Raw genomic sequence first — 129655 nt, forward strand, 5'->3', positions numbered from 1 at the left:
TCTCTGTGCCTCAGTTTACTGTAAAATCGGAGTGGTGATAATGGCTCTGCCTTCAGGGGAGGAAGTGCATGCAAGGGAGCTGCTAGATAGAAAAAAGCCTCAAACTGTCAGTCAGCTCTGACTAGGAAATTACAGATGGTGGTCATCTCATTTCAGCCCCCTGGGCTCTCAGAGGAGGAAACGGGAAGAGACTTGGCCAGCCTCACCAAGTGTAGAAGGGGAAGACCTGAACCGTACCCTACTGACTGACCTGCCATGGCCAGACCCCTCCCTGACTGGACTCACTCCTTACCTCCCAAGTTCACTTGGGGGGAAGGGATGTCCTTCTTCCTTGAAAGCCTGTGAGGCCTCCAGAGGGGATCCCCTGACCCAGAGGTGGAGCCTTGAAGATGGAGTGGTCTCTGCCCCTGATAAGGGCTTCCCCCCCACGCCTCCTGCCTGCTTTCTCCATGTCGCCGTTCAGCAGGAATTCCTCAGTTCAGCATGGAGTTCCGGTAGATTTTATGGGCCAGCCACAGCAGACAAATGGAGAAGAAAAACATCCCTCCGGAGCTCTGCTCAGCTCTCAAAATCTGATTTCCGCTCAGCCGGAAGGAGCCTGGGCTGCTTTAACCCTCTGTGGGAGGGGAGCACGGGGTCTGATTCAAGATTCTCCTAGCTCCTTGCCCTGCCTTGCTACCACACAGGCTCCTTCCTTCCCTATGGCTCCTACTCTGCCCCCCACCAACCCTGCCTGGGGCTCAGCCTCCCCTCTCCCTTTACAGAACTGCCTCAAAGGCCCCAGATCCCAGTTTAGGATCACCAGCAAAGCGTTTCCACATACGTTGAACACACTCTATGCCAGGCGTCTTGTAAACAGGGGCTCTGGCGCAGTCTGGAGCAGTGTGGGAAAGGACATGCGGGTGGGACTCAGACAGAAATGGGATCCAGCTTCATCTGGTCTAGTTTGTAAGATGTGGGGCAAAGTCCCTTGACCTGGCTGGGGTTGCATTTCCTCATCTGTAAAATGGGCTTAATAATGGGATCTGTCTCATAAGGACTGTGGTCAGGAGTTAATGAGAACAGGCATGTCAAGTGTTCAGCATGGAGCCCTCCATAAATAATAGCTGATGTTATTGCTATCACTCCCTCCCTCCGCAAACCGGATGGGGTAGGCGTCATCACTCACATTTCACAAATGACAAAAGCAAGGCACTTGGGGTGCCCCCTTTATCTGCTCCATGCCTCTCACTTCCTCTGGTTATTAACCAGGATTGCAAGCCCTGAACGTATTAAATAATACCGTCAACCCTTATTATTCAAAGACTGTATTAAGGAATCTGCCTACTCGCTGAAATGTATGTGTAATTCACAAACAAATACTCCCAGTGCTTCCATTCTCTCCCTGAGTCTCTGGACACACGTTCCCAGCTGAGGTGGGTCAAGCTGTCGTTCTGTCTTCTTGTGTCCACTCTCATACTGTAAACGGGGGTCCATTTCTGTGGTCTATTTAGTGCCCCACTTTACACATCCATGGGCTTTTTGTTGGAGATTTTGCTATCTAAAATGTCCCCAGTAATAGTCCTGAAACACTGCCTAGTGTTCGTAAGCTCCAGAAAGCTGTGACACGCTTTAGGGAGAAAGGATACATGTTAAATAAGCTTTGCTCAGGCATGAGTTACCTGTTGTCCAGGATTCAAGGTTAATGAATCAACAGTATATATTAAATAAGGTGTCCTTCAACAGAAACACACATAAACCAGGGGAAGTATTGATCAGTTGATGAAAATATGATGACCTGAGGCTCAAAGGATCCTCACCCTGTATTTCCCTCTTAGGAGCTGTCATTCAGTTAACTGCTAATTCAGTCTTTGTGGTGACTTTACAGAATATAATTATGGCAGATAATCAAAAATCAACTGTACTTTCAGGCTTTGGGTATTTTCAGATGTGAAGATATTTGGAAGGCGCTGCGGTGAGCTACAGTTACAATTAGTATTGCTGTGGGACAATTTACCCTACAGCTTGGTGTCTTAAAACAACCATTTTCTTATGCTTACAGATTCTGTAATTCAGGATTCGTCATAATGGGCACAGCAGGAAAGGCCTGTCTCTGCTTCCTGAAGTGCACTGCACTTCAACTGGGAAGACCCACCAGCTGGGGCTGGGGTCCTATGAAAGCGTCTTTTCTCACATACCTCTCCCCTGGGCTGGGAGGATGGGAAGAAGAGTACAACCCATCAGAGGCACCTTTGTGTAGCCCTCCATGTGGCCTGGGCTTCCTCACGGCATGGTGGCCTCAGGGCATTTGAACTTGTCACATGACAACTCTGAGTGCCAAGCAAAAGTGGGTTCCAGTGCATCACCTTGTGTGATGCAGCTTCAGAAGTCCCGGGTCACTTGGAAAGTCACTTCTGCCAAGTTCAACAGGTCGAAGCAGTCACAAACCTGCCCAGATTCAAGGAGAGAGGATGTAGACTGTGTGCCAGGATGGCTCTACTTTCCTCGCAGCCACCCTCTGCAGGCGGGCTCTAGGGGGATCCTTGTTTTACAGATGAGGAAACTGAGGCACAGAGAAACTCGGTCAAATGTTCAGGGTCATACAGCTTTGGAAAGCAGCAGAGGTAAACCCAGGCAGTCAGGCTCCCCGTCTGCAAACTCAACCACATGACGGCAGACATTCCTGGTTGTTTCCTGGTATCCAGTCTTCCCCTCTTTTCTCTTAATAAAAACTTGTGTGGCCACCTGCAGTGAAGACTACATTTCCCAGCCTCCTTTTCAGTAGCGTAAGGGCCCATAACAAGGTCTGGTCAAGGGGACAAAAGTAGAAGTGTAATTATAAATCCCAGACAAGTATCCTTAAAGGGTGAAGCATGCCCTTCCTTCTTCCTCTTCTTTCTCCTTTTTGCCAACAGAACCACCCCTGCAGCCATTTTCGTCTGAGACAACTTAGAGGGTAGAGGCCACATATGATGGAACAAAAAGATAGACAGAGCCTGGATCCCTGACACCACCTGCTTTATTTGTCTAAGGTGACACAACCAAAGACACTAAACTTAGGGGCTTACAACATCAATCATTATTCATTATCTTTATCTATCTCTGCCTTTCTTTATTATCTTTGCTCTTCCTAACAGTTCCTTTGGGTAGGAAATTCAGGACCCACACCCAAGGAGGCTCACCCACAGGGCTGGCCAGCTGGTGCTGCCTTCAAGCTGGGGGACCTCTCCACAGGATAACCAGTATATCCTCATCATGGGGTGGCTGCTGTCCCCGGAGTGGGTGATTCAAGAGATCGAGGCAGAAGCTCAATGCTTTTATCAGCTACTATCTCTTCTGCCAGGTTCTTTTGGTCACATAAGCCAGAAGTGATCTGTTGGGGGAAGGGTCTGCACAAGGGTGCAAATACTGAGAGACAAGGGTCATGGTGGGCCCTCTTTGAGCCTGGATACCACAGCACAGAGTGCAGGATCTACAAACGCTCTGAATGTGACATAGAAATATATTTTCATCTCGCCTGACTGAACTTGAGACGGCAAGTAATAGATCAATGAGTTCTTTTTTTTTTTTTTAAAGATTTTATTTATTTATTTGACAGAGAGAGATCACAAGTAGATGGAGAGGCAGGCAGAGAGAGAGAGAGAGGGAAGCAGGCACCCTGCTGAGCAGAGAGCCTGATGCGGGACTCGATCCCAGGACCCTGAGATCATGACCTGAGCCGAAGGCAGCGGCTTAATCCACTGAGCCACCCAGGCGCCCCAGATCAATGAGTTCTTGACCCAAACGAGGCCCTCAATAAATACTTTCATGAGTCTTCTTCTCCAAGCAGATTAATGTGTGGGACTTTGTCCTTCTGCTGTGTCCCTTATCTATGCCCAAGATATATACATGTGGTATACAAGATAGAGACGGATGGTACTCTATACCATCTAGGTACAAAGTAGGGGTGGGAGGTTGGGCACCAGCCTTTTCATGTCTTCATTCACTCAACAAGTATTCCTCATTGCCCACAGTGTGCCAAGCTCTGGCCTAGGATACTAGCCTCCATCCCATGCCCTGGAGAACTCACAGACTAGTGGAGGAGGCAAGCATAATGAGATGGAAAATAACCCATTTCTCTGTCATCATAGAGAAATGCAGATTAGAACAGGAAATCAGATCATTTCAAGTGCCAGGGATGACGTGGGGCTGAGGGTGCCTCAAGCCCCACTAGGCATGTGGACTGGAGCAGCCATCCCAGAGCACAGTCAAACAGAGCTTATGCTAAGTGTATGCATTATCTCTGCCCCAAAAATCCTGTCCTTGGGTGTCTATCCCAGAGAAATACACACAGGAGTCTGTGAGAGTCATGCACCAGAGGTCCATCACAGCTGCGCTTAGAGAGGCAGAAGTCAGAGGTGGCCATAGGATCCATCACTAAAGGCAATGGAAAAGGAGGTCTGGTAGGTGCATGTGCACCATACGTACTAAGCAGCGGTTAGAAGGAGTGCACTTGAATTAGAGTCAGCACACAGAGCTCAGTGTCAAGTAAACAAACCAACCTACCAAACAGATCTATAGAAACAACCATTTGTGTTCATTAATAACCCACTCACACGAATCAGCCCCACATAGTTTATGAGGACATAGGCATATTCAAAGACACACATCACCAATATTTAGTGGACCCAGAGGAGCCAACACAATATTGAAGGAGAAGAACAAAGCTGGAGACTGATTCTACCCAACTTCAAGACTTACGAGAAAACTACAGTTAGGGGCACCTGGGTGGCTCAGTGGGTTAAGCCACTGCCTTCGGCTCAGGTCATGATCTCAGGGTCCTGGGATCGAGTCCCACATTGGGCTCTCTGCTCAGCCAGGAGCCTGCTTTCCTCTCTCTCTCTCTCTGCCTGCCTCTCCGTCTACTTGTGATTTCTCTCTGTCAAATAAATAAATAAAATCTTTAAAAAAAAAAAACTACAGTTATCAACACAGCATTGTAATGGCAGCATAATCAACAAAAAGATCAATGGAACAGAATGGAGAGCCCAGAAATAGACCCTCATAATTATAGCCAACTGACCTTGGACAAGGATCAAAGGCAATATGATGAAGTAAAGATAGTCCCTTCAACAAATGTTGTTGGAACAACTGGACTCTGGGCATCCATAAGCAAAAACATGAATCTAGACACAGACCTTACACTTTTCACAAAATTTAACTCAAAATGGATCACAGACCTAAATGTAAAACACAAGACTATAAAATACCTAGAAGACAGCATAGGAGAAAACCTAGATGACCTTGTATGTGGTAAAGACTTTTAGATCCAACCCCAAAGACAAGATCCATCAAAGAAAGAACTGGAAAGTTCTTTGAAGCTGGACTTCATTAAAATCAAAAGCTTCTTCTCTGTGGAATACATTGTCAAGAGAATGACAAGACATGCCCTAGACTGGAAGAAAATATTTGCAAAAGACACATCCAATTAAGGACTGTTATCCAACATATACAAAGAACTCTTAAAATTCAACAATAAGAAAACAAATCATACAATCCAACAATCATGCTCCAAAGGAGTGGAAAACTTATGTTTGCACAAAAACCTGCACACAATGCTTACAGCAGCCTTATTCATAATAGCCAAACTTTGGAAGAAGCCAAGATTTCTTCAGTAGGTGGATGGCCAAATAAGTGTGATACATCCAGACAATGGAATATTATTCAATGCTTTAAAAATGCATCTTCAAGCCACAAAAAGACATGGAGGAAACTTAAATGCATATTTCTAAGAGAAAGAAGTCAATCTGTCATGGCTATGTACTGTATGTTCCCAACTATATGACATTCTAGAAAAGGCAAAACTACAGAGATGATTAAAAGATCGGCAGTGGCAGGCATGGGATGTAGATGAACAGGCATGGTATAGAGGATTTTTAGGACAATGAAAATGGTCAGTATGAGACCATAATGATGGTAAGATAATGATGTCATTATAAACATTTGTCCAAACCCACAGACTGTACAACAGCAGGAATGAATCGCAAAGTCACCTATGGACTGTGGATGATAATGATAGGTCAATGCAGGTTCATCAATTGTCGCAGATGCACCACTCTGGCAAGTGGCACTGATAATGGGGAGGTTATTTGCGGCGGGGCAAAGGGAATAAGGGAAAGCTCTGTGCTGTCTCAATTCTGTTGTAAATCTAATACTGCTCTTAAAAAAAAAAATGAAGTCTTTAAAAAAATATATTAGAGTGGGTGTCCTGTGTGGGGAAGGAAAGGAGAGTGAGGAATCAGGGACAAAGGGAGAGAAGTCAGAATACAGTGTGATCAACACGCCAGATTGCACCAAGGCAGAAAAGCAGCAAAGTGGGCTTCACCATGAAGCTGCACCTAGGCGTGCCTGGGTGCCTCAGTCAGTTAAGAGGCTACCCCGGGTTGGGATCCAGGGGTCCTGGGATCCAGCCCCACGTTGGGCTCCCTGATGATCGGGGAGACTGCTTCTCCCTCTCCCTCTGCCTACCTCTCTGCCTACTTGTACTTTCTATCTCTCTGTCAAATGAATAAATAAAATCTTAAAAAAAAAAAAAAAAAAGAAGACTCTCCTCTTACCAGACAGACTCCTTCTCAGACCTCCCACCCCTCTGGGCTACTAGAGAGGCCCTGTGGCTGGGGAAGAGTGTGACCAACCTGAGATCCCCTTGGCCCACAGTGCAACCTCAATCAAGAAAGTCACTCCCCGCTCTTAGGACCTTGGGGGTCTTCATCTGTAAATTGGGAATAATAATGATGCCTACCTTGGAAGGTTGTGAAAGAGAGGAAATGAGATGAGCAAAATACCATGCCCTTGCCCCATGACGCTTATGTTCCAGCGGAGGGAGCCAGCTAATTATGTAGTACGTTCGCTGCTGTATGCCCCAGACCCAGAACTGTGCCTGGCATATAGTAGGTGCTCAATTAATATTTGCAGATGAAGGAAGAGAAGCAATAACAGGTGCATGGAAAGAAGGAAAGCAAGATGGAGTGGAGAGGGAGAGCTGTGGGGGGTGCTAGCAGGGATGAGGGGGTAGGGGCCGTGGTGGGAGAAGGCCTCTCTGAGGAGGTGAGATTTAAGGGAAGACCGGAAGAAAGTGAGGGACTAAGCTCGGGGGTATCCAGGCGGGTGCACAGTAGACGTGGGCTCCACAGGCAGTGAGGAAGCAGTGTGGCTGGAGCAGAGACAGAGGACAGGGGATGGAAGGAGCTGAGCCCCTCGCGTGGGTGAGCTAAGAATGTGGCAAGGAGCTCCATGCCCACTCCCAGGGATGGGACTGGGAACAGAGTCAAAGCTGCTCAGCCTTTGCTGGCCATGGGTCTCTCCTCCACCTGCAGCCAAACTCTAAGAGATTCAGCACAAACACCTCTTATGTGTTGAGTTCTCGATAGGTGCCAGGCCACGGCTTAACAGGCATGCACTCTAGGAACCATCACTAGCCCTAGGGAGGGGTTATTATTATCCCCAGTTTTCTGAGCAGGAAACCAAACTCCATGAGGCAGCTACCCCTGGGCTGGACCCCCGCTCTAGGAGGCAGGCTTATGGCTCCCATCACATTGTCCTGGAGTTCTTTGTTTACAGCTCGCTTTCCAAAGGCCCAACTCAGTCTCATTCATGGTTTTATTTTACTCCCAGGGTCCCCAATGTCAAAGCCTGCCTGAGGAGCGAGTGAATGAATGAGCCTAGCAAGTAAGCCCTCCCCAGCTTCCGGGCCCAGTTCATGCCCTGTTTGGCTTCTCCAACCTGGAGCTGGAGTGGGGAGGGGACGGGACAGAGGAATTTCAAGCTGCCTGAGGACTGAGAGCAGAAAAGAGGGGGAGAAGGGGGAGAAAGCGAAAGTGAAGGGAGCCCGGAGCCCCTGTGAGGAGGCGCCGACAGGGAAGGAAATCTCCCGGTAATAACTCATCTGCTCAGGAAGCAGCAGCCTGGCCTGGGGCTGCGTATGGGACTAGCCCTGTGGGGAGGGGGCCTGTGCAGGCTCCTTCTCCTCTTCCCCAAAGCCCAGCCTGGCTGGGGTCACGGTCAAATGAGGAGGGGTGGGGGAGCCAGGTGTGGGAACAGAAATTCCCACAGACCCTGGGGCTTGAAGACATCAGGGGCTGCTCTCCAGACAGCCAAGGGAAACCCTCTAGCTCCCTTCCCCCATTCTGCCCTGGGTAGGAGAAGCCAGGAAAGGAGTGTGACAGAACTGGGAGTCATCTTCAAAAAACCTGAGGCCCAGAAAGGAAAACAAGCTGAAAACACATCTAGAAACCCTTTGCCTTCACTCCCTGTGCCCTCTCTACCACATAGATGCATTCAGGTTGAAGAGAGTTATTTTCAAATCCTAGGGATACAGGTTGGACCATTCCCCAGGATGGAGCTGGGAGGGGGGCACAGCGTGGGGACCCCAGCCGCCATCAACAGCTTAGTAATTCTTCCCAGGGCCCCCAAGAAGGAGAACATGTCAGACTCAACAATCTAAGGTTTCCCTAAGGAAGGAAGAAAGGAAGGAAGGCAACGAGGAAAGACAGTCACACCTTTCTCTCTCTCTCTCTCTCTGGTGCCATTCCGAGGAAATAGAGAGGTGTGGATTTGGAGCCAGGGTGGGATTGTGGAGATTACAGGAAGGTAATCTGTGTTTTATTGGTGGTGAGGGTTAGTAGGCCACGGGTGATGGTGAAGTCAAACAGGCTGTGGCTAAAGCCTCCACTCACCTCTTGTAAGACTGAAGGCTAGAGCTCTCTGATCTGTAAATCGGGGATACTCCCCCACAACTTCAACAAGGAGTAGTAAAGATCAGTATAGCCCTCAGCACATGGCTGGCACACAGTAAGGCCTCAACCCAAATGTCAATTCCATGAGGGCAAAGAGTTTGTCACTTTTCTATTCGCAGACCTAAAACCATTCCTGACATCGCAGGGACCCAAGAAATATTTGTTGGATGAATAAATGAATGAATGAAGTACTGGTTTGTGTGTGCTGTTCTTGTCCCCCTCCCCCACCCCCGCTTTTTTTTTTTTTTTTTTTTTAAGTTTGCCGTTGAGGATGTGACACTGTGTAATCCTTATTTGGAAAGATTAGTGTTTCTCTTAAGTGCTTTCCATGGACACCATCCTAATGCAGATTCCTGGGTCCCGTTCCAAACCTGCTGAATCAGAACGGGAGGAACCCGGGAATCTGTCATGCCAACAGCCCCCTTCCCCAATTCTTACACACAAGAAAGCTGCAGAACCACAGTATCAGAACGTGGGGGCGGGAAAACCCCGAGCTGGTTTCTCTGCAACCCTCTTACCGAACGAGGAAACAAGCCTTGGGACTCTCTCTGCGGGTCTAGACCGAAGATAGAGAGTCCAGACCTGGGCACACCCCATCCCAGCCACCCAGAACACCCCGCCCCCCCCACCCAAACTCCCCAGACACTTGCCCCGCTCGCCTGCGCTGCCTGGAGCCTCACGGCGGGCGGCTTAGCTCCCGGGCTGCTTTCAACCTGGGGAACGGGGGCGGTGGGCGCTTCGCCATTGGCCGGGACGCGAAGGGCGCCTCCCCATTGGCCAGGGCGGCGGCCTCCGCCCCCGCCGGGGCGGCCTCGTGATTGGCCCCTCCCCGGCTATAAGGCGGCGGCCGGCGGGGCCGTGGGAGCGCGCGGGAGCGCACGGCGGGGCGCGGCAGACGCTGGGACGCGGCGCACGGAGAGACACGGCCCGGCGCCCATGGCGTTCGCGCTGCTGCGCCCCGTCGGCGCGCACGTGCTGTACCCGGACGTGCGGCTGCTAAGCGAGGACGAGGAGAACCGCAGCGAGAGCGACGCGTCCGACCAGTCGTTTGGCTGCTGCGAGGGCCTGGAGGCGGCGCGGCGCGGCCCGGGCCCCGGGGGCGGGCGGCGGGCGAGTGGCGGCGGCGGCGGCGGCGGCGCGGGTCCCGTGGTGGTGGTGCGACAGCGGCAGGCGGCCAACGCGCGGGAGCGGGACCGCACGCAGAGCGTGAACACGGCCTTCACGGCGCTGCGCACGCTCATCCCCACCGAGCCGGTGGACCGCAAGCTGTCCAAGATCGAGACGCTACGCCTGGCGTCCAGCTACATCGCGCACCTGGCCAACGTGCTGCTGCTGGGCGACGCGGCCGACGACGGGCAGCCGTGCTTCCGTGCGGCCGGCAGTGCCAAGAGCGCGGTCCCCGCCGCCCCCGACGGCGGCCGCCAGCCGCGCTCCATCTGCACCTTCTGCCTCAGCAACCAGCGCAAAGGGGTGAGTGCGCGGAGCCCCAGGACTGTAGTCGCGGGTCGGGGGTTAGCGGGGGACGGGGCCTCCTGGGGAAGCAGAAGAGGAGAGGAGACCCCAATGAAGAGAGGGGGAAGCGACAGGAAGTTTGTCGGGGGCTGCGGCGCTCCAAGCGCAGGGTTTGATGTGTAACAGAACCACTCGCTCAAAGTCCCCCAAACAGAGTTGGTGCAGGAAAGCCCAGAAAACGGAGATGGCTCCTTGAAGGACACCCCTTTAACTGAAGGTGTGCTGGGGAAAGAGCGTGAGAAGTAGTTAGAAAGGCCATCATTTTATTAAGCGCTTCCCAGGTGCGAGGTGCGTTCCTCCTCCTCTTTGACCCTCACAAGAACTCCCAGGCAGGTAGTTATTCTGCCCATTTTATCACAGATGAGGATCTGAGGCTCAGAGGGGTGTGATCGCATGCCCACATTTGATCACCTGGGAAGCCACAGCGCAAGTTCTGTTGCTTGCTGGTCCACGTTTGCCATGAACTACCCCCACCAGTAAAATAATTGTTCGCCATCCTAAGACTTGACCCAAAGGCAGGAGACTGAGAAGAGGAGACACGTATCTCTGACTAAAAATCTGAGGTGGCCAGCTAATGAGCAGTAGGAGTGAAGAAGGGGGTCTCCACAAAAGGGGTAGAGCATGGGGGCGAGGTCACCGTTGAGTCAGCTGGATGAAGCTGGAGCTGAGCTCCTGTGGTGTGTCCGCCCACATAAGGATAAGAACCAGCCTGATAGGGAGCGGAGGGGGCTGAGTAACTGCAGAGGTTGAAAGGGGGCTCTCCTGGTTGGAAGCGGGTTCTCCTCCTGCTTAGGCCCCAAGGAGCCTGCTTCATCCCCCACCTTTCCCTCTCTTGTCCTAGCTTTCTCCTACAGTAGGGAAGCTGGTGTGTGTGATAGCTTTGGATTCCAGCAGCTATCATTTACATATGGAGGTAGTGAGACTGGGGGAGCCCCTGACTGTCCCACAGCCTTTTGGAAAGTGAAAGGGCACAGAGGATTAGAGTCAGTCTCTGAGTCCCCCACTCTTTGGTTCTTATAGCTGCTCGAGGTCCCCTGCTTCACTCTGTCCCGGGGAAGCCCATGAGTCCTGGCCCCAGACTGTCTTCTTCTGACTCATCAGACTCCCAGCCTGGCCTCTCACCCCCATGGCTGCTTCAGATTCCCTGAGTCAGTCGTCTCAGGCTCTGCCTGACTTGTACCCTGCCAACTCTCAGCTGTGGGCCCCGGCTGGTGTTCCAGGTGGGGTGGGAAAGCCAGGTGGGCCTTCATGTATCTGGCCTGGGATGCTGAGGGCTGGCTGGGCCCTTGATGATAACCCTCGGACTGCCCTTCACCTGTTCCTTCAGTTCAGCCAACCTTATCTACCCAATAGCTGCCTTTTGTTGGCTCTGAGAACCTTCCCAGAGAAGCAGGTCGTGGGGCCCCACCCACACAGTCATGAACTCCCAGTGCCAGGGCAAGGGAATGGGGATGAAGACAGGGAGGCCACAGTCTCCTGGTGGGAAGGCAGAGCACCAAGAGACCATGGGAGCCCAAAGGAAGCCCCCAGCCAGGGGCTGAATTCCTGACACATGCTTGGAAACAGAGGCCGGCAGATGAGTGGATAGGGAAAGGTGTTCTAGGAGCAGGGCACCCCAAGAGTTGGCGTCAGAAAACATGATATAGAGAAGGAAGGGGAAAGAGGTTGAAGGTGGCAGAGTACAGACGGGAGGCACTCGTGATGGGCACTGATTTCCTGGGCTAAGCACTCATCACCCATTCTGGTTAAAACCCCTTAGGGGCAGAGGTGTTCTGGTGGCCCCCACCTGCTTAGAGACGCTGTCCATGATGGAGTGAGGGTTTGAACTCAAGCCTGCCTGATTGGGAAGTGGGAAAGGTTATTGGGGAGGGAGGGCAGGGGGCTGGCGAGTTATAACCGCAGGCCTGGCGGAGAAGGCACATCTGCCACGCACCCACACCCACATCGGGGCAGGGTGGGGGGCCTTCTCTGCTGGGTTCAGCCTGTCCTGTGGATCACTGGGATTTATTCACCTGGGTCTGGCTGTTTCCCTGCGATCTGTCTACAGGACCAAGAACCTAGCCAAATTTGGCTGCAGAAGCCATGCTTTCCCCCACAGGCTCCTCTGGGAGTAGGCGAGAGGGGTGATCCTGGCCAGCTCTGGCCCCTCAAAGGCTCAACTGAAAGAAAACGGACTCTCGTGGAGCCACTGCAGGGTCCCCCTTCTGAGCTCAGGGGGCCAGAGAGCTCCAAGGCCCAGACTCTGCTGCTTAACTTTGAGCCACCCCCTCCCTCCCACATGGCTAATCTGAGGATGGGGTCACAAGGGACCACCAGGCTCTCTGTAGGATCTTTCTGTCTAAGGAGGGGTCAAGTGTGGTCCTTTAGAAATAGCAAGTGGGAGACGGAGGGAGGGTTCTTGTCTCTACTGTTCCCCCTTTGTCACCCGGAGTTGGGGGTGGGTAGGATCATCTTGGAAAGCACCCCCCCCCACCCAGCTGGCGTACACAGCTCAGGCACAGAGAGGGGCACAGAGGGTGGGGGGGAGGCAAGGAGGAACCCTCACTGGCTGATGCTGATAATGATACTTGTGAATATCTACTTGAACGCTTTATCTGTGTGTCTGACGCGGTACTAAGGGCTTTAACTAGCTGAATGCGTACGATCCTCACCGTGACTTTGCTTTACACACGGGGAGACAGGCTCAGTGCAGTGAAGTCACCTGCCCGAGTCCGATGGGTAGTCCATGGCAGAGCAGGGATCGAAGCCTGGATCCATTTCACTCAAGCCCGACTCAGCTTCCCAGAGCCCTGGGCACTGACTTCCTCGGGGACAGAGAAGTGGGGTCCTGGTCAGGGTCCCTTCTAAGTGCTTTTGGCTATCTGCAAGCCTCTTTCACAGCCGCGTCTGCAACAGCCTGCACCCTGGGATGGCAGCAGAATCATTTTGACCCCACTTTGTAGATGAGGACATAATCTCAGGGAGGCGAACAGTCCCAGCATTAGCATGAGACTGGGGTCTCCTGATGACTGCCAGACTTGGCCGAGAGATGGCTCCCCCTGTCCCTGAGGTCATCGTGAAAGAATGGGAGGCGGGTTTTTTAATCCCCCAACACTACACCCCCTACCCCCCACGCCTGTCCCCCCTTCTCAGCTACTCCTGCCAGATTTGTCTGAGAAGCCTAAGCCCCGGGCTCTGCTGGGACTGTGGCCTCAGCCCTCAAAATAGCCCTGCCTGTGAATGAACATGTTGTCCCTGGGCCCAGAGAGCCTCGAGGGAGGCTGGGCTCACATCTGGATGGATCTGCCCCAACCTGGGCCCAGGACGGAGGGGGCAGGGGGCAGAGCTCTCAGATGGTTGGCTATTTCTCTAGATGACTGAGAAGGAGGCCTGTCCCCCCATCTCCTAGCCAGGCTCGGTGGGGTGAGCATTGACGGTGGGATTTCAGACACTAGCAGGTCCTGGAGGCAGAACTGCTGGACAACACGGATTTCTGGCCCAGCTTTTTTTTAACCAACTGGCTGGGTGCCTCTGGGCTTGGCCTTAAGCGGCTGGAGGCCTCAACAGAGGAGTGCTCTAATGTCTGGGACCTCGCTGACTTACAGCGAGGACGATAGCCCCACGTCAGACCTCAGACCACCAAATAGGGATGGTCCCTACGGGCTGAGGGACAGGTGGCTTCAGGGGTGCCACCATGAGCTCATCTCCCAGTGAGCAGCACGGATTCAAGGGGCAATGTTTGGCACCCACTCATGTCGGGCTCAGGGCTGCAACCAGGATTTTGGAGTGAGGACGTTTCCCCTACCCCTCCCTCAGCTCCCAGCCTGAGTGGGGAACAAAAAGAAACTCTGTCTTCCCCTTCCAAGTTTCTCCCAGTGAAATGTCCCCGGAAGTGCTGGGTAATGGCAGAAATAGAGAAACCTTCCCGGGGAGACAGGACCAGAGTGCGTATTCCTGGCAGAGAGAACGCCCTGAATGAAGGCAAGGAGGCTAGAAATCCACAGTCTACTTTTGAAGGTTGATGAGTAAGCCACTGCGCATACAATCAGGCAGTTAGGAGGACCACTGTGGGGTTCATTTGTTTTACCGTTTAATATGATTTTAAATGTATTGGGTTAAAAAAAAAAAGGCAACAAATTACATAAAATGAAGTTACAAGAAACAGAAAGGGTAAAAAAGTACATAGCATTAAAAAGAAAGAACGAAAGAGAGAAAATCTCCTTCCCACCCGTCATGCCTCGTCCCCCATGAAATCCCTGTCCTCTGAGGAAACCTGTTAGCAATTTCCCATGTGCCCTTCTCTCCAGACATCTCAGCACATGGGAACATTCACTCAGTTCTTGCCTTTGTCCTTAAATGCAGTTATCTCTCCATCATTCCCTGTCAGTCACAAAGACTCCCTTTGGCGTTCTGCTGTGGAGAACTTCATTGTGCGGCTGTGATTTATTTATCAAGTCCCCTATTGCCGGACACAGAGGTTAGTTCCAGTGTTCACGGTGACCTGACCAAACTTTCTCTTTCTTTCCTCTTGCAGGGCGGCCGTCGTGACCTGGGGGGCAGCTGCTTGAAGGTGAGGGGGGTGGCCCCCCTCCGAGTGCCGCGGAGATGAGCCTAGTCCCCTGTGGCATTTGTTCCAAGCAGGACCCTGAAGAAGAAGGCCAGAGGCCAGCCACTGGTTAAACAGGGGAGAAGACCCCAGGAGCCCAACGCAAACCTCTTTCGTGTTGGGACCAGGGGACAATGGTCTGGGCCCATGACCCTGTGGGCAGGCTCCCCGGGACATCTCCACTGCACCCCAGAGAGCTATGAGGACCCAGCCAGCCAGCCCCAGCCCTGGCCGGTCAGAGATAAGGCTGAACTTTTGGAAAAACAAAGACTGTTGGTGACAGAGGATATGTGCATATCTGTGAATGAGTGTGGGGATGTGTGTCTGTGTGTGTGTGTGTGTGTGTATAAGAGAGAGAGAATTGGTGGGTTTAAAATAAAAAAGTATTTTTAAATAAAAGATGTTCCCAGCTGAAGAACGGCGATGGGGGGTTGGGTGAAGACTAGGGACATCAGAGGTTAGAGGCGGCTCCTCCTAGACTTGGCAGAGGCCCAGATGTCACAGGTGCTGCCCTCAGCCCTGAAGGGGGTGGGGCGGGGGGGCGGAGGGCTGGGTGGGGTGCAGAAGGACCGTCTCCAGAAGACAAGATAACCAGACTTCATAGTCTTCTTGAATAGCCCTTAGCTGTCTGTGGCGGTTGGTCAAGAAATCTTAATCTGATTTATTTTTGAGTAAGGAATCTATTGATCCACATGGTTCAGACTTCAAGAGGTACGAGAAGAAATACAGGGAAGCTTCCCTTCCTTGTGCCCTCCATCCACCAGCTCTCCCTTCAGGCAGCCTTAGCCACCACATTTTGTGATCAGTCCCATTCTCAGATCTTGTCCCATTCCCTATGAATAGCCAAGCAAGAACAGAAATATATGTATATGTTAACTTTCTCCCACCCTTTACACAAACAATAGTGTGTTGTCCGTGCTTTCTGCCCCTTGCATGGCTCTCCCAGACCTAGGTCAGCTGTCATCCCAAGTCAGCACGCAAAGGTAAAGGGTGGCCTCGTCCGTTTAATAACTGTGTGTTCCACCTGATGAATGTTCTATACTGTAACCTCTCCCTTGTCCGTGTTTTTGCAGACAGGCCGTGTAGGCACGCAGCTCCCCCACATGCAAGTGAATGCACTAATGGGATGTTCTTACCCCTGTTTTAGCTGAGATGATTTGGAGGAGCAGTGTGACCCCCCCAAGGCATATGGCAGGATGAGGTGAGATCTGTCCACCCCTAAAGCCTTCCCTGGCCCTGGAGATCCCCCACTGGAGTGCCAGCCCCCCAGGGCCCCGATGCTTCTCCAGCAGGCCTGCAAGGTGAGGGCTGGTGTTTCCCCCATCTCGCAGATTCAGCCACGATGGTGATGGGGACAGCTGGGTGGTACAGCCAAGTGCCCTTGGCTCTCTGGCTGGAACAGTCCCTGCGAGGCCAGAATCAGAGAGGCTCAGGAGGCTGGAGGGAAGGAAAGGTGGCCAAGCCGGGCAGCCACCCTTGCCTCTGGGTACACTCATGCCTATTTGAAAAATGAATTTAACAAACACTTTTAATTAGTGTTTACTGACAGACACCTGGCCAGAGTCCATGCTTGTATCCACTCTGCTCTGCATTTGACCTTTTGACTGAGCCCGAGGTGGGGCTGTCCGTTTCGCAGACTAACAGATACTGAGCACGGTCCCCATGCCAGACCCCACAGCAGAGAGCCAGACCCACCCCTGTCTGCCTCACAGACGAAAACCGAGGCCCCAGGAGAACAAGGGGGTCAGTCCAGGTTGGAATGGCCATGAAACCACCACATTTAACCTCTTTGGTGAGAAGTAGAGGAAGGAGGGCCCCAAGGGGCTAAGGTCCAGCCCGGGAGATCTTTCCACGCACCCTCTACCCCATGTCCCGTGTGTTCCAGGGACGTGGGGCTTGCCTATCCTGTCCCAGTGTAGTCATGCTTCCCCCTGGGGGAGCTAATTAGGAAAGCACATTGTGCTCCCTGTGTCTGCCCAGGGCCAGGCAGCCCCTGGCAAAGCCATAGGAAAGGACTGTGACTTGTCAATGGCAGGAAACCCGGGAGCGGGGACAGAGCAGACACTTGGGTGCTGGGGGCTGGAGGCCCGCTTCTGCCACCAGATTTGCTGGGTGACCCCAGAGAAATCACATGACCTCCATCCCAGGCCTCCCCAGGCCAGTCCGTCACCAGCAAGAATAGCTGGGACAGAGTGATAAGCATTTGTTTTGCCTTATTAAATAGTTTTTAATAGATCATTTCTGCATGGGGTAAGTAATCCCATACCTCCCTCTGGCTCCTCCCCAAAGTCAGTGGTTGGAAGCCCTTTCCTGTGTGTCCTTCCAAAAGTGCTCTCTCCTGATCTCTGGTTCTGAAAAAGCAGCCATCGGTTTCTCTGCTTCTGTTTTCACTGTAAAACATTTCAGTGCTGCAAGACCGTAGAAATGGCACCCACCCCAAAGATCACCGCAGTTAGCGCTGTCATCCAGAGTTTTTGTAAAACGGACACCGAAACAAGCATTTACAGCGTACTCGGTTACAGCTTTCCCCTGAAGTACGACTCACGTGCAAGAAAGTGCACCTGCCGCTAAGTGCGCAGCTCAGTAAGTTTCCACAAGCTGCACACACTCGTGTACCCCGTATGCAGACCAGGAAGTGGCTGTGAGAGCATCCAGGAGCTCCTCTTGCACTTCTGTTCACACCAGGTTCTTCCCGTTGTATTTCCTGTAAAATGGATACACTTACAGAGCCCGCGGCTCAAGAGATACCAAAGAGAATAAAGCAGCCACACGTCTCCCTCCTGCCCAGCCACTGAGTTCCTGTTCTGGGAGGCAATTATCTTCATCAGGGTCTCAGGGATTCCGCAGGAACAGGCTTTGCCTCTATAGGCAAGCCACACAGACATTGTTTTCCCACATGAGCGGTGGCCTTGCACACACACTGTTTTGCACCAAAAAAGAAAGCCCCTTTGGACTTGGTCACAGCTGCACAGCTCGCCATCTCATGCACTTTGCCGCTTACAGGCACCCCTGAGCCTCGGTCCAGCCAGGCCACCTGAGATCCTAAAGGGGAGGTTTAGATTTCTGGTTGCACTCTCTACCCAAAACTTCTTAGACACTAGGAACACCGACCCGAAAATGGTCTCTGAGGCCCCCATTTCACAATGAGGAGACTGAGTCAATCCAGAAGAAGCAGCCTCCCTCGGGTCTCACCGTGAGTCCCTGGCCCTCCTGGGTCCCTAGGAACCCGGGTAGCCCCCATGACCCACAGGGCTCTCTTCCCAAATTTCAGAACCGCAGGTGGAAGACCTCAGAGGTTGCCCGTGGCAATGAGGGATGCCAAAGCCCAGAGAAGAACACCAGTGGGCCACCGTTGTGCAGTTTGGGGATCTAAGCAGGACTGAGAAGGCAGCACCCCTTCCTCCAGGCAGGGCTCCTCTACGCCTAAACTCCCCTCACTGGTCCTCCATTTTATTGGTCCTCCATTTTATGAGGCTCCTGTTAGATTAAAAAACACCACAAAACAAAATTCCAAAAATGTGTGGTAGATTTAGCAGGTTAACTCTTAAGCATCCACACACGGTCACAAATACAAGGCATTATCGTGAGAATATCAAATAGAGGATTTACAGGGGCACTTGGTGAAGCGTCTGCCTTCGGCTCAGGTCATGGTCCCCAGATCCTAGGATCAAGTCGCACATCAAGCTCCCTGCTCAGTGGGGAGTCTGCGCCCTCTGCCTCTCCCCCTGCTCATACCCTCTCTTTCTTGCTCTCTCAAATAAGACCTTTTTAAAAAAATATAAATTGAAGATTTACAAAACTATCAATTTACAGGACATACATGTTAAGTTGAATGTCTGCATCTCCTTCTGCCGTGTGTTTTACCTCATGTGGATATGGTATCCAGAGTTGAGACCCAGAAAACAAAACGTAGGACGTGACCCTGAACTGGGTCTGCAAACCCCCTGGTACAGCAGGTAGGGGGGGATATGCTAGAGAAGACAGATGACAAAGTCAGAATAAGAACAATAGATTGGATAAAAGTACTGGAGCAACGTTCCATTTTCCGAATTTGCTAACAGTATGGTTATGTAAGAGGATATCCTTGTGCTTAAGAAATTCGCCCCTGGGTATCACGGAGGGGTAGAGGAGTCCTACGCTGGAAAAACACATGTGGGCAAGAGAAGGATCCTGCCGATGTGGCAAACGGCTCAAACTTGGGGAATCCAGGTAAAGGGCATATTGGAGTTCTCTGCACCACTTTTTACTTCTCTTGATGTTTGGAAACAATTGCAGAATGAAAAGTTAGAACAAAGTCGAGATTTTGGCCCGTAAGGATATAAGGCCTGCCAGATGGTCTCCTGGCCCCCTCTGACTCGCCCTCACTTCAGCTGCTCCAACTGAGGATAGAGAAAACCCTGGTGGACTCAGGGGTCCCTGTCCATGACTCCCAGGCCCCCACGCCCTTTGGGAGGCTAGGGTGGTCCCAGTCCCCAAGCCTCCTGCCACCATGATTTATGTCCCTGTGAGCCTCAGCAGCTGTGTGCACGGGTCCTGCCCGGCAGCCTGCTAGGGCGTCAGCGTTTGCTTCTCAGCGTATCTAATCCAGAACAGACTTGCAGACCCCACGGGCCTGGGATCAGGCTCCCAGGGGGCCAGGGTCAGAGGGCAGGCCAGCAGGGCCTGGAAACTGGGGAGGTGTTGAGGGTGAACTGGCTGGAAAGCAGGAGCCCTGGCCTGGGTTGGCTTGTTGGCTGCTGCTCCTGTGTGACCTGAGCTGGGTGTCTTCCCCTCTCTGGGTGTTGGTTTTCCTCATCTCAGCAGTCTGCTCACGGTGGACCAGAGGGCTTCATAGACGGGGCAGACTGGCCTTGTAGGAGGGAAGGCTAATAGAATTTAAGAGTTGTTGTTTCTTAATGCCCAGAGCCTCTAAGCTTGGGAAAATGCCTCACTTTTTGAAAATCTGCTATGTATCAGTCCTTGGTCCATGCACTTTCCATAAGTTAATCCATATGGCCTACTGGACAAGTCTGTACCATTATTGCCCCATTTTTATATAAATATTGTGTTTATTTATTTGTCCGAGAGAGAGAGAGAGAGAGAGAGAGAGAGAGCACATAAGCAGGAGGAGAGGCAGGTAGCGGGAGAAGCAGGCTCCCCACTGAGCAGGGAGTCTGACCTGAGACTTGATCTCAGTACCCCGGGATCATGACCTGAGCTAAAGGTAGATGCTTAACCAACTGAGCCACCCAGATGCTCCTATTGCCCTATTTTTAGATAAGAAACTGGGGTACAGGGAGGTTAAAGAATCTGCTCAAGGTCACAGGGAAGCTGGTGAGCGAGTGCATTTGAACCAGGTGTCCTGGCTGAACCACACAGCATCATCAGGTGTGTGTCTGGTCCCAGAGGACTCCAAGTGAACCTGAGCTTCCGGCATTGCACAGCCCAGGTTGCACCTCTGCCTCAGTGTGCCCAGAGGAGACCAGGGCCCAGCCTGCATGGAGGAAGTCGGAGTCTGGGGGGTGGGCCCCAGAACCCACATCTTCCACGGGCTCCCTGGCCTTACCAATGCGCCCAGACTTGGAGAGGCTCAAACACAGACTCCTGGAGGTTCTCAGTGGAATGGCCTCTGGAGCCCTTCAGGTCCCCAATGGGGAAACTGAGGCCCAGAGCAGGCAAGGCGCATCCCCAATGTCACAGTGAGTCAGAGATGAGCCAGAACCAGATTCCATGTGTAGCAGTCACTGTTTTCATTGCCTGGTGGCACATTCCAAAGCAGGGATATGCATGAGAGGAAGTGACCTTGTTGGGGCTCCCCAGTCAGAGGCACTGCTCCAAAAGCCTTACACACATGGCCTTGCATAATCTAGGCCACAGCCTGCCTATCTAGGTTCTCTCATCATCTTCATTTCACAGTCTAGAAAACTAAGTCCAAGGCCACCCGGTCAGGTGATGGCATAGCCGTGATGTGAATCCAGAGGGTCTGGCCCCAGCTCCCATGGCCTGAGCCACAGAGAGGAGGGAAAAGTCATCAGGAGGCATAGGATAGAATTTAACACCATAGACCGGCTGCAGGTAGGTGGCTTGGACTGTCAGACGGTCAGTCACTCAGTCGGTCAACGAACACGTGTCAAGCTGCTCTGCGGACCACGCAAGGCTCTAGGGATGATCAGAGAATAAGACAAATGTGGTGCCTGGGCTTGTAGAGGCCACAGTCTATCAAAAAAGCAGGCTCTGAGCAAATAAAAATGTGACAGGTGCTCCTAGGGCATGATGGGGGAGGAGGTTCTGGGAGAGAATACAGGAAACAGGGCTGATGCTCTGAGGCCAGAGAAGGCTTTGCTGAGTATGAAAAGCTCTGCAAAGTTGTCTAGCCCACCCTGTGCCAGATGAACGATGGGGCGTCTGTGGGTGCCAGGGCCCCCCTGAACATAACTGACAATCTGGACACTTCTCCCCACACCTCAGGAGCAACTCTGTGAAGCAGCCAAACACGTCCCGAGCTACTGTGGGCAGAGGCCAGGGAACCCATTTACTGCTCCCCACCCCAGCGAGCCAGGGGCTTTTAGCATCCTCATGGCTCCCCCAGGTCACACAGGGTCCAGAGCCCTCCCTCTTCGCCTCCTTTCTTTCCTGCCCAGGGCCTAACTAACAACTGAGCTTTCAAGGCAAAAGGCAACTCTCCCCAGGCCCCAAAGCCAGGCCAGAGCCCCTGCCCACCACCCCCCTGGGCTGCACCGCATTGCGCAGCACCCCCAGTGTGAGACACAGGGCCAGCACGAAGGGGCTGCTCAGCAGACACCTGCAGAGGGACCCAGGGGCATCCCGCTGTCTCAATCTACACACCACACTGCAAGGTCTGTTACACCCATGTCACAGATGATGCTCATAAGGGACTAGCAGACGGCCTCAGGTCACCCAGCTAGGGGTGCAGTCATGCCTCGAACCCAGATCTGTGGCTCATCCGGTCTGCAGAAAACCCACGCGGCCTGGAAGCTCAGAAGATACTGGCAACAAGCCTTTAACCAAAGAGGAGAGCAGGATGGGCCCAGAGCTTAGGGAGGAGGAAAGGCGCTGACCAGCTGGGAACTCCGTGGGAACGTCTCTTGCCCCCCAACCCCACCCCACCCTAGCTGGTCCCCCAGGCAGCAGCCAGGGCAGGGGGAGGATGGGGTCAGAGAGGCGGGCCTTGGATTCCCAAGGAGCACACCCCCTCCTGCCCCCTGTGGGATGGGTAAGGAGCCACTGAGCTAGGCCTGTCTTTGGCTCTCACTATTCACTGCGCTCCTGGAGACAGCATCCCCCAACCCTTGTCTCCCCTCCCCCTGTCTCTCCCTCCCCTTCAGCCCAGACCCCCCCCCCCAACCCACCCCCAGCTCTGGCTCTCAGAAAGCCCTGGAAAGGCTGCTTTCTTTGAGACAGGAAGGTGTCCTCAAGTCTCAGGAAGGAAAAACAGTCAAGCTGAACCCACCAAGACCGTCTCCAAGGGGCCGGGGCTGGCGCCTGGCCAGGACTGACATCACCTGGGAACTGCCGAGGCCCAGGCCCGCAGCTGCAACACGCCTCCTGGGGGGACGTGCTTTGGCTATTTAAAATAATAATAATAATAATTTAAAAAAAAAAAAAACGTTTCCAGTCTGGTGTTTTTAAATGTGCTTTTTATAGTGGGCCCTGGGGCGTGGATGTTTTGGTGTCCCCCCCCCTCCCCTTTTTCCTCCCATCCTGATTTTCACACCACACAATGTAGCCTTTGACCAATTCCAGCTAATTCCCCGGGATGCTGGGCGGGACCTCCTTCCAGTCTCTGACCCCCTCAGATTATCTTTTATCTATCGAGATATGTTTAATTTTAACAATAAAAAAAAATATTGTAATGTTTGCCTGTAGTACCCAATTCAAAAGGTGCCTAAGAGCATTGGGTGAAAAGTAAGCGCCTTCCCCAAATCAAGTCACTCCTTCCATCCCCTGAGGCAGCCCCTCTCTTATTTTATCCAACAAAATCTCCTGGAGTGCCTATTATGTACCAGGCACTCTTCGGAGCAATTATGTAATATTAACTCATTTCATCTTCATAAAACCTGTATGAGGTAAGGTTTCCATTGGCTATTTTCTTGCGAATGTTGCCAAAGATATTCTGTGCATAGAGAAGCAAACCCAGATCTATAATCTTGCCTCCTCCCTTTTAAAAAAAGCACAAATAGAAGCTTATGCAGCCTGGTCTGCATGTCGCTTCATTTACTTAAAAATGTATCTTGGACCTGTTCCATACTAGTGCATAAAGAGATCCCTTTTTTGTCTTTATGGCTGCATCGTATTCCCTTCTATGGATGGTTGTGCCGCAATATAATTAATGTGGCCACTCATGGTGAACATTAAGGATGCTTCCAATATTTTCCTGTATGAATAATGTTGTGATGAATAGCCAAAGTAATTTTTCTAAAAGCATAGCTTGGACCTCATCGGTCCAATATTCAAAAACTCCCTATCTTTCTCCTTTTTAAGCACAAGGTCACCTTCAATGTAGGGATTATAAAGAACCCCTCTGGGACTGTGATGAAAGCAATGATGAACCTACACTCCTCCAAAAACCCTCATGGACAACCGAGCTTCATGTGGGGTCCAGGGACTCCTAGACATCTCTCCTGAATGTTGTGTGCTCATGGCTTGGGACTGGGTATTGTGGACTGCCAGCTCCGCTGTTTCTGAGTTGTAGGGCCTTGGGAAAATTCAAGTTCCTCCCCCGCCCAACCCTGCACCGTCTTCCCACTGCCTTTATAAACCAATTCTCTCTGGCGTGCCAGCTCCTGCCACCCACCCTGGCAGCCTCATTTCCCTCCCTCTCCCAGCTTGCTCTCTGGGCCCCAGGCACACCAGAGTCCTTTCAGTCCTTAGAACACTCCAGGCTCATGGCCTTTGCTTCTGCTTCCCTCTGCCTAGAATGCTCTTCCCACTATATCCTCAGGGCTTACTAATTCCCTTCATTTGGATCTCTTCTCAAATGCCACCTCCTTCAGGAGGCCTGCCTTGACCACCCTAGCTACAATAGCACACCTCCACCAGTCTGTTTTATTTTTATTATGGTAAAATATACATAATATAAAAATTCACCATTTTCATCATGTTTAAATGTATAATTCAGTGGTACAGTCACAACATTGTGCATCATCACCAGAAACATTACAAACATTTTCATCGTTCTGAAGAACTCTTTACCAGTCTTTATCCCCTTGACTTCTCTTAGTTTTTCTTCACAAGTTATTGCTACCCGACACTATGACATTTATTTACGTATGCCTCATGTTTACTGTCCGCCTCCTTCAGCTAGAATAGAAGCTACAAGGAGGGCAGGGACTTGGCCTGTGTTGTCCTCTGGTCTCTCACCAGCCCTTCAGGAGTGATAGGGACAAGGACACCTGGGTGGCTCAGTCGATTAAGCATCTGTCTTTGGCTCAGGTCGTGATCACAGGGTCCTGGGATCAAGTCCCACATTGGGCTCCTTTCTCAGTGGGGTGCCTGCTTCTCCTTCTGTCTGCTTCTCCCCCTGCTTGTGCTTGATCGCTCTCTCTCTCTCTGACAAAAAATAAAATCTTTAAAAAAAAAAAAAGAGTGATAGGGACAGAGTAGGTGCTCAGGAAATGGTTATGGATAAATGAACTAATGAAGGGCACTTCTGTAGAAAAAGAAAACGCAAGAAGACACTGACTTTCTGCACAGTTTGGGCCAGCCTCTCTTCCTGCCACTTGTCTACCCCTCCTTCTTCCTCCAGCCACACTGTGCGGCTCCCTGCGGTGTTCCCCTGCCAAACCTTTGCCCAAGCTGCTTCCCTCAATGGAAATAATATTCTCTCTTCATGCATCAAAAGCCTCTTCATTTTTCAAAACTCTGCCCCATTCTCACCTCCACAGGACAGGATTCCCCAACAAAGCATCACCCCAATGGCTCTCCCTTTCCAATTCACCCATGACAGTTTCTGTCTGGAATTGGCCAGGTCTTTTGTGGTTTTAGGTAACAGAACTCAGCCAGCTCGAAGTGACTAATGGGGAAGGGAAAAGAAAGGAAAAAAAAAAGTACATTATTGGGTTCCAGAACTAACTTCAGGGCCCTGATCTCATGGCTGAATGCAGGTTATCCTCAGGTATCATTAGAAAGCTTTCTTTCCATCCCTCAACCCTGCTTTCCTCAATGTCAGCTTTATTCTTGGGGTGCCTCTCCTCTCGTGATGGTAAAGATGGCTGCCAGGGATTCCGGATCACGACTTACCCTTTTAGAAATGCCTTTGGATTGGGCCCTGTCCCCAGCAGTTCTAGCGAAAGGTCCTGGGGAAGGCCCCCACTGGCTTGGACCTTGGGTTACTTGGCCCACCTGGTGTCAATCCCTGTAGCCAAAGGGATGAAGCATTCTGACTGGCCAGGCCTGGTCACGACGTGCTTACCTCTGAAGTGGATGCAGCTTTGCCTGGCCTGAGTTGCAAGGACCAAGAGTGGAGGAGGGGCAGTTTCCTAAAAGAAAATGGGGGAATGGCCATTCGGCAGGCAAGAGCCTCAGATGTCACAAGCAACGCCTGTGTTGGAGCATTTGCCCCACTGCCACCAGGAACTTGAGTTATTTTTGTAGGATGTGTCTTCCCTCTGAATCTGTGAGTTCCCTTGAGGCAAAGTCCAGCCGCCAGCACAGGGTCTAGTGCATGGACGGCTCTGGATGAACACGTCCATGCTTCCTTCCTCTCCTTCAGGACACAGAGGCTTTTTTGCACTCTTATCTGTGACTTGGCCCTGCCCTACCACTCTGGCACACCCTGTCCCCACCACGGGTGAATCAGGAGGTCCAGTTCTTGGTCCATGTCATTGGTGTGACCTTGAGAAAGTCTGGATGGTTCCCTGCCCCCACCCCAATCCTGCCAAACCTCAGTGGTCCCTCCGGTTAAATAGGGGCTGGGAGAGGCATCTGACCTGAGACGCATATTCTCCTTTCCAGCCCATCATGTCCCTCTTTATAATTTTTTCCGTGTCTGGGTACCACCTGTGCTGCCAGTTACATAATATTTTTTTTTCTTTAAATGGATCCTCTTTAAAGTACATAAATATATTCATTTCAAAAGGGAACTTTAGATCCCTCCATAAATGGAAAACCAGTATCTTGTGCCATAAATAGAAGGTAACCATAAAAATAAGTACAATGAAAACAAAACAATGTCATTAAATTCTTGCCAGATCCGGCTGCCTGCCGAAGGCTTGGAGGTGGAGGCTTGGTCTCTGTTAAAAAGGGAAGTAAGTGTTAAGAGAGGTGTTAAAAACACACCAGCATTCAACACTGAGACTTTCTCCTTAAAAACAAGTTGCAGGAAAACTGGAAAAGGAGGAAGATTCTTGCTCTGGGCTTTTGTGGCTTTTGTGAGGTGTGACTCCAATGAGCCACCATTCAGGTGGGATCTGTCACACCCAACCCACTCTCAGGAAGTAGTGGACCTGGCTGTCCCACCCCATGGAGGGGAATACAGCATGTATTTTCATTTGCATACATTTGCATTAAGAGCCTCTGAAAAGAAGAGAAATGAATAAACACAGTGGGACCCAAACAGATAGAAAACACAGTGGGAAGGACATTCTTCACCCTTTTTATATTTTTGAAACTTACTAATATATTACTTCCTCAAATTTTGAATAATGAAAACAAATATTTATTAGCACCTGGTCTGTAAGCACAACTTGACACTAGGCATCATGGATTCATTCATTCTGTCAGTCACTCATTCATTTATTTATTTACTTATTTATTGAGAGAGTGAGCAATAGCACAAGCAGGTGGAGGGGCAGAAGGAGAGGGAGAGAGAGCCACCCAAGCAGACTCCGTGCTGAGTGGGAAGCCCCAGAGGGGGCTCAATCCCATGACCCTGAGATCATGACCTGAGCCGAAATTGAGAGCCGGACGCTTAACCGACTGAGCCACCCAGGCACCCCATTCACTCTTTTATAAAGGAACCAATTCCATGAGATTAGCACAAACCACAGCTCGAGAGCCCTACGCTAGGCACTGTGGGTTTATTTGTTCGTTCAGTCAGCTGATGTTCATCAGGGCTGTGTGACTCTGTACACTCACGTGACGACAGATCAGTGGTTAGTCCTGCCCTCAAAAAGATCACGGTTTAGAGGGGAAGCAGGTGGCCTGACAGACAAGCAGTCTGCCAAGAGACCAGACAGTAAGCACAACTTGTGCAAGGGTGGGAGACAACAGATTGTCGGGGTGCCATTTCAGGACCTTGGCACGTTCTCCTGGGTGGGATGGGGGGAAGGGAGGCAAAGGCAGGAGCAGGGAGAATGAGGCCAGAGGGGTCATGGGGGTCCCCTCATTAAGGTCCAGCCACCAGGAGCAGAGCTCACCATTAGGCAACAGGAAATGGGGGGAGAGGTTGTCTCTGAGACTGAGATGAATCCCTGCCACCCTACAAAAATACTAGAACCCGTCCTCCCCATTTCCAGTGCCATCTTTGCCTTCTGCTTTCCTCTCTTGCCCAAATGACCACTATCACCTCCTTGCTAGCCTCACCCCTCCATCTTGTCCCAACCTCTGCCAACATCACTGACCTCGTCTTCTACCACGCTCTCCCTCTGTCACTGTACTTCGGCCACTGGCCCCGTTACTGTTCCTCAGATACACCAATCTTTTCTACCTCAGGGCCTTTGTGCATCCTGTCCTCTCTGCTTAGAATGCCTGCTTCTTATACTTCAGGTTTCGTCTTAAATATCATCTTCTCAGGAAAGCCTTACATGATCTCCTTATTTAAAACCGGGATTGGCGAACAATGGCCCACATTCCAAATCTGGCCCACCACCTATTGTTGTAAATAAAGTTTTATTGGAACACAACCATGCACATTCCCATACACATGGTCTATGGTTGCTTTCCCACTACAGTGGCAGAGCCAAGAGCTCTCACAAAGACTGGACACCCTTCAAAGCCTAAAATATTTACTATTTTGTCCCTTACAGAAAAAGGGATCCAAAGCACTCCTGATCCTGATCCAAAGCACTCCTTCCCTCTTCCCAAGTGCATCTCTGCTGTACCCCTCCACTTATCTACTTCACATTGCTTACAACAATCTGTAATTACCTCAGTTGTCGTGTGTGTGCTCAATTGTTATCTCAAGAAAAAGAGCTTTTTTCTAAAAGTTCCAGCTTTTAGAAACATAAATCACCAAATAAAAAATACAACAGATTTTTTGAGGGAAAACAAATTACCAAGAGTCAGTCTGTCCAAAGTAGACAAAAGAGCAATTTTCTCTCCTGATTATTATATCTACAAACGTAATCACATCTTTTCAGACAGAGTTTTGCAGAAGTAAGAAATGAAGTTGTTTTGTTAAGGAGTCAGTAACTTACAGGAAAGGCTCAGGCTTTGGTTATTAGGGGATTTAGAACTAGACAGAGGGCCCTGGTTGTTCTCAGCCTACAAAGTGCTTCTATAATCTGACCCTTAGAAAAAATGGGAAAGACCCAGTTTGGCTTCCAGATGCTGTCTGTTCCCCAGCCCCCCAGTCCTCCAGCTCATGATTAGAACAGAAAGGAATAGTATAATCCCTGAGAGGTTCTGGGTGTGTATGCCTTACCTCTGTATTACCACAGGTCTGACTCACATCAGGGAAAATTAAAAGGGTCTGAAATGGTAAAAAAAAAAAAAAAAAAAAAAAAAAGGGTTCCCCTTTCTCCACATCCTCTCCAACACGTTGTTTCCTGTCTTGCTAATTTTGGCCATTCTAAGTGGTGTAAGGTGGTATCTTAATGTGGTTTTAATTTGAGTCTCCCTGATGGCTAGTGATGATGAACATTTTTTCATGTGTCTGATAGCCATCTGTATGTCTTCATTGGAGAAGTGTCTGTTCATATCTTCTTCTTCATATCTTTCATTTTTTGATATGATTATCTGTTTTGTGTGTGTTGAGTTTGAGGAGTTCTTTATAGATCCTGGATATCAACCTTTTGTCTGTACTGTCATTTGCAAATATCTTCTCCCATTCCGTGGGTTGCCTCTTTGTTTTGTTGACTGTTTCCTTTGCTGTGCCAAAGCTTTTGATCTTGATGAAGTCCCAAAAGTTCATTTTCGCCTTTGTTTCCTTTGCCTTTGGAGACATATCTTGAAAGAAGTTGCTGTGGCTGATATCGAAGAGGTTACTGCCTATGTTCTCCTCTAGGATTCTGATGGATTCCTGTCTCACGTCGAGGTCTTTTATCCATTTCGAGTTTATTTTTGTGTACGGTGTAAGAGAATGGTCAAGTTTTCATTCTTCTACACATTGCTGTACAATTTTCCCAGCACCATTTATTGAAGAGACTGTCTTTTTTCCACTGTATATTTTTTCCTGTTTTGTCAAAGATTAGTTGACCATAAAGTTGAGGGTCCATATCTGGGCTCTCTACTCTGTTCCACTGGTCTGTGTCTGTTTTTGTGCCAGTACCATGCTGTCTTGGTGATCACAGCTTTGTAGCAAAGCTTGAAATCAGGCAATATGATGCCCCCAGTTTTCTTTTTCTTTTTTAACATTTCCTTAGCAATTCAGGGTCTCTTCTGATTCCAGACAAATTTTAGGATTGTTTGCTCCAGCTCTTTGGAAAATACCGGTGGAATTTTGATCGGAATGGCATTAAAAGTATAGATTGCTCTAGGCAGTATAGACATTTTAACAATGTTTATTCTTCAAATCCAAGAGCATGGAATGGTCTTCCATCTTTCTGTATCTTCTTCAATTTCTTTCATGAGTGTTCTGTAGTTCCTTGAGTACGGATCCTTTACCTCTTTGGTTAGGTTTATTCCCAGGTGTCTTATGGTTCTTGGTGCTATAGTAAATGGAATCAATTCTCTAATTTCCCTTTCTGTATTTTCATTGTTAGTGTATAAGAAAGCCACTGATTTCTGTACATTGACTTTGTATCCTGCCACCTTACTGAATTGTTGTATGAGTTCTAGTAGTTTGGGGGTGGAGTCATTTGGGTTTTCCATATAAAGAATCATGTCATCTGCGAAGAGAGAGAGTTTGACTTCTTCATGTGTTGGAGAGGATGTGGAGAAAGGGGAACCCTCTTACACTGTTGGTGGGAATGCAAGTTGGTGCAGCCTCTTTGGAGAACAGTGTGGAGATTCCTCAAGAAATTAAAAATAGAGCTTCCCTATGACCCTGCAATTGCACTACTGGGTATTTAACCCAAAGATACAGATATAGTGAAAAGAAGGGTCATCTGTACCCCAATGTTTATAGCAGCAATGGCCACAGTCGCCAAACTGTGGAAAGAACCAAGATGCCCTTCAACGGACGAATGGATAAGGAAGATGTGGTCCATATACACTATGGAGTATTATGCCTCCATCAGAAAGGATGAATACCCAACTTTTATAGCAACATGGACGGGACTGGAAGAGATTATGCTGAGTGAAATAAATCAAGCAGAGAGAGTCAATTATCATATGGTTTCACTTATTTGTGGAGCATAACAAATAGCATGGAGGACAAGGGGAGATGGAGAGTAGAAGGGAGTTGAGGGAAATTGGAAGGGGAGGTGAACCATGAGAGACTATGGACTCTGAAAACAACCTGAGGGTCTTGAAGGAGCAGGGGGTGGGAGGTTGGGGGAACAAGGTGGTGGGTATTAGGGAGGGCATGTATTGCATGGAGCACTGGATGTGGTGCAAAAATAATGAATATACTGTTATGCTGAAAAGAAATTTAAAAATTAAAATTAAAAAAAAAAGATTACTGTATGTCCTATGGAATATTATGCATTGTCTTCACCTCATTTCGGGTTAACTGATTCTACAGTGGTCCCTGCCTGTCATTATCTTTGAGCTGTCATTTAGCTCTGTAAGTTGTAACAAGACTGATAGTAACACAAGTATTTCTTGTCCAAAGAGGTGCAAACAGATTTTATCCACTCGAGACACAATTGACCTGCATCCCTCCCAGTCCTCTTGGAAGAAAATAATTTTACATCTTCAGCCAGTTAATTTCAGCCTCCTTCATTTACGTGTGTGTGTATATATGTGTGCGTGTCTTCTCTCTGGATTCTCCTTTGAACTGGTTCTTAACATTGGTTCCCTCATAAATTAATGATTTAAATCAAAACTTTGAAACATGTTCATATTATATTTGAATGAGAGGCATAATTTTATTCTCTTGTAAAAATGATCCTCTAACACATATAATCTCTCTTGTTAAATATTTATATAATGAACACTGGGATTATTAGTAAATGTGCTTTCATAGCATTCTGTACCTCCTGTAGCACTAATTTAATAATTATTTTTGTATTCCCTGTCTCACCGTGAGCTCCATGAGGGCAAGGACCTTGTCTGACCTGCTCGCCACTGTGTATCTCAGAGACCAACATGGTACCTCGCGACACGTGCCAGTGGTTAGGCATGCTTGTGTACGTATGTGGGTACACGTATATATACACAGGTATATTAGCGTTTATGTTTATGTATACACACACATAGGATGGGTTGTGTTCTGCCCGGTTAGGAACAGACATTGACACCTCTTTGAAACTCCCAGTATACAATGGAATCCTTTCTGGAAGAAGGATTTGAATTTCTGGGGCGAGTTTAATAAACGAAGGAGGAAAGAAAGAAAGGGAGAGGGAGGGTGGGAGAAAGGACGGAAGGAAAGGAAGAAGAAAACCCTCAATGGTTCTCTCTGACAGAATGGGCAGACAGGGGCACTGAAGCTGCCCCCCATTCCCCACCCGACCCCAGCTTCAGGCACCACCTGTCCTCACCAATGAGGTAACAGAGGCCAACATGCCAGGCAGACTGCTGAGCATTCTATTGAGGAAGAGCCGTGATTACTGAGTCATCCCTCCCTCCAGCCACACTGTCTCCCCCTTTCCAGACTCTTCTCTGCCCCTTCGCCCAATCCAGCCCCCTTGCAAGTCACCTTCCTGTGTTGCTCTGCAGTTGCTGGCTGCCTCTCAGGCGCCTGGCCTGACCTTTAGTCCTCCCCACCTTGATCATCACCAGGCAAAAACCCTCTAACCCACTTGTTCTGATGCCATCAAATCATCAAATCTCTATCCAGGATCTGAGAGGTCATCTTCCTTCAATGTGTGCTAGAAGCTGCCAGAAACATCAGGGTGATTAAAATAGCCCCCCTCAGGGCCTAGTGGGAGACATGATGTCTTTCCCTATGGAGTCTTCACGCAGTGGAGGATACTGGTGCCCACACGTCTTCTTCTCATCTGTGGCAGAGACCACCAGTTGCCCCCCCCATGTCCATTCTCCCTTTCTCCTATGGAAATAAAACCTCTGACTTTTGGCTGGACACTTAGCCACACAGAATAAAGACTACATTTCCCAGCCTTCCCCTTGCAGCTGTTATAGCCATGTGACCAAATTCTAACCAATGGTATCCAAACAGAAGTGATGTGTGCATCTTCAAAGTCATGGCTGCCCCTTGCCCTTTCCCTGAGCCCACTGACTGTGTGTAGATATGCGGGAACCATCTGAGACCATGAGATCAGGGCAATACCCCAGGGATGGCAGAGCTACAAGATAGAAGCAGCCTGGGACCCCATCTCCATTGAGTTGGTCCTGGATTACTTATACCCGGGCCTGAGAGAAATAAAATTCTATCTTCTTTTTGCTAGTACTCCTTTGGACTTGTGTTAGAACAGATGAACCTATATAATCTATATTCTAATTGTTTATCCATTTTCTTTGCAATAGAATTCAAGCAAGAACAAATACTTGTTAAGTGCTGAGTATGTGCTAGTCATTCTTTGAAGGTCTGAGGATCCAGAGAGAATCTCAAATACGATGGAGCATACATTTTAGTAAATGTATAATTGTGTCTGCATCATGTCTGATTCTCCTCTTTCTACCGCTCCTCCTCCTTCACCATTCATCTCCCAGGCTCGGTGACAAGCATAGCCATATATCATACCGAAAGAATGATGAAAAAGAGGCGGTGAAAAGAAGTGGAATTTGTAGCCACATAAACTATATGTAAGTCCTAGCTTAATCTCTCGTGACTTAATTCCCTCATCTGTAAAATGGGAATAAAACTAATAACTACATCTTATGGTTTCTGGGGAGAGGAGACAAAATGAGCTAATGAATGGCAAGTTTATAGTACAGTGTTTAACACATAGCCTGTGCTCAGTGAAACATGACTGCTAGAATAATAATAATAAGAGTAATAGTAATAGTAATAATAATTATCTGAGTAAAGGTAACAAGGAAATACTGGGGTCTCTTTTCTGATCCAACTTTACCTGAGAAGCTAACGCCTAAGTGTTCCTTACCTCACCCCCTCCCCATCTCCTTTTTGCCCTCCCAAGGCCATCCTTTCCTTCCCTTTTTCAAAGCGAAGCCAGTTCTGGGGGTTTCTGTTGTCACCTCTCCCTGAATGGAGAGCCGAGGTCTAAGGAAATCCTCTTCTCCACCCAGTCTACAGCCAGATTCTGAGCTGCAACCTTCTTTCACTGTTCTGAGGTGGGCTTTCCTCATGTACTTGCCCTCCCATACTGGGGGAGTGGAAATAACTTGTCTAGAAATCTAAACCTGGTTAGAAGTCTCTGCCCATTACTAACTATCACTATGGTTGTATATAGTTACTTCACTGCTTTAGGACTCAATTCTTTCCCCCACAAAAACTTACCGAACTTCTACTCATCTTTCGAGACCCAGTTCAACTGCCACCCCCACTGTGAGTCCTCCCTTCATCTCCTGTGTCCTTCCCATGGTACGATCATTCCACTATCATTCCGCTATCACTATCACTACTAGACACAGAGCCCCTTGAGGACAGATTTCAGCTTATGTAGTCTCTATCCCTAGTGCAGATTAGCTGGCAGGTGATACAGAAAATGAAACATAAATGGATGGATGACTGGATGAGTAGATACAGGCGGGTGATGAAGTGATTAGATGAATTACCTGTGGTTATATAGTTGTCAGATGCATGGATGGTGATAGATGTGGCTAATAAATAGTAGATATTTAGTGAAAGAGTGAATGAAGGATAGACGGTGAATGAAAGGGGAATGGATGAAGAATAAGTTGATGAGTTCACGATCGGCTTGTGAATGATAAGTAGATATGAAGGAATGGATGAGGAACATACGTTTGATGGATACTCAATGCATGAGAGATGGTGGGTAGATAAATGATGAATGGAGTAATGGGTAGATGGATGAGGAACAAATAGATAAATAGATGCATAGAAAATGGATGGACAAGGAACTGATGAATGCATGAGAGATGGTGGATGGCTATTAGTGACTGGTGAATGGTGGACAGATGAGTGATGGATATATGGTAAGTGGACAGACAGATGGAATAACAATGGCTTGCTGGCTGGTGGAATGGATGTACGGATGATAAATAGATTGATGGGTATGGAATGGAGGTAGGTAGATGGATAGTGGGTGGTGCTGAATTCATGATGATGGATAAGAAATAGATGGTGGGCGAAGGATGAATGGACATTTGGCTAGATGGATGGTGAGTAGGTGATGAATGAATTGTTTGCATTTTAATGGATGTATGAGAAATGGATAAATGATCATTGGATAGATTGATGGATGATGTACAAACAGTTCATGAATAGGTGTGTGTGTTACCATGGATATTCTTTGAGCCCCGATATTTTGTGAGTCCTTCTAGCCTTGATATTTCATGACTCCTCTCCCTTGGGAAAGAAATTAAGCTGATATTTGATCAGCTTCCATGATCCAGGCATCTTCATGGGTTCTTGACTTATGTCATCTTCAGTAATCACTGTGACAACATTACCAGTGGTACCACATCCCCCTCTGCTAACCATTTCACACATCCCTGCACTGTTCATGGCTTTCCTCCTCCAACAGCCTCCCCACACCCTTGCCCTCAGGGATCTCTCTCTTGTACGATCTGGACCTCCTACCTCTGCCTTTCTTTACCTTTCATTTGGTTCCTACCATGATTCACAATCTTCATCATGAACATTTACTGAACACCCACCATGTGTTCAGCACTGGTCTTGCAGGTCCACGTATATTAACTCATTTTATTTCCATGAGAGCTCTAAAGGTAGGTACTGTTGATCTCATTTTAAATATGACACAGCCAAGACTCAGGGAAGTGCAGTGACTTGCCCAAAGTCACCAGCTAGTTAGTGATGAAGATAATGGTGTAACTCTGCTCAGTTCGATACCAAAGCCTGTGTCTTAAACCTTAATGCTGTATTTCCTCTTGGCTACTGTCGTGTGTGACTATCCATGTCTCTGTGTGTGTGTGTGTGTGTGCGTGTGTGTGCGTGTGTATGCCCATGTGTTTGTGTCTTCTCTCTCCACGGATTGGACCAAAGACTCTTCATCACACATTTCCTGAAACTCCTTCAGTGTCAGACACAGAGAAGAACCACAGAACATCATTGCAGAAAGAGCAATGATGTTGAACATTCTGAAGTTCAACTCCTTTATGTGCCCAGTGAGATCACCTGGGCTCAGAGAAGTGATGTGACAGCAAGAAGTAGTAGTAGTAGTAGTAGTAGTAGTAGTAGTAGTAGTAGTAGTAGTAGTAATAGTAATAATATGAGGCAAATAAATAAATAAAGTGAAAAAAATGTGAAGCAGGTATCACTCTCAGTCCATACCCTCCATTCCACTGGGTGGTAGAAACTTAATCAATCCTGGGTATCTTTTTTCACTTTTTCTCCCCTCAGATCACCTATTCCCCCACTTCTTCATGTGTGCAGAAAGGGTCCTGGTCCAGGGGGCCTACACACCCACTCACTTCTGGGTGTGTGACTTCCTGACGTTGACTCAGGATTGAGGCCCTGGGTCTTGCCCTCCAATCCCTCACAATTACCCCATGTCTCTCAGTTGTTTTACAGGGTCACACACCAGCATCTCCCCTCACGATAGGGATACAAAGATGAAAGGATGTATTTGGTCCCTTCCCTCATATCATTCAGAAGCCAGATAAAGTATATAGATTTATAGGTTACATATTGTGAAGTCTGTTTTAAAGTAGACTAAAAGGGTGGGCTGAAAATGTCTCTTTGCAGAGTTGTCACTTAAGCTAAGACTAAGAATATAGGATCAGGAGGAGCTACTAAAAGACTGAGCAGGAAAGGAAGAGGTCTGAGTTGTATCCATAGCTGAAAGACATTTTGTAACACTGACAACATCTCCTGCATTTCTCTGTACACTACGGTTTTGTTGGTGACCTCCGTCAAATTAGAGAAGGGATTCTGAGGCAGAAATGGAAGAAATATTTTCTGAGTCTCAAAGGCCAAAGCTTTTGATTTGCAAGAGTCATGGACATTTAGTCAAAACCCTGAGTAATTCGAGGGTATATAATTTATGTCATAACTAAAAAGGTGAGGAGAATAGATGAGTCAAAATTGGTTTTCCTGTTTAGAAAATGAGATAAAGACTATCTGGGAGGGGGGAGGAAGTATGGCAGATATAGTCAGTTGTCATGCAGTGATCTGACTTTTTCTCCTGGAGCTCCGGATGGCCATACAGCTCAAGACTACATTTCCCATTCTCCCTTGCAGGTAGGTGTGGCCACATGACTGGGCTCTGACAGGGTCTGTAAGCCCAGTGCTGTGTGCAACTTCTGTGTCATGTATTTAAAGAATAAAGGGACTTTCTCTTGGCCCTCCTCCTCTTCTGTTCCTGCCAACTAGAATCTGATACCATGGTAGCAACTGCAGCACCCATCTTAGGTCAAAGGATGGAAGCCACATATGAAGAATGTCAGAGCAACAAAGTGGAAGGAGCCAGGGTCTCTGATGCCATGGGACTCCATGTCAGCCTGGACTGCTGATGGAGAAATCAACTTCAGTCTTAGGACACAGTTAGTTTGGACTGTGTTACAATAGCTGAATTAGCTAATACAGTTAATACAGAGGGTTAGATAGAGGAAGTCCATGTGTTTGTGTCTTCTCTCTCCACGGATTGGACCAAAGACTCTTCATCACACATTTCCTGAAACTCCCTCAGTGTCAGACACAGAGAAGAACCACAGAACATCATTGCAGAAAGAGCAATGATGTTGGACATTCTGAAGTTCAACTCCTTTATGTGCCCATAAGACTATATTCTTAGTCTTAGCTTAAGTGACAACTCTGCAAAGAGACATTTTCAGCCCACCCTTTTAGTCTCCTTTATAACAGACTTCACAATATGTAACCTATAAATCTATACACTTTATCTGGCTTCTGAATGATATGAGGGAAGGGACCAAATACATCCTTTCATCTTTGTATCCCCAGTGCTTGGCACAATGCCCAACACAAATGCTCAGCAAATACATTTGATTAAGTGATGAGACTGTGTACCAGGGTCGCATGAGGTGCAGAAAATTTTCACATTTTTCCCCTAGGTGATGTAACTCTACTTACAGTTAGTGGCCTAGGAAGAACCATGCTTCTTTGATCGTAGATGTTAAATTATCAATGCAGGTGGAGTGTTCCCAGTGGACACCAATGGGGGAGGCATGCTGGTGGGCCAGATGGGCTCCTACATCTTGAGAAAGACCCCACACACACACCTCGACTCCCAACCTATGTCAAGATGCCCCCACCCATCCTGGACTTAAATCAACTCAGGAAAAAAAGGGGGAAGTGGGGAGGAAGCTTGACTCAATTGTGTTCAAATGTGAAATGACTAGTTTTTGTCTAGTTGTGACTGACATCTACATTTTCTGGCATCAGGGAAAATAGGTACTCAGGTGAAGCAAATTCAGTTATAAAATGGGGTGTTGGGGTGGCTGGCTGGCTTAGTTGGTAGAGCATCTGACTCTTGATCTCAGGGTCATGAGTTCAAACCTCATGTTGGGTGTAGAGATTACTTACTTACTTAATTACTTAATTAATTAATTAATAATAAATAAATGGTTAGAAAATGGGGTGTTACATTACCAGTATAACATGGCTGATAGGTGTGTTTTGGCCATACTAGTATGACATTTTTCTGGAATCACAGATGGCTTAACTAATGAGAACTTACATCACAGAGTTAAAGCCATTCAATTTTAGAATCACAAAAGATTAGGATCATAAACTGTGTTCAGAAAGAACATTAGATTGTCTTAGTTTGGATGGCCCTGAAAGCAGAGCCTGAGGCAAGGATTTCCGTGCCACTAGTCCAGGAAGCCCAGAGGGATCTGAGAGAGTGAGACAGAGAAGGGAGGAAAGCCAATAGAAGGTAAGCTATTATGCTGGTTTCCAGTATGGGCAATTAGTGCCTGATCTTCTGAGCCACCAAGGAGAATCACCTCCAATGGATAGGAGGCTAAGATATTTACCCCCAAGGCCCATCCCCCAGGGACCGATGGTTGCCACTGGGAACATCAGACTCTTCCCAGGTCCTGGTTGAGAGAAGTGCCAAGTCTTCAGAGAAACCTAATGACAGGCCCTTGAAATGGGATGCTGTCATTGTGCTGGGGGCAGCAGGGCGGGGTGGAGGGCACTGCTGCTATGGCTAAAGTCAGTGGTAGGCTGAAGGGATGAGGTACTGGACACTGATAACAACGAATGATCCAATTGTACCCCGAACAAGAACTCCCTTCTAAAGATCTGGATTGGGAGTCTATGAGCTGCATGAGTCTGGGGGATTCATTTCATCAGCACTTTTTAAAAATGAAGTTGGAATCTAAAGGCCTGTAGGAAACTCATGCCATCTTCATTTTGCCGAATGCCCCACCACTCCCCATTGCTCACATGCCTTCAGATTTCTGTCACCTGCCTGGTTCCCAGAGGCATTTGGCTTGGAGGGCCCCGCATCAGTGACAGGATCCTTAAGATCTCTGATTCATATCTGCATCTCTAGGTCCCTAACTCGCCTGTAAATGTAGCCTCTGCTTGCATTTTTCTCTGCCTGGGAGCTCACCCCTTTCAAGGTTGCCTGTTGTATTGTCTAATAGCATCTCTGCCCCCCTCCTGCCAGGCCCCCAGGCATTCCCAGTGGGGATTGGGGGTGCAACTCCCTGCTTGGGGTGAGCAGCAGGTTAATTTCCTCCTGGAGCTTCCCTCGGCAAACAATGAGACAATGGCCTGCCGGAGGTGGCCTGCGTAAGACAGCCGAGGAGGGGAAGTTGTAATCTGTGCGTGAAGCCAGAGGGCGGGCAAAGGGGCGAGAAAAGCAACCCGGCCAGACCGGGCCCTCCACCCAGCTGGCCCCTGGGACTGCTGCAGGCCCCAACCTGAAGGTCACCTGAGTCGCTCTTGAGGAAAACAGCCACAAGCCACCATCATTGAGGAGAAAACACGGATGGGTGGGGCTCCCCCCTTCCCTGTCTAGATGGTCCCAGCTCCTCTCTGCACCACCCCATCTTGCCCACCTTCTGGGCTCTGCTGGCAAGGAGACATCCCCAGACAGATACCATCTGATTCTGGCTGTTTTCTTGCTGTGTGACCTCAGGGCATGTTACTTAACCTCTCTGTGCTTTTGAGTCTTTATCTATAAAAGGGGAATAACGCCACCTCCCTCTGGTTGTCAGGAGGATTCCACCCCTCCATTCAGCCAGCAGGCATTTACGGGGCACTGTGCTGGATGCTGGGGATACAGCTAGAAAGGAGACCGTGTTCCTGCCTTCATGGAACATACTGTCTTAACATGGAGAGAGTCCATAACCAGGTGAGTGTACCAGGACATAACATTCCAACAGTGACGGGGGTTACTGGGAGAGAAGGCAGCACCATTAAGACTGTGGAACACTGGGGGCACCTGGGTGGCTCAGTTGGTTGAGCATCTGACTCTTGGTTTTGGTTCAGGTCATGATCTCAGGGTCGTGGGATCAAGCCCCACATCAGGCTCCCTGCTCAGCAAGGAGTCTGCTTCAGATTCTCTCTCCCTCTCTCTCTGCATTGCCCGCCCCCCAAATAAATAAATAAAATCTAAAAACAAGAGAGAGAGAGATTGTGCAACACTGGACTCCAGCTGGTCTCCTCTTCCTAGAGGAAGGCCACCCTGACCCGTTGTAATCTGTGCGTGAAGCCAGAGGGCGGGCAAAGGGGCGAGAAAAGCAACCTGGGTCAGGGTGGCCTTCCTCTAGGAAGAGGCAGTTACATGGCACTGAACAGGGAGTGGACATTTACTAGGCCAAGGGGAAGGTGTGCAGGGAGCCGTGCAAAAGTCCAGATGCCGGAACAAGTCGGCATTAAGAAGAGACAGGAGGCCTGTACACCTGGAATAAGACCTTGTCCTTTATCTAGAGAGCAAAGGGAAGCCACGGCAGGTGGCTCCCCTAAATCCAGCTCTATACCCAGAAGAGAAGAAGAGCCACAGATGACGCAGGGATATCCCCATCCCAGGTTATGACCCCACATGTCCCTAAGAGCTGAGCAGCTTCCTTTAAAGCTACACCCACACCTGGGTTCAAGGCCAGCCTTCGGCTCCAAGGGAGTGGCTTCACTCCTTGGAGACCCAGGAAAGATCAGCACCCATCGTGGACTTTTGTGGGACTTCTTCTTAACCATGTAAAATGCTAAAATGCTTAACCATGTAAAATGCTAAGAGCTTTACTGAGGAGGAAACTGAGGCTTGAGGCGGAGAAGCACGTTGCCCATGCTGGCAGAGCCCAGAGGGGCCTGTGGCTGGGTTCCCAGCTGGTCGGCCTCAAAGCCCAGCCCCTACAGAGGCTTCTCCTGTAGGACCCTCAGGCCGGTCATTTCATGGACAACTAGCACTTGGTTCCTTCTATTTACCACTGAGCCCCAGTGCTCGCTCAGCACAGCAAGTGCTCAGCAAACATTGGTCACACAACAAATGAAGGAAGGAACAAAGATCTCCAGTCCCCTGCCCCCAACCCTCCACCCTCATGGCATCCCCCAAAGACCTTCCTGGCTGGTGCTTGGCTTTCAGGTATGGGAAAGCCCACCCCCAGCCATCACCTCACTGGACTGTCCACCAGGCTTGGCAGGTCCTGACCACAGACCCCACTCTCAGGAGCAAGGAAATCAGAGCTCAGCGAAGTCACAGAGCCTTGAGGGTCACAGGGCCCCGATTCCCTGGGGGGCGTCTCATTATCCCCCACTCCTCCACTGTAGCAGCCCATCACTGCCGTGGGAGGCACCTCCGCTCAAAGGGCACAGGGGGCACAGTCACGGGACTGCTGGGGCCCCAGCTCACCCCCTTGCTCAGGAGACCCCAGCTACGCTGGCCACAGGGGTGTTGCTGTGCCACCAGCCGCTCCCCTCCTCCCAGTGCTGGGACTCCAGCTCCGCATGTTCCAGGAAATCCAGGCCACATTTCCCTCCAGGAGCCGCCGCCCAAAGGGACCCTCTGGGGAGAGATGGAGCATTTTTGAGGAAAAGGGGGGTGAGGGTGAAGGGTGTGGGAGAAAGAGTCACCAAAAAAAAAAAAAAAATAGTGGCTGGGCCAGGAATGTGCCTGGGTGAATCGGAGCCAAGCCTCCTGTCCATCCACAGCTGTGCTGACCAGAGCAGGGCGCAGGGCGTGGGCGGGGCCGGGTCACTCTCAGGACAGGACACCAGCTGCCAACCTGCTCCTGGCGGGTGGATGGGCTCTCTGCCACCAGCCTGTTTGGGGAGGAGCTGGGCAAGAGCCTGGGCCAGGATTCTGGACACTAGGCTCTGCCACCCCAGCCCATTCTCCAGCTAGGGCCTCAGTGTCCCCATCTGTGTAATGACAAGATTTCAAGAAATGCTGACTTCTGGTGACTTCTCATTAAGAGACCGGTTGAATGAAGGTAGGAACAGTCACACTTTTTAGTTCTTCGTTTGGGGTCCAAGACTCAGGGACTCTGTGAAGTTGAATGGGAAAAGAGTTTACAACTTTGTATTCACTAGCCTCTGTCTACAGTGCAACACTTCCTTCAAGTGTGATCGTGGACCGCAAGCTATGGCAAAGTTAGCAGTGACCTTGTCACAACAGGGGGTGAAGGCACTTCGGTCTGACTAAAGCAGTGGATGCAGACAGCCTCCCAAATGGTTCACGCTCATCATGACCTGACACGGGCATCCACATATTTGATTAAAGGTGCTAATAAAGAAACCTATGTCTTACCATATCACAGACCATTGTGACTACTGTGGTGATAGCATCTCAGGATAACTGGGCTCCTTTGTGATCCTATGTATTTTATTTTATGCGCTTAAAAAAAAAAAAACCATGAAGAAAAACAAATAAACAAACATGATTAGTTAAACGTTTGCCTTCGGCTCAGGTTGCAATCCCAGGGTCGTGGGATCGAGCCCAGCATCATCAGGCTCCCTGCTCAGCGGGGAGCCTGCTTCTCCCTCTACCACTCCCCCTGCTTGTGCTCTCCTTCTCTCTCTGCCAAATAAGTAAATTCTTTAAAAAATAAAAATTTAAATTTAAATTTAAATTTAAAAAAATTTTTTTAAATGGTGATGAAAATGGGTCCATTGCCTCCCCAGATACCAAAGCAGTTCATGGTACAAAAAGTGAAAAACCCCTGCCTTATATGAGGCCATTTTTATTTTTAAATGGGGAAGTCCTCTGTATACTGACTTGGAACACTGTCAAAACGCAACGCTAAGTGCAGTACAAAAAGCAGGATACACCAGTGTCCGTGTACGAACCAGACTGGGCATGTACCATGTACATTTGCTCGATGGCCGTCAAATGCCTAGAAGCGGCCCCACATAGGTCACAGTGGTCATCTCTGGCACTTGAAGGAGACCTCACTCAACACTTCGAGTCCTTCTTTTTTTTTTTTCTTTTTTTTTTTTTTCATATCCATGTATATTCAGAAAGAGTTTGGATTCTGGAAAGATGGCTGTGGCTCTGGTGGAAACACAGTTTTTGAAAGTTTGAAATATCTCATGGTTAAAAAAAGAAGATGAGGGGTGCCTGGGTGGCTCAGTGGGTTAAAGCCTCTGCCTTCGGCTCAGGTCATGATCCCAGGGTCCTGGGATCAAGCCCGGGCATCGGGCTCTCTGCTCAGCAGGGAGCCTGCTTCTCCCCCTCCGCTCTCTCTGCCTGCCTGTCTGCCTACTTGTGATCTCTGTCTGTCAAATAAATAAATAAAATCTTTAAAAAAAAAAAAAAAGGAAGAAGACAAAAGAGGGAGAGAGAGCGCCTGGTAGGCAGACTCCGGCAAACTCCTTTGCAGTCCCAGCTCTGTGGCCCTGGGGGCATCTGAGGGCAGCTGTCCACCCACTCAGGCTCAAGGAGAACTGCCTAGCCCCAGCTCAGACCTCAACACCCACAGCCCAGCATCTTCCTTCTGCATGAATCATGTGTTTGTGGACTGAAAGGCAGGGTTAACCCAGACAGGAAGTGCTTATAGTCATCAGCATGGAGGCAGCCCCTTAAAGCGGAAAAAACACAGCCCTCGGAGGCTGGGGATGGGGGTTCAAGTCCCAGCCTAGCCACTCGGTTCACAGCGTGAGCTCTCAATGATCTCGGACAGAAAGAACCTGCCAGGTCTCACTCGGTAGGCCTGTAGATGCTTCTGGACTCTCAGGTGGACTCTTCCAGCTCAGAAGCTCCTCTGTTTGGGGAGCCCTTGGGAGCCATTACAGGTAGGAGTTGAGGATAAATGGGATGTATTATGCCCTCTTGTCCCTGGCCCCCCAGATACTCAGGCAGAACCAATACCCAGGCAGGACAAAAATAGAACACTAGGACTGTTGACTCTCAGGAGCAACCTGGAAGGTAGGTGTCTTTTTCCCCCATTTTACAGATGAGGAAACAGGCTCAGAGAGGGGAAGAAGGCCACCTGAGGTCACACAGCTCTTATGTGGTTTTTTTACCCAGGTCACTTGGTGGGGCTACCTTACCCCCTGGGGACAGCCCTATCCTGGCAACCCCGACCTCACACTCTGCCTGGAGGCCCGCTCAGGGGTGCGGCCTGTCTCAATGTGAACAGGACTATTTTTAGTGTCCACAGCAGGGGCTAGGGGCCAAAGTCAGGAGTGACAATGGGGGGAAGGAGGTGGGGCTGCTGGCGGCCGCCCCCGCACCCAGCAGCCGCCCCATTTCCTCGAGGAACCAGGCCGTGCACAATACAAGGAAAGCCTAGTGGGGAGTGGCTGGGGGCTCCCGTGGAGGGGGGCTAACCTGGCCCATCAGGGCAGCTGGGGGCCCAGAGGAGGCCTCCAGACCAGGGGGAAATGGACTATTAGCCGAGCTGCTGGGCCCTGGGCAGAAGCAATCATTCATGCTTTACACTCGCACACTCATCCACTCACACGAACGTGTGCATGCACGCATTCACTCACACACACACACACAGGTCTTTTTTAACTCCTAAGCAGGGCAGACCCTCATCTCCAGCCTTAGAGGCAGAGAACTGGCTCCTAGGGACTCAACAAGGTGAGATTCCTGCCACCCCCTGAGACCAAGCAGGAATTCATCTGGGGGTCCAGGTGAGAAATGTTGTCATAAGCACCCCAGACGCTCTGCCAGGGTCCTGGCCTGTTGGGGAGGTGGGTCGCTGGTGGGGAGGGTCCCAGTCTAAGGCTGGGAGTCCCAGTCGAGAGCTGCTATGTGACAGGAGCAGGTTCTGCCCCCCTAGCCAAGCAGGGAGGGCTCCTTCCTTCCCTCTATACAAAAGGGGTTCCCACTTTTCTGGGCAAGATGACCTGAACTTGATGTGTGAGGTTCTCACATGTTCTCCCAGGGCTTAGGGTCAGAGACTGTTTCTCCCCCTCTCCATTTCTACACTGCCAGCCACCACCGAGCAAACTCCAGTGATGCCTCCTCACCATGTCACCCGCCAGCGATGCCCTCCTTAGCCTCCCCATTCTCCTACCATCATTACAGCTCTGACAACAAGGACAGTGACATTCTTGACTGCCATCACATCTCCCAGAAGCATAGTGCCTGACATGTAGTAAGTGCTCAGTAAATACCTATGGAGTAAAATCCTTGCCTCCTACTGGAGGCTTCTCCTCCCCACACCATGAACAAAGTCATCTTCTGGGAACTTCTCAATTGCCCAGCAAAGCAGACACACTCATCCCACTGGAGGGAGAAGAAAGCAGATGAGGGAAGGACCCAAGATCTCTGGCTGAAGACCGCACGGTGAGGAACAGCCTGGGCAGCACCCCTGTCTAGACCAAGGGCCCCCAGCTGTGTCTTTACGAGCTCACATCTGCTCCCCCCGTCCTCCCCGGCCACCAGCTCTCAAGTCTGAAACTGGCGTCTCCATGCCATAGCAGTCCAGCAGAAAGATGAAGATGATGGTGGGATTGCGGAGATGGTCTCTCCTTCACATGGGGTGAATCTGGAGGGGAAAGCACAGGGTTTCTGGACCTGCTTGAGGGCAGGCTCTGCACAGAATGAAAAGCGACCCACTGGAGACGTTCGAGCACTGCTTGGTAGGAAACAACTCGGCAATGAAAAGAAAGAGACTGTGAACAGTGCAACAATATAGAGGAACCCCAGAGACATCAAGAGGAGGGAAAGAAGCCAGGCACAAAGAGTACATGCTGTCTGATTCCACTTACAAGAAATTCTAGAAGAGCCAAAACAGACAGAGTGACAAAAACCCAATTAGTGGTGGCCGAGGGCCAGGAGGTGGGATTGATGGGTGAGGGACCCAAGAGAGCTTTTTGGAGGTGACAGAAATGTTCTGCATCTTGATTAGGTGGTGGTTACCCAGTGTATATATACATTTGTCAAAACTCACGGAAAGATACACTTAAAATGGATAACCTTGGGCACCTCTGATTTTATGTTAATTACATCCTGATACACTTCTACAAAATTGGCACCATCCCCATCCTGCCAACCCCGAGAATTTATGATTGCTTATGAGTCAGACTGCATTTTTTCCTAGTCCTAGAGGGTGCCTCTTCCCAGAGGGTTCAAAGACCCAGCCCTGAGGTTGCCTGTAGGCACCTGCCTCACTGGTTTCCGGGAGCAGACGGCGCTGCGAAGTGAGCGCAGGCTGCTGTGTGCTGAGCACCTACCGTGGGCAGCGCTGAGCTCTCCAAAGGGGGAATCTCACCTTCCCCTAAACACCCAGTGACAGTGACAGTGACAGTGACAGTGACGGGGGTGCTCTTATCCCCACCTCACAGAGCAGAGTATGGCGAGGAGGGCGGCTCTTGCTCAAGAGAGCATCGCTGGCAAGTGGGAGTCTACCCCACGAGAGAGGGTGCTGGAGCCCCTGGACAGCCTTCCCAGGGGTCCCCTCTTTCCTGGCCTCCAAGGTTCCCCACCCCTTCCTCAAAACAAAAGATCAGCAGGGGCACAGGCACACCCTCCTTAGAAGGCAGTTTGGTGCTGTTATCCTGAGGAGCCCGAGGAGGTTTGAGTCCTTGGACGGAGTTTCCGGAGGCATTCCTCCCAACACCTGCAGCCAGTTTGGCTGGTTCCATTTCCTGGCTGTGTGACCTGGGGCAGGTGCCCCTACCGGCCTGTGTCTCCGCCTGCTTATCTGCAAAGTGAGGATTAAAAATACTGCTCACCCCATGGGGCATCTGGGGCGTCAGAACACAGGACTCTTGATCTTGGGGTCATGAGTTCAAGCCCCACATTGGATGTGAAGCCTACTAAAAAAAAAATACTGGTTACCCTTCATGGATACAGGGTTTTCTTTCACTGATTAAAATGTTTTGGAACCAGGGAAGGAGTGGCGGTTGTGCAACAATGTGAACGTGCTAAATGCCACGGAAAGGTACACTTTAAACGGTTAATGTCATGTTATGTGAATTTCACCTCAATAAAAAAGAAAAAGGGGAGGCAAGGAGATCATCTATGTAGATATAAATGGACACATGCATTAAGGAAAAAGCTATCTTCCTAAAAGGTAGAGTGAGGATTTAAAAAGCAGTAAATGTCAAGCACTTAGCAGAGTGCCTGACCCATCGTAAGGAGGCAATACATTTTTATTTCTGTTGCTATTTAGTGCTCCTGGTTGTTGGCGAAGCTGCCATCCTCCATCACCAGCCAGCAGCATCAGCCTCCTCCTGGAACCCTGCTCCAGCCCTTGCCGACCCCCACCTCCTCATCTTCTCCCCAGTGGCAGCCACAGTGGTGGGGAATCCTATTACCCAAGACACATCAGGCACTCCTCTGCTCAAAACTCTCCAACATTGCCCCATGTCATGGGAGGAAGAGCTGAGGCCCTGTCTGCCCTTTCTCTAACACCTCCTGCCTGCTCTCATCTTCCATCACTCCTTTCACTCACCAGTCTCCACCCACACTGACCTCCTTGCCTTTTACTCTTCCCCCTATGCCAGGCATGCTCCTGCCCCAGGGCCTTTGCACTGGCTGTTCTTTTTGCCTACAACATTCTTCCCCCCAGATTCACATAGATGCTGCTCCGCCTCCTTCGGGTCTTTGCCCAAATGTCACCTCCTCAGAGAGGCCCTCCCTGACCATTCTCATAAAACTGTTCTGCTCCAACCGCTCATCATATCCTCACTGACTGCACAGTCTGATGTGATATTGTACACTGACTTGTTTTCTGTGTTTTGTCCATCCCTCCATGAGATAGGAGCCTTTCTTTCTCTTCAGAGGGACTTGTTTCCTGCTGAGAGCCCAATCTGGCACACAGTAAGCCCACCATAAGTCTTTTTGAATGAATAAATGAATGAATGACTACATGCCAAGGACTATGTTCATGGGGTCATTTAGCTGGGCCCAGCCTGTGTGAGTCATGAAGGGCAGGAATCCTGGGCTCCCCGGTAGCCCCAGTATCACCTGGCACAGGAATGATGGAGGCATCTGTTGAAGGGAGACCTCTCCCCGGTTCAGGATCATGCTACCTGAGGAGTCTGCAGTGGCAGGAGGGCCTGGGACAAGGGCCTGGACTGCTCCCACCCCATCCCTAGCTCTCTCCCCTGGGACTCCAGATTTTGCTTCCTCCCCCTGCAGCTGTTCCAGACTCTTCCTCTCCTCTTCCTCTGGCCTGAGCCTCCTCTGGCCTTCAGCCCTCAGCTGCTGGGGGGGAGGGGTAGAAGGAACTCCCTCCATCTTCTCCTTCCCCGCCCTCCTGGCCTGGGCCTGAAAACCTCCCCTTCAGTCTCAGCACCCTACTCCTGCCCTCCCTTCCCCTCCAGGCACCTCCAGGGGACAGGTCCGGGAACAGGGATCAGGCAGAAGTGCTGGGTGCCTCGACAGGCCTCTCAGCCCCTGCCTTGCCATGTGACCCATCTCTCCACTCAGAGGCCAGCTAGGGAGCTAGGCGCCCCATGCTCCAGTCTCCCCTGTGCTGCTTGCTGGCTGTAGAGCCTTAGGCAAGTCACTAACCCCTCTGTGTGTCAGAATTGGTCTTAACTTGAGGATGCAATGCAATGATGTGGAGCAGCTTTGTAAATTACAAAGCCCTAAAGCACCCTTGGCTGTGTATTCGTGCCGGGTTTCTGACCCAACGAACTCAGAACTCTGAGGGAGAACCTCTCAGTGACCCGTAATCTATCCCAGGGATTCTCTACCATCATTATCTTTATCGTTACAGCCTTGATAGCATCCTCAGGTTTGAGAAAGGCCATCATCAAAGTCCATCTCCTTTGAGAGAAGGGTAAGGTCTTAGAGAACATTCTAGAACAACACCCCTCCAGCTAAGCCACTATCCCCCAGGGCACCTTGCCATAATGCAACACAGGGAAGTTTCATTATTATTCCAGTTTAAAGATTCAAAAGCTGGAAACCAGAGAGCTTCAGGTGCCTGACCCCACTGAAGCCTGGGCTCCAGTTGCTGTCCCTGGCTGACAGACCAGGGTCCCTGTCCAGCCCACCATACCTGTGCCCATCTGAGCATCCCAGCAACTCCTGCTCAGCATCTCCTCTCCCTTGTTCTCCCCAGGCATTTGCCTACCCTTCCAGGGTCCTTCTGATTCCATCCAGGCTGGGAATGGCCAATGCCAGATCAATCTCCCTTTCCCTCTTTATTCCAGAACAAGAGAGCCTCGGGAAGGGGAGGGGAGCCCTAGGCCTAGATTAGTTCATAAATATTATCAACTGCTACCGCACGGGTTGGGCTCTTATTCCCATCTTCAAGTGAGACTCAGAGCAATTAAGTGAGCAACTCATACAAGGTCACATAGCTAGGGGGAATGCAAGCCAGAGATGAGACTCAGGTCTGTCTGACTTCAGAGTGCTTTCAAAGAGCTCTGACGTTGGGTGACTTCATTCCCAGCCCTACTCCTCAGTCTCCTCCTCTCTTAAATGAAAAGAGTACACTTCATGAGATTTGTTGAGCTGGGAGAATTATGTTGCATCGGTTTATAAAATGCCCAGAACAACAGTGGGCACACAGGTGAGGCATCACTGAGGGACTAGGGGATCTGAGGTCAGGCCAACCCAGGCCCAAGGGCCAACTTTGCCCTTTTTGCTCATGGAGACAATTACTGTGCATCTCTCTGACCCTCACTTAACTCATCTGGAAAGCAGGGGTAATCAGCCCATCTCACAAAGATGGTGCTGGTCCCCAAACCTTAATTTTTTAGAAGTTAAAGCCGTGGCTCGCATCCAAATAAAAAAGTGGGCCTATGCCCAAATCATATGTAATTTATTAGTATAAACTCATCAGCAGAACGGTGAAGCTGATTCAAAACATTTAACAGAGGCTGGAATGTCGATAGCCAATGGGAGACAACACGGAGGTAAGATCATGAGACTGGTTGCGGCACTTGACTGCCACAGTTGGCTAAGTGTCCAGCTCAGGTCATGATCTCATGGTCCTGGTCTCAGAGTCATGAGATCGAGACCCGAATCGGGCTCCATGGTCAGCAGAGACTCTGCTTGAGATTCTCTCCCTCTTTTTCTGTCCCTCCTGCTTCTATTCTCTCTCTCTCTCTCTCTCTCTCTCTCTCAAATAAAGAAACAAATCTTAGAAAACAGAAAAGATTGTGAAACTGACTAACGTCATACATGACAAAACAACTATAACCTTTGGCATGGTCTTTTCTACCGGAGAAAAATTATCTGCATCCTACATCTACAAGGGGAACATACAACTTCCCAAGTGTGGACCCTAAAAATTAGTGTATGACAGGTGAAACAAAGATCTCTCTTCCCCCAGAGAGTTAGCTACCCGTTAGGCAGGGCTGTTGGACAATATTCCAGCATGTTGCTAAAAGGACAGGTGACCCTTCTCTGGAATTATTTCCAAGTTTGGCACACTTTTTTTTTTTTTTTTTAAAAACACGAGAATGCAGTGAGATAATGGAAGTAAGAGGAACTGATAAATTTTAGAGTGCTGAATGCCTCTTGGCTCATTTGTGTAGCATAGATGCAAATTATTTCTTATTTATCTTTATGTCCTTCTAGAACACTCTGATCAGCAAGGCTGGCACTGGGGTGTAGCCCTGCTGGACACACACAATCCAGAAGTATCCTTTAGACGGAGCCCCCACTCACCTGCTGGCCCTCTGGGACAGCCTGGACAAGTCTTTCTAGTTTCATTTACACAACAATGATTTCCTGGGGGCCTACTCGCTGCCACACACTGTCCTGGACACTTGGGATGAAGCAGAAAATAAGACAGACCAGTCCCTGCCTTCGAAGGCCTAGGACCTAGACAGAAGACAGAAAATTAACCAAGGTAGAGGTTAACTCATTACAAATTACCAGCTTCCTCGCCAGGAGAGGAAAGCCTCCCTAAAGAGAGGGGACATTCAAACTCAGACATGAGGAATGAGAACATACCAGCCAATGGAAAAGTTGCAGGAAAGGCATCCTAGATACAATGTGTGCAAGGCCCTGGTGCGGGAACAGGCTTTAGGGAACAGAGAGAAACAGTGTGGCCATTGTTCAGAGAGTGGCAGGAGATGATGTGCGCAAAGTCAGCAGGACCTGAATCGTGGTGAGGGTGGTGGGAGTAGAGGGAAATCTGGCAGGAGACCCAGATTTCATATATAATATAAATATAATATATAAATTAATTTATACATTAATATAAATATAATAGGAAGATATGGAATGTTTTGGTCAGACACCTCCATTATCCCCACCTCTGAAAGGAAGGTCCCGCTTTCAATGCCTCAGGGCTCCAGCCAGGGGTTTTCACAGTGTGCTCCAGGAACCAGCAGCATCAGCATCACCTGGAACTTGTCAGAAGTGCAGACGCTTGGGCCCCATCCCAGACCTGCAGATCAGACACTCTGAGGGTGGGGCTCAGAGATCTGTGTTTTTTCAAGCCCTCCAGGTGAGGCTGAGGATGCCCACGTTGGGAACCAGGGCTCTGCAGTCAATAACCCGCAAGTTAGAAAAGTGACCCAGAGTTGCCACCTGGTGGTATTTCTTGGGAACTACAGCCTGAACACCCCTTCCACAGCAAGCCCTTTTTGATGCCAGCAGGACACACTTTAGGGTCTTTGACAGGAGCGTGGCTTTAGAGTGCGCCTGTCCGCTTTTCTCACACGCAAGGACACACAACATAGGAGGGCTTCCCCAGTGATTAACTTCAGGTTTTCTTCCTGCTACGCTTGGGATAAAACCAGATTTCTTATAGTCTGCTCTTTCTCTCTCTCTCTCTCTCTCCTTTCCTTCTCACTCTTCCTGCCAGCCACACTAGCTTCCTTGCTGTTTCTCAGAACTTTGGCATTTACTGTTCCTTCTGCTTGTAATGCTCTTCCCCCCAGATTTGCATGGCTAGCTTCTTCACGTCACTCAGATCTCTGTTCAAATGCCACCTCCTTTGGGAAGTTTTCCATGACTACACTCGGGAGCTCCAGCCCTACTCCCTGATGATGACCCTGTCTTCTTTTTCTTCATCCCTGACATTAGTTCACATATTTATTTGACTTTTGTCTATCTTTCTTATGAGACTGGGAATTCCAATGAGGCAAGAATGATAGTTTGTTCTGTTCGCTGCTGTAGCCCCAGCACATACAGTGGGTGTTCAATAGATATATACTGAATGAATATACTCTATAAGGCAGGTATTATCACCTTCTTTCCCACCAATGGGGAAACTGTGGCTCAGCAATGCAATGGGACTCCCTCAAGTTCATACAACGAAGAAGTGGCTCGGATCTAGATTTGAAGTAGGAGTTTTGGAAGCTGAAGTGTGAACCTTGGCAGCTTGGGGTTCCTGAGGCTGGGAAGACTTTTCGACCAGGCTGCCATGTCTCCAGCACACAAGATCAGCAAGCAGGTTGTGAGGTCTGAAGGATGTTTGTCAAGGTAAATAAACAGAGGGCAAGAATCCTGTGCTGAAATCCTAAGCACCTCCAGGAGCGTGGGGCAGTTCCCAGCGAATAGGGGGTACCTGAGTATACAGCAGGAGTGGAGCATGGACGCAGACATCTGCAATGGGTCTTAAAGTCCTTTGAGGTGTTCAGATCTCTCTTTGGTAATTAGCACAGGTGAAAATCCTGTTTTTAATTATCGGAACCTGTGACCAAATTCTATTTTGTATGCAAACACGATGTGTAGGGGGTTTGTTATGTTTTTACTAATTTTTCATGGACTTAGTTTTTTTAGAGCAGTTTTAGGTTTGCAGAAAAATTGTACAGAAATTTCAGAATAGCCTTATACTTCCTTTGCTTAACACCCACAGTTTCTCCCGTGATTAACACTTTGCATTAGTGCGATGCATTCATTACAACTGAACCGATATTGATGCATTCTTTTTTTTAAGATTTTATTTATTTATTTTTTAGAGAGAGAGAGAGAGTGAGTGTGAATGGGGGATGGAGGGGGGAAATGGGCAGAGGGAGATGGACAGAATCCCCAGCAGACAACTCGCTGAGCATGGAGCCCAAAACGGGGCTCAATCTCATGACCCTGAGATCATGACCCCATCATGACCAAAACCAAGAGTCAGATGCTTGACCAACTGAGCCACACAGACACCCCAGCACAGTGTGTATTTGCTTGGTTTGGGGTTTTTTTTTTTTTTTTAGTTTTTTTTTTTATTAACATATAATGTATTATTTGTTTCAGGGGTACATGTCTGTGATTCATTAGTCTTATGCAATTCACAGCACTCACCATAGCACACACCCTCCCCAGTGTCCATCACCTAGCTACCTCATTCCTTCCCCCACCCCCTCCCTTCCAGCAACCCTCAGTTTGTTTCCTGAGATTAAGAGTCTCTAATGGCTTGTTTCTCTCTCTGGTTTCATCTTGTTTCCTTTTCCCCCCTCCTTCCCCTGTGATCCTCTGTCTTGTTTCTCAAATTCCTCAGATCAGTGAGATCATATGATACTTGTCATTCTCTGATTGACGTATTTCCCTTAGCATAATAGCCTCTAGTTCCATCCACGTCATTGCAAATAGCATGCTTGGTTTTAGTACACAGTGAATCTGCCAGGAAAGCAACCTCCGCCTAAGTTGGGAACAGGCCAGGTTGTGTTTGATTCTGAACTTCACCTCAAACTGCTAAACATTCAGGACCATCATGCAGGCGCTGTGTTTGAGTTGCCAGAGCTCCTGCTTCAGTCCCAGATTCAAGGTGATTCCACCTTCAGCCATGTGATTTTTTTTTTAATATATTGTGCCTGAATATTTACATATTAATTTACTCTAAATTATTTTCATTTTGTTTTCTTTTCTTTTATATTTCAATTAGGGTCTTCTTTGTTTAAAGTTATATGTCAGTAGGTTATGTCATTCATGAATGTCATCTGAGAAAAGAAAAGAAGCCTTGCAACTGTTAAGAGGACCACTGGCTCCCACAGGGGTCAGCCCAGGGTTCCTCTGTAGGACGGTCGCAGGGGCAGGAGCCTCAGCCCCTCAAAAGTCACCATGCTGGCTAAGCAACTTACCAATTTACCTGAGAATCAGCACCTCCACACAGTCCCTCCGCCAGGTGTTACCCAATGTTCTCCCACTTTACGGAGGGAGAGACTGAGGTTCAGACAGAAAAAGTCCCTTGGATAGAGCTGGAAATTGAATCCAAACCTATGCTCCCCATTATCCAGCATCCAGCCCTGGATTTTCTGGGCCTTCTGGAAAGAAGGTGAGCTGGGTGAGCTGAGCACCAGCAGGCCTGAAGGCCCCAGGAAGGGGTGGAGAGCTACAAAGGGGAGAAGAGTGGTCAAGGGCACAGGTTCTGTCCTGGATTCCAATCTGGGCTGTGTCACGTGTGAACCTGGGACAGACATTCCCCATCTCTGAAGCTTGGTGGTCTCATCTGTAAAATGGGTCGCCAAAGTGTGGGAGGTACCGTCCCTTTCCGTGTTACCAGTGTGGAAACTATGGCTCATAGAGGGGAAGTGACATACCCTATGCGAAATGGAGGGAGGAGTATGAAATGGTCCTTGAAGGTAAGGACACACTCCTTTGCCCGGTAAGTTCCCCAAGACTCCTTCAAAGCCCAATTTGAGATTCACAGGTCAGTAGGCAAAGATTAGGGGTCACTTGCCATTCCTCATTCCATCCATCCCCACGTGACTCCCATAGGGCAGAAATAGCTGAAAGCCCCCAATGGGCCAGGAGGACTGGGAAATGCTGTCCTCAAAAGCACTGCCCCAGTTTCCCTGTGCTGGACTTCAGCTCTGAAACAGAATCCAGATCAATCCATTCTTCTACATCTCTCCTACTGCTGCCATATAAGTCTAGGCCATAATCACCTTCTGCCTCCCTCCTCCTCACTCCCCGCCCAGCAGCCAAGGAGATCTTTTATAAATGTAAAATCATATGAAGTTACTCTATTGTTTAAACCTTCCATGGCTCCCTATTGTTCCTAAGCCAAATGCTTCTACACAGTACCAGGGACCTCGCCTACTTCACTCATCTCGTTTCCCAGAATGCTCCCTCCACTTTCCCACCTGCCTCATGTACATTCAGGGGCATACTGGCCTCCTCCATGTGCCTTTAACACACTAGCCGTGTTCCTATCTTGGGACCTGTGCCCATATTCTTCCTCCTCCTTGATCAACCCATACGCAGCCCTGTCCTTGCCTTCACCGAGCAAACCCTTCCTCCCTTTCTCCTCCCCTCCAACATGACAGTTTTCCTTCCCATGCCACCCTCTGGCCTCGCCCTCTCATCTCCCCTGGCAGAACTCCCAGCTTTCTGTAACAGATTTGTCTGATTATCTTCTCTCCACTTGATTGAGCTCCACCTGACCAGGGACACTGACTTGTTTCCTGCAGTGCTGAGAACCCAGAAGTCTCTGTCCCAGAAGAGGTGCTCGGGAAACCTGGCGAATGGCAGACTGCAGGCAGGAACGGCCACTCGTAGGAGAGGGAATGGCTCGTCTCCTCCACCAAGTGAATGAAGACATCCAAGACATCCAAGCCCGAGGGGGAAAAGTGGAAGGCAGAGGGGATCCCAGGCACAATTCAGTTCACTGTTCAGCATGAGCCTACACGTGCCAGACACCGGGCTATGCATGGGGGACAGCATCCGTATGCTAGGCTAGTACAGAACAAAGCTCTGAGCCACACTGCTTAGTTGTGCAAGGTTAGGCGGTCACTAAACCTCTCCGAACCTTCATGTCCCCAACTACCAAGTGGGAGAGGTGGACAAGTGACTTCATCACAGAAAACCCAAACCGTGGGGCATTAGGACTCAACACGCTGTTGGAACTCCAGCGGAACCAGCGGCTCGGTCCAGTTGCTATTGCTGCAGCACGAATCACTCCAGAATTTAGCAGCTTCACGCAACTATTTTTTCCCTTGCTGTCGTGAGGCAGGAGTTTGGGAAAGGAACAGCTGAACACTTCCTGCTTCGTTGCAGGCAAATGCTGGCCAGGCCTGTGGTTATTTGAAGCTCCAGTGGCTTCCCGTTGGCCGGGGGCACCAACACGTGGCCTCTCCACCATGGTGGTCCGTGGTGGTCCAGGGCAATTGGCCTGTTACGTTTGTTACCTGCATTCATTCCAGTATTTCAATTTCAGGCAGCCAGCTGGATGACGATCACCTCCTATCCTTCCAGCTCATCCCTCTGGTAGCCCAACCCCTGAAATCCTTCTGTCCCAGTGGGACCTCCGATCCATGGAGCCTACCACATTTTCCTTCATGTCCTCACTTCCCTTCTCGCCAGTTAAAGACCATGGGCATCCTTATTCCCATGCACTGCACCCCCCGAGGTGCCTCTGCCCCTCTCTGGTTAAATATCCCCCAGATGGATGCCAATGCTCTTTCCCTCTGTGGTTGTTTCCCTGCAGTGGAATGTGGCTGGAGAATGTAGCATAGAAAGCACCATGGGCACTGGGCTTCCCTAACTTATATGATGGTCCCTGGCTGGCTCAGTCGGTGAAGCATGCAACTCTTGCTCTGGGGATTGTGAGTTTGAGCCCCACGTTGGGTGTAGAGATTACTTAAAAATAAAATCTTTGTCAGGCGCCTGAGTGACTCAGTGGGTTAAGCCGCTGCCTTCGGCTTGGGTCATGATCTCAGGGTCCTGGGATCCGGCCCCACGTCAGGCTCTCTGCTCAGCAGGGAGCCTGCTCCCCCCCCCCCGCCCCCCTCTCTGCCTGCCTCTCTGCCTACTTGTGATCTCTCTCTCTCTCTGTCAAATAAATTTTAAAAATCTTTTAAAAAAATAAAATCTTTGTTTTCTTTTTTTAACAGCTTTCCCTCCCTCCCTTCCTTTCTTCCTATCTTTCTGTCTTCCTGGACTTATGTATTTAAATTTTCTTCTTCTCCCTCTAAATCCCACTCCATTGGGCTCCCTCCACTCTACATAAACTCTTTCCTGTCTGAGTCACAATGCCCTCTACTTTCTTAAATCAGCTCTGGGTTCTGTTCTTCCTTGACTTCTCAACAGGATTTGAGACAGACCAACAATTCTCCCCGCCTTGAAATGTTTTCCTGACTTGGCTTTCAGGATGTCTGTCCCTGGCTTCTCCCTCAATTTCCCTTCCCCTTAATGTCAGATGCCCCAAGGCTCAGTCCTCCATCCTCTTCTCTCTCTGTTCACTTCCTTGGAGATCTCACCCAGTCTTATGGCTTTCAAAGCTATTTCTACAATGAGGACCCCTGTATTAGTCTACTTGGGCTGCCAGAACATGAGACCACAGACTGAGTGGCTTAACAACAGAAATATATTTTGGGGGTGCCCGGGTGGCTCAGTGGGTTTAGCCTCTGCCTTTGGCTCAGGTCATGATCTCAGGGTCCTAGGATTGAGCCCCACATCAGGCTCTCTGCTCAGCAGGGAGCCTGCTTCCCCCTCTCTGTCTCTGCCAGCCTCTCTGCCTACTTTGTGATCTCTGTCTGTCAGATAAATAAATAAAATCTTAAAAAAAAAAAGAAATTTATTTTTTATTTCTCCTGGTTCTGGAAGCTCAAGGTGTCAGCAGGGTTGATTTCTGGTGAGAACTCTCTTGCTGGCTGGCTGCCTTCTCCTCGTGTCCTCACATGGCCTTTCCTCTGTGTACACTCAGAGACAAAGAGAGAGAGAGCTAGGGAGAGAGAGAAATAGAAAGAGAGAGACAGAGAGAATGAGCTCTGAGGTCTCTTTCTCTCCTTACAAGGACTACAGTCCTGCTGGGTCCCACCCTTCCAGCCTCAATAAACCTTAATTACCTCCCTAAAGGCTTTATCACCGCATACAGTACATTGGGGGTTAGGGCTTCAACGTATGAATTTTGAGGAGACACAATTCAGTCCATAACGACTGCCAAAATTACATCTCCAGCCTAGACTTCTCTCCTGCACTCAGATCCATGCATGTAACTTTGAACTAGGCTTCTCCACTTGAAGGGCTCATGGTGCCTCCAACTGAGTAAGTCTCCAATGGAACTGCTAATCCCTCCCTTCTTTTCCTACCTGAAAAAGTTCTCCCATAGCCTTCCGCATCTCAGCTAGTGGCAAATTCCTTCTTTCAATTCCTCTGACCCAAAGCCTTGGGATCCCCCTCAATTTCTTTCTATCTCAAAACCCCATCCCCAACGTGTCCTTTTGGCTTTACTTTCAAAATAAGCCCAGAGCCCAACTTTGATTCAAACCATAGCCATCTTTTTTCTGGATTGTAGCCTTGGCCTCTTACCTGATCTCCCTGCTTCAGCCCTCACTCTTGTTCCGTTTATTCTACACCCCCGCTGCCTGTGAGATCCTGTAGAAATACAAAGCTGGGGCTGTCCTCCCTCTGGTCAAAACCCTTCGCTACACCCCACCTCCCTCAGAGCAGAAGCCAGAGTCCTGACTGTGATGCACAACGCTGTGCATGGTCCAGCCCCCCGGGGCGGGGTCTCCCCGACGTCATCTTCCCTTTACTTGCTCAGTTCAGCCACCTTATTCACTGGCCGTCCCTTTGCCCACCAGACCCAATCCCCCTCCACAGCCTTTGCCCATACGGTTGCCTCTGCCTAGAACAATCTTCTCCCACATACCCTCGAGCCTCCCTGCCTCACCTCTTCCAGCTGTTTGCTCAAGGACCACCTTCCCGGTGGTCCATGGACCACTTACACGAAGCTGTACTACAGCACTCCTCTCTCCCTGCCCTGTCTTATTTTCTCCACAGAGCTCATGGCCATCTGACGTGCCATCCGTCTCTCCATGGATGGTGAGGTCGTGAAAGCGGGGACCTCATTTTGTTCACAGTTACACCCCCGTCATAAAGACTCACACTGATTGCACCCTTACTGGGTGCTAGCATATTTTTAAGCGTTTTACTGTATTCAGTCATTTCATCTTGACAAGAGCCCTATGAACTGGGTCTACCACTTAGCCATTACTATAATAATGTTGCACAACAAACCACTCCCAAAGTCTGTGGTTTAGAGCAGCAAATATTGATTTCTCCCTCTCTCATCTGCAGTCTTTTGGGGTTTGGCTGATCTCGGCTGTGCTCTGCGGGGCTTGGCTCCACGTTATGTTTGCTGTGTGTTTCTTCCACTCTTTGACACCAACCTGTTTGATGCTGGGGCTTTGGAGGGAGGCTCTAGGTTCCCTAAACAGACATAGAACATTCTCCTCCTAGCTGTTTAGCCTTCTGTCACACAAAAGGGATAGAGGTCATGAAAACATACATTCTAAAGTTTAATACAAACTCAACACCAAAAGACAAAACTTTCTTCACCCAGACCTTCCTACAGAAACTTCGACTTGAACTCTGTTTCAAAAGACGCAATGCACCAATGACAGTCCCATCTTTATGGTGGAGAAGGAAACTCCCAGAGGGATACTGAAAGCAGGAGACCTCTTTAGGCTTAGGATGGAATTTACACATTGTCACTTTCATCTACATTTCACACCAAAGCACATCCCCCAGGCCAAGCTTAAGATCAGTGGAGTAGGGAGTATATAATCAGCCCTGGCTGGGGAAGAACAGGACAGTCACTGAGTAGTAACCTAATGTGCCACAAGATATTTCATGCTACATCCTCTCTTGTTTCTTTCCTTCCTGCCCTCTTTCCTTCCTTCCTTCCTTCTTATTTTTGTTATTCCTTTCTTTTTATCTTTCTTTTCTTTCTCTTCTTTCTTTCTTTTTCTTTCTTCCTTTCTCTCTTTCTTTCTTCCCTTCTCTAAGATTTTATCTATCTGTTTGAGAGAGAGAGAGAAAGTGCACCAGCAGGTGGTTGGCGGGGGAGGGAGAGGGAGAAGCAAAGGAGGGCTTGATCCCAGGACCCTAAGATTGTGACCCAAGCTGGTCAGACACTTAATTGACTGAGCCACCCAGGCACCCCTCTTTCTTTTTTTCTTAAGCAGACGAGTAAACTAGGGCTCAGAAAGATCAAATAAGTGGTCCAAGGTTATGCTACTAGTAGATGACAGAGCTGGAATCCAATCAAGTTAGAATCAAATTTACAAATGTCATGGACACCAGGCCAAGGGATTTGGACTTTCCATGAAGGCAATGAAATGCCACTGAAAACTCTTGAGCAAGAGAGGAACATAGTGGTTACTAAACTTTCCTCCAGTGGCAGTGTGTGTGTGTGTGTGTGTGTGTGTGTGTGCAGGATGCGTGGGAGAGGGAGAGGGGAGGGGCTGCTGGAGGTAGTTACAAAACTTCAGGCCAGAACTGATAAGGGAGGGGCCGGAGCAGTGTCAAGAAAAGGGGGAGAAACAGTAAACGTAAAAACCAAATAGAAGAAGACAGAGGTGAGAGTCAAACGAAAGGACATTTTAAAAAATCTTTTTCCTTTATGGAGGGTTGAAATAAGGATTCATGTTTGTTACCAAAAAAAAAAAAATTCAAACATAAAAAATTTGTGCAATGCAGACGGAAGTGTTTAAAGTCAAGTTGCCTCCTCTTCCTCTCTTCTGAGATAAGCTCCATTAATAGTCTGTGGTAAATCCTTCCTGAACTTTGTCTAAAACTCTGTAACTCATATACATCTTACCCACTTTTAAATGTGTTTTTTAAATGTGTTCTGATCAAACTTTTGTTTCATCTCTTGCTTTTCATCACATAACAGTGTGACAGAGCCAGCTTTCCACAATAGGATAGTATATTGTCATTCTTTTTAATAGCTTTGCCACTGACTAGCTGTGTGACCCTGTGCAGGTTGCTTAACCTCTCTGGATCTTGGGTGGGCTTCATCTCTGAATACAGGGCTGTCATGAGGATTAAAAGAGCTCATACACATAAGGCCTCTTGCATAGAGTCTGACGAATACTAAGTGCTCCCAAAATATTAGCTCTGGTAGTTCACAGCTCCACGTTTAGCTACAAGATAACTTATCTAACCAGGTCCAGATGTATGATCACTTCATGTGGTGCATTCACAAAGTCAGCCACAACAATTCTGGCCATCCTGGTACACACGACTCTTCGCAGGATGACTATGGTGTTTTTCTCTTCAAGAGATGAACGCTCAGGGCGCCTGGGTGGCTCAGTGGGTTAAGCTGCTGCCTTCGGCTCAGGTCATGATCCCAGGTCCTGGGTTCGAGCCCCACATAGGGCTTTCTGCTCAGCAGGGAGCCTGCTTCCTCCTCTCTCTCTGCCTGCCTCTCTGCTTACTTGTGATTTCTCTCTGTCAAATAAATAAATAAAATCTTTAAAAAAAAAAAAAAAGAGATGAACGCTCTTTCTAACCTCCTTGAACCTGAGCTGGCCATGGGACAGGCTTTGCTCAATAAAACGCAGTGAGAGGGATGTTCCCAGCCCTTTTTTTTTTTTAAGATTATTTATTTATTTATTTGACAGAGAGAGATCACAAGTAGACGGAGAGGCAGGCAGAGAGAGAGAGAGAGGGAAGCAGGCTTCTTGCTGAGCAGAGAGCCCGATGTGGGACTCGATCCCAGGACCCGGAGATCATGACCTGAGCCGAAGGCAGCAGCTTAACCCACTGAGCCACCCAGGCGCCCTTCCCAGCCCTTTTGAGCCTAGGCCTTGAGAGGCCTTGCTGCTTTTGTTCCTTGCCTTTTGGAGGCCATCATGTTAGGAAGCCTGAGCTAGCTGCTGAAGAAGCCATGTGAGGGAGAACCCAGGCACTCAAGCCAACAAACCCGGGCAGCTGGCAGACATGTAAATGAAGCCAGTCAGCTTGCCATCGTGCTCACTGACCACAGATGTGGGAGTAAGATCGTGCACAGCAGAGGAAAACTGTCCTAGCTGAGACATGTCCAAACCACCAATCCACACCAGCAGAAGCAAATAAATAATTATTGGTTTAAGCCCCTCTGTACTTGGGGTGCTTTGTTAAGCAGCAGTAGAAAGCTGATATATTTAGGTTTTGTGCAGAAAGGATGACCCAGGTTGGAATGCAAGGTCTGTCACTGGGTCCCCTGGGTCATGTCTCATAATCTCTCTTAGTCTCGGTTTCCTCATCTGTGCAGTAGGCTACTTTTAGTTCCTACCTCATCAGGCTGATGTCAGCGTTAAATGAGATGGTGAACATTCACTGTGAGGCCCAGGGCAAGTGCTTTAGCTCTTAAATGGGATCACTGCTACTGTTGTTTGAAGGAAGTCTCAACTGAGAGTTGTCATGTGGGGTGTCAGGAAGAATAAGTAACAAAGGAAACTGAGCTGGTCTTTTGGACCCTCCATAACTGGTTGAAACATTGGAGAATGGGAGGTTCTTGGGACAAGAGATCTATACCAGGCGGCCAGGGAGATGGCAGGGGTTGGGGCTCATTTTTGTCCTCTTTAATGGGAAGGATTATATGTGTGTGCCTGTGTGAACTCTCTGAATGAGGTCATGGATGGACACTAGAACTGGGTGGAAGAAGGAAGAACTGACACTGTAGGAGGGGCTGAGACCACAGGAAGGTGGGAGGGCTAAGCCTTGGGCAATATCCCCACTCTTCTCACATGAAATCCCAGACTCCTTACCATGGCCTGAGTTCCCTGCCCACTTCTCCCATCGGATTCCTTACTCTCTCTCCCTCACTCACAGTGGTTCAGCCACCCTGGTCTCCTTCCTCAAACTTACCCAACTCTTCCCTGTCTCGGGACCTTTGTACTCACTGCTCCCTTCTCAGAAGGAACTTCCAAACCACTCAAGCTAAAGTGCTCCCCCATTTAGTCTTTTCCATAGCTACTTATCTTTTTCCTTCATGGCACTCATTGCTACCGGAAACTATGTTGTTTATTTCTTTGCTTACCCACGTATTATTTGTTTCTCACTTCAGAAAGTGAGCTCCACACGGAATTGGTGTCTGTCTCGCTCATATCCCAACCCCAGCACTTAGCACTGTGTCTGGCTCATAGCAAGTAACTAATAGCTGTGAACTGAATAAATATGAACAAAGGATCCATGACAGCTGGCTTGACAGACAAACAGACAAACAGACAAGATCAATGAGCCAAGTGGAAGGCCAGTCATTTCCTTAAAAAGGTCTTCATGAAAACTTTGGGATCATTTTGTCAAACCTTCTCAGTCCACAGGTGGAGAAACAGGCCTAGAGAAGAGGATCCACCCACCTTCCAGCACCCAGAAAGCCATTACTGTAGATTCTCAGCCCCTGGGGTCAAATGCTGCAGACCTGTCTGGCAGATAAGCCCAGAAAAGGTCACGGTCACCTCCTGGTGGTCATTGCTGCATGTCTGCAGTTGCGCCCATCCCCATTCTATAGGGGAGGTGATTGCCTCTCCTCTGGGAGCAGAGGTGCCAGTGAGCTGACAAACTGTGAAAGGAGGGCTGGAGAGGGTGGGAGGGCCCATTCCTGGGCCAGGCAGCTATTCTGAGGCAGCGCAGGGGATAATAGCTGGTACCAAAATAACCCAGCCTCCTCACCCTTGTTCCAGCCCTCACACCTCTGCCCCACTGGAGGTGAGGCTAATACTTGAATTCCTCTCAGTAACACAACAGTTTTTTGCAGGGCCTGCAGAGAGGACAGTGATCATCATACCCAGCCCTGTCCACTGGGGGCTCACAGTCTGATGGAGGAGGCAGATTAGGGACCAGTCAGGCTTCTGAATGATGGTGCAAACGTTTGGGGAAGCTCAAGGCAGGGAAGAACGCCAGACGAAAGGATCCCTGAATTAATCCAACGGACATACGGAAGTTAGCTAGTTCAGGGGATAACAGTAACAGAAGTAACCGCCAGCGACAAAGGGAGGGAGGCAACACAGATAAGCTCCAGGAATAGCTGGCAGTTTTAGTGGGTAGAAGCATCAGAAATATGACAGGGGAAGGGCACAATAGGAGGTTAGAAAGGGGAGTGAGTGGGCTGTCCAATTTATCTAGGAATTTGGATGTGAAGAGAAGAATTTAGGCTATCTTCGGTGCACAAAGGAGGGCCTTGTAAGATTTTTATCCATGAGGACACCATGATCAGGTTTGCAAGATATAAAGTGCCCCGTGGCTGCTTTGGGGAGGTCATCTGGTCCGGGGGAGGGGGAGGAAGCGCAAATCGGAGGGAAAAAAAAGCCTTTATTTTAATGGGCAGTTCTAAATAGGACTCCTGCAGGAGGCAGGAATTGGGTCTCAAGTCTCTATAGGGCTTGGATCATCACCCCCTCGACTCCAGCGTCGCACCACTCCGAGGGTTCAACTGTTTTCGTTCGTTTGTCACGAACTCAAAGTTTGAGCAGAGCAAATGTGCTGCTGGAACCCTAACCCTAGTCGAGGGGTCCGAGCAAGAGACTCCAACTCCCAAAATGCTTCGCTGTACAGCCCTGCGGGTCGCGCATGCTTCAAGAAAGGCCTGCCGGCTTGTCGACTCGTCAGCTGGGTGAAGTGCAGGAAACATAGGGACCGCCATCTTAGCTTGGGACAAACCAATTGTACACCTACGGGAGGTTCTTCTTCTTTGCCTCGTCAGTTCTTCACAAGTACTGAAATAAAATCTGCTTAATTACTGCAAATCTCTTTATTATGCTTTACATTGAGAATATCTTCCATTTTGTCCCCCACTTCGGAACCACAACTGCAGAGATACAATAGCACGTCCCAGCATGGCCGCACTCAGCCAGATTCCGCTGGGGGTGGGGTCGGAAGAGGTCCCGCCCCGCCTCCTGGTAGGAAGGGGGTTTCCGCTTCCGGCAGCGGTGGCTGCAGCCTCGCTCTGGTCCCTGCGGCTGGCGGCCGAGCCGTGTGTCTCCTCCTCCGCCGCCGCCATATTGTCTGTGTGAGGAGAGGGGAGAGCGGCCACCGCCGCTGCCGCTGCCACCACAGGTACGGTGGGAGCCGCCAGGCGAGATCGTTGGGTGTGGAGGTGGGCCCAGGATGGGACAACGGGGCGCGGTCTCCCCTCGCGCTCCCAGCGGACTCCGGAGCGGCCCGTCGCCTTCCCCTGCCCCCCCCACCTCAGCCGAGGCCCCTGCAGCCCATCGGGGAGGCCTGGGGCCACCCTCCAGTACGGGGAGCGAGGCTTAGGGGGCAGAGGCTGATGTGAGGGTGGGAACTGGCTTTCGGGACTCCCGCTTATTGCGGGGGAGAGGGCTGGCCTGGGGCGGGGACTAGGGGGCAACTTGGAGGAGGGGGTTGCTGGAGGGGGAAGGGAGCTTGAGGGGTGGGGCCACTAGGGGATGCTGGAGGAGGGTGCCTAGGGGAGTGGCGCCTGCTGGGTAGGGTGGGGTGAACCCTCCCGCGGAGCGGAGCGGCTGGAGTAGGGGCCTTCTAAGGGTCCCTCTGGGCCAGGCTGGGCTTCCCACCTGCAGACTGGGGTGCAGAGGGGAGGGAACCCCTGGCGAGGTCTCTGGGGAGAAAGGGGGAGGGGACCACGAAGTGGGGCAGAATGGGTGGAGTTGGAGTTAAAGGTTAGTTGGGAGCCTAGGTGGAAGAGAAGTATGTAGAATGAAAGCTTGGCCAACAGTATACATGTTAAGTTTGTGACCTTTTGAAAGAGTACGACTTTTATTTTCGTTTTGGTTATTTTGTTGTTTGTTATTTTGCAGCGTTGGAACGTTACTAGTCTAGGCAGGTGATGGGTGGAGCTTCAGTAGTTTGTTTTTGGAAAGCAAAGTCAGGGTCGGAAGAAGTCGCTTCTTGACTTTTGCTATTGTGGGAAGGGAAGAGTTCTGAAAAGAAGGTAGTAAATTAATTTGGTAAGACTTGATTACCTTTCCTACTGAGTTCTATGAGAAGGGCATGGGGGAGAGGACAGGAAAAGAAAACTAGAAAGGGACGATTTTTCTAGGAGTTGGGAAACTGCATTACATCTAAGGAGTGGCAATACAGGCTAGTGGTAAAGAACCAGAGTGCTTGGGTTCTCAAATATCAGTGCCATTACTGCTTAGCTGTGTGCCCTAATCTTTGTAATCCTTGATTTTCCTGTCTGTAAAGTGGGGGCAGTATTTCCTAGATCATACAGTTACGGTGAGCAGTAAATAAGATAATTTGTGTCAAGTGTTTACCACAGTGCCTGACAGGTAGTAAGTGCTTGATAGATTAAAGGGACTAGCTGGTATATTTGGGCTTTCTCTGTTCTAGGTAAAATTTGTGGTCAACAGTTTAACAGTAGGCAAGACTTCAGAATGTTATTTTTGTAGTAATTGTTGCAGTTTTTTCTTTTGTTGTAAGTCAGTTGACTTAATTGGCTTGGTGGACCTTTGACTGAAAGACCAGTACCAATAACCCGATCTTGCCCAAGTCATTTAGAAAAACTTCACCTGCTGTTTTATCTGGACAGGTTTACCCTTCTGTGACTTTGAAATCCTTACTTTCATGTGCCATTGGGGGAGGGTGTATGACTTCAAGAAAGAATGAAAAGATTTGAAGTTTGCTCAGATTGATTTATCAACTGGTACAAAGTTAGGTCACCCTGGGACAACTTCTGTTAAAACAAAAACATGCCCAGTTATGTTCTCTTGTATGGAATAAAGTAAGGAAGAGAAGCATATATTTAAGGGGAACGTTGGGTTATTTCTACGTAAAAGGTTTATTGCCTTGCTGTCTGGGGATGAAACACGTGGCGGCTTCTTTCCCACAGTGTATTTTTAGTTCTCCTGTTGCCTAGCCACTCTTACAGGGTGTATCTTTGATTTTACTCAGAACAGATACCTTTACTTCATAGTCTTTTGGAGAGAGGGGGAATTTTCTTCAGGAACTGAGTTTAAAGCCCTACATAGGGGTTGTGTTTATAGTAGGCAGAATGCCACCCCTCCCAAAAAAGATGTCCATACTTTAATTCCCAGGTTCTATAAATATGTTACATGGTAAAAGGGACTTTACAGGTCTAATTAGGGTTAGGAATCTTAAAATAGGAAGACTATTCTGCATTTCATGGGTAGGCCCAGCCTAATCACATGAGGCCTTAAAAGCAGAGAACTTTCTCCACCTGGGAGTCAAGAGAGGGCAAAAGGGTGAAATCAGAGATTCCAATCATGAGAGGGATTCCATTTGCTGTTGCTAGAGGGGGCCACAGGGAAACATGAGAAGGAATACGGGCAGCCTCTAGTAGCGCCCAGGCTGACGACCAGAAAGGAAATGGAGACCTCAGTCCTACAACCATGAGAAACTGACCAACAACCTGAATGAGCTTGGAAGTGGATTCTTTTTTTTTTTCCTCTTTCTTCCCTTTTAAAGAGTTTATTTATTTATTGACAGCACAAGTAGGCAGAGCAGGAGGCAGAGGGAGAAGCAGGCTCTCCACTGATCAAGGAGCCCAATGTGGGGCTCGATCCCAGGACTCTGGGATCGTGACCTGAGCTAAAGGCAGCCACTTAACCCACTGAGCCACCCAGGTGCCCCTTGGAAGTGGATTCTTGCCCAGAGTTTCTAGCAGGGAATATTCCTTGATTTTAGCCTTGTGGGACCCTAAGCAGAAGACATAGCCACACCCAACTAACTTCTGACCTACAGAAACCGTGAGATAACAAATTTCTATTGTTTTAAGCCACTCCTGTTGGTTGTAATTTATTATGGCAGCAGTAGAACACTAGTATAGATTTTTGGTACCTAGAGTGAGGTACTGTTACCTAAAAACATGGAAATGAAAGCCAGAAAGATTTTGAGGCATATGGTAGAAAAGGCCTAGAAGAGATTGTGGAAATATGGGTGTTTACTGCAAGCTAGGGCTCAGGTGGCAATAAGGTAGGCATTGGAAACTGGAGGAAAGAGGATCTTTGCTACATAGTGGCAAAAAAAGTTTAGAATTGTATCCTGTGGTTATGTGGAAAAGAGAACTTGTAAGTGATGAACCTGGCTATCCAGCAGAGGAGATTTCCAAGCAAAGTGTTGAAGGTGCACTCTGGTGTGTTTGTGGATGTGAGTCTGACTAATGGAGTGAACCCCTGTGAAATTTATAGAAAGCCAATGAGGTCCTTGAGGATTTTATACTATCAGAAACAATGCCAGCTTGGATTGAAAAAGACAGTAGAAAGTTAAAGAAGGCTGTTAAAACCTCCAAGTTCTAGGCAGGAAACAGGCTGATAAAACTCAAGCGTGAGTATGCTGCTTTTCATTAATAAAGGTGGGTGACTCAGAGGGTGGAACCAAGAGCACAGAGAAGTGGAGCTGAAAGCTACAGAAGATTTTCCCCTTAACTTTGAAAAGGAGCAAAGTTTGCCCAGATTTTGAAACTGCTTTGGACCAGTGGATCTGTTTTGTCTTCCATTTTTCTTGCTGGAACTAGAATGTCTTTTTTAACTGTTGCCCTGTGCCTGTCCCACCATTGTATGTTGGGAGCAGATAACTTTTTTGTTTTCAGGAATTGTGCCTCATGAGTTGTACTTAATTGTATTACGCCCAGGGCCTCATCCACACCTGATTTAGAAGAATGAGATTTGGGACTTTTTAATTGATCAGGTTTAGGTGAGTTTTTTGGACTTCCGAGTTAATACTGTAATGGAATGAGACCTCAGAATGTGGGAGGAATGTATTTTGCGTTTGGGAGAGATGTGAATCTCTGGAGGTCAGAGGGTGGGCTGTGGTAGATGAAATGATACCCTGTCCCCCTCCCCTAATCCCTGGAATCTGAATATATTAACATTATGTGGCAAAAGGAACTTTGCAAATATAATTATGGTTTAAGTATCTTAAGATAGGAAGATTACCCTGGATTTCCTGAGTGGGTCCAATCTAACATGAAGGCAGAGAACTTTCTCCAGCTGGAGTCAGAAAGATGGGCAGAACAAGTAGGAGATTTAGAACATGAGAGGGACTCAACCTACCATTACTGGAGGGGGCCTCATGGAAAGCATGTGGGCAGCCCTGCCTGACAGCCAGCAAGGAAATGGGGGCATCAGTCATACAACCATAAGAAACTAAACTTACCTAACAATCTAAATGAGCTTGGAAGCAGATTTCCCGCTGGAGTTTTCCAGCAAGGAACAGAGCAAGGTGGACATCTTGATTTTGGTCTTGTAGGACCCTAAGTAGAAGACCCAGCCAAGCCCACCTGACTTCTGGCCTATAGAAACTGTGAGATAATAAATTTGTGTTGTTTTATATTTGTGGTAATTTGTTATAGCAACAGTAAAAAACTAACAGGGTTGGGGGGTGATTTTATTTAAGAATTTGGGGGGGATTTTCTAGAGAACAAAAGTACCAAGGATTATTTTGCGAAGCGATTTGGTCCTAGAAGACTTCATATAGTAATTGCATTAAGTGGAACCTATGCCTTTTTTCTTTGGCGTTTAAATATCCTGTCATTGTCCTTAAATGCAATTTGAATTGGTTAGATGACTAGCTTGGTAAAATGTAGATTCTAGAGCACTTGGGTGGCTCAGTGGGTTAAGTTGCTGCCTTCAGCGACTGCTTCAGCGCTGCTCAGCTGGGAGCCTGCTTCCCTCTCTCTCTCTCTGACTGCCTCTCTGCCTACTTGTGATCTGTCTCTGTCAAATAAATAAATAAAATCTTTTTTTAAAAAATGTAGATTCTAGAGCTCTAACCCATTTTGGTAGGATTTATCCTATAAATTAGTGATTTTCCATGCCTATAATAAATATCTTGGATTAGTTACATAATTTCTTCATTACCTTTTATTGGTTGAATGAAGGAGTAAGTTTATATTAGAGCCCTTTAAAGACTTATTTCCAGCTTTTTAGAGGAGATGGAAATGGGTGGTCCTTTTTTGTGAATTGATAACCACCCCTGTACAGTAGTCCATTCTTTTTACATCTACCCCAACCCACAATTAATTGTAAGGTCTTTTCTCCCTGTCATTATCATTTGAGGTTATCGTTTGTCATTTGTCATTATCATTATCATTGGTGTCAGATTGGGGAATTATAATTGCAGAATGGAGTGCTCTAGCTTTTAAGAAAGGCTGTTTGTTTTTGTTTGGCAATGGTATCCTATTGATTAGATTGATAAAATGTGGACTCTCAACTTTAGTGAGGACTTCAGAAGTTGGAGGAAAGAAGTCCCAATTCTTTTTGAGTTTGTTACCTGAATAGAAAGATGATTATAAAATTAGAACATTTCAGGGTATGAAGGACTTTTGAGACTATGTGTTTGACTGTAGGGTTTAAAATAAAGGAAATTGGGCCACATGAAGGTTAAGTGGCTCAAGCAAGTATCAGCCCTAGAGCTGGCCTAGAATCCTGGTCCAGGCAATGGAGATACATGGCTTTTGAACCATATTCCCTGTGTACCCCTGCCTTGCCCTTTTTCTGGGTTTTACCTTGGACAGATTCTCTCTCTGTGCCTCACTTTCCTCATGGAGTCATTGTGAGAATTGCCACAGTGAATGTAATATATTTAGCGACCATATGAAGTGCTCCAGAGATAGATGTTAACTGTTACAACATTTATGATAATTGTTTTGGTAACTCAATGACAACCTCTGCATAATACAGTCAATTTGTATTAGTTCAGAAACTGACACATGATGGGACTTGGCATTGGGTTAGGTGTAAGGTAAGGTCTTAGCACTTTAAGGTAATAATAATCTTTGTGATGTTTGATTTAAAATGAGAAACTGATTGGGACACCTGGCTGGCTCAGTCAGGGGAGCTTCCAGCTCTTAATCACAGGGTTGTGAGTTTCAGCCCCAGATTGGGTATAGATTACTTAAAAATAAAATCTTTTTTAAAAAATGAGAAATGGACTTGATCTTTGATATCACAATTCATTGGCCCAAACAAACTGGGCCAAGTTTGTTTCCCAAGAAAATTAGTGCATTTGTACACCTAAATGTCTTTGAACTCCTAAAATGGGTAATTTCAAAAGTGGTATATCATTTAGTTCTTTCTTAGAAATCTGGGCCAGCTAGCCTTTCAAACAAAGAAATTCCTCCAGGATTAAGGAAAAGGAACTGCTGTCATTGTAACAAAGGATATATTTACATTGGGTTATAGATAATTGGTAGTTTTTAAAAAAAAAAAATTGGTATTCTCTGGGGTAGGTTTCAGCAGACCTGGTTGCTGACCAATACACGTTTTCCCCCCAACATAGAAATCACGGGTTGAGTCTTTAAAAGTTTATGGTGAAAGAATTCACAATCACGCTGGGAGTGGTATTTCATTGGTTTCTACAAATCCTGTGTCTTTCAGCCTTAGATATGAGATGCCTACTTAGCAACAGTTGCTATGGTGGGCAAGCTTTTTTTACATTAGTGGTGATGTTTTCATCTATAGAAAATACTGGGTTATCTGATGTGAGGGTTTTAGGGTTAAATACCAGGTTACACTTAGAATGATCTCTTATAATTTATATGTGTCACATCTTAAATGCCTTTATTTTGGCCACTTTTTTCTTTTTATACTTTCTGGCCTCGTGGATTTCTCTGACAGGTTTTTACTAGCTGAAACATTTTAATCTGCTTGGAAAAGTGAACACTTGGAATTTTTCTGAAGTTATGACTAATGCACTAATGGCCATTTCTCAATTTAGCTATCTCATTAATGTGCTATAAATTTTAAGAAAGCAACCCTGTTAAAAATGAATGGATAAATTATTTTTGTTAAAAAATTGAATTTCTAACTGGTCAGAAGATGTTACTTCTTCAACAGACCGTGGAATGCCTGTTACATATCTCATAGGTGCTGTGCTAAGGATCTCTAGATAGTCCCTGTCCCCAACCTTACAACTGAATGACATTCTGTAATAGTGCATGTATCATTCCACAGCTTAGTAGCTTTCACAATGTAGTAGCTTTTTGAGATGTTTTCTTATGAAAATTCCTATTGGCTTTTTATCTTTGTTGGGGGGAGGGTATGGTTTCTGAAATAGCTACAGAAATCCGTAGGGGAGGGATTGAGAATTTCTCTCTCTCTTTTTTTTTTTTATTTGACGGAGAGAGGTCACAAGTAGGCAGAGCAGCAGGCAGAGACAGAGGGGGAAGCAGGCTCCCTGCTGAGCAGAGAGCCTGTTGCGGGGCTCGATCCCAGGACCCTGAGATCATGACCTGGGCCGAAGGCAGAGGCTTAACCTGAGCCACCCAGGTGCCCCAGAGAATTTCTCATTTTTAATGGAGGGAGCACAGAGGATAGTTGGAAAGAACTCCAGCTTTGGCGTGAGGTGACCAAATGTGGAGGTTACTTAACCTCTCTTAAACCTAGATTTTGCCATCTCTCCAATTGGGATAGCAACTACCATGGACAATTTATTAACCTTCAGTTTCTTCATCTGTAAAATGGGAATATAAATAGTACTTGCATCAGAGTGTTCTTGTGAGGATTAATAACTAAAGCACCAGCTAGTGTTTTCTCAGGGTTACTGTGAGGGTGAAAAGAGTTATTTTATAAAATGCTGGGTGCCTGACTAATAAGAATTCTTTCTCTTTGCTGTCAGTGGAGACAATGTGTTTGTTTATTGCAGTGCTGCTACTCTTTACTCTATTTTTATTTTTTGCTGCTAGAAATTCTTATTTTTTAATGAGGACTTTTGCCCTGTACTTCCTGTTTCTGGTGTGTCTTACTGGGTGAGTGTGAGCTCCTGAATTGGTGTTGGTTAGGGCTGGGTCGGCATTTAAGTTACACCCAGTGTAGATTGCCCTCAGTTGCTCAAGTACAGTGTACATTGCCAGAGTGGTTATCTAGTTTTGGTGAATCTGGGTTCTCATCTAGATAGCAAAGTGAATGTTCCCATCTCAGACTCAGGGAAAGTTCAACGTTTGCACACTTAGAGCCTTCTGGACCTGGATCAGCGGTCTTAATTCCCAGTGGTTCTTTGATCATAGTTTATTTGGGTTTGGGCATTATGTGTTAGGAATATGTTTAGAGTAGTTTTTCCTGTATTAACATCTTTACATCCTAGTCTCTCAGGTAACCCACTAATTTTTTTGTTTGTTCTGTATTTTTTTTTAAGATATTTATTTATTTGATAGAGGGAGAACGCATGAGGTGGAGGAGGGTCAGAGGGAGAAGTAGACTCCCTGCTGATCAGGGAGCGGGAGGCGCAGGTCTCTATCCTTGGGCTCCAGGATCATGGCCTGAGCAGAAGGCAGTTTCTTTTTTTTTTTTTTTTTTTTTTTTTTTTTTTTTTTTTTAAAGATTTTTTTTTTAAGATTTTATTTATTTATTTGACAGAGAGACCACAAGCAGGCAGAGAGGCAGGCAGAGAGAGAGAGGAGGAAGCAGGCTCCCTGCTGAGCAGAGAGCCCGATGCGGGGCTCGATCCCAGGACTCTGAGATCATGACCTGAGCCAAAGGCAGCGGCTTAACCCACTGAGCCACCCAGGCGCCCCAGAAGGCAGTTTCTTAACCAGCTGAGCCACCCAGGTGCCCTGTTTGTTCTGTATTCTTAAATCACACACTGTAGGCAGAGCATGAACCTATCTTTATCAGTACTTTAAAGTGATAAAGCATTCTGTGTATTTTTGACTATATAGATTGAATACAAATAACCATCTGCTTTGGAGTTGGTCTCCCATCTTTTTTTTTTTCTTTTTTTTTTTTTTTTCTTTTTTTAGTCTTAACTTGAGAGAGCACAAGCCATTGTGGGGGGTGGTGAGGGTGGAGGGGGAGAAGCTGACTCCCCACTGAGCAGGGAGCCCTGAGGGGCTCTGTCCCGAGACCCTAAGATCATGACCTGAGCTGAAGGCAAACCCTTAAACAACTGAGCCACCCAGTCTTCCATCTTTTAAAACTCAATTTTTATACCATTGTGGCCTGCTAACCAGCACATTCAGGTAAGAGACTAATGAAGACTCCTGATTGTTGAAACATCCCCACCCTTCATCTTGCCTCTACATTAATTTTTTTTTTAATTTTTTTTAGATTTTTTATTTATTCATTTGACAGAGGGAGAGAGATCACAAGTAGGCAGAGAGAGGGGGAGGGAGCAGACTCCCTGCCGAGCAGAGAGCCCAATGCGGGGCTCAATCCCAGGACCCTGGGATCATGACCTGAGCCGAAGGCAGAGGCTTTAACCCGCTGAGCCACCCAGGCGCCCCTTGCCTCCACATTTAAAGCAACCCATTTCATTGTAATATTTATGGTAGGCTGTTAATTGAATTAATGTGCAGAATTAGGGAATTAGTGTTGAATTAGTGAAAATAACCTATTTAGGTTTTGAATCTTAAACATACTAGGATTCAAATTTGGCCTCCATCATTTAGTAGTCCTTTGGTCTTTGGCAGGTCATTTAACTGCTGAACCTCTTTCTCTTCCTCCCTTTTCTTCCTCCCTCCACCCCTCCTTCCTTTCCTTTCCTCTCCCTCCCTCCTTCCTTCTTTTCTTTTCTTTTCTTTTGCACAGTGATGGGTGTGTGGTGGTGGAAAGGGAAGAGGGAGAATGTTAATGCAGGTTCCATGCCCATCATGGGGCTCAGTTTCACAACCCTGAGATCATGACCTGAATTGAAGTTAGGAGTTGGGCACTTAACCAGCTGAGTTACCCAGGCACCTCTGAAACTGCTTATTATTATTATTATTATTATTATTATTTCCTTTTATAAAGATTTGTTTTAGAGAAAGAGAGAATGTTGGGGGGGGCAGAGGGAGAAGGGGAGAGAGAGAGAGAAAGTCAAGCAGCTGGGTGCAGGGCTTGGTCTTAGGACCTGAGACATGACCTGAGCTGAAATCAAGAGTCCAGCATGAATGGGCTGAGCCGCCCAGGTGCCCCTACACCTGTTTATTTCTAAAATGGGAGTTTACATTTCCTCCCATGCCTGGTTTATAAGAGGCATTCAAATGGAAAACAGTAGTTATTACATACATAAAAGCTGGATTATATTTTAGATTACTCTAGATCTCAGTTGAAGTTTTCTGTCTTTGGGTTCCAGAGGGTCCTGGCCAGTGGAATAAAGTTTCAGATTATGACTTTATTTTGACTGTGGTACCTGATAAAATGATAAACAGATGAAGACTTCTTTGCCTGTGATTTATTATATTCTGCATTGTTGGAGACAGTACTAGCCTTCAAACTTTCCTCAGGTGTTTGAGGTAGAGCTGTGTTAATTCAAGTCAAACCACTTGGCTTTCCTTATAGTGCTTCCCTTCATTGGAAGACCTCCAACTGTTGCTGTTATTTATGTAACATTGACACTTTGATTCCTTTTCTGGCTTAAAGGTAGAGAAATAAAATACAGAGAGCCCAAATGGTAATGTTTTTTGTTATTCCATCCTCCCTTGTTTGTTTTATGGAAGAGCTTGAGTGTATTGCCTTTTAAAAAGAATGTTGTAAATTTTGTAGATGGAAATAAAGACAGAAGGCCCAGTAATGTGTTAGGGTTGTAATGTGTTAAATATCCTTCAGGTTTGTGTAAGTGATAAGTTTGTGAGTTAATCAGGTTTATTGTGAATATTTATATTCCAAATTTGGACCTTTAACAGGGACAGAAAAAACTTACATTGTTGGCTTTGAACGGGTAGTTGTCCTGTTTATTCAGTGTGCACTAGGTCAGAGTCTGTTAAGGGGTCAAGGAGCTAATTGTTAACCTTTTGACCTGTATATTCTTCCCCAATTTAAAAAATAATATACCACTATTTACATGGCTTAGTTTGATAGGTGAGGGAGTTTATTGTTCGTGACCTTGAGACAAGAAAGTAGAATAATCATTAAGTGGAGGGAGAAAGGCAATTTCATTTAATGTTACATTCAAGTTTACCATTAACCTGTTTTCTTTTGGTTTATTCTTCCAAGTTAGGGTTGCGCGGTTTGGTTTGTATTTGTTTTTGTTTTTTGTTTGTTTTTGTGCCAATGACTTCCATCCAAATAGATGGTCTCTCAGAAGAAATTTTTTGCTCATTAATGGTATATCTGGACTAAAAGCTCAAAAGATGATTATATGCATATCCCTTGAAACAAGGGGACTTACAAAATAGGTTTTTCAGCCTACTGCATGGATTTTGGCAATTTCAGCTTATGATCTCTATATGTCATTTAAACCAGGATTTTTCAGCCAATATACTACATCAGCAGGAGTTACAGATGTGCTGAGGTACTGGTCCCCTCAACCCTCTGGCCATTCATGCAGGCTGCAGTGTGTCTAAGCCAATGATCTTGGATCCAAAAGTCTCCATCACTCATCCCAGTATGCCATACAAATACTACTTTACCTTGGTGTTTTGACTTTAAAAAGGCAGTAAGCACTGATAGAGAAAATTTAGTAACTTTTTCTTTTTTTTTAACAGTTTTAAGATACAGAAGTCCACAAATCTTAAAATAATCTTGACTTTAAATTTAGAAAAGACCATTTTAAAGTATCTCTCAGACCCTCAAGTAATTCTCTTTCCACATATAATTCAGGAGATATACCTTAGGGGCACCTGGCTGGTTTACTTGGTAGAGCCTGTAATTTATCTCAGGGTTATGTAAATTTAGTCCCATGTTGGATATGGAGATTGCTTGAAAATAAAATCTTTTGGGGGCACCTGGGTGGCTCAGTCATTAAGCATTTGCCTTCAGCTTGGGTCATAATCCCGGGGCCCTGAGATCGAGCCCTACATCAGGCTCTCTGCTCGGTGGGAAGCTTGCTTCTCCCTCTCCCACTTCCCTGGCTTATTTATGTTCCCTCTCTTGCTTGTCTCTCTTCTCTGTCAAATAAATGAATAAAATCTTTTTTTAAAAAGAAAAGAAAATCCTTTTTTTCTCCCTCAAAAAAAGAGATACTTTAAAAAGAACTATAAGGGCATGTGGGTGGCTTGGTCCATTAAGTGTCCAGCTCTTGATTTCAGCTCAGGTCATGATCTCAGGGTGGTGAGGAGGAGCCCCATGGTAGGTCTGTGCTTGGCAGGCGTGGAGTCTGCTTAAGATTCTCCCTCCCTCCCTGCCCCCATCTCCCCACTTACACACCCTCATTCTTTCAGTAGATAAAATCTTAAAAAAAAAAAAGACTATAAATTATACAAGTTTAGACACTTGTGAAGAAATTCATATTCTTACTTTTTTATACAGTGAAGCAAAAACTCGAGTACCCTTGCTTAAAACTGTTGTCTTCACCTGAGTGACTCTGCCACTGTATATTTTCTGAAGCTGACATTTTGTTAATCATTTGTCAAGCTTCCTCCTCATGCTAGAACATAAATTGAAGCCTAGGATAGATACATTGTCTTCCTCTTATCCCTTCAGGAAAGGATGGGATATGCTTAGTTTGAGAAATTTAATTGTTTAATATTTATGTAAATTATCAAATTAACCTTTTAAAATGGAAATTTTATAGTGTTAAAAATAGGATTTTTAATTCGGCCGGGGTTTACAGATTCCTCTGAGTCTGTAACAGAAGGACAGAAGGTGCAGACTTTTCCTTCAAAAAAGTACCTGCACAGGCCATTTTGTATATACTTGCAGGGAGTTTCATGGACCTCTGATCTCTATTGATGGACTCCATTTTCTTTCTCTCTTTTTTTTTTTTAAGAGTTTATTTATTTATTTCACAGACAGAGATCACAAGTAGGTAGAGAGGCAGGCAGAGAGGTGGGGGGAAGCAAGCTCCCCACTGAGCAGAGAGCCTGATGTGGGGCTTGATCCCAGGACCCTGAGATCATGACCTGAGCCAAAGGCAGAGGCTTTAGCCCACTGAGCCACCCAGGTGCCCCCGATGGACTCTATTTTCAATGCTATAATTTATGTAGCCCATATAATTTCCCCTTTTATTATTTTCAGTTCTGTAACATTTGCCTGACTTTATCATTTGTCACGGTATTATACTCTTTCAACAAACACTTGTGGACCATATGCAGCTTTCTGTGATAGACTCCTGAGGGTACAGAGGCACTATTTTCTGCCCTTGGAATTTTGTTTAGCTAGGACGGATGTGTGACAGTACAGTGACTGTGCTAGATGGAAGGAGTAAACAAAGAGTGCTATTGGAGTGCAGAGGGAGGGTCTTGACCATTAGAATTTTTCTGTAAATCTATGTTTGATTCTGCGTTTTTTTTTTTTTTTTTAAAGATTTTATTTATTTATTTGACAGGTATCACAAGTAGGCAGAGAAGCAGGCAGAGAGAGAGAGAAGGGGAAGCAGGCTCCCCACTGAGCAGAGAGCCCGATGCAGGGCTTGATCCCAGGACCCTGGGATCATGACCCAAGCTGAAGGCAGAGGCTTTAACCCACTGAGCCACCCAGGCGCCCCTGGTTCTGCGTTTCTTAATTGGCAAAAGGTATACTGTGAATTGGAATTCTAAATAGTCTTAAATTGAGGACTTAAATGGCTTGCCACTGCATGTAATAATGCTGGGTATTTTCTTCGCCCGTATTTCCCCTCAGTTACCTTTGTAAGATACGTAGTATTAATATTCTAATCTTACATATGTATTTAGTATAGAGCAGGGATTGCTAACCCAAATACCTACAGGAGTCAGACCAATAAGATAATGAATTGTCCAGGTTTACCTGTGGCATCTCCAGTGGGTTGGGTTTTAGAGGCAATTGTTGGATAACACAAGTTAGCTGATCCAGGTGATTTTTATCAGTGCAGGAGTACAGAATTATTGTTATCTAACAGACCTACCTACTTTTTCTTCTTCTTTTGAGAAATTGAAGGTTAATTTTTCATTATTTTTAGGGTTGGAAGCTAAGTCACACTTAAATATTTATAATGAAAATTTTTAGGACATAATTCAGCTTTTGTACTATAATATGTAATATTAGATAATATATAATATGTAATATTATAATATGTAATAATATGTAATAACTGATTGACTTTTTTAAGGTTTTTTTGTTTGTTTGTTTGTTTGTTTGTTTTTTTAAGAGCAAGAGCGTGTTTGCATGCCTGAGTTGGGGGAGAGGTAGAGAAAGAGGGGAAGCAGACTCCATGCTGAGCAGGGAGCCCAACGCGAGCTTGATCTCGCAACCCTGAGATTGTGACCTGAGCCAAAACCAAGAGTTGGACACTGAACCGACTGTGCAACTCGGGGGCCCCCATAGCTGATTCACTTTTTGAAAAAACATGAAAGACTTGTACATGAATTTTCTTCATAGCAGCATTGTTCATAGTGGCCAAAGAGAGGAAGCAGTGCAGATGTCTTATCAACTGATGGATGAACAAAATGTAGTATAGCCTTACAGTAGATTCAGCTATATAAAGGAATGAACTACTGTGACAGAAACTGCAACATGGATGAACCTTGAAAACATACTAAATGAAATGAAAGAAGCCACACAAGGTCACATTGCGTGATTGATTCAGTTTGTATGAAATGTCCAGGATAGGCAAATCCATAGAGATAGGAAACAAATTGGCAGGGGTGGTGGAGCATTAGGAATGACAGCTGTGGAGTATTGGGTTTCTTTTTGATGTGATAGAAATGTTCTGGAATCAGATAGTGATGATGGTTGCACGTTGTGAATATACTAAAAACCATTGAGTTGTGCACTTTAAAAGAGTGAGTTTTATGTAGTGTGGATTTTATTTTGAGTTTTTCTTTTTTTTTTTTAATTTAAGATTTTATTTATTTATTTGAGAGAGAGAGAGCAGGAGAGAGGAGGGTCAGAGGGAGAAGCAGACTCCCTGCTGAACAGGGAGCCCAGTGTGGGACTCCATGATCATGACCTGAGCCAAAGGCAGTCTCTTAACCAGCTGAGCCACCCAGGCACCCTTGTATGAGTTTTTAAAATTAAAAAAAAAGAAGAAGAAAAGAAAAGAAAAAGTCTGTGTGAGCCAATGGATATTGTTTGCTGTAGAACAGAATGAGTAGGTTGTGGATCTACACAATAAATCACTGCCTCTCTGTGACCTTATAGCGATTACTCCAATTCGCCTTCTGTAGAATGGGGAAGATATTACCTACAACTTAGACTTGTTAGGTTTAAAAGTAGTAAATATAAATCTTAAGAAGCGGTGACTGACCCTCCATAGGCTTTCAGATATCATTAGAGTTAGAAGCCAGCCAGTGTTTGCTGCCCTAAGTTCCATCCTGTTTTTTATTGTTAGCAAGTTTAGAACAACCTACCCTGTTGTTTACTGCTTATTGGTCACCTACAGGAAGTATATGTGGTTGTCTCCTATGTAGCCTCCATGACAGTAAAGGAAAAAGTAGGAGAGGGTATTTATCCTTATATTCTGCAGTTCCCTCACTATAATCCAATAACAGAGTCAGGGTTGTATTTATTCTCAGTGGTTCCAGTGTTCCCATTCTTTCTATAATCTCCTGTGCCTTATAAATCCAAGGTTCATGTCTTTCAGTAATAAATTTCTGTGGCTCTATCACGGAGTGTCAGACACTGTGCTGATTACATGGGTAAATCACATAACCTTATAAATGTTTGTGGCTCCAGGGGCACCTGGGTGGCTCAGTTGGCTAAGTGTCTGCCTTAAGTTCAGATCATGACCTCTGGGTCATGGGATGGAGCCTTATGTTAGGCTCCCTGCTCAGTGGGGAGTCTGCTTCTCCCTTTCCCTCTACACTCCATTCATCCTCTCTCTCTCTCTCTCTCTCTCTCAAATTAAAAAAAAAAAAAAAAAAAGCTTGTGATTCCAGAGAAACATCTCTCACACATAATGACTAGTTTCATATCTCATTGGGAAATAATAGTATGACTGGTTTAAAACTCCCGTGTTGGTGATGGATGTGCTTTACATGTAAGACCAAAGATCATCTTTAAAATTAGATGCAGATCAAAAATACCCATCATAGAGCCAAACTGCTTTTCTTAGTTTTGAACATGAGCAGGTCCATGTGCAAGCTAGGTTGATTTTTGCCAAAGTACTGTATATTGTTACCTTAATAGTTTGTGAAACATTAATGAACACATCCTCATGCTAGGCACTGTGATAAATACAGGGCATATACCAAGAGAAATAAATTATGTTTTAGGTCCTTGAGTTTATAATCTATTTAGAAGAGAGAATTGCATAAACAAGACAGTTGATAATGTAATGAGTATATGGAGGTGCTTTGGTCCCATAGAGGAGCACTTGGCTCATTTTGGAGAGGTATAGAAAGGTTTTATCATGGATGTAAGACCTGGCTGATTCTTGAAGGGCGAGTGGAGTTTCCCCTAGCAAGCGTTATTGGAGGTCATAAAATTAAAGTCACAGAGAAGGAAAAAGCATGTTCAGTACTCATTTGCTTAATGTTTTAAAAGTTTAAAACTTCATAAAAGTGTTAGAAATGTTAAGCTGTACAGTAGAAAGACATTAGAATAGAGCAGAAGTTGTAAACCTATACCCAGTTACAGTACTGATTGAACTGGTTATGGGACTACTCAGGTTTTCACTTCTTCTTGTGTTAGTTTTGGTAAGTCTTTCCTCTAGGAATATCAGATTTACTGGCATGAAGTTGATTGTGTTATCCTGTATTTAGTTATCCTATGTTTTAGGATATAGCATATGATAAATACCCCTTTAAAAATTTTATTTTTAGAATTAATATAAATAGGGGCACCTGGGTGGCTCAGTGGGTTAAAGCCTCTGCCTTCGGCTCAGGTCATGATCCCAGGGTCCTGGGATCAAGCCCCACATCGGGCTCTCTGCTCAGCAAGGAGCCCGCTTCCTCCTCTCTCTCTGCCTGCCTCTCTGCCTACTTGTGATTTCTGTCTGTCAAATTAAAAAAAAAAAAAAAGAATTAATATAAATAAAATTGGTTCCTTTTTGTGTGTACAGTTCAGTGGATTTTAACACATGGAGAGATTTGGGTAACCACCATAACAACGAAGACAGAGCAATTAATTATATCATCTCCATCATGTACCCTCAGTAGTCACACCCAGCCTCCTACCCCTTTTCTATGGCAGTCACTATTCTGTTTTCAGTTACTGTGGTTTTATCTTTCCAGAAATGTTATATAAATGAAATAAAACAATATATAGTATTTTGAAACTCACTTTTTTTAAACAGCATGTTGCCTTTGAGATTCTTTGAAGTTGCATCAGTGGTTCGTTCCTTTTTATTGCTGAGCAGTAGTGTTCCATTGTATGGATAGACCACAGTTTATCCATTTAGTTAACATTCTTTGGTGATTATGAATAGAGCTGCTGTAAATGTACGTGTATGGGCTTTTATGAACATTAGCTTTTATTTATCTAAGGTAAATACCTGTGACGGGGATTGCTGGGTCGTGTGAAAAATGTAACTGCCACATTGTTTTCCGGAACTAGCTATACCATGTTGAGTTCCCATCAGCATGTGTGTTAGTTTTTCCACATCCTCTCTAGCACCAAGTATTGTCAATATTTTACTTTTTTTTTTTTTTAAAGATTTTATTTTTTTGTCAGAGAGAGAGAGAGAGTGCACTGGCAGACCGAGGCAGAGGGAGAAGCAGGCTCCTTGCCGAGCAAGGAGCCCGATGTGGGACTTGATCCCAGGATGCTGGGATCATGACCTGAGCCGAAGGCAGCTGCTTAACCAACTGAGCCACCCAGGCATCCCTCAATATTTTACTTTTAATTTTTAAATAATTTTAGATTTACAGAAGAGTTGTGAAGATAGAGTCCTCAAATGCTCTTCACCCAGTTTCCCCTAGGGTTAACATTTCATGTAACCATGACACTTGATTAAACCTAAGAAATAAACAATAATACAATACTGTTAACTAAAATGGACTTTATTTGGATTTTGCCAGGTATGTGCTTTTTCTGGTCCAGGATACCACATTACATTAGTCATCATGTCTCCTTAGTTTCCTTTAGTCTGTGATAATTTTTCAGTCTTTCCTTGATTTTCAAGACTGACACTTCTGGAGAAGACTGGTGAGATTGTAGAATGCCTTTCAATTTAGGTTTGACCGATGTTTTCTCATAATTAGATTATGGTTATGAATTTTGGAGAATACCACAGGTGACATGTCTTTCTCATGATGATTGCATTAAGGTTATGTGATGTTAATATAATTTATCTTTAGTGATGTTTAGGTTGTATCTGTTATGTTTCTCCACTCTAGAATTATTATTTCTCCCTTTACATATTTATTAGAAGGGCTTTCCTAAGTCCAACCCAATTTCAAGGGGAAGAACATTAAGTTCCACCTCCTCGAAGGAGATGTACCGAATGATTTATGGACTATGTTAAAACCACCAGAGTAATTAATGAGGATTGGAGGAGATTCTTAGAGGCAATGCAGATAATTCTGTTTCTCCTAAAAGTTTTACTAAGTTTAGCATCTGTCAGTGGATCTTGGCTACAGCAATTACTGTTACTGGTCTAATGGAAATTTTCTCTTTCTTTCTAGATGTATATGTAAGTTGGAATTCTTATGTAGGGAAGATTTTCAAAATTTAATTACTTAGTGTGGACTCGTGGATATTTATTTTACTCTTTAGGGTCACAATCTAATTCCATCATTATTACTCAGATTGTTCAAGCTTTGGCAATTGATGTTCCTTCCATTTGGCTCCCATGTACTTTTGACTACAAGATCACCTCCCCCATTCTAGAATCAGCCACTTCTCCAAGGAGCTGTCATTCCTTTTATTAGAGAAAATTATTGAGAAACTAAGATGTGGGCACTAATTAACTGTCATTGCTACTCGTTGACGCTATTTCTAGTAGCTCTCAGTGGACAGAGCTAGGAATTTGCATTCAGTAATACTTTGTTGTGTACAGTTCTGTGGGTTTTGACAATGCTTTGAGTAACAAATCCACCTCTACAGTGTTATACAGAACATTTCATTGTAATGGGGCAATCACTCATCTGTTCTCTCTCTATGGTTTGCCTTTTCTAGAATGTCCTATATATGGAAGTATGCAATATGTAGCTTGTTGTCGTTTTTAAGTAATCTCTACATCCAGCATGGGGCTTGAACTTAAAACCTCAAGATCAAGAGTCATATGCTTTACCAGCTGAGCCCGCCAGGCCGCCCAGTATGTAGTTTTTTGGATCTGGCTTCTTCACTTAGAGAAATATAGTTAAGATTCATCCATGTTCTTCAGATCAGTTGTTTTCCATTGTGTGCTTGTACCACCATTTGTGTATCCATTCATGTGTTGTACATCTTGATTATTTCAGTTATTTTGCAGTTACATATACAGCTGCTATCAACATTCAGGTATAGGTTTTTGTGTAAGCATTGGTTTTAAGTTCACTTGAAAAAATACCTAAGAGTGGGAATGCTAGGTTGTACGGTTAATATATGTTTTACTTTGAGAAACTGCCAAACTTTTCTAAGATGGCTATACATACCATGTTGCATTCCCATTGGGAATGAATTAATTTGTTACTCTGCATCCTCACCAGCTTTTGGTATTGACTTTTTATTTTATTTTATTTTTAAATTTTAACCATTTTAGTAGATCTGTAGTGTATCTGTATTTTATTTGTGAGAGAGCGTGCGTGCGTGCGTGCGTACACACACAGGGTGAGCGGCAGGCAGGGGGAGAAGCAGGCTCCCTGCTGAGCAAGGACCCCCCCCAATGTGGGGCTCCATCCCAGGACCCTGGAATCATGACCTGAGCTAAAGGCAGATTCTTAACCAACTGAGTCACCCAGGCACCCCTTCATTTTTATTTTAATTTTACTTTCCCTAATGATTAACAATATTGTGCATCTTTTCTTAGGCTTATCCATAGATCTTCTTTCACAAAGTGTCTGTTCAAATCTCTTGTCTTTGTTATTTGGGTTGTTTTCTTATTTTTGAGTTCTTTTTATATTATACATTTAAGTCTTTTATCATATATGTGATTTACAGATATATTTTCCCTATCTGAAAAGCAGTGCTTTTCACAGAGAAGAAATACTTTAATACTTGATGATGAAGTCCAGTTTATCCATTTTTATTTTTATGGATTATGCTTCGTCATTATGTTTTAAGACCACTGCCTAATCCTAATTCCAGGTCCTCAGGTCACAAGATTTTCTTCTAAAGGTTTGAAAATGTTATGTTTTATATTTAGGTCTACCATTCATTAGAAATTGCTTCTTACATAATGTGTGTAAGGTTTAGGGTGAAGTACATGATTTTGCATATGGATGTGCAAATGTTCCAAAACCTCTTAGAGAAAATATTACCCTTACTCCATTGAACTGCCTTTGTACCGTTGTCAAAAATCAACAGGCCATGTTTGTATGGCTCTATCTCTGTATTCCCCATTGTGTTCCACTGATCTGTTCTAGCCCTTTGCCAATACCACACTGTTTTAGTAACTGTGGCTTTGTAATAGCAAGATTTATGTGATTCCTCCAGTGTTTTTGTTTGTTTGTTTGTTTGTTTTTCAAAACTGCTCTGATTATTCTAGTTCATTTGGATCTTTTTTTTAAAAAAAGATTTTATTGGGGCGCCTGGGTGGCTCAGTGGGTTAAAGCCTCTGCCTTCAGCTCAGGTCATGATCCCAGGGTCTGGGATCGAGCCCCGCATCGGGCTCTCTGCTCAGAGGGAGCCTGCTTCCTCCTCTCTCTCTGCCTGCTTCTCTGCCTACTTGTGATCTCTGCCAAATAAATAAATAAAATCTTTAAAAAAAAAAAAGATTTTATTTATTTGACAGAGAGAGAGCATGGGTAGAGGCAGAGGGAGATGCAAACTCCCCACTGAGCAGGGAACCCAGTGGACTCAATCCCAGGACCCTGAGATCATGACCTGAGCCAAAAGGCAGACGCTTAAACGACGACTCGGCCACCCAGGCGCCCCTGGATCTTTTTTTTTTTTTTTTTTTTTTTAATCTAGTCTGACAATCTTTATCTTTACCTGGATAATTTATTTCATTTATGTTGAATATAATTAGTCATATTTCAGTTTAAGTTTTCTCTCACTGTTTCTTATGTTCTGGGGTTCTTTCTCTTTTTCTTACCTTTTTTTGGGGTTCTTTTTATCATTTCATTTCCCCCCTCTTTCTAGTGTTGAAATACGTTGTATTTTTGTTTTATAAGTAGATACCATCATAGATGATAATAACTTGGAACTTGGAACCGTTATTTATCAAAGTCTGATATTAATGGTCAGTGTTTGCTTGAACTTTTCCATACATTTTTATTTTGCTTGCTCTTCTCTCTTTCAACACAAACCTTCCAGATGGTATTATTGTTCTTTATCTTCTTTATTTAGAGATATTTGCTGGATATAGAATTATAATTTGGCAAATTTTTTTCCTTAGCACACTGTAGATATTAAACTGTCTTCAAGCTTCATTGTTGCTTTTGGAAAATGAGCTGTTCTGAGTTGCTTCTTTGGATGTAGTCTGACTTCTCTGCTTGCTTTTCAGCTTCTTCGCTTTGATTTTTCTGCTGTTTTATTATTGTATGTTGTGGATTTCTTTTTATTTATTCTCTTTGGAATTTATTGGCTTCTGGAATGTGGTTGTGTTTGATTGCTTCTGGGAAATTTTCAGCTATTATACCTCTTATAAATACTGCCTTTCCCCTGTCCCATTTTCTCCCCTTTTCTTTCTGTTAGATTTTATTTATTTATTTGAGAGAGAGCACAAGAGTGTGGGAGAGTCAGAGGGAGAAGCAGACTCCCTGCTGAGCTGGGAGCCTGATGAGGGACTCGATCCCAGGACTCTGGGATCATGACCTGAACTAAAGAGCGGTCACTTAACCAACTGAGCCACCCAGGTACCCCCATTCTTTCCTTTTCTTGTAGTCCTGATCAAAAGTGTACCAAACCATTCCACAGTTTCTTTTTTAAAGTTCTATTTTTGTTCTTTTCACTTCTTGAAACCTGTAGTATCTTGTTGCTTCATATATTCTGAAGCTTGTCTCTTATTTCTATAAGCATAGTCAGCATGATTGTTTGGAGTTTGCGCTTGATGAGATCAGAACTCTGTAGGACTTTTGTGTTCTTTTTTTTGCCAGTTCTTACTCTTGTAGTCTTTTCCTTCAGTAACTAGTTATCTTTGATTACAGGTTGCATATTATATTTGAAAAATAATTTGTAGGAATCATTTGAAGCCCATAATAGCAAGGTCCCGTCCCCCCCCCCGCTCCCCACCAACAGAGAGCTTACTCATGTGAGGTGTCTGGACATTACAGGTCCAGGGACCACCTTAAAGCAAGCTTCGTATCTGATACTCCCTCCATAAGGATGTAATTCTTCCCTGGCTCTTCCACTTCCTATTTAGTCTCACCCTAAGGTTGTAACCCTCTGAAGTCAGCTTATTATGAAGGTTTCCTTTGAGACTCCTCCCCTTGTGAGGGCCCTGTGCTTTCCATCAGGACAAAATTCTAATTTTCAGGGATCAGCAAAGACCCTTTGGACTTCCTTCCTTCCTTCTCTGGGTTCTCATTTTCTCTTCGCTGTGGACTATAATTGTTTATCTGTTTTATTTAAGAGTGAGAAAATGAGAATGTGTGTATGTGTGAGAGTGAGTGAGTGTAAGTGTGTTTAATCTGTTCTCTAGCTGTTCCCAGTGGCAAGATTGACCCAAATAATCTAGCCCACCCTTATTGAAAACAGGAAAATTGCCTGCTACAATCTTGGTTTCTTTGAAAACTGAGAAGCTCTAGTTACACTCTCATGGATCTAAACCCCCTAGCTCTTTGTCCTTTCTAGGCATTTGCTTTGTGACTTCTGTAGTACAATTTATCTGTATGAGTAGAGAAAGGAAGAGAATGAGATCTGAATTGCAGTGGTTATGAGTTAATATATTTTTTTAAGGTTTATTTATTTATTTATTTATTTGACAGATCACAAGTAGGCAGAGAGGCAGGCAGAGAGAGAGAGGAGGAAGCAGGCTCCCCACTGAGCAGAGAGCCTGATGCGGGGCTCGATCCCAGGACCCTGGGATCATGACCTGAGCCGAAGGCAGAGGCTTTATCCCACTGAGCCACCCAGGTGCCTCGAGTTAATCATTTTTTAAGGCACACATTAGTAACAGTCAAGTAGAATGTTCCAGTATTATCCAAATCCGATATTAAAGGGTCTTGCTAGTCTGATGTACTTCTTTCTTATAGGGCATAATGAGTTGTGCCAGCCTCTTATCAGAGGGTATAATGTTCCCAGTGTTTAAAATTGTTGACTTGTTTAAAGTCTTGTGCTTTACAGTTTTCTTGTTTTACTGTTTTTCATCTAAATAGTTCTATGCAGCCTTCAAAACTAAGCTTAGATGTTATTTTTTTCCTGGCAGCTTTCCCCAAACATTGGGGTACTCCATTAATATTTATTGAATGAATGGTAGTGGGTGGGTGGGTGACTTAAATTCCCTTCAGTGCCTGCAGAGCACCTTGACTTAATTCTTTCAAGCACTGGTCACTTGTGATGGACTGTACCCTTTGTCAAGGGCAGAGATGATTTCCCTTTATTTTCCAGGGCCTGGAGAAAGAATCTCTTCCTGGCAGTTGCCACACATTTCCTGGTACATAATAATTGTTTAATAAATGCTTACTGAGTGAACATTATGCTGTTAATTTGAAAGGGAGAGAGAATGAGGGATTAAGGGCAACTATGGATACATGAAACAAGTAATTCGGATAGTACTAACTACTGTTTTTTGTGTTTATTTGGCCTTCTAGGCAGTGCCACTTTGAAAGGGTGAAAGGTGGGGCGCCTGGCTGGCTCAGTCTGTGGAGTATGTGAATCTTGGTCTTGGGGCTGTGGGTTCGAGCCCATATTGGGTGTAGAGATTATTTAAAAACAAAAATCTGTTTAAAAAGAGGGAAAGAAGGGAGAAAAGCCAAGTTTCTATGATTTGTCTTTGCTTTTACCAGGTGCAAGTATAGTTATCTTCTCTCTGAGTTTGTTCTACAAAGCCTGTTTCTCTTGCCAGTTTATGCTGCCTGGTTGCTAGGAAGAATTCATTCTCTGCAGCAATAGGGCTAAGAAGGTGTTGTTTTCCTTATACAACTGCTTTTCCCCTGAACGAGCAGTCTTAAATCATGCAGTCAGTGCAGTGTAAGCACATTCCTCATTCTTTACTGTAGGAATCTTTGCCCTGTCTGGATGATTATGAGATCTTGTTCATTCACTGTGGTTGATCTAGGGATGGGAGGGTTTTTGTGGGTTTTTCTTAAGATGGAGACTCTAAAAAACATCAGGATTAAAAGAAAAAAAACCATATTATTTGAAATCAGACTTTTTAAATTTAAAGTTCGAGAATAATCTTTTCCAGTTCCACTAGGGAATTCATCTATAAAAATACATTGGCACAATCTATATAGTTCACTGGCCCAAATCCAGCATGTAATTTGATTTTGTAAATAAAGTGTTATTGAAACATTAGAAAAAAATACATTGGCACAGATGATTAATCAGACATGCAGTTTTCTGATATTGGACCATTTACTAAGCGTCTAATTTTCTTTTTAGTTGCTAGATTGAAAAACAGAAATATGGCGTAGAAGAGATTAGAGGGAGAGATTCGTTGAGGACAAGGGGAATTTTTATTGAAATTAATTAGTTCTGTATTCCATTTATGTTGATAAACATGATTTTGGCAGTACACATTTTAACCTTCTGGTTGGATGGAGTTTTCCTTGCATGTTATTAAAGAAGAGGTCAAACAGAACTGTATAACTGGCTTTGGTTGTAGGTGTGGTCTGGCTTGAGTAGGGTAAATTTTGTTGGCAGAATTTTTCAGTTGATTAATTGGCTTCTGTTAGTCTAAGTATTAAAGAAGCAAAATATAGCCATTGTCTTCAGCATCGGTCTGAAAGCTTTTTAGGTAGTAGTCATATGAAATCATTAACTGCCAAAGTTACAATTTGTGCAAATTTACAATTTATGCAATTTATACAATTTGTGCAAAGTTACAATTTATGCAATTACATGAGAACAATAAGGATGAAGTTAGGTCATTTAAAATGGAAGTTATTTAATACTTTTTCTGTAAGTCAGATTTTTTTAAGGTATGCTTGTATTATAAACACTAGATGGGAAAATTGACCTTCAGGATATCTAGGACTCAGACACTCTACCTAATTTCTAAACAAGCTTTTCGTAAAAATTGCTAAAATAAGGTTTCACCAGTATTATCTTAGTTTTAACTTTTGTGGGGAGAAAAAGACAAATCTTAACCATGGCCCTGTTATTTAAGAGAGGAATCTGTGATACTGAGAGAGAACGTATATGCAAAGGAAATTCCTACTCCAGAGTCCTTGAGTCAGTCTTCCGGTTCTCCTAGCTGCGTACCACATGGCCAGAATAGGGGCACCATATCTTCTGGAAGTAAACTTCATTTTCATTTCATTTTTGGGGAAAAAAACCCTCGATTTCATCAGCAAATAATATTTAGAGAACACCCTGCAAGGTGCAGAGCCTTGAACTGGGTTCTGTAAATTCAAAGGATAAATCAGACATGGATCTTGACCTCAGAGAGCTAAGTGCCTAATAAGGAAATTAAGGTTTTTTAAAACTTATAGGCCAGCCACCTAAGCTTTGAATCCCAAATCTCTCCTGGATATTCATGGCCAAGCAACTGAATTTAGGCTGTTTTCTTATTTGTAGATAAGGGAAGGAAATGTCTAACCATAGAATTGGGAGGGTTAGCTATTTAAAGCTTGAGAAGGCTCTTTTAGCTCCAGCCTTCTTATTCACTATCCATTTTAATGTCTCATCCATTTTAACCTAGTCTAAAACCTGACCTATGAGTTCTCTTCCAGAAGTTTTCTATCCCCCATAAGTGGTATCAAAAGTACTTCTAGGGGCACCTGGGTGGCTCAGTCATTGGGCTCCTGCCTTTGGCTCAGGTCATGATCTCAGGGTCCTAGGATCGAGCCCTGTGTGGGCTCCCTGCTCAGCGGGAAGCCTACTTCTCCCTCTCGCACTTCCCCGCTTGTATACCCTCTCTCACTGTCTCTGTCTGTCAAATAGATGAGTAAAATCTTTTTTTTTTTTTAAGGTACTTTTGGGGTGCCTGGGTGGCTCATTTGGTTAAGTGTCCAACTCTTGATTTTTTGTTGAAGTCATGATCTCAGGGTTGTGGGCTGGAGTTCAGCATGGGGCAGTCTGCTTCTCTCTTCCTCTACCCCCCTCCCTGCTTTCACGCTTACTTGTTCTTGCATACACACTCTCTAAAATAAAACTTTTTTTTAAATATCTCTAGCTAAAAATCTGAAAGTCACCTCCCACTTCTTATCCCATTATCTAGTCCACCCAGAGTTACTGATTTTATACCATAAATTTTGTTGTTCAGATTTGTGCTCTTGCCTCCGTTGCTACCACCATAGGTCAAGCTTTCATCCTCATTCTTGCATAAGCTACTGCTAATGGCCATCTTTCTACCTAAGTCTATTCATCTGCTTGTCCCACACCCAGCCAGAGTGAACTTTTCAAAATGTGCACATGGGTCACTTTTCTGCTTAAAACTCTTCAGTGAGGGGCGCCTGGGTGGCTCAGTGGGTTAAGCCTCTGTCTTCGGCTCAGGTCATGATCCAGGGGTCCTGGGATCGAGCCCCACATCGGGCTCTCTGCTCCACGGGAAGCCTGCTTCCTCCTCTCTCTCTCTGCCTGCCTCTGCCTACTTGTGATCTCTGTCTGTCAAATAAATAAATTAAATCTTTTTAAAAAAAAAAAAAAACACCTCTTCAGTAAGTTTCCATTATCCTTAACTGCAGATAAATTTTTTTAAAGATTTTATTGATTTATTTATTTATTTGACAGACAGAGATCACAAGTAAGCAGAGAGGCAGGCAGAGACAGAGAGGGAAGCAGGACTCCCCGCTGAGCAGAAAGCCTCAATCCCAAGACCTTGAGATCATGACCTGAGCTGAAGGCAGTGGCCTAACCCACTGAGCCACCCAGGCGCTCAGATAAAATCTTTTTAAAGGCATATTTGTCTCACATTTGTTCTGCCTTTTATTCCCAAGGCCTGGCATAGTATTTTTTTCATAGTAGATGCTCATATATTTAAGGGATGGACAAAAGAAGAAATGTATGAAAGAACCAGCCAATAATTGAGAAATTTAGCCCATCCCTTTCTTTCATGTTAGGCTGTATATGAATATACATACACGTTTACAGAGGTTGCAAGTGAAATACTATTTCTGAATATAATAATGTTTTTCTTTGATGACTTTCCCTTCATATCTTTTCACATCCCCCTCTTTATCCCTAGCCTATCACACTCTCCCTCATCACACCACTTTATTTATCTGAGATTACTGAAGTACAGTTGAAGAACTCTTGCATTTCTTCTCCCTATGTAATGAAGGCCAACCATTTAACATTCATGCAAACAACTCTTACTGTAAACAGATTATTTGGTATGCATGTTAGTAAAGTGAAGCACCTCTTCAGGTGCTGCAAAACCGCTGGTAGTCCTCCCAGTGGGAAATCAAGTCCACCAGTTCATAAATTAGGTCCCAGCTGATGAAGCACAAAGCTGTAAGAGTCAGTCAGACAAGTACTTGAGAATCTCAGGAGTTTCATTAGTGAATAGTCTTGCTCTGCTTTTCACAGAGAATGCCAAGGCCTTAAGAAAGCAGAGGAACACTGGGTGATAAAACTGAGAGATAGACAGACTAGTAAATGAAAGTTGGGGAATGTTTTCCATGTGACTCAGGTGATTTCCAGGAAAAAAAATGAAGTCTCATTTTGTGATGTCCTGTTCACCCATGATTTGGCCCTCCAAGGCTGGGAGTTAGCTACAGCTCCTATTATTTTTGTATTTATTTAAAGAAAATATGGTTAAGTTGGTAAATTTTATGTTTTACCAGTTTTTATGAATAACATGTTTCAACAAAAGAGTGGTACAAGGAACATCTGTAAACTCTTTACTCAGATTTACCTATTATAATTTTTTTTAAAAAGATTTTATTCATTTATTTGAGACAGACAGCAGGATCTGGGGAGGGATGGGGAGAGGGAGAAGCAGACTCCCCGCTGAGCAGGGATCCCAGCATGGGGCTCTCTCCCAGGACCCTGAGATCTTGACCTGAGCCAAAGGCAGAGGCTTAACCCACTGAGCCACCCATGTACCCCTAAAGGAGATAGAAGTTTATTGAATACACTGCAAGGGAGCAGCAGGCAGGACAGAAGAGGAGAGGCTGACAGCCATGGGACAGTGGGTATGATAGTATTGTTATTTACATCATTTACCCTGCTCCAATAGAGAATATAGTCTAGGGACAGGACACTGTGTATAGTCATGTCTCCTCTCTCCTGCCTGCCTTTTTAATGTTTTATAATATTGATATTTTTTAGTACAGTGTATCTCCCCGCTCCCTTTATAGAAACTTCCTTGTAACTCAGTTGAGATTATACAATCTGGGCCAGAAAACTGCATAGGTGATGTGTTCTCGGGTTATGAAATCTGGAGACTTAGTACATTTTTAATCAATGCAGAGTAAAGGGAATCAACAAATGCTACAGGAATTGTTAAAAGAAGATAAATAGATTGGAATGGTTAGGGAAGACATCACAGTTTACCAATAGGTAGACTTAGTTTACCTTTTTGGTAGAAAGCATGTTTCTAAAATCCACCACTTTTCCTTCTATGTCAAATATTGCATTATTTGAGGCAATATATATTACTGTCTTCTCCCAGTTTTTATTAAGCTTGCTCCTATATTAAATAAATCAAGAGGAAATGTCTGGGAGTACCTGGGTGGCTCAGTGGGTAAGCCTCTGCCTTCAGCTCATAATCTCTGGGTCCTGGGATCGAGCCCCGCATCAGGCTCTCTGCTCAGTGAGGACCCTGCTTCCCCCTCTCTCTGCCTGCTTCTCTGCCTACTTCAGATATCTCTCTCTCTCTCTCTCTCTCTCTCTGTCAAATAAATAAATAAAATCTTTTTTTTTTTTAAAGATTTTATTTATTTATTTGACAGAGAGAGATCACAAGTAGATGGAGAGGCAGGCAGAGAGAGAGAGAGGGAAGCAGGCTTCTTGCTGAGCAGAGAGCCCGATGTGGGACTCGATCCCAGGACCCTGAGATCATGACCTGAGCCGAAGGCAGCGGCTTAACCCACTGAGCCACCCAGGCGCCCCTTAAAGAAATTTCTGTTTTTAAATTTAATGACTTGAGTCTTTCAAGAGGTAACTAAGGATCTACTGAGTTATTATGCAAGATTCCCTAAATGATTTGGACCAATATAAAAAGACATTGAACTTCAAAGTATGAAGACAAGTCTTTATTCCCTTCCTGGTTTCATCAACCAGGAAGGGATGATTGGTTTCATCAACCAGGAACAGTCAGGCTGAAGGTTTATAGTCCTGGCTTTGCCACTGTTCTAAAGCCCTTTAACACTCTGTAGAGTGAGCTATAGAAAGCTGTTCTAGTCAGTAATTTCTGTGGATTGTATAAATGGTAGTAATGTAGATGGGTCTATCCTTGATGTCATTTTTTCCCTTCCAGGCTATGTTATAAAGAACGTCCAGACTTTAGATGAGGAGGTAACAAGCAACTGCAGAGTTGGATTAGGACCAGTTTAAACTTTGTTTCCTGGGTTTACTATGATGATGATGATGATTACTGTTTTCTCTCCCAAGTTAGAGGAAACACTGTGGTTAACACATTGGGGATCTAGTCATTTGTTATCAGGTAAAAGAGTCAGAGGTATATTTGAGAACATTATTGGTTTTGGTTTTTTTGTGTTTTTTTTTTTTTTTTAATTTGAGGCCATTATTGTAAGATGATTTATTTTTTTTTCCCATATGCTTTAAAAAAAATAATTCCTTGGCCTTTATGCACTTTGTATTCGCAGTTTAAAGAAAACAGGTCTGAAACAAGGTCTTATCCCCAGCTGCTTCTGAACACAGTGACCACCAGATCTCCAAACATCAAGTCCACCTTCGTTCGCCAACCTGTCTGACATGTCGGGACCCGTGCCAAGCAGGGCCAGAGTTTACACAGATGTTAATACGCACAGACCCCGAGAGTACTGGGATTATGAGTCACACGTGGTGGAGTGGGGGTAATTGTTTCTTTTTAATTCACTGTGCACACTGAAAAGGGCTGACTCTTATGGATTTGTTGAGTAATTTGTATCAGGGATCCTTCCTGACTACATTTATAAACCTCAAGATTGAAACCTGATTTGTGTTTACTTCTGCAGTGGAGAAACAAGGTATTGCTTTGCAAATTAAGAGTTTTGATTGGCTTACCATGTAAAAATTATTTCTGTCTCTTACTCTTTCCTTGGACTCACATACTCTGGATAAAAGGTCGGTAACATAAGAGTTACCTGTCAGCTTATCTCAGCTACAGGCTTCACAGCTAGCTGAGAATTAATACTTGAGAGACTTTAAAAACACCAGACTCTTACATAAAATATTTTTGAGGTCAGAGAATGTTGTCCCGTGATGATACTGAAGGATGAAACAGTTCTCCAGAAAGATGTCCTCTTTCTGATAGAAGCAAAATTAAACGCGTATCAGCATTTGCCCTTATCATGAGTTTAGCCATGTGTAACATGAATTCAGCCCAAATTCCATTTTGAACAGTTGCCGTCTACCTGAACAGCTGTGTTTGTCCCTCATTCTCTATGCAGTCTCTTTTGGATGTTTGCATCTGTTATCCTCTAACATGTATGTAGTTAATTGATGAGGTCATACTTACTGTGGTAAAAGGCTTTGGACATCAACTATAAAAGAAAGTATTTGAGGGGCACCTGGGTGGCTCAGTGGGTGGCTCAGAAGCCTCTGCCTTCGGCTCAGGTCACGATCCCAGGGTCCTGGGATCAAGCCCCGAATTGGGCTCTCTGCTCAGCAGGGAGCCTGCTTCCCCTCTCTCTCTCTGCCTGCCTCTCTACCTACTTGTGATCTCTATCAAAGAAATAAATAAAATCCTTAAAAAAAAAAAAAAAAAAAAACTTGGGGGAAAAAAAAGGAAAGTATTTGAAAGCACATAAAGCTACAGCTCCCATGTGCTACATTTTATGTCTGTTCACATGTGGTGTACATAACCTATAAGTGGTTAAAGGTAATCTCCCGGAATTGGCATAAGGGTATATTGTCATCCTGCTGAGACCATGATTTTTACCAGTAAGTTTATTGCCTCTGCACAAAGAGGTACAGTGTGCTTCAAAGATACCATCAAGAACCTATCATTATTGATACTCTGACAGTTCCCTTCATATCACAGGCTTTGGACTCCAGGAATACCTGTGTTTTGCTAAGGAAATTTCAACCACTCTGTTCAGATTGAGTGCTTTGCACTTAGTTTTGCTTAAATGACACTCTAAACAGCCCTTCTGAGTTTTCGGCATGGTGCTATTTGCTTGCTTGCATTTGTTTTCTGTGCCTGTCCCACAGGAGAATTCAGCTAACCTAAAAGCTTCCTTCCCCTAGACCTCCCTTAATTCATCGTCCATTGTCCTTAGTATATTTTACCTTGTCTGTTCATTCACTTTGTTTTTAGCTGCTTGAGGAAATTGCATAGCTAATTTGTTAATTGGATTTTCAGTGTCTCCAGCAGCAGTAAATAGAATTTAGGCCTATTAAAAGGACCGTGTTTGTCATTCTCTAAAGCAAAGTCATCTAAGTTGTAATCAGAGACAGGGAGAAAATGTTGGCATTTCCCTTATTTTATTATTATAATTTTTTTTTACGTCTGCTGATGCTAGTGGTCATGGAATATGGATAAAAGTGAGGAAGGGACCCCTGACTGTGGTTCATGATCTATGGCGTGATTTGCAAACTACACTCTATGGACTGTTCTCAGGGTTTGCCTTGGAGGGCAAGTGGGAGGTCAAGCCTATATATTGAAAGCCACTTACCTATAAAAAGGCCCATTAAAAATCAGCTGCTTCCAAAGTGCAGCTGAATTGAAATATTCCTACAATACGTATTTTCTGCTGGGCCAGGCATGAGAGGACAGGAATATATAAAATTATTCTCCAAGGGAAAGCTGTCTGTTGTTGGACACAAACACACACAACAAACCCTAATATAAGCTGGCTATGTGTGGTATGCCAGTAGAAATACCAAACAATTTGGTATTTGAAAGAATAATTGAAAGGCTTAAATGTTTCTAATTTCAGGACTTGGAACACACATTTTTTATTAATAGCCCAATTTTTAAAATACAAAAATTATTTGAAATACCTTTTATTTCTTTTACCCCTCTGGTAGTAGAGTTTTTAAAGTTAATTAGTGCCCAATGGTTTGAAATTTTAAAATCATTGTGACTTTGAGTCTTTCTGTTTACAGTAATCAAGATGACTACCAGCTGGTTCGAAAATTAGGCCGGGGTAAATACAGTGAAGTATTTGAAGCCATCAACATCACAAATAATGAAAAAGTTGTTGTTAAAATTCTCAAGGTGAGTATAGAAGAGCAAGATTATAATTTCAGAGATACTTGGAATTTAGATTTTTTTTTTTTAGGTAATAGTACTTCAAATTATTTTTTAAATACCTTTTTTAAAAGTAGCATCTGAAAGGGTTTTTGGAGTGCTTTAACACCTTTATTTTATTGTATCCTGTGAAGTTGTTAGAAGAGATTATTTGACAGATCAGGAAACTGAAGCAAGAGAAGTGATTTGATTTGAGTCCTACAACTAGATTGTGGTAGAGAAGGGAGTAAAGGTTCAGTCTTCTCTCTCCTAGGACTTTGCCTAATTCTGATTTCCTAGATTTTTAGTGAACAGTCCATCCTTTTGTTTTCAAGAAGTTGTTACCTCTGCTGTTTAAAGATGAAGAGTCAGAAATGCAGGCCTTTAAGTGGCAGGCAGATGCTATCAATGCAGCTAATCTAATAGAAGTGCCCATGATTGGAGGATGTGAGTGATGGGTACTGCTGCATGTGTTCCATCCATGGCTCAAAATTGATTTGTAGTAGTGCAAGTCTAATGTTACTTGATACTCTTTTGCAAAAAGAAAGTAGAAATTTATATATGAATTATCCTGATGGTTAAATGTTGGCTCAAGAGTTTCTAAACATGTTCTGTAGGCCAGGTTTGGCCAATGGGCTACCAATATGCAACTTGTAAGTTAGTTACAACTGTACTGTGCAGTATCATATGCCAGGAACTTAGCATATAATTTCTTGCCATAGGAACTTTAATATATTTGACACTGAGAAGCAGAAGTTCCCAGACTTTCTCAATTTATAACCACCCATATTGTTTCAGTAACTTTTAACTATTTAAGTCCAAATAACAAAAAAAAAAAAAGGTGTTTAGTTTAGGGTAGGTGCCATTTAACTAATTAAAATGTTCTGTACATAAATTGAAAGAAAGATATAATTTTATTCTTATATAACCTTAATTGATTAATTTTAGGATATGTACATACACTTATCAATCACTGCACAACTTCTCAAATGTTGGAATAAGTTGGCCACTGATAGCTTCATTTCCTTTTCAACATTTTTTTTTAAGATTGTATTTATTTATTTGACAGACAGAGATCACAAGTAGGCAGAGAGGCAGGCAGGAGGTCGGGGGAAGCAGGCTCCCTGCCGAGCAGAGAGCCTGATGTGGGGCTCAATGCCAGGACCCTGAGATCATGACCTGAGCAGAAGACAGAGGCTCTAACCCACTGAGCCATCCAGGCGCCCCTCAACATTGATTTTTGTACAATATTTGATTTTTATCACAGCAGTGGGTGAAAACCCAGCTTCATAAAAATACACCATCAAAAAGAATGTAGTTCAGCCTAATGCTGAAATTATGAACTACCTCAGGCCGGTGGTATACTCTGTATCTGGCAGATACTGGATGTTGATGGGTATTTCCCTCAAAAATTAAAAATTTCACAGAGACCTTATGAATTTGCTAGGGTGTCATGGCACACCTTTTGGGAACCAGAAAGTTTGAGTATTTATGTCTGTCTTAATCACACATAGAAAGAGAAGTAGGCTAGAAATCAGAACATGTGGGTTCTAATCCAAACTCTAAAAGTAATTAACCTTGGTAGTACTTTTAACCTATCTAAGATGTTTGCTCATCTGTACAAATGAGATAGTCTTGCTTTGTCTTTCTCAGAGTTGATATGAGGATCAAATACAAAATTACATATAGAAGTACACTTTGGAGGCTGAAGTACTGTGTAACTGTAGGATGATATATGGATAGAGATATGATAAAGTGATAAGTTAGGTTATCTAGAGTCCTATAAAAGGCACAAATAGTAGGTCTCACAGTTCAGAAGAAGGTGGCAGTTAGGAAAAGCTCCCAGGAACTGTTTTCAGGCCCTAAACAGAAGAAGGATTTGGATAGGTGTTTGTGGGAGTGGAGAAGGAGCAAGTGTGATTTAGAATGCACAACATAAGAGGAAGAAACAAGTAAGGAATGTTTCACATGGAAGATGTCGAGTGACTATACATGGGACGTGAATTTGGAAATGGAGATTGAATTGGTGGTCACCTGGAAAATACCATCTCTGCATTTCCTTCCTGTTAAAACTGTTAAAAGTTATGTGATTTTTATCTCTTCTAGGTTGTTGGGAGTCATTGTGTTTTGAGTGTGGGGAGGGGGTTGAAAAGACCTTTTTCAGCTCAGTCTTTTCTTAACTGTACTGTATACTTTACTGTAATTATAAAGACAGTTATAAGTGTAGATGAAGTTCATTCATAAACTGTATTTAAAATTTTTAATCTCTCCCACCTATTTATTAAGACAGAATAGTTGCATTGGTCATGTTAAATTAGGGTTTAATTCACCTGCCTGGTCTATCACAAACCAGCTTTGTAAGTTTATAGATTTTAAGGATTCTATAGAAGAAACTTCTCATAAACCAGTAACTTTTTGCCATAAACTGGCAGTTGGGAAATAGTGATTTAATAGAAAATGGGATAGATTGATGAGTTAGTCCCTGGAGGGTAGAAAGATCTCGCAGATACTATAGCAGATCACAAAGATCTGATAGTTGGAGCAAAAGGAGAGAACTTCTCATCAGCCTGCTTCCTAGTCAGAGTGTACTGAGTTCTAATATCAAGGCTAAGTGCTGTGGATTGAATTAAATGTGGACTGTGGGAGTCTCTATTAGTAACTGTTTCCATTTATTGTCTACTTTGAATTGGCCCCTATTCTAACTGTGGTATTTACGTTACAACAGTTCTTCAAGGCAAGTGTAAATTCAGAAACATTTAAGTGCTTTTCCCAAAGCTGCAGAGCTATAAAGCCAGATTTTGAGGATGGTCTGGATCCAAGACTTGCTTGCTTATGTCTATACCATGTGCTTAGGTCTTAAGACAAGGTTACAAAAGTTTACAGTACAGTTTGGTAGTTCCTAGACCTAGAGTATCAACCTAGGAAGTACCTAAGAATTGCACTCTAGCTCCATTCTCAAGATTCTGATTCACCAGTTCTAGGGTGAGCCTGGGAAACTGTGTATTTAAAAATCCAGGTGATGGGGGCGCCTGGGTGGCTCAGTGGGTTAAGCCGCTGCCTTCGGCTCAGGTCATGATCTCAGGGTCCTGGGATCGAGTCCCGCATCGGGTTCTCTGCTCAGCGGAGATCCTGCTTCCCCCCCTCACTCTCTCTGCCTGCCTCTCCATCTACTTGTGATCTCTCTCTGTCAAATAAATAAATAAAATCTTTAAAAAAAAAAAAAAATCCAGGTGAGGGGCGCCTGGGTGGCTCAGTGGGTTGAGCCACTGCCTTCAGCTCAGGTCATGATCTCAGGGTCCTGGGATCAAGCCCCGCATCGGGCTCTCTGCTCAGCAGAGATCCCGCTTCCTCCTCTCTCTCTGCCTGCTTCTCTGCCTACTTGTGATTTCTGTCAAATAAATAAATAAAATCTTTAAAAAAAAAAAAATCCAGGTGACTGTTGATCATGAAGTAACCACTGATTTGTTGATGAAGAGATGATACATATTCAGAATAATTTCTAAGAATCATATGCATTGTATCAGTAGTCTGAGGTGACTGACACCCTAGGAAAGACCTATCTGCACGGCCCGGGGTAGCAGGCATGGGCCACATGTGGCTGCTTAGTATTTGAAATGTGGCTAATGCAAATTGAGATGTGCTATGAAGATAAAATACACTCGATTTCAAAGGTATAATACAAAAAATACATATAAAAGTGCTTATCAGTAATTTTTGTATTGATTTACATGTTGGAATAAGATTTGGGATATATTTTTGTAGAAGATATTGAAAATTTTTTCTGTTTCCACTTTTTTAATGTGGTTACTGGAACATTTAAAACACACAAGTACTTTAAATACATGCATTGTATTTCTTTTGGACTAGCACTACTTGAGACTATTTAGAAGGAAGGCTTTGTGGAGGAAGTGCAGTTGGGACCAAAGCCCTCCTCAGAAAAATGAAAGGAATTTCTGTATGAGAACGGATATAAAAATGATGGGTGGAGGCGAAGGAATGTGGAAGATACACTCAAAGGACTCTGCAGAGTGGTCTTTTTAAAAGGGAGGGAGGGGTTCATTTATAGGAATATTGGCAATAAAGCTAGACAGATATTATGGGTTGTGTCCCAGCCATATTGAAATATATGTATTCTTATTGATCATTTTTACCCATAAGAGAGGCTTAGAGAACTTGTGTAATTTGCTGTTAGCACACAGCAGGCAGGTAATGAAAGTACAATTCACCTTATACAGTCTGACTCCGAGGCCAGCATTTAACCCACAGAGTTATGTATGCTATACAAAGATGGTTTGGCCATCCTTGCTGTTGGTCGACTTATTTTAAGATTTTATTTATTTATCATATTTTAGAGGCGGAGAGAGTGTGCACAAGGGATGGGCAGAGGGAGAGAGAATCTGAGCAGACTGCCATGAGCACGGAGCCCAGCATGGGGCTCAATCTCACCACTGAGATCCTGACCTGAGCCAAAACCAAGAGTCAGAGGTTCAACCAGCTGAGCCACCCAGGTGCCCCTGGGGTGTTTATAGACTTAGAGGAAGGAATGGAAAGAGTCCATGTTTCATCCTAATTGACAAGGAGATTTTTATAAGCTATATCTTAGTGTTTCCATTTGCATTCCTACTTTGTATAGTTTTCAAAAGTTAACATGCTAAGACTGACAACTGGAGTTAAATGCTAGTTCTGCAGAGGGTCTGGTTTTTGGGATGCAGAATACGTGACACAGGGCTAGGAGAAGGGGTTTCAGAGATGAGACTGAAACATGTCCATCCTTGAAAGCGTTCATATGGAAGCCGTTTTTTTATTACATTATGTATTGAAATACTCTGAAGTAATTTCACTAATACATTTTTACCCTTTTAGCCAGTAAAGAAGAAGAAAATCAAGCGTGAAATAAAGATTTTGGAGAATTTACGAGGCGGTCCCAACATCATCACACTGGCAGACATTGTAAAAGACCCTGTGGTGAGTATAGTAGGCGCTGGCAAGGCCCATCAGGGCTGAGCTGGTGTTTGACCCAGAGTACAACTGGCCTCTTTATTTTCCCCCTTCGACCGTTAAGTCCTGCTTTAAAAGTGCTTAATCAGTTATACCATTTAACTAGCTTGGGTCTTTCTTTCAAAGAGACCTCCACCCACAGACTATTTCTTATTCTTCTAGGCTAAGAGACTGATAGCACTGGAAACTGAAATGTGTTAATCCATTTTGCAAACTCAGGTCCGATGCCGATGGGCGATGGGCGCATTGTCGGGCTGCCTAGAGCCTGGTGAGACTTCAGCTCCATGTCTTCTGTTTGAAATCCATCCCCAAAATGACCTAAATGTGGTGATGATGAGAGTGGGGAGGGCTTCTAGCAGTAGAGGGTTTCCTGCTACTAAGGCGAGGACTACCAAATTCACCACGTAGTATCCGCAAACATTGTGCCCACTAAAACTGCCAGCGCTGTTGCTAATGTGTGTTTTCTTTTTCTCTCCCCTAGTCACGAACCCCTGCCTTGGTTTTTGAACACGTAAACAACACAGACTTCAAGGTATAATATATAACCAACCATTTCAAGGTGTTGGGTTTTTAGACCACATAGAAAGGCTTTTAGTGATGTTACTGTTAGAAGAGCTTCCTTCTGATCTGCTTAAAAGAGCTTTTCATCCTTACCATGCTAAATTTTAAGGTAGAGAAACTCCTATACAAGTAGTATCCACTTTCTACATCTTGGTATTTTGCTCTTCTATTTGTTTTGTGCTCTTTTCAATTACCAGTACATTTACTTCTCACCACCTTTACCATTCATTTGACAATTTCTACAGATACCAAACGTAATAAAAGACCATAGCACATGTTCAGTCAGGATCTGGTTTTAAGGCATTTCAGTTTAAAACAACCATATTCAAGAAGGAATGTATTTTATATGTAAAGCAAGGTCTGCTTATACCTTGGGATTCCTCTGAAGCTCTGGGGTGTAGATATTAAAAAGGGGTGGATAGAGAGGGTGGTGTAAGTTCTGATATGACACAAACCTCTACAACACATCTCTGACTTGCATCCCATCCAGTGGGCTGCTTATTTTACATACTGCTAGTTCCAGTGCGGCACAGGACTATGGACACTCTTGGGTTACAAGCTGTAAAGGTTTTTGACTTGGCCTTTGCACCAGTCTAGTATTAAGAATGTTACATATCAATAAATGGTTGAATCCTTTGCTAAGAGGAGGAAAAACAGAAAAAAAACTATTTCAGAATCAGAATGATAACTTCAAGGAAAACTGTCAGAGGATATCACTAACCATTTATGATATGTAGATGTAAAAAAAATCTGCAACTTTTTGGAACCTGGAAAGTTATTTGGAGTTTACTTTTAAATTGGGACAGGAATAGTTCTGTTAAATTAACAGATTTGTCAGCAAGCCATCTTGCATACCCATTGGTAATCCACAGTGCCTATAACTATGTAAGCCAAAAATGGGTTAGTTCCCTGCTAAGGAGGCGTGTATGTGCCAAAATGCCTTGTATGAGAAAGTCTGGAGATAAATGAAAAGCAGACTAAATCGCAGATATATAACATCAATGCATGTTGCGTATATAAATTGATATGTTCCCAACAGTGGGGTATAGCTTTAGCAATACAAGTTTAAGTAAGTCTTCACTTTTACATACAGTGTTAAAGACCCAAAGTATCTCCTTTAAAAAGCAAGTTTTCTGTTGGAGAAGTAGAGACCAGTAAACAGATCTTGGAACAGTAGCAAATGAGCCAAGCCTTGGTTTGAATTACTACAAAGAAGAGAAATTGCCTTCCTGTCAGAGCTCAATTGTTGCATTTGTCTTTAACAGCAATTGTACCAGACGTTAACAGACTATGATATTCGATTTTACATGTATGAGATTCTGAAGGTAAGGGAACCTGGAATACTAAATATCTTTAGTTTGATCTTCCTTTTGTTAAATAGTCCAGTTAACTGTGAAAAAGTCTGTGACTTGACTTTGAAAAGTATGTTGAGGGCGCCTGGGTTGGCTCAGTGGGTTAAGCCGCTGCCTTCGGCTCAGGTCATGATCTCAGGGTCCTGGGATCGAGTCCCACATCAGGCTCTCTGCTCAGCAGGGAGCCTGCTTCCCTCTCTCTCTCTCTGCCTGCCTCTCTGTCTACTTGTGATCTCTCTCTGTCAAATAAATAAATAAAATCTTTTAAAAAAAAAAGAAAAGAAAAGAAAAGTATGTTGAAAGAAGGGGCCTCCTCATATAAAATTTTAGTAAGTTAATAGCATCAGAACCAGTGTGGTAATAAGCATTATGGAATAGAATCCAGTAGGAATGTGATTTAGAATGCTTTGGAAACAGCATTTAGAAGTGAGCTGGGGCCCCTTTAAAAAAATATAGGTTAGCTCTGTCATGCCCTTAGGAAAGTTACAATTAAATTGTTAAAACTTACAAAAATAATTTCTCATATGCTAGCTTCTGGTATACTTTATTTTACTTAAAATTCAACAAGTAAAACAGTAAACTAACTCAGTCCTCATGGGGTCATTGTCCTAAGGATTATGTAAATCTCTTCTTAAGAGATTGCTGACTTAGAGTGGACTTTGATTTCTAAAGTGGGATCACCAATTATCTTGCTCCTAATCAGCATTAAGATCAGCTTTATAGATGAGAAAATTGCTCAGAGGTGGCTAAAGTTTCTTAACTAAATGAGGGTTGCTATAAAGCCTGCATTTGAGCCTTGGTAGTGCTCTAAAGAAACCACGCCAGCAGAGATATTTGATCTTTCCGTTGGTTCATGCAGTACTGTGGCAAGCAGGACCTCAAAAGTTAAGGGTATACTTGTCTAGCCCTGGGAACCATAAGAACCCAGGTTGCCCTTCAGGAAGGACAAGAATTTGGCCAGTGACATCAGCTGGCTTGAAGGTTGAGATTAGCAAACCCCAAAGGTTATGCCATTCATTTCACCTTAATTTCAGATTGGACATGGTTTTCAAATCAGATTTGATGTCATAAATCAGTTACAGGGACAAACAGTAAAATTTTTGCCTTTGTGAGCCACAGGGTCTTTATCACACTACTTATATCTGCTGTGGTAACAAAGAAGCAGCCAGAGATGATATGCAAACAAATAGGTACGGCTGTGTTCCAGTAAAACATTCCTCACAAAAACGGGCAGCAGGGCCATATTTGGCCCATGGGCTGTGGTTTGCCAACTTCTGTTGTGGACTCTTAGCTGCTAAAGGATTATTGTTCTTTGAATGAGAGGTTTGTGGTACAGACCAGTTTTCTTCTGAGGGGCCTATGTTTGTGAAAATGATCTAGCCTTTGGGCAAGAGGGAGAGATTGAAAGTAATGCAGTTGGTATACACTTTGGGTGTTTTTGAACAAAAAGGAAGTTGAAACAACAGTGTAGGAATAGAACTTGAAGTTCAGAGGCTGTGAGTTTGCCTGACTATGGGATCTTGTACAGGTGTCTGAAGAGTAACGTGGGAGTGATTGTCCTAATCTTGACTCCCAGGGCTGAGGCTAGAAGGAAAACTATGGAGGAAAAAGTTAGAGAAGACTTTAAGAAAGTCACTTTTCAGCAAGCTAACTCTTTCTTTCTTACCTTTTCCTCGTACAGGCCCTGGATTATTGTCACAGCATGGGAATTATGCACAGAGATGTGAAGCCCCATAATGTCATGATTGATCATGAGCACAGAAAGGTAATGTGATAGACTACCAAGTGTTACTTATTTGTATGATAGAGTTAATCAGCCCATCTTCAACATCTGTCCATTCACTGGTAACTATTAAGCACTTGATAAATGTTTAGTAAGTGAGTGAACTCGTTAACAGAATATTGAAATCAATATTCATATTCCTAAGAATACTATCAAGAAGGAAAGAGATTTGGGTACCTGGGTAGCTCAGTGGGTTGAGCCTCTGCCTTCTGCTCAGGTCATGATCTCGCAGTCCTGGGATCGAGTCCTGCATCGGGCTCCGCTTAGCGGGGCGGCCTGCTTCCCCATCCCACCCCCCCTGCCTGCCTCTCCCACCTACTTGTGATCTCTCTCTGTCAAATAAATAGGTAAAAATCTTTAAAAAAAAAAAAAAAAGAAGAAGAAGAAGAAGGAGGAAACAGATTTGGGGCACTGGGTGACTTAGTAGCACATGCAGCTGTTGATCTCGGGGTTAAGTTCAAGCCCCATGTTGGGCATAGAGATTACTTTGAGGAAAAAAAAAAGGAAGGAAACCGATTAGTGGACAAAACATTAGCTTTCAGCAGGGAAGCTGGCTTCTTTTCCATTCATTAAATAACTAGTCTCTTGGGGAAAACTCCTTTCTTATTTGCTTCCCTTTTCTACTTGTAAAATGGGTATACTAATACTTGGTTTGTGTGCCACTAGGTTATTGTGAGAAGTATACACCGTTGTAATATAGATAAAATATTCAGAAAATGCGGCTGCTTATTAGCAAGTGTCTTGAGGTCCCTGAGCTTTACAGATGTTTTTAATACAGCTGCACTGACCAGATAGCTTTATAGTCGGCTTTTTTAAGGTGACCTTTAAGCCCACCTTTTATAGGCCGTGGTGACTATCCATTGTAGACTTTGGGGACATAGTTGATTTATTCACCAGCTAATGATTCTTTTAGACTCACGCTATGTAATAGGTATTGTTCTAGAGGCTGGAGATGCAGGCATGAGACAAATAGACAAAAAAAAATTTTGTCTATAGGGAACTTGCATTTGAGGGAGGATGATGGGATAGAAAGGTTAAAAGTGAAGTGGAAGAGGGACGCCTGGGTGGCTTGCTCGGTCAGTTAAGCATCTGCCTTTGGCTCAGGTCATGATTCCAGGGTCCTGGAATCAAACCCCATTTCAGGCTCCATGCTCAGTGGGGAGTTTGCTTCCCCTCTCTCTCTGCCCCTCCCCAACTTCTGCATGTGTGCGTGCTTTCTTGCACATACTCTTTTTTTTTTTAAGTGATGTGGGGGTGCCTGGGTGGCTCAGTTGTTAATAAGCATCTGCCTTCGGCTCGCGTCATAATCCCAGGGTCCTGGGATCCAGCCCTGAATCAGGCTCCCTGCTTGGCAGTAAGCCTGCTTCTCCCTCTTCCACTCCCCCCTGCTTGTGTTCCCTCTCTTGCTCTGTGTGTGTGTGGGGGGGGGGTCTCTCTCTATCTGTGTCAAATAATAAAATCTTTAAAAAAAAAAAAAAACTAAAAAAGTTAAAACAGTGATGAAGAGAAATAAATCATGAATAGGGAACTGTGGAGGGTATTGCAGTTTTAAATAAGGTTATAAAGAGAAGGTTTCATTGGGAAGCTGACATTTCAATACTTGGAGGGAACTAGTCATTTAATCACAGAAATAAATGTGTCCCAGATGGAAGAAATCTCAGGTGCAAAGGCCTTGAGGCAAGAATATGCCTGGCATGTTGAAACAGATAGAGCTAGATAGAATGAACAGGTGAGGGGTGCCTGGGTGGCTCAGTGGGTTAAGCCTCTGTCTTCAGCTTAGGTCATGGTCTCAGAGTCCTGGAATCAAGCCCTGCATCGGGCTGTCTCTTCAACAGGGAGCCTGCTTTGCCCTCTCTCTCTGCCTGCCTCTCTGCCTGCTTGTGATCTCTCACTGTCAAATAAATAAAATTTTGAAAGAAAAAAAAAGAATGAACAGGTGGGAGAGGAACAAAATGAGATCAAAGAGGTAGAACCAGATCATGTAAAACCGTAAAGATCATTGTCAGGCCTTTTCTCTGAAGATGCAGAGCTTTTTTGCAGGGTTTAAGCAGAAGGTTAACATATTCTCACTTAACATTTTAAAACATTCATTACCTATCTATTGGAACAATTAAAATTTAAAAATGGCAATACCACATACTGGCAAGGATGCAGAAAAAGTCTCATGCATTGCTGGTGGGAACATGGATTGGCACAGCCATTTTGAAAAATGCCAGATTGGGTCACCTGGGTGGCTCAGTTGGTTGGGTGTCTGCCTTCAGCTCAGGTCATGATATCGGCATCCTGGGATCAAGCCAGTCATCTGGGAGTCTGATTCTCCCTCTACCCTTCCCCCCACTCATGCATGCACGATCTCTCTCTGTCTCTCTCTTTCTCTAATCTTTAAAGAGAAAAAAGAGGATAGAACCTAGTGATAATGAACAACTTTGTAGATTTCATGCTGAGGAGGGAAAAGCAGTCAAAAAGTTAAACTAATGAGTCCATTTTCAAAACAACAAGATTGGAGCTTGAGAACAGGGGTTTCCCTAGGAGTTAGGAAGTGAGGGGGAAGGGATAGCACAAGGGACACCTGTGGTGATGAAACAGCTCTGTTCTGTGAGTCTGCGCATTGATAAAGTTGCAAAGAACTATATGCCTGTAAAACTGGAAAATAATATCTGTCTGAATTGTGCCAGTATGTTTTTATATTGTACTGTAGTTATGCAAGATGTTACCCTTAGGGGAAATTGGGTGAAGGATATACAGCTTTTTGCTCTGTAGAGAATAGAGGTAGAGGACAGGAGTGAAAGCAAGGAGACCAGTTAGGAAAAAGGGCTATTGCAGTAAGTCAGATGAGAGGTCGTGATGGCAGTGGATGTGATAACTTTGGTTAGAATATGCTAGAGTCAGTTGACAGACAATTGATAGTTGCAGTGCAGTGTAAGGGAAACAAGAATCCAGGGTGAAAATTTTGACCTGAATATGCAGGGAATAATCAAAGGTTTGGTTTTGGAGCAGGCGCCTTGGTGGCTCAGTCAGTTCAGTAACTGACTTCAGCTCAGGTCATGACCTCAGGGTCCTGGGGTCAAGCCCTAGTTGGGCTCCCTGCTCCATGGGAGTCTGCTTCTCCCCGTTTGTGCTCTCTTCCTCTCAAAAAAGTAAAAATCTTTAAAAAATAAAAATAACAAATAAAATAAAATAAGAAATTTTAAAAAGGGCGCCTGGGTGGCTCAGTGGGTTAAGCCTCTGCCTACGGCTCAGGTCATGATCCTAGGGTCCTGGGATCGAGCCCCACTTCGGGCTCTCTGCTCAGCGGGGAGCCTGCTTCCCCCCTCCCTCTGCCTCTCTCTCTGCCTACTTGTGATCTGTCTGTCAAATAAATAAATAAAATCTTAAAAAAAAAAAAAATCCTAGGGAAAAAAAAGTTTAGTTTTGATATGTCTGTTAGGTAATGGCAAGAGTCAGCTGGTAGGAGACGTGGGCCGGAGAATATGGGTGGAAAAGGCTGAGGTACTGTCTATGAAGCCATAGACCAGAAATGGTCATCTAGGAGTGCTTGTTGATAAGAAGGTCAAAGAAGGCTCTGAAGCTTTAATGTTAAGGGGGTAAAAAGAAAAAGCATACAAAGGCTATGCTTGCTTTTGTAGCTTTTGTTACATTTTCCTTCATTACTGAAACAAGGAAAACACTGTACCTAATTAGCAGTGAACTTGGAAAGATGGTGCCAGAGTGGTCAGGCACTACTCAGGCCCTACTACTACTTCAGATCATTGTTTTGCTTGGCACAGTGGGCAAATAAGGTTGCCTCTTGGGCTTGCCTACTTCTTTTTTGATTTTGTGAATATATTTTGATAAGAATGGTTTGTGTGGTTTTTCCCTTCATTCACTCAGCAAATTCTTTTTCTTAGGATTTATTCATTCATTTATGAGAAGAGAGAGCTGGGGGAGGAGCTGAAGGAGAGGGACAAGTAGACTCTGTTCTGAGCATGGAGCCTTATGTAAGGCCTAATCCCACACCTGAGACCATGACCCGAGCCAAAATCAAGAGTTGGATGCCCAGCCTACTAAGCTACCCAGGCACCCCGCAAATATTTTTCTTCTGTGTACTGGGCATTGTGTTGAATTCTAAAAATTGCAGAAGTGAATTACATAGTCTCTTCCCTCAAGGAGCTTACAGTGCAAAATTGAAAAAGAAAGGTAAAGGGTGGCTCAGTCATTAAGCCTCTACTTTTGGCTCAGGTCATGATCCCAGAGTCCTGGGATCAAGCCCCACATCGGCTTCCTGCTCAGTGGGAAGCCTGCTTTTCCCTCTCCCACTCCCCCTGCTTGTGTTCCCTCTCTCGCTGTGTCTCTGTCAAATGAATAAATAAAATCTTAAAAAAAGAAAGAAAGAAAAAAAGAAAAAGGTAGAAAACAAATATACAATAAAGAGTTGTAGATTCTGTTAAATATATTTGAGGTTCAGGAAGCTAAAGACAAGGGTTAATTCTACTTAGATAATTAGAAAAGACTTCATTGAAGGGCTAATTTTAATATCTCAAAAGATGGGGATATGTTCAGTTAGTCTAGGTTGGACAATGGAAGACATTCTTTCTAGTCAGAGGAGCAATTCAAGAAATTGTGCAGAATAACAAAATGAGATGGTGTTTTCCAGGAACCATAAGTCTCGCTGGAGCACAGGAGCTAGGTCATGGAGACCCCTGTATGCCAAACCAAGAAGTTTGATTTTTTTTTTTTCTTTTTTTTAAGATTTTATTTGAGAGAGCATGAGCATAAGTAGAGGGAGAAGCAGGCTCCCCACTGAGCAAGGAGCCCAATGTGGGACTCAATCCCAGGACCCTGGGATCCTGACCTGAGCCGAAGGCAGACACTTAACCCACTTAGCCGTCCAAGCACCCCAAGAAGTTTGATTTTCATCCTAAATACACTTAGGTGGTCTACTGGAAGTGTTTCATTAAGAGAGTGACATGTCGGGGTGCCTCTGTGGCTCAGTGGGTTAAACCTCTGCCTTTGGCTCAGATCATGATCTCAGGGTCCTGGGATCGAGCCCCACATCAGGCAGGGAGCCTGCTTCCCCCCTCTCTCTCTCTGCCTCTCTGCCTACTTGTGATCTTTCTCTCTCTGTCAAATAAATAAGTAAAATTAAAAAAAAAAAAAAAAAGAAAAAGAAGGGTGCCTGGGTGGCTCAGTGGGTTAGGGGCCTCTGCCTTCGGCTCAGGTCATGATCCCAGGATCCTGGGATCGAGCCCCGCATCGGGCTCTCTGCTCAGCAGGGAGCCTGCTTCCTCCTCTCTCTGCCTGCTTCTCTGCCTACTTGTGATCTCCATCTGTCAAATAAATAAATAAAATCTTTTAAAAAAAAAGAGAGAGAGAGTGACATGGCTGGTATTTTTAAGAATACTCTGATGGCAGTGTGAGGGGTAGCTTGAAAGATAAAATTGCTCATGATTTATTCTCTTTTTTTCTTTCAGCTACGACTAATAGACTGGGGTTTGGCTGAGTTTTACCATCCTGGCCAAGAATATAATGTCAGAGTTGCTTCCCGATACTTCAAAGGTCCTGAACTACTTGTAGACTATCAGGTGAGAAAAGAAGGGCAGATAAAATTTCAGTCCTGTATTTTTCACTTAATTTGTGAAAAATGTCGTTTTGTGCTTTTGAGTAGGCTGTTTATGCACATAACACAGCTGTCCCTTTCATTCGAGTGTAAAGTATGAGGCACTTCTGTTCCTCCGTCATAACTTATGTTGTTTTTATCGTCATAATGTCAGGAGAATCAGAATAGATCTGCATTTGCTCTAACTGAAGAGAAGACACACCAAAGATACTTTCTCTAATCAGAAATTCCAGAGCTAGTTTGAGAATTGTGTGCTAGGTTTAACCAACGTTAAGGTAAACTCAAAAATGTTCTTTTGTGATTTTCCTAAATTGTATTTTAAAGACCTTCCGTGTGCCAAAGGGGCGGGGGTGGGGGGGGAGTTCTCTTTCTCCTCACAGAAACAAAGTCCTTGAAAGTACCTTTCATGCCTGGTCCTCCCAGGTGTTGTTATCAGATAGAACGTTCAGACTCTGTCCTAGAAACTGCTTTTCTGGAATCCTGAGGCTATAAACCTGAATTCAGAAAACATCTTGTGCATAAAAATATTCTTCACAACATTATTTATAATGGTGATGAAAAACAAAACACTGTCTGAACATTTATTCAATAAAATAATGCTATACATTAAAAGTTTCCCATGGGCTGTAACAATTTGGGACCTTCTAAGGTAAGTGGAAGAAGTAATTCCAAATAGTAATATGGATTGTTTTGAAATGTGGTGGGGACATAGAAAAAAATAGAAAATACATGAAGGTTTTATTGGTTTTCAGATTTTGAGTCAATGGAGTGATATATATATATTTTTTTAAATAATAAGGCAATTATTTTTATTTTGAAATGATATTTCATTCTTATGTATGATAACTGACTTTTTTACTTTAATGCAGATGTACGATTATAGTTTGGATATGTGGAGTTTGGGTTGTATGCTGGCAAGTATGATCTTCCGGAAGGAGCCATTTTTCCATGGACACGATAATTATGATCAGGTGATAATGTTGTTCCCATTAGGGCACCCAGTGGGCTAACTTAGTGCTGGCCAGATCTGCCTACCCACTAGAAACTCTGGATCTTGCTAAAATACAAATGACCAGCCCCCACTTGAGACCTTTTGATTCAGAATCTCTTAGGGTGGGCCCCTAAAATATTTTCCAGTTTATCACTTGTTCAGCCAAACTTACATTGATTTTCAGATTGATGTTCTGAGAGCTACCAGTTTAGCTTTTTGAAATCAGAGTTTTTCTCCTAGCCTTTTTATGTGCTTGCTTTATTGTGAAATATACATGTAAAATATTTTATAAAACATACATACAAATAAAAAAACAGTAGTTTAAGAAATAGGACATTACCTTGGAATCTCCTAGTGGTTAGCTTTCATTAGAGTTGTTTCCCCCAACATGCTGGGAATATTTCCTCCAACATACTGATTTATATGTGTTATTTCTATGATCCTTTTGTCTCTTTATGGATTAAGTTGGTGTTTGTCAGTAAAAATATGGATGGTGTTTTTTTATACTAGCTCCCCTTCCCCTTGAAGATCAAGGGGCCGTTTCATTCAAAAGAATCTGGAATGATTCTAGGACCTTATGGAAGGTACTGTTGTCTTGTTTGAGCACAATGGCCATTTTAAATGGGTCAAAGAATAGCACCTGAATTCAGTTAAAATCAGTAACTATTGTTAGGACCATGCAGAACTGAGGAATATGGGGTGGGGGGAGAAAAAAATAGTCCCTTCTCTCAAATAGTTCATAGTCTATCCAGTAAGGGAACAGAACATATCAGGAAATAAGTTGCAGTTGTAAATGTTAGAGTAGACCAGTTACAAAAGGCAGTTAGTGGGAGTGAGTGGTCTGAGTACAAGAGCATATTCCTAAAAAAAGTGACATCTTCAGTTGGGTTGTGAAGGCGGGAAATAAAGTTTGACCGGGGAGACGTTTCAAGGGGAAGGAACCAGGTTATAAGACCATTTGCTTTTTCCTGACACCGTCATATTGCATAATAATTAGGAAATTCTGTATGGAAATCCCTTCCTGCCATGCACAGAAACTTTTCTTTTTAAGATTTTATTTATTTATTTGAGAGAGAGATCACAAGCAGGTGAGAGGGGTAGAGGAAGAAGTAGACTCCCCACCAAGCAGAGAGCCTGATGTAAAACTCAATCCTAGAACTCTGGGATCATGACCTGAGCCAAAGGCAGACGCTTAACCAACTGAGCTACCTCGGCACCCAGAAATCTTAAATAAATTGTGAGGAGTTCACACTCATAACTTCAGCCATAGTGACCCTTTTCTGTTAATTCACTTACTGGTTGACTGAATTATGTAATGTGTTCGGGGTGTGGGTTTTTGTCTCTTTTTGATCCTAGTTGGTGAGGATAGCCAAGGTTCTGGGGACAGAAGACTTATATGACTATATTGACAAATACAACATTGAATTAGATCCACGTTTCAACGATATCTTAGGCAGGTAAGTCATAAAACAAAATCTGTGCTTCTATGCCTTAAGTACTTGGATGTGAACAGGTACTTTGGATCCTCAAAATAGTTACATTCTCTTTGCCAACACTGCAAGTGTGTCAGTGGTCTGGTGAGGCAGGGTGTTGCATAGGTTGGCTTGTGGCAAAAGCACTGAACTGAATGGTCCATTTTCCAGATTCACTTTACCAGCATTCTGAGTGTGGAGAGTATGGTTGGCAGATTCTGTCAGTGAATGAATTGTTAGGTTTCAGGAGAAGGATTGAGTTGAGTCAAAACTCGAAATCTCTTGATTTAGCAAATGACAAAACCCTAAGAGTAATAGGAAAAGTAAATGCATTCTTCAAGACTTATTTGCAGACAGTCTTCAAGACTTATTTGCAGACAGTCTTCAAGACTTATTTGCAGACAGTCTACTCTGACAGTAGGAACTAGACAAAATACAAATTCATTAACCACTTGACTGGGCGATTTGCCTGACAAAAAGCCTTTTGCTGGCCAAGTGGCAGAGATGTCAGGAATTTGTGTGGGGGTAGAAAAGATCTGATTAACCCAACACCTGACCTCTTTGCTAACACAGGAGCACTTAATCCTATAGTAACCTGAATTATGTTTTGTAGAATCATGGGGATCCAGATTTCTCTTCTCTGCAACACTGCTATTTCTAGTCTCTCCATTCAGTTTTGTTGTCTTCCTAGTGGCAGAGTGGTAGAAGACCTACCCTCTTGAGTTTTGATCGCTCTTTGCTAGTGGCTGGGCTCCTAGCCACTAAAGAAGATGTTGAAGTAAAATGTTGGGCTTCTGTGCCCCATTGGTCCATTTCTCATTCCCCATTTGGCTCTACAGACACTCCCGTAAGCGATGGGAACGCTTTGTCCACAGTGAAAACCAGCACCTTGTCAGCCCTGAGGCCTTGGATTTCTTGGACAAGCTGCTGCGATATGATCACCAGTCACGGCTCACGGCAAGAGAGGCCATGGAGCACCCCTATTTCTGTGAGTCCAACTGTCCAATCCACAGATTGTGCAGGCCCACCTAGCCGACTCTACAAGGCAGGGGAGAATATGTGTTGTGAAGAAAGCTCTGGGCCCAGCAGAATTGAAATCCCAGCTTCCCTTAGCTGGCCGTCAAGTTAGTGAGCCTTGGTTTCTCCACATGGAGATAGTGATGGCAGCTGTCTTACAGAATTGTTCAGAGGACTGTCGTTTTCTAACAGTGTGCCTGCCGCATGATCACTCCCGAGTAAACTGCTTTTCTTCCTGTGTGGGTGATGCTTTTTGAGTCTGCAGTAGTTGGATTAGCATAGCAACCCTTTATTTGACCTTGTCTGGGACTCATTCGTTGGAGAAAACCGAGGAGGCTTGAACATTTACTGTATGAACACCTTAACCTAGGTCTGTGACCATAACTAACTGCTGTCCTGGGTGAAAATGCCACTTAGTCCCACACTATCCTTACTGTGACATTAGCCTCTATGTTGAGTTGCTTCCTGGAGAGTGGCGAGATGGTTTTGTAGTAAATTGATTACAATCTTACCTAATCTTCTAGACCTAAAGCAAACTGACAGGCCAATTGAAATGGAGCGTGAAGTCTGATCATAGCATCAACCTGCACAAAACCTGTAGTTTTGGCCAGTTTTGCACCGTGCTTGACCAACTGAGCTGTGGACTGCAATAAAAGCAATTCGCTCTGATAATATATTATTGTCTTGGCCAGGTTAGGTTGTATTGTTTCATTAAAACCTAACAAAATCATTTTGTTTTAAATTAGCTCTGCTGTGGATAATTACCACACCTTCCTCCCATTTGGTTTAAGAGTTGGCCTTACCACAGTTTGACAAGAAAGATAGTCCTGTTTTGTATTACTTGTCTAAATTCATGGTGAAGGCTCTTGCCACATTAACGTTCTTCTGGAATAGAAGAGCCTAACCAGTTTTGTCTTTTCTAGATACTGTTGTGAAGGACCAGGCTCGAATGGGCTCGTCTAGCATGCCGGGGGGCAGTACGCCTGTCAGCAGCGCCAATATGATGTCAGGTCAGTTCACTGGTAACTTCCCTAGGGGGACAAAAGTAGAAGTCAGTAATTATTCTAGTTTTGCTCTCTCTTTGTGGCCTGATTTCTTGTGGCGCTTCTCCTTTCCGTAGTGATTCTCTTCTTGGCAGCACTCCCCGTGCAGTCGCCTCACCAGCTTTCAGCGTGTTTGACACCCGGTGTACTTAGGGACACTGGGGAGGGCATGAGCAGTCTCTTCTAGGCCAGAGTCCCAAAAATTTCTCCCAGAGGGACTTGAAAGTCCCCAACAAACCATGGAGAGTAAGAAGAGATCTTTTTATCTTGTAGTTTAGAATGACCATGGTTGTATGATCCTCACAAGCAAGATTAAGAAATTAGGGGTGGGGATAAAGGTGGGATTTATACATAGGCATGTATGTGTCTAAGAATGGTTCTCCAGAGTGCCTATAATGTGCCTAGTAAATTTGTAAAGGCATGTATGAAATTAATTTTTACTATTGTTGAGTCATCATGAATCGAGAGTGAGTGAGTGTACAGAATACACAATTTTGTAAAAGAAACTGTAGGCTCATCCCCTAAGAATTATACATGTGGGCAACATCCATGTGGGTGTGCTTGTGGTAGTGAGGACATTTACTGATACACCCTCACAAAATTGTTGTCACAGTTGGGTTTTTTTGTTTATTTTTTTAAGAACTAGCTACCTTCTAGGACTTACCCTCTAGGTATCTTACCTATGGGCAAAATGATATATGTCCAGGGCTGCTAATTGTAGCCTTATTTATAATATCAAAGCATTGAAAACAGCTTCCAGTAAGGAACTGGTTAAATCAGTTTTAGGACATCCATTCAGTGGAAAGCTCTATAGCCAGAGAAAAGAATGAGTAAGTATCTCATGTTCTTTTTTAGCTCCAACTCCAGAATAATGGGAAATGAAAAGAGCAAAATGCAGAACCATGTCCAAGACCAGGAGTGGACAAGTCAATAGATAACTCTATAACCACATTCCTTATATATGACTTTTATATGCACAGTGTTACACAATTATATTCATGTTTACACATAAAATATTTCAGGAAGGATACAAGCAAAAGGGCAAGAGAAATTTTTTACTATATACTCTTCTGAACCTTTGATATTTTGTACCATATGAATATATTACCTATTTTTAAAAATACATATATAACAATTTGAAAATTAACTGGTTGATTGAAGAGGGCAGTCTGATAGGTAATTCTGGTCATTAGATGAGTAGAAGAAACCAAATGGCAATAAATTCTAAAACACAATTTTTTTCCATTTCCTCACTGAAAATGACTTTTGGTAATTTTGAAAGCTTCCAGCTAACTAGGCAGCATGATACAAGAACACATGAGCTTTGGCTCTAGCCTTGTCCTGTTCAGTAGGGCCATGACTAGCCATATGTGACTATTTAAATTAATTAAAATAGAATAAAATTTAAAGCAGGGTTCCTTGATGCGACATTACATATTCTCAGTAGCCACCCGTGGGTAGTGACCACTGTATTAACAAAGGTTACAGAGCAGAAAATTTGGTTGGATAGACGCCTAGACAGGCATCAGTTTTAATTCAAACATGGTTGCCACTTTCTAACTGTGTGCTTTGTACAGACTTCTTTAACTCTCCGAGTTTGCATTTCTTTAAAAAAAAAAAAAAAAATTTTTTTTTCTTCTAAGTTGATTAGAAATTAATTTTAATTTGAAATTAGTTTTACTTTGTAGAAATTTGGGTGAGTAGAGGCCTTCAGAAAGAGAATTACTGGGTTGCATGGCTGTCTCACTCAGAAGAGTGTGTGACTCTTGATCTTTGGGGTTTTAAGTTTGAGCCCCATGGGGCCCAACCTGGGGTGTAGAGATGACAAAGAGAGAGAGAAAATAACTGTTGTGTCACTTTTGAAATAGGTACTGTGTAAAACTGGTGTCTGAGATTTCTGTGGTTAGTATCTGGCTCACGGTTAGCTGTTTTCTTTTAGGGATTTCTTCAGTGCCAACCCCTTCACCCCTTGGACCTCTGGCAGGCTCACCAGTGATTGCTGCTGCCAACCCCCTTGGGATGCCTGTTCCAGCTGCCGCTGGCGCTCAGCAGTAACAGCCCCTTCTGTCTCCTGATGCCTAAGCAGAGGTGGGGGGAGTCTGCGCTCTCCTTGATGCAGCTTGCGCCTGGCGGGGAGGGGTAAAATACTTCAGAAGCACCGTGTCTGAACCGTTGCTTGTGGATTTATAGTAGTTCAGTCATAAAAAAAAAATTATAATAGGCTGATTTTCTTTTTTTTTTCTTTTTTTTTCCTTTTTTTTTTTTAACTCGAACTTTTCATAACTCAGGGGATTCCCTGAAAAATTACCTGCAGGTGGAATATTTCACGGACAAAAATTTTCCCTCCTTTCAAATTCAGTTTCTCATCACTAAAGAACAAAGATGAACCAGCCTCAATCCCGGCTGCTGCATTTGGGTGGAGATATTTTTCCATGTCCACCACTGCTCCCCCACCATCCCACACTATGGGGGGTTAATATCTCATGCTCTTCTCCAGAGATTACAAAAATGTAGCTTCTTCAAGGGAGGTGGGAAGGAAGGAGGAAGCCCAAGCTTAAGGCCAAGCTACAAGAGCAGTGTACTGCTGGTCACTTTACTCCAAGTGCTTCAGTGGGGTTGTCCTGGTGAATTTAGTGGAAATATGTCTTTGTTTCATTGAGATGCTGAAAATCTCCCCAAAGTGCAGACAGGTCCTGAAAACTTCTGTTGGATATGAATCATGTCTTACTGACCTAACCCTAAATCCAACTCACTTCTGCTTTTAGTTTCAGTTCTGTTAATACCTTCCCTCCTGGGCTCCTTACCTTGCTCCTCTCCTCTCTCATCTCCCCGTGTGCTCTGTAGCTGGTGGGAGAGGAAGGAGACATCTTTTCCAGTTTTCTGTGACTTGGCCATTTTGAATTCAGTTACTTACTGGGCTTAACTTATTGCTTTTTACAAAAGAAAAACATTGTCTGTATAGGTTTCATGCTAGCAACTCTTTAAGAGCGAATGGAAGATGTGGCCACACCAGGTTTCATCGTAAGCTTTCTACCTTCTTTTCTTCTTTATTCCCCTTCCTTCACATGCCATCCAGTGAGAAGACCTGCCCCTCAGTCTTGTAAATGTATCTGAGACGTAGGAGCAGAGCCACTATCTCCAGTGAGCCCGACGTGGTAGACCTGTAATTGTGGGGACTCTGAGCTCTCTTGCTACAGCCCTGCCACCCTGCTGTGTGTATATATGTAATACTCTGTCCTTCATATGTGAAAGATCCAGTGTTGGAATTCTTTGGTGTAAATAAACATTTGGTTTTATTTATCAAGGTTAGATTTAAGTTCCCTGTGTGAAGGTCTCGCTGGGTGGGTGTCTCACATTCACATCCGAGGGGCCTGCAGCCCTGTACCGTGGAGGCTTCCCAAGGCCCCCATTTTTATACACCCCTCATTTGACCCATGGTACCGGGCAGGGCAGAGAGGCCTTAAAAAAGCACCACAAGCCAAAGCGTCTCTGGGGATTAAGGATCCTTTGCCATAAAACTCATTTTGTGTCTCAGCAGTGCAGGGATTGGGGATGGAAAAGTCGCCAGTTTTTGTGTGTTTGTGTGTGTGTAAAGTGGATTTTCCACTGTAATCCAACCACCTAAGTTTATCAGGTGCTTCACTGAGGAAGCCTAGTTTTTTAAGCACAATAGCAAAACCATCAGCTCTGTATTTTCTCCTGTTCTTTCATTACAGTAGCTGCTTGTGGGAACTAGGAAAAATTCTTCCAACATATTTGAAGGCCTAAAGTCTTAGTTCCCTTTTCTCCTACCTTTATAGATCATAAGCCTTTCTCGCCTGGGCGCCATAGACAAGCGTAATCGTTTCACGAGTTGAATTTAATGAACTTATCTAACTTTATAACCCATCTTGGCTCTAGTAACTTGATCAAGGTGGTGGCTTTCGTGAATATAATGGTAAACTCTAGAGGAAGCTAAAGCCTCCTTTTATAATGCTTCTCAACCATAGGGAAAACATTCTGTGTGGCAGGGTGATTTTCTTTCTTGTGGCCACTTAACAGTGGATATTTATTGTTCTTGAAACCCTTTTATGCCCTGGAATGCTGTGGGGGTTACCATGTTGAATTTGTGCAGAAGCTAAAAGCACCAGATGTGCCAGAGTTGCAGTTTGTGATACGTTTGCACTGGATTGTGATTTGAACAGGACACTTACGACTAATGAATTCTTCCTTTCGAGGTGGGGAGGAGGGTTGTAAATCGGGACTTCACATCCCACCCTTATAGCTCAGAGAATCTAGTTGTGTCTGAGGCTGATGTGGGGAGCTGCAGACAGCTGAACCTCCTAAACACGCATCAGACCTTGCAGGAGACGGAAAGTGAATGCAGAGGACTCTGAAATGCCACCTGAGAGCCTTTTAAAATAAATAGAAGTTTTTAAAATGCTACTTAAGGAGTCACTGCAGAAGCATGAAAAAAAGAAGACCCAGTTGGGCGGGTGGGTGGGGGGCAAGGGTTTACAGAGTAACAACTTCTGTGTTGTTGTAAATTACCTCATCTGTATACCTTGTATTGGGACACTATTTCTCAGCACTACCTGTGTCTGCGTTGATGAGATGGCAGGAAATGGAATGCCAATATAAGACAGTTGTGTTGGCAATTACTCTGAAAGGTTTTTTAAGTATTTTTTAATTTTGTTTGAAGTGGTCCCCCTCCACTTTTTTTTAAGTTTGAAGTCCGAAGTTTCCCTTCGCCCCCTTGACTTATTGGTTGTAATTGTATTGTAATTGGTATAACATAAAACATAACTGTGCTGGGAAGAAGTTGTGCCATGAAGGTCTTTAATTTTTTTTTAAATAAAAACATTTAAACAAATGAAATGTCCCTGCAGCCTGAGCAGTACGCTTCTCCAACCGACACCGTGTGTGATAGATGGCTTAGTTCTCATGTGCTCTGAATTTAATATTGGGATGATGGAGATGTGACGTGGGATGGATTCATATTGGTTGAGGAGCACTGAAGTGGAAGTTTTTGACCTCAAGAGTCAGTGAAGAAAGCATGGTGTTGTTGCTAAACAGGATTGGTTTCATTCCTGCCTTGTCACTTACTTGGCTCCTTGGCAAGTTACTTAACTTGTGAATCTGTTTCATCATCTATAAAATGGGGCCACTGCTTTCTTGGGATTGAATAATTGAGAGTAAATGTCAAGTATCAGGCACCTGCTATGCTGTTGATAACCCTGATTCCCCAGGCCCCCTGGTATGGAGGATTGGTTCTGGGCCTGGACTTTGCAAGTGATTCACAGTACGATCCTTCCTCTGGACTTCCTTGTCCTCTGTGTGCTCGGTCAGGGTGTGGTTGGGTGAGGTGTCTTTTCAGTTGCTGTTCAGCTCTAACACTGATTTTAGAAAGTTTGAGTGGTGCTTACATAAAGAGGTCCACGGAGACAGCTTTGTTCAATAGCAGAAAAGATCGTTGTTGAATAAAGGTAGCAAGCCCTGTGGAAGGTCAGCCTTGGAGATACCTAACCCCTGGAGGCAACTTGCAGAGGCCTGACTTGAAGATGTTCTGGAGAGCCTATAGGAACATATTTGGCAGCTTAAACAGAAACTGTTCAAAGGGCTGGTAAAAGAAGTGAAAAAGTTCACTTGCTGATCAGTGCCAAACGAGTAAATTCTTCAAGATTATATACTTGAATTGCCATTTGATCTTCTCATGTAACTACAATTTTTAAAAATTGAAATCAAGAGATGCTATTATCTCAAACTTCTAGTTTCCTTTAAATGTTCATTGCATACTATTTTAGGACATCTGCTTGTTATTAATATTGGGAGTTCAAATGTGGTTCAGGTAAGAGGAACTATTGTGTAATATCTTGTATCAGAAATGCCTAACTTTCATGAACTTTCATTTTACTTCCATTTTATACATGAGACAGGAAGACTAAATTGCTGGAGTGGGCCTGTTAGAGACAGAGGAATCTATTTTGTAAAATTGTCTTCAGAGTATGGCTAATTACCATAGTCCTAAAATAGTCAAGAAAATTGGAGATTGGTTGGCAGGTTGGGGAATTTTAATTTCCTCTCAGTCTTTAAATTCCATCTTGCCTCACCTGTTGTCAAGTGTGCTTATAATTAGAACTGACCATTTGAACATCTCTTGAAAAATCTAGTTTTTCACCACTGCCTATAGATTCCCATCAGCAGATTCTCTCCCAAGATTAGGGTTGGGTTGAGTATTTGCTCAGCCATCAGTCCTTGACTACCTCCAGCTGGTAATCTCCTCCCTTGTGCCTCACCTCTAGGGACTGTGGCTGATTGTCCTCATGGGACGTGCTTGTTAGAGAGGCTGTCTTCCCCCAGGGCCTTTTCCTACTTGAGGAAAAAGTTAACTGAAAGGCTTTGAAGTAAAGTAGTCCGTGATTCCCTCCTCAGAAAACAGGTCTAAAAAATTTGATCCGAGCAGATACTCACCCTATCTCAAGTCCCCTCAGCCTGCTTCCCCCCACAGCCATCACTACCGCCTTTCCCCTGTCTTGTAACACCTGAACTTTTATTGTATTACTGTCTTTCCCCACCCACAGGTGAGCTCCCTACTGATGTTCTGTATCTTACTAATCTGTGCATCCTCATAAAACCTTTTTTTTTCCTTTGAAAAGTGCACCAATGTCCCTCAGGATTGAAGAGGATTGAATAGAGTAGCACATGGAAAATGCTTAGCACCATACCAGGCTTAGAGCAGATGCTCAGTCAGTGGTGATACCATCTTCCACTCCAACTTCCACCTTCCCACCCTGCTACACACACAGTAAGTAATGGAAGTATTATTGCACGAAGAGCATCTCAAGATCAGAAGACTCCTGCCCTTAAGTTTGCAGCTATAATTATAAGCCATGGGTCAGACTTAATTAACATAACAAGAAAATGTTTACTTAATGAGCCCTTGGTGAAATAAAAGTTGCTGAAGACTAAGCAATGATTTTGACCAATTTAGTAGACTTAGATGCTAACAGCCCTGATTTCCACCACTTGTATATGATATGAAATTCAGACTGTTCTCCAAGTGAAACAGATGTGTAGAGGATGTCACAAGGTAGTCTGGTTCTGGAGTCAGTCTTAATGTATTCAGGTACTTTGTAGATTTTGTATCTTACTATGATTCTGTGCTAAATTGTACCACTTCAGAGAAGTAACCCAGTAGAACTGCAGATGTCCTGGTTCTAAGCAGAGTTCTGTCTGGGTGTGTGGTTTAGGGTCAGTTACTTAACCTCTCAGAATCTTCACAAGTGATTTATTGTGATAAATTCAGATGAAGCGCACTTTGCCGTTTATTTCCTGATCATATTCTCTTCTCTTCCTCCCTGCCCCAGATGTTGTAATACTTTCTTCACCTGTAGAATTGGGGTCTAAATACCTGTTTCATAGGGTGGTGGTTCACATTTGATGATCAGTGTTTGGAAAGTGCCTGGCACACACTACAGTTGGACTAAGTGCTCGTTTCCATTGTACAGTTGTGCAGATTCATATACAGAAAGAGGATCTCACAAGTATAGGGATCCCACAGATTGGTGCATTCATTCCTACAATCTCACAGTAGATGGTGGTAAAATGTCTTCTTAAGAAAAAAAAACCCATCCATTAAATGTGACCGATTTTCAGTGATGTAAGTCGTTTCTAATTTGCATGAAGGCCAGCATTGCCTTGTCTGTTCCCACCCCATCTCACTCATTCCCTCTAAGATTGTTATCACTGTCTCCTTTGAATTTTTAACTCATCTACTGAAAACTAAATATTCTTGCAGTGTACCAAATTACACTTCAGATTTGCCTCCCTGTGGCTATAATCACCAGGATTCTTGGTGGTCTCAGTAGTAATGCCTCCAGATGGGAACTAATAAAATGGCCAATCCTTTTCTTGGAGAAGTTCCTGAGGGGATTGTGTATTTCTGAGTCAGCTTCATTCTTACATCACCTGCTTTGACAGAGTTTTCTTGCCTTCTCTAATGAGGAAAAAGGAAAAGCAGCAGCAGCTGGTAAGTGGTTTCCTGATCGCACCCTGTGAGTCAGTCTCAGCTATAGATAAACATTTGTAGACTTACCTAGAAAGGAAGACGGAGGACATTGCTTTTTTCTGTGTGAACAGTTCTGGGAACTCCACAGTGAATTTCCTATGAAGAAGCTTACAGGGGCGCCTGGGTGGCTCAGTGGGTTAAGCCGCTGCCTTCGGCTCGGGTCATGATCTCAGGGTCCTGGGATCGAGTCCCACATCGGGCTCTCTGCTCAGCAGGAAGCCTGCTTCCCTCTCTCTCTCTCTCTCTGCCTGCCTCTCTGTCTACTTGTGATCTCTCTCTCTGTCAAATAAATAAATAAATAAATAAATAAATAAAAAGCTTACATACCCACAGCTCTCCACACATGCATACCTTCTTCTGCTCACCGAATCACATCCCTCCCTCTCAGGATTCCTTACACACTTACCTTATTGACCAGTCTTTCCAGAGTTTGTTTATATCAGATGTCCTTCAGCAAACATTATTTGGTGTTTATGAACCCAGCCCTGTGCTAAACAGTGGAGACTGGAAGAGATAAGACATAACCCCAAGCGGAAATGTGTTCTTGTCAAATAGAAAAATGGGAAACAAAACTATGTATATGAGAAACTTTTTAAAAAGAGATACTGGAGGGGCACCTGGGTGGCTCAGTTGGTTAAGCAACTGCCTTCAGCTCAGGTCATGATCCTGGAATCCCGGGATCGATTGCCGCATCGGGCTCCCAGCTCCATGAGGAGTCTGCTTCTCCCTCTGACCTTCTCCCCTGTCATTCTCTCTCTCACTCTCTATCAAATAAATAAATAAAATCTTTTTTAAAAAAGAGAGATACTGGAAAAATCAGATTGCCAGTCAACATGGTAGACAAAGCTAACTCAGTGATCTTCGTCCTGCTCTAAATACATGAGGAGGGGCGCCTGGGTGGCTCAGTGGGTTAAAGCCTCTGCCTTCGGCTCAGGTCATGATCCCAGGGTCCTGGGATGGAGCCCCACATCGGGCTATCCACTCAGCAGGGAGCCTGTTTCTCCTCTCTCGCTCTGCCTGCCTCTCTGCCTACTTGTGATCTCTGTCTGTAAAATAAATAAATAAAGTCTTTAAAAAAAAATACATGAGGATGCTGGCTAAAATAACAATTTACTTTAAGTAGCCGTTTTCAAAGAAAGATCTGGAAGTTTCCAGGTGGCAGAAAGAAGAATTCAATATGAAGGTAAGTGGATATTGAAGTCCCAATGACTCCCTCCCAAGACATGGGGTATGGGTACAGATGGGCCACAGAGGCTAGGGCCTAGGGGTTGAATGCCCCCAGGAAGATAGGAGATAGCCTCAGGAACTTTCACAGTAGAAACTGAAATAGGCTGCCTCCAAGAAAAAAAAGGTTGGATGAAAACAACATATTAACTGTAGTTGCCTCTGGAAGGTGAGGTTGAGATTAATGTCACAGGGGCACCTGGGTGGCTCAGTCAAGGCATCTGCCTTCAGCTCAGGTCATAATCCCAGGGTCCTGGGATCGATCCCCCATGTTGGGCTCCCTGCTCAGTGGGGATCCTGCTCTTCCTGCTCCCTCTGCTGCTCCCCTTGCTTCTGCTTTCTCATTCTCTCTCAAATAAATGAATAATCTTGGGGGACGGGATAAATGTCACAAAAACTCAGTCTGCAGAAAGGAATCCTAATAAGCTCTTGGGGCAGAGAGAATGGTCAAGGAAGCTTTCCCAGAGGAAGGGCTGCTAGAGCTGGTTAGGGAAGAGGCCTAGCCAGGGCCTGCACCTGGGATCCGAACCCATGTCTCCTAGCTCAGTTCTGCTTCCCGGACTGCCTTTCCATAAGCTGTGATGCCAAGAATCTCTGTCCAGGTCTCTAGCAGTCATTATAAATTTTTTCTTTCTCTCTTTGGCTCTCTGGTCCTTTCACCAAAAGCACTTCTGCCTCACACAGATCTCTACGTCAACTGTAACTGTAGTTCAGCTGTCTAGACGGGGTTCAGTCAAACAGCTCTGCTTTGGGTTGAGGCAGGGCTGGGTTCCCGTGTTGATTGGACTCTGATTTGTTCCCTGTGGTTCCTTCTGGGACTGATGCTGAAGTTGGAGCAGCTGCCCAGGGTATACTCTTCTTGCAGTGAGCTGTTGGAACACAAGAGGCCAAATGAAATCACACAAGCAAAAAAATAAAGATTGGGAATTTTCCAAAATTAAGGACTGACATTAAGCCATAGATTCAAGATGTTGAAAGAACACCAAACAAAATAAATGTATACCCACACTAGGCATGTCAGAAATGCTAAAACAATAAAAGCAAAATATTAAAGAGAATCTTAAAGACCACCCCAGAGAAAAAAATGACATATGACTTACAGAGGAAGCAAAAAATTACCAAATGACAGAAGACAGTGGAGTGGAGTGACCAGCGCTGAAAGAAAACCTGTCAACCCAGAGTGAAAATCTTTGAAAATGAAGAAGGAGAAATAAAATCTTTCTAAAAATCTGAGGGAATACATTGCCAGAAGACCTATTTCAACTAGAAATATTAAAGGAAGTTCTTTAGGCAGAATGTGAAACCAGACAGAAGCATGGATCTGCAACGAAATTGAGTGTGTTGGAAATGGAATGAATGAAAGTAAAATTTAAATTTTAGTTGCTTTAAAATAAGTTTACAGAGGTCAGCAAACCTGTAAAGGAGCAGGTAAATAAGTTTTGCATGTCCTATGATCTCTACTGTAAGCACTTTACTGCTGTGGCACGAAATCAGTCTTAGGCAATAGGTGTATCAGTATGGCTGTGTTGCAGTAAAACTATGGACTCCTGAGATTTAAATTTCACGTAATTTTTATGTGCTACAAGTAGTCTTTTGGCCTTTTTCCCCCTAATCATTTAAAATTGTTAAAGCCATTCTTGGCTCATGAGCCATCCTTTAGATTGTGTATTTATAGCATATGTAAAAATAAAAAATATGTATACATGTATGGTGGTATATCTGTAAAATAAAATACTGAGTAATAAAAGGAATACACTTGTACATGCATTGATGTGGATTAATTTTAAAACAGTTATGCTGAGTGAAAGAAGACTACGTACTGTTTGAGTCCATCCATATAAAATTCTAGAAAATGCAAATTAATCTCTAGTGATAGAATGTAGTTAAGTGGTTCTCTACAGTGCAGGGTGGGGATGGCGTGCGAGAAGGGGAAGAGAAGGGATTTAAGGAAGGAAGAGATTTAAACTAATGAAGGGGTGCCTGGGTGGCTCAGTGGGGTAAAGCCTCTGCCTTCAGCTCAGGTCATGATCCCAGGGTCCTGGTATAGAGCCCGGCACCCAGCTCTCTGCTCAGCAGGGTGCCTGCTTCCTCCTCTCTCTCTCTGCCTACTTGTGATCTCGGTCTGTCAATAAAATCTTTAAAAAAAAAAAAAAAGTGTAGTGAAGTGTATGACAACAACATGAAGAACAGAAGAGAGGAAATGGGAATCCAGTATTACAGGGTCTTTATTGCTGTAAATGAAGCAGGATGTTCTTTGAAGGCAAAGTTGTTAATGAGGTGTGTTGGGAATCCTAGAGGAATCACTAAAATTGGGCTCTCCACCTCTTTCTCACTCTCAGCCCAGGTTTTGTAAAGGGTTCCGCCCCTGGCTCAATAGTGGAGCATGAGACTCAGGCCAAATCAAGAATCACATAGTGGCCACAATGACTGGTTCAGGCTGAGACCCGTGATGGTCAGAACCAGTGGGACATGTCAAGGAAATGCCAGGACAAAGACAATTCAGCTATATTTCATGGAGTCAGATGTAGAAACTACTTCAGATGTGGCACTGCCAGAGACTGGTTATGACCCAAGACCTGTTGGTGAGCACAGTCAATGGGAAGAGGTGGGCAGCTGAGAGATGGGAGAGGATGCAGAAGGGCTAGAACTTTGCAGTTACGTGAGCCAATAAAGCTTTTTGCCTGAGCTTGTTTGGGTGTGTGTGGTTTTTCAGTCACCTGCTGTGTAACATAGTATCACAAATTTATCCATCCCCAGCTCAGGCATCAAAGTGTAGATGAGCTGGGTTCTTTGGCCTGGGTCTCACTAGTCTAAAATCAAGCTGTCAACTAAGACTCTCATCATTGTCAACTGATGGTCAGACTTCTCTTCCAAGCTTGCTGTTGGCCACATTCAGTTCCTTGTGGTGTAGGACTGAGGCCCTCCACACCTGGAGACTGCTCCACAGACGCTACTGTGTAGCCCTCTCGAAACATGAAACTTGACTTCTCACAGGTGAACAGGAGAATGTCTTTTGCTTTGAATTCCTCTTGCAGGCAAGGCTTGCACCTTCTTTTAAAGGACTTCCCCTATTTAAGTCCACCCAGGCTGATTTCCCTTCTGATTACTTCAAAGTCAACTGATAAAAGAAGAGACTCGTTATGTCTGCATAATCCCTTTACCTTTGCCTTGTAACATCACAAGAGCAAAATCCCCATCATATTCACGAGTTCCGCTGCTCCAAAGGATTATACAGCCATGTATACCATGGAGTAGGAATCTTGGGAACCATTTTAGAATTCTGCCTACCATTGACCTGATGCCCTTTTGCCTTACATTCAGTCATGAGTCAGTTTCTGGAATTTTCCATATTTTACTAGACTTCCAGGTTGTCTGACTTCTTTTCACTTGCTTTTACAATCACCTGGTTACTTGTCTCTTCCCCATGAGAAGCTGACTACTGAATGAATATTCCTCATCTCCATTCCAGCTCACAACCTGGCACAGGTCTGGCGCTCCACAAACTTGTGTGGATAAGTGGAGTAGATTCTTATGTAGGGGATGAGGATTAATCTAGGTGACTTCAAAGACCACATTGATTATGAACATTCTTTTTTTTAAAGATTTTATTTATTTATTTGACACAGAGAGAGATCACAAGTAGGCAGAGAGGCAGGCAGAGAGAGAGGAGGAAGCAGGCTCCCCGCTGAGCAGAGAGCCCGATGCAAGTCTCCACCCCAAGACCCTGGGATCATGACCTGAGCGGAAGGCAGAGGCTTAACCCACTGAGCCACTCATGTGCCCCGATTATGAACATTATTTAATTCCACCCTGCTGACTACATGCAGTCCAAATTTGAGTATGGTTTAAGAGGTCCTACCTGATGCCCCATGCACATTTCTCTGCCCTCACTACTATCAAAGTCCCACTTTCTCTTTCATACTCTCTATGCTGTAAGAACACCAAATCACTTCATTTCTAGATACGGCTTGCTTTCTTAGTTTCACAACAGTGCCTGTGCTGTTTCCTTAGCCTAAAAGTTTCTTCCCTACAAATGACTTAACAGTGCTACCCATCGTCTATATAAACTTCGAAATCACTACTCAGGGTTGTTTTTTTTTTTTTTTTCATCACCCTTTCCTGCCTCTCTGTGGTTGGTGTCCCTCCTTGGGCTTCTCCAACCTTCTAAGCTTCTTCCCTCTTTTCTAGAACTTGTCACCTCTTGTAAATTAAGTCCATTTCTCCCATCACCCTGAGCTGTACTGAAGAGTTTCATTATGTTGGGTCCCAGCACTGGCCTGCTCTGCGTAAGGACCATGAATAGTTGTTGAACAAACAAAAGGGTTCAATAATCTCTATTTTGTGATTTGGGGTCTTTCAAGATATTCATATTTCCTGGTGTCCTGGGTCCCCTGGCAACCCAGCCTAGCAGACCCTAGCTCACCTACAGCTTCCAAGCCCAGGCCACAGGGCAATAGGTATTGCCCATCACAACACAGGAATGATAGTCTCGTTTCTGTTGCCCTGGGAAAGCTTGCTTTTTTTTTTTTTTTTTTTTTAAATTCTCATCTGCCACCTAGTGCTCCTTTAAAAGAGAGTGCATGGGGCACCTGGGTGGCTCAGTGGGTTAAAGCCTCTGCCTTCAGCTCAGGTCATGATCCCAGGGTGCTGGGATCGAGCCCCACATCAGGCTCTCCGCTCAGCGAGGAGCCTGCTTCCTCCTCTCTCTGTCTCTGCCTGTCTCTCTGCTTACTTGTGATCTCTGTCAAATATATAAAATCTTTAAAAAAATAAAAATAAAAGAGAGTGCATGGAGAATTACAAGGCAAAACGGCATTCTTGGTTAAACTATCACAACTTCATGGTGAACTGTAATTAGACAATATGCTGCTCGGAGATGGGGTACCAGCCTAGGACAAGAACTGGTTATCTCCACTGGGACGCCTTGAACCAGTTGCTGAGCATTTGAGGTTAGCTTTTCCCTCTCCCTTTTCCCTGAGAGCTAGCCACGCTCCCTTGTTTTACAGAGGTTGAGAGTTGGCCCAAGCCTTGCAAAGACCACACAATTTAGCCCTAGAGTTGTGATGGGGAGGAGAGCAAGTCACTGTCTCATCAGCACTGCAGGCAAGAATAGAGCCGTGTGCCTGTGCCCCACACTCCATCATGAATCTCAGCTTCTGGGCTTTTCCAACATAAATTTTTACATTTATCTTTTCATGGGAAGATAGATGATAAGACAGTAAGATAGTAAGAAGGATAGATAAGATGA

At 45.0% G+C, this 129655-nt stretch overlaps 2 protein-coding genes across 5 annotated transcripts; both read left to right on the forward strand.

Annotated features, from left to right (window-relative positions):
• Nucleotides 1-9619: 9619 nt before the first annotated feature.
• TCF15 (transcription factor 15) lies at nucleotides 9620-15070 on the forward strand. Its single transcript, XM_047746889.1, has 2 exons — nucleotides 9620-10223; nucleotides 14779-15070. Exons 1-2 carry the CDS (start codon nucleotides 9690-9692, stop codon nucleotides 14851-14853), a joined length of 609 nt encoding a protein of 202 aa, XP_047602845.1. The 5' UTR covers nucleotides 9620-9689; the 3' UTR covers nucleotides 14854-15070.
• A 48938-nt stretch (nucleotides 15071-64008) lies between these two features.
• Nucleotides 64009-118440, forward strand: CSNK2A1 (casein kinase 2 alpha 1). 4 transcript variants are annotated; one of them, XM_047744528.1, is made up of 14 exons: nucleotides 64021-64151; nucleotides 68221-68339; nucleotides 93754-93963; nucleotides 96200-96311; nucleotides 101187-101288; nucleotides 101803-101853; nucleotides 103148-103207; nucleotides 104916-104999; nucleotides 110468-110578; nucleotides 111483-111584; nucleotides 112961-113061; nucleotides 113916-114064; nucleotides 115017-115103; nucleotides 117076-118440. In XM_047744528.1, exons 3-14 carry the CDS (start codon nucleotides 93863-93865, stop codon nucleotides 117189-117191), a joined length of 1176 nt encoding a protein of 391 aa, XP_047600484.1. In that variant the 5' UTR covers nucleotides 64021-64151; nucleotides 68221-68339; nucleotides 93754-93862; the 3' UTR covers nucleotides 117192-118440. The 4 variants fall into 4 exon arrangements, with proteins under 4 accessions (XP_047600483.1, XP_047600484.1, XP_047600487.1 ...); XM_047744527.1 differs by lacking the exon at nucleotides 68221-68339 and having other exon boundaries at nucleotides 64009-64151; XM_047744531.1 differs by lacking the exons at nucleotides 68221-68339; nucleotides 93754-93963 and having other exon boundaries at nucleotides 64024-64151.
• Nucleotides 118441-129655: the final 11215 nt, after the last annotated feature.

Source organism: Lutra lutra, chromosome 9 (genome assembly GCF_902655055.1).
Source record: "Lutra lutra chromosome 9, mLutLut1.2, whole genome shotgun sequence".
Lineage (NCBI taxonomy): Eukaryota > Metazoa > Chordata > Mammalia > Carnivora > Mustelidae > Lutra > Lutra lutra.

Excerpts from the sequence above, each read along its gene's own strand:
- CSNK2A1 (XM_047744527.1), top strand. The coding sequence starts at position 93,863 with ATGTCGGGACCCGTGCCAAGCAGGGCCAGAGTTTACACAGATGTTAAT. Across the intron at positions 93,964-96,199 it reads TCACACGTGGTGGAGTGGGG|TAATCAAGATGACTACCAGC; the intron begins GTAATTGTTTCT and ends TTCTGTTTACAG. Across the intron at positions 115,104-117,075 it reads CAGCGCCAATATGATGTCAG|GGATTTCTTCAGTGCCAACC; the intron begins GTCAGTTCACTG and ends GTTTTCTTTTAG.
- TCF15 (XM_047746889.1), top strand. The coding sequence starts at position 9,690 with ATGGCGTTCGCGCTGCTGCGCCCCGTCGGCGCGCACGTGCTGTACCCG. Across the intron at positions 10,224-14,778 it reads TCAGCAACCAGCGCAAAGGG|GGCGGCCGTCGTGACCTGGG; the intron begins GTGAGTGCGCGG and ends TTCCTCTTGCAG.